Here is a 116,242-nt window from a genome sequence, read left to right on the forward strand (position 1 = left end):
TATCATTGCAGGAACACGAAGTCATTGCTCAACAGGTAGACGAAATGTTGAATGTCGGTGTCATACAGCCATCAAGGAGTCCCTGGGCATCACCTGTCGTCTTGGTTAAGAAGAAAGATGGCAGTCTGAGATTCTGTGTTGACTACCCCATTAAAGCCTTTCGGTTATGATTCCCAACGGCTACTTAACAATATCTTGCATTTAACGTTCAATTTATCCCATGCACCATAGTCAAAACGCTGCAAGACCATTAGCGACTATAACAAAGCTCATTTTGTAGCGCTTAATAATGGCTTTTTAGACATTTTCTTAGCAGGTTATCTCGAGAGGTCACTACAAAAAAAATTGGTGCGTGTACCGAAATAAAGTGTCTTAAATGATTCATCGTCTTAACTCTCTTTGGCGTGTGTACTCCAATAGCCATGCTCCAAGTTACAAGAGATATTTAAAATGATTTTCTAACAAAAAGAAAAAATTTTTCGAACTGCTAAGTGTTCATTAAACACTGCCCATTGGACCTCTTTTCTCTTTCTTCTTGCACTCCCACCTTCCTCTCTTTCCTAGCGGCACAGCTCAGGTGTCCACCCAGATATGACAGATACTGTGCCATTTACTTTCCTCAAAAACCAATCTACCAATTTAGAGCATACAAGACAGGTGATTCAGCATATTAACGAGCAGTGAAGTCTACTAAATCCATCTTCTTTAAAGCAACTGCAAAACACATTCTCAGTGCATTGTTTTGCCTCCTGATTGCATAGAATGAGTTATAGTGATGCAATTAGCATTGGTCGTACCATGTATATTCCGGTTTTAATTAGCTCAGAAAACAAATTCATGGCACTGATGGTGTCATCACACAGTGGCGGTTTTCAGCAGTGAATGTGACACCAGGCGGGAGCTTGATGAATGGACACACAGTATATATACTGCAATCTGTGTTAATAAATATATGTTTTGCCATGTTTTTGGGTTTTTTATTAGATCAACAAAACCATCACGTTTGCCTTAAGTAAAAGCGCTTCAAAGGAAGCAAAACAAAAGAAAGCACCTCCAGAGGCTCTGGCTATTGTTCTGCATTGAAGGACTTTGCACCTCTCTGTACACATCTATGAAATATGTATCTGAGAATTGCTTGGAAGAATCGACCTGATTCTTCCATTGCATTCTGCAAGCATTCGTTTCGGTCCCAAGAAAGGACACAAAGAAAAATGACATTCATTTCACATTTACCAGTGCGCATAGGCAGCTTGAGGAGTATCATTGGGCGCGGCCGCCAGATGGCGCCACATTACCGTCATCAGTGCGCAGTGGCACGACACGGTATGCGGGCGAAGTAGCGGCACGTGCTATGCTAAAAAGTATCTCGAGCTCGAGTTTGGTTAAGCCAGGGAAGGCCATTGATCAATGTTCCGTTCTGTGCCATCGATGTGACGATGAAGCATCGCTGGGCCAGCTGGGCGTCCACATGGTTGTTGTCACTATGGAAACGACGCTGCCAGCCTTGGAAAGAATGAGTTGCAGCGAACAGGCAACAATGATGTGCAAACTTCCGGACATGCTCAGATAGGCTGTTTTGATTGGTCCTCTCCCAGTGCCGTCAATGGGAGAGTAAAAGGGGAATAGGAAGCCCCGCCAAAATCGAGTTGAGGGCAGCATTTTGTTTGCTTGTATTTTGAAATTTCTTCATTGAATAACTCCTGTTCCTATGCATAGATTCCTGTAATTCTTTTCGAGTCAGCATCTGTGTGACATAAAGAATCCGCCCGAAGTATAGCCAGCATTCCTTCAAGTAATCTTCCTGAACATTTTGAAGACTAATACGAAGAAACCCTTCTAGAACATAAAAAAACCTGTAACCACCAATAAAGTGTCGTCATTGCACCCACCGGCGAACCTGCTCCTGACCACCTATGTGCTGCTGTACTAAATGATACTTTCGTTTGATACTTTCATTAAGTTGTTTCCTTCTTCATGCAGTGTTGTCCAACGTCGCTGTCTCCAACTGTGTGATCATTTCATGATAGATCCCATCATGTTCGACTTGTAAGGCATCATACCAATTATCGCTTTGAATCAAATGTCTTCTAGTGGAATTGATAGCATAAATGGCAGATTTATATGGAATGATAAAGAGCATAGTTCTGTCATCATGAAATGCATATTCTCACAATCGTATGATCATGGTGTACCACTGAAGACTGCTGTGGTCATACCAGTACATAAGTCGGAGATGAACACAATCCATCTAACCACTTATCTATATCTTTAAGATCAATAGCATGCAAAATAATGGTACACATATTTACCCACCTTGTTAATTTTCTAGAGGGTAACAATTTCTTCTCTACAGCACAGCATGGCTTCCGAAAGTCCTTCTCTTGTGACATTCGACTACTTTTCTTCACTTACGACTTGCACTTCTATTTGGACTACGCTTTTTCATGACTGCATATTTCTTTACTTTTCTAAAGCATTCGATAAAGTTAATAACTCACTGCTATTACATAAACTGAGTGTGCTGAACATTGACCCTGCAGTTCTTAACCGGATTCAAATGTCTATAGTCAGTCTATAGGCTTCTTATAGACTCTATCGTCGTCCTATAGATACTTTTGTCTATTCATAGTCTATAGACAAGTCTACTAAAATTGTATGGCCATAAATCTATAGATTGTCCATATAGTATACAGCATTTGTATTGCATATAGACTACTTTATACAATTTGTCTATAGAGAGTCTATAGACTTTATGGACAAGTCTATAGACAGTTTATAGACAGCTGTTATAGGTACAGCTGTTGTATTGGTAAACTGGCATTCACGATCTGAGAGAACCTGCCATACGCGCTCCACCCCATACTTATTCTTCTAGTTATTTCCCTCTCATGATCCGGATCAGCTGTAACTACCTGCCCTAAATAGACATATTCTCTTACTACTTCTAGCACCTGGTTACCAATTGCAAACTGCTGTTCCCTTGCTAGGACGTTGAATATTACTTTGGTTTTCTGCATGTTAATTTTTAGCCCCACCGTTCTGCTCTGTCTAACTGATTGATCATGCTTTGCAGTTCATTTCCTGAGTGGCTTAGCAAGGCAATGTCATCAGCAAATCGCAAATTACTCAGGTATTCTCCAATAACCCTTATCCCCAACTGTTCCCATTTCAGGCCTCGGAATACCTCCTGTAAACAGGCAGTGAATAGCATAGGCGACACCCTGACCCGACACCTTTCCTTATTAGAATTTTATTGTTGACTTTATGGAGAACTATGGTAGCTGTGCAATCGTTACAAGTATCTTCCAATATTTTCACATGACACTCTTTTACACCCCGATTCTGCAATGCCTGCATAACTGCTGAAGTTTCTACTTAATCGAATGCTTTCTCGTAATCAATGAACGTTATATATGGGCTGGTTATATTTTGCGCATTTCTCTATCACCTGATTGATAGCGTGAATATAGTTTATTGTCGAGTATCCTTTACGAAAGCCTGCCTGATCATTTGGTTGATTGAAGTCTGAGGTTGTCCTCACCCTATTAGCGGTTACCATAGTAAATACCTTGTAGGCAATAGACAATAAGCTGATCGGCCTGTAATTCTTCGTCCTTGACGACCTTTCTTATGAATTAAGATAATGTTAGCGTTTTTCCAAGCTCTAGGTACATTCGAGGACATAGGGCAATGCGTATACAGGGTGGCTAGTTTTTCGAGCACAATCTCTCCTCCATCCTTCAACAAATCTGCTGTTACCTGATCCTCACCAGCTGGTTTCCCCTTTTGCATTGCTCCTAAGGCTTTCTTTACTTCCTCCTTCATTACTGGCATGATATCCCATTGCTGTGCTCGACTGCCTCTCTCAGTAACATTCTGATTGCAATCGCTATTGTATAGATTTGTGTAAAACTCTTCGGCTACTTTAACTATCTTATCCATATTGCTAATGACATTGCCCTCTGTCTCTTATCGCATAGATCTGGTTTTTACCTATGCCCAGTTTTCTCTTCACTGCTTTTAGACTACCTCCGCTCTTTAGAGCATGCTCGATTTTCTCCATGTTAAACTTCCTGATGTCGGCGAAACAGTTTGAAATAGGGAGGAGGCCAAGTAATTAAATGTTTTAAAACAAACAGGCCAAAGCCAAATAGCTAAACATGCTTGAAAAGAGAGGCGCAGCCAAGTATAGCTAAATGTGCGTGAAAGAAAAGCAAAGCCAAGCAGCTATATGTGTCTTAGGTTGGCTCGTTGCATCTTTAAACATGCTTGTGCCAGCTTTACCATTCTTGTTGCGTGCATGCATCAAACCACCTTACCTGCTGGAGACACCTCTAATTCCAACCAGCTTTCGCTGATTAATGTGCTAAGCCAGTTAGCTCAACACTGCTAATTTTTTTATTGCCAGTAAGATCGTGCAAGATTGCGGCGTTCCTAGCTGGGGTCTCCTCCAATACAGGACAAACAAGCCTTGACATGACAGACCACCAAACTTAATTTGTGTACAGGGAAAACTTGATTACTACTATAAATGTGCCATTAGAATCAGTTCAGAAACATCAACTTGTAACAGAAACAGTGGTTGGATGGAAGCGAGTTGTACAGTCCAGGAAGAAAGGTGTATAAACGCCAAACAAAGGGAATAAAAATGCACACAGCCTGCTGTAAGAGCAAGCAAAAACTGATTGACCATTGTAGGACATACAAATGCCTAATACACTGAAACCAAAAAAGGAAAAATACTTCAGGCATGCAACGTAAAATTTGGTACAAATGGTGCTAAAGGTGACAATTGCCACTCAAAAGACCTACAGACAAGGAAACTAAATTCCTAAACAAGCACATTACTCACCTCAATTCACACTTACTGATGGGAGAAAAAAGAAAAGTACAGAAAGAAAAGTCAAATAAGTTGTCCGCATTAATTCTCCACCCTTTAGTGATTACAGTTCCTATTTGTGCACAAGTGTTTGCGCCTCCTTATTTGTTGCTCTGTCCCAACATGACCTCAGTGCCTCTAGTGCAATACCTCCACACTCATAACACTGCAGTGTGCTAAACAATTGCATTGTGCAAATGACTCATGAAAACAAGAGGTACACACAAAAAGTAAGTTTTTGGGTGTCCATTTTTCCTGCCTTGAAAGAGGCCTACAAACAAAGTGATTATGAAAATGAGCTCAAAATACCACTGCGCAACGTTAATATTAAAAACAATTTTGCATCAGAAGTCTCGGTGTTGGTCAAAACCAGCGCTAAAGTGCATGTTGACGTCATGGTCCACCGGCCAACTCCAACATTCCTGATGGCGTCAGCATCGCCGGCAAGCACTGGTTGTTTCTGTGAAAAACCACTGGATATGATGACATCACAATAACTGGGTCCAGTGCACCTTGACATCACTTGATGTGGGTGATAAATGCCGAGTGGCTCCTCAGACATTCAAAATCATATCAAATTATCTTCCACTTGATGCTTGTGACTGCAACTTTCTATAAAAGGCATCTCTCTGCACCCATTAAACAAATCATAATGCTTGTTTGCATTCAAAATTTTGTGTGTCTGTACCAGTTTAACACCTAGTGTTGAGTGAGTTGTTCCGACAATTTTTCATGAAAAGGCGCCAAAAATAAACAGCAGTCACAGAAGATCACACGAGATATAAATGTACTCAAGTCTGTGTGTGTGTTGTGTGGTCTGCTCTGTCTGCTGTAAACTTTTGGCACATTTTCATGAAAAAGCATGGAAACCGGTCACTTAAGGCAGGAAGTACAGTGCACTGAGTGGTTTCTGCTTGCCGGCAAAATGATTCTCTTTCGCATATCTTAGAAGCACGAAGACAACATTCATGCAGCGGAAGACAAAGCCAAAGTATTTAGTGAGGACGAGTCTGAAAAGTGAGGTCAGTCAGGAGTGCCATGCCTTTAATATGCTTTTGTCTCATTTTGCTCACAAGTCTTGCAAAACTTCAGTGTGTTTGCCACACAGCCTGGCAAGAAGTATTTGGACCTTTGTGATAACACAGCCTCTATGATAACACAAAATCACTGCGTGCATTGTGGAAAACAAACAACCAAGAGGCCACTGCTAAGTACTGCAACTGAAGTATTTTTTCTGAAACTTTTGCAAAAAATATACGCACCACCACTTGGGTGCTGTAACTGTATACGATTTTGCCTGAAGCAAACACTCACTTAAGCAAAAAAAGACAAAACTGGCAAAGAAAGATCGCTAAGGAAAAGATATTACAAGATCAAAAGGCAGGGTCAAAACTCTTCAAAGCAGCATAAAGAAAAATCTTTCAGCCACTGCTGTAGCTTCATTTACACCAGTAAAGTACAGCAGCGGACATGAACACAATCTGGAATATAGAAACATGCTCACATGAGATGCAATGCGTAGAGTGCCGTAGACAATTAAAAATGAGAAGGTTGTGACCACTCTGTATTTCCACCATAATGACTACAATAAATACAATGCATCATTTCAAGACAGGGATTACCCATTCCAATACACAAGACAACAACAAGAAAGAAAGTGCCAGAGCCACATTTGCTGGAAAAATTGCTGTATGCAATAGAAAACAGAGAGGAACTTTTCTCCCATTGCATTTTAAAAAGGAAAACATCTTGAACCAGACATAAGCATTCAAGGCAAAAACTGTGCACACTCTGCCCAATTTTTCAGAACTGATTTTTAAACCATTGCTGCTCTTACAAGCAAATAAGAGGCAAAAAACATGCTGCTAAATATACCTGAAACCAACACAAAACACATCTAATGCTGCTACTCCCATTTTACGTGTGGAAAAGCAAGTTTCTCTTTAGTTCAGTGCTGTGTGTCTCTCTTTTGTCCTTGTTGCTTTGCGCTACCTCTTTCCACGATGATTCCACTTCAGTCATTCACCTTAACTTTTGTCACAGCTCATACTTCCCTACAAATATTACACCACGTATCGAATATTGCCTACATGACATATGTTAAAATATCTCCCTGGACCTTTTTAATAAAACCACAATGAAATCGGCTGATGCGTGCAATGTGCAATGGCTGACACCAACTGCACCAATTAATGCTAGCAGAACACCATGCTCCTCGTTTTAACATCACCTGCCTTTAGATGAATACGAAGAGCATTCACAGGGCTTCAGATGTAGCTTTTGTGAAAATCTGCTTGTGTAAAAAGTTACTACACTTTTCCCCGTTTGTGGGATTGCATATGACTATGTAGGCCTGACCTCTGTGCAAAGGCCTCGGGACACAGATAGCACTGGTACAGCTTCTCGCCAGTGTGGAGGCGGAGGTGTTCGATCAGGGTGTCCTTCTTTGCGAAGCTCCTGCTGCAGAGATCACAGCGATGTGGCTTCTCGCCTATGTGGATGCGAACATGTTCCGTCAGGTTGGTCCTCTTAGTGAAGCTCCTGCCGCAATGATTGCACTGGTGTGGCTTCTCGCCCGTATGAATGCGCATGTGATCAGCAAGGCTCGCTGTGCTTGTGAACGCCTTGTTGCATTGGCTGCACTGGTAAGGGCGCTCTCCGGTGTGAATTCTCCGGTGTCTCTTGAAGTTGGAGGGATCCACTGTGGCATAGCTGCAGTCGGGGCACAGGAACCGCTCCCTGCCTTTTGGCAATTTTTGTCGCAAAGACGAGCTGCAGCTACTTTTAGCCGTGTCCGAACCTGCACAATGAAAGTGAGCATATGCTTTCTTAGATACAAAGTGAATGCCTCAGTGCACTGAAAACAGCTGGCCAATGTATCCAGGTGAGCTAATGAATGACGAGGATGTTTTAACTAAAGCTGCTCAGATTTTGTCAAAATCAAAGAACCAAGCCTTGCTTAAGACCATGCAGATCTAAAAAATAAAAACTGTTCTCTTTTAAGCTAGGCATGTATTTCTCATCACAGTGACAGCTATGCAAAAGCACATCACTCAAAAAACACTGTTGCTTTTGTAGCTGAGCTGAGCAAAAAACTACAATCATTCCATGTCACTGCATGACTTCATCAGTGTATAGCATGACTTGTTTCAAAAAAGAGAAGCATGCATTCATAACTCGCTAATTACTTACTCTCGTTACGCTAGTTCATTCATTACCCACTAGTACCACTTCCCCTAGAGCACACAAGATCAAACAATATGCAAAATACGCTTGAACTTGCAGCTGCTGCTGTCGTTCATGTACACAGTGATGCAGCCTTTCCAACCATGTCAACATAGAATTTAAAACAAAAAACAGAAGGTGTGATGCATAACTATAACAAAGCAGATATGTGAGACCCTTCAGCTATGAAATAGTTTGAGCAGAAATAGCAACTGAAAAGTGGCTCTCAAAACGTACACAAGGGTATTTCTATATCAGTATTGTTACATAAGGTCTCATAAACAATAATTTGGTATAAGTGCAGGGGGTTAAGGGCACAGTTTCATCTTCCCAATGAATGCCTAAAATAATACAGTCATGGAATGCACTAATACGGCAAACACTAAAGTGCAACAACCAAAACAAAAACTGACAAAGGCGTAGAGAGAGAGAGATCATATACCACAACACCAACTATTGAGCTTATTAGCCGCCGCAGTGGCACAGTGGTTACGGCGCTCGGCTGCTACCCGAAAGACATGGGTTCGACTCCGGCTGTGGCAGTTCAACTTCAATGGACGTGAAATTCTAGAGGCCCGTGTACTATGCGGTGTCAGGGCATGTTAAATAAACCCAGGTGGTCAAAATTTCCAGAGTCCTTCACTACGGTATCTCTTATAGCCTGAGTTGCTTTGGGATGTTTAAACCCCATAAACCAAACCGAACCTATTAACTTTATTACAAGAGAGGAACCAAGCATAGTGCCGCATTTACTCGAGTAATCTGTGAATTTTTTCCCCTTAAGGCTTCAAAAAGGGGGTGCACAAATTGAACACATTTCACGAACATGTAACAAAAAAATGTCTACAAAGATCATTAACCAGCAATGCATATGGTATATTGCCACGTATAAGTCAACCTCACAACTCTCGCCCCTCACTGAGCAAAAAGAAATCAGTATAGTAGCAGTATATGAATAGTGGAGTGCAGGTCCACAGTCAAACCTGCTCCCATGCATTCCAAAGTTCTTAGTCCCCCGATATAATCCGTTAACCTGAATTCACTTGTGATCTTTTTGCACAATCTATCTTCAGCATATACAAAAACCTTCATGACAGTCTGCGAAGGTGCACTACAGGGAAGCTCAGCCAGGGATGCTTTAAGGTGCAGTTTGAATGTTAAAAGGACAGAAAAACCAGGATATACCTGCAGACGAAATTCTGTGAATAAAAAACAGTAAAACTATGCGTGCTGCACTCGTTGAACAGAAAGCATGCACAAGTTTGTGGCAGCTGTCTGCGAACTGTCAGCTGCAACCGCACATGCTCACACATGACAGTCTTTAACACGGTACACTGCAGCATGGTCAGAAAGCAAGCAACAATGTCTTGGCAACTGTTGCAGAACTGACTTGCACTTCGTGAGGAATGTCAGAAGAGAGGCTTTCAACCTGAAAAACAAACAAAATAATAAGAGAAAATACATAATCTCTACGCAGAGCTCTCCCAACATCTTTTCTCGAAACGTTTTTTTTTAAGGTTTTTATAACACACATAAGAGAATGTGAGATGCCTGGGCTGCTTTGTACAATTCGAGAATACAGCTACAAAAAAAAAAGGGAGGAATACCAAGAATGTTCACTGAAGAATTTAGACTTGCTTTGTTTCTTATTCAAGCTTGTTATGCAAGACAGATACTCTGAACATAAGCACAAGTGACAAACAATAAGCATGGCACAAGAAGACAGAAAAAGTGTTGAAAAAGAATGCATAGCAATTAACCTCTCTACAGCAGCTTAGTATAAATATACGCTTTACACAGAGAGGTAGCTTTCATACCACCTACTTTTAAACATGATAACTTTATTTATTACAGATACCTGCAGCGCCCGAGGGCATTATTGCAGGGGGGGGGGGAACACAATAATTTCTGCTCATTTGGCCGAAAGTACACATAATATCAGTGGTAAGCGCATGGCCGATGCGATGTCGCATTTAACGACTGCACATAAATAAATAAATAAACTTAACTGGGGTCACATAAATAATAAATGACTGCAAATAAATAAATAAATAAATAAACTTCACTGGGGTCGGTAGAAAATATTTGAATTTCTCTAGTAGGCCGACGCTTTTTGCAATTCGGGAAACAATATTGTTAACGTAAGTGTCCGATAACAAGTGTTTATGAAAATGTACACCAAGTATTTTTATTGTATCCACGACTTCTATAGTTGTGTCACCGAGGGTTAAACTAATTCGTTTCGCTGATGAGTGCCTTGGAGTGAAGATAATGACTTGTTTTCTTGCTGTTAATCTGCAGCGAATTTGCGACACTCCAAGAATGTAAATAATTCAAAGAGTTCCTAATATTATTTTCCAGGGAGTCGTAACTATTGTCTCGAAACAACAAAGTGGCGTCAGCAGCATAGATTGTAAATTCTGCAGAGGTAGGGATGCTTGCTATATTATTGATATCGAAATTAAATAACAAAGGTCCCAGGATGCTGCCTTGAGGTACGCCTGCATTAACTGTTTTGTAGGTCAACATGTAACTTCCGTTTTTGCATGTATTACGTTATTAATTGTAGTGCAGTTCCTCATATGCCATATAATTGTAATTTTTTTAGCAGTGTTGAGTGGTGCAGGCAGTCGAATGCCGTCGAAAAATCAATATACAGTCCAGCAGCTATTTTTTTTTGTTCAAATGTTTTTAGTATTATTTCTTTTTGCGCTAAAAAAGCAGTCTCGGTAGAACGGCCTTTACGAAAGCCAAACCGATAGGTACTGATAAGATTAAACTTATTGGCAAACTGTAATTCGGAGATGTAGGTATTATCTTTTCTAAGCCTTTTGAAAAAACCGGCAAAATAGAAATCGGGCGGTAATTGGATAAAAAATTTTTGTGACCAGATTTAAACCCAGCAATAACTTTAGATAATGCATTCTGTCCGGGAAGAGACCTGTTGAGAGGGCTAGTTTATTTATGTGATTGAGCTGTGGTAAAATTAGGTCAAGAGCATATTTAACAGGTGTTATTTGAATGTTATCTTTGTCAGTGGCATGGCTGTTACTAAGTGAAATAAACACGATGTAGATTTCACCTTCAGAAGTTGGATAAAAAAAAAAGTGTTTTAGGGTTCCTGACTACAGCATTCGTCGCTAGAGGGCAAGAAGTTGAGAGCGAGCATGAACTTGAAACCACGTTTATGAAAAAGTGGTTATAGGCTTCAGCTAATTCTTTATCGCATAGTACACCATTGTTTACTGTCATTTCAGTGGGATCTTTGATTTGGGAGAAACGGTTCAACAGTTTATTTAGATTTTTCCACATTATTTGGGTATTTCTGTTGCTACCAGGTTCGAAAATATTGTACAGGTAATTACGTTTTGTATTTCTTAGCAGTGCATTTGTCTTGTTTCTGTTGCACAAATTCCTTCCAGTCATTTGGTTCACGGGTGTTCAGGAACTTTTTATAAATAATTTTTGTTTCTTTTTTATCATTGCTAATCACTCCTTTGTAATCCAAGGCTTGCGAAACTTTGTAGCTTTCTTAATGAGAACCACCGGGAAAGAATGATAGTAGGCGAACGTAAAGAGCTTCGGAAATTCGTTGTAGACTTCATTTGCCGAGTTTAGTCTGTAAACTGGATCCCAGTTTATCTCCATTAATTTCCCCCGAAAATTGTCTAACGTTCTTTTGTTGATGTTCTGCTTTTTAAACCGAACATCATCTGTTGTATCAGAGTTCATTACAGGTAGTCTAGTGAACATGAATATGGGTAGGTGATCACTTATGGTTTCAGCACATACGCCTGCTAAAGTCTCATAGGTTGGAAGATTTGTTACAAAGAGGTCGATCGATGTGCTCGTGCTTACGGTTATGCAGGTTGCCGTTTCTATTAAACTGCAGAACCTATTTGAAGAGAGTATAGTTTGGAAGTTACGTTGCACTGGTGGTTGGCTTAACAAATCAATATTAAAGTCCCCTCCCAAAACCAGTGTCAGACCATTTTCATTTGTATAACATCGGACCCTTCCCAAGCAAGAAAAGAGGCTATTTATGTTGCCATCAGGAGGGACGTAGATGACAGCAAAAAAGTGTTTAGAGCTAACAGCAGCTAAGCATTCAATGTGTTCATTGACAGAAGAGAACTCATCATGCAGGTTGCAATTCAGGCTCTTCTTCACGTTTAGCATTACGCCACCTCCTCTCTTATTGTATCTGTTTAAAAAATAGGTGTTGAAGTTTTTGTCCACCGTGACATCACTGTCGCAGCAATGCCAACTTTCTGTCAACATCATTATGTCAAAACTAAATGTGAAATTTTCAAAAAAGACGCGCAACTGATCCTCTTTGTTCAGTGCTGATCCAATATTCAAATGGAAGTATTTCAAGCTGTTTACTGCTTCTGAATGAAAAATGTTACTGATATCCAGCGGCAGTAATGCCATTTTGGACAAAAGAGTCGACACTATACAGTTTAAGTGTACATTAGACGATCAACCGAACGTCCCGTTCGCTTCGAACATTAACCCTTTGAAGGTTTTTGCCGTATATGTACGGCGGCGGTTTTCTGTCCCGCAAGGTCTTTGCCGTACGGGTACGGTTTCGATCTTCCGTTTGAAATTTTGCGCCAAAAGAACAATGCGTGCTTACTGGGGGATGCTGCCACCTTTTAGGACTTACAAGAAGTATTTGAATTTTGTGCTGCCTTCTTACGGAGATAAGCAGAACTTATGTCTAGCTTTAGCGCGGCGGCACAGACTGCGGCAACACCCCTTTTGTAGTTTTGGTTTCGCCGCGTGATCGCAACGGAGTCGCGCGAAACGTGTTTTCTCTTTGTGGGCACTGTTTTGCAGAGGCGGCGAAAGTTGATTTCTATCTTTATTGGTGCTGCTCTTAGCTTGCTTATCACCGTTGCTATTCTATTCTATTGAACATTTTCCAGTTGTGAGCGATGCTGTCACCAAAGTACTGTTCCTAATTTTTTTTTACTATTTATTCTCGCTTATATACATTTTGTAGATTCAAGTTCCGCAATAAAGTAATTTGACCACCTGGGAAAGTTTTCTTCAAAATAATTCGACCCTCAAAGGGTTAATGACATTCGAAGTTTCATCTCTGCGAGCAAAACTCCTTCCGTCCCTGGTCAACACAAACTTCCATTTACATTCCTTCTTCCTTGCAGCAGTGATTCCCAACAGTTTCTTCATTACGAGACATAAGTGCTCATTTATATAAATGGGACTCTCCTCGTTGTTCTCGTCCAGGTTTTTCATTGAAAGCATTGTTTTCCTTGCTTTGAGAAACGAGAAATCCCTCTTTGATCTGGTCTTAAATTGTAGCACAATGTTATGAGACGACTTGTTGAGTCTTCGTCCTGGGCGCGGAAGTTTTGACCTGTTTTTGCCATCATGTGCTCGGTGGTATCATGGAATGTCAGCGGTTGACTTAATAAGTTTAAACAATCGCTCTCATCGTTCTCAAGTAAAACAAGTTCTTTATATCCACTGCAAACAAAATTTTTGCTTCGTTAAGATGAGATTTTACGTGCATTATAATATTTCTGAAGAAATTTCAATGCAAACACAGATTACTTTGTTACATCCCACTTTTCTTCTTCGCCTTTACAATCCTTTCAGATAATGAAGCCACATAACAATCAGTGGAAAGCAGAACGCCATACTATTTTATTTGACGGCTCTAAGTGAAACTTGCTTGAAGGTATCCCAGTATGCTGAAGGTGTTAGTCCTTAAGGGGATCTAATAAAGTAGCGGTATGCCTGAGTTGTTAGAAGACACCGCCTAGGGAATACTGTCAAACAATAGTTTTTTACTGCACTTTGTAAAAGCTGAGTTATCTGTAATCACAATTTGGGTTTCAGCGTCTTCGGGGCTTTCCCTCTCCCCTCGTCGTTTTTTGCACGCTGGAAAGTGGTCTCTGCTCCTCTGCTGTCCCCTTCTCCGGAGGCGGAGCTTCCCAACCATCCGGAACTACACGGCTTACTGGCCGCAGCCGTGGTAGCTGCATGACATCTAAAAGATTATAACCAATAGCAGTCTCTGTAATGGTACACACAGATGCGAGTGACTAACAAGGGTGCAAGCATGACAAAGTTACCAGAAAGGGCTTGCCAACTTTCGCGCGATTGTCTGTTCTCTTTTGCGTGTACAAGTGTATTATTTGGCTCAGGTGTTCATGGCAGTACACTGCAGTGATTGAGAGAAATGTTGTGCTCTCCTCTGAAGCTGTTTCAGAGCCTAACTTTGTCTGTACTCTGCAAACACACATCTGCCGACAAAATTAACAAGAACAGCACAACATTACGACTGCTTCTGAATTGAACACTCAGTCAGGGGCATTTTGCTCCTGGCACATTTTATTGCACACATTGGCTGAAGTTGTGAGTGCGCTTTGTTTTGTTTTTGCACGGCCTGCTTTAGCTGGTCGCCCAGAAGCAGTATGTGCGAGGCCCGTGGCTGTCCAGGTTGGCGCCTTGCCACACTCCTGGGCTGCACTTTGATTTCCTGTCCTCGTCGCCGGTCGGTAGTGGTTGCGGCCTTTATCCGCATCAGACTGGCATATGTGGCACTGCTATTAGTTCCCCTATTAATTTCACTTGTCACGGCCTTTAGCAGTGACCAATAAGCAGGATTCTCTCCTGCTATGTTGTGCATCCATTCCACTGCTTGCGCAAAGCCTCTGCGTGTCTCTTCGATGGCCTACAAAAAAGGTTTTGAATTGAGTTTAGGTATGATAGCAGTTTTATTGCTTACAGCATAGCACAGATTTACATGAAATCCTCAGACGTATTAAAAGCCAAGCATTACCTGCTAACAACCGGAAAATCCCTTCGACTAATCACTGTTCCAGAGGGTTTGCAATAAGAAACTACCCCAATTAAAACAAAAAGACGGGGAAATTTTTTGACTTCTCTGATATGCTGAACTTTCAGGCTCACAGAACGCAAAATAAATGACACTTACAATGTACTTAATGAACATAACAATGGTTTATTGTCATTAGGCAAAAGGTCGTCCAATGATCGTGGAATATAGTGGCGCTAATATGTTTTCAGTGATTATATACCTCATATCATTACTGCAGATATAACTGTAGTCAAGCCCACTTATAACGGCTGTAACAAACACTCGTCTATTACGAACAAAGACGGAACTACCGTCAATATTTGTATTAGGGCTGTGGTGCTGCGTCTCATCTAAAACCAACAACCGTGGTCACACCACTTGGTTATAATAAACAAGAATGCCCCGTAAATTTACTCTCAGAGTTGAAAAATGCGCTTCTGGTCAGCACGGCGATCAAAGATATTCTCCTAGATCCAGTGATGGCTCCTTCTTCCTTGCAAAAACAAAAACAACAAACACCACACTTTAAATCGGCAGTTAACCACAGGCAAGGCGTGCCTAGCCAGGTTAGGTCTTAATAGCCTACCTGATCAAGCGGCAGTTGTATTGTCCACACAATCGGATATCTGCGTGCTGACCTGCACCATATGCAGACAGCAGACAGTCTGCGTCACGCTGGTGCCTGGCGGGCAGTGCGCAGCAATTAATGAACAATGAATAGTAGATTAGCTCCTGCTTTTCGGGTGAAGTGCTAGATCCCGTCTGGCTTTCAGATCTGTACAGGTCTACTTGTAAACATTATATCAAGATCCAGGTAGCTGCATCGAGGGGTAGCTTAATTAGGAGGCCAGCTGGAGCACTGCTCACACTGAGCGCTCAGCATGGACAAGCCTCGCGGTAGCTTTGTCACTGGATCCTTACTTCAAAGACGAAGCACTGTCTGCCAGTGGATGTGAACGCCGCAAGAACTTACTGCATCCCTAAAGTGACTCACTGCAGGAAGGGTCTCGACCAGGAGAATATGACCAAGCTTGAGAGCTTAGAAAGTGGCTGGATAGGGTCTACTTTCAAGGAACAAATGTGCACAATGCGCTTTTCATGGAAATAAATGCTACTCTTGTCTGTAATAGGGTAGGCCCACTTATACGAACTTCGGATACAACAAAATGTAATCTGCATGACGCTGAGGTCTGGTATAAGTGGGCTTGTCTGTATCACTGTTAACTGTATCTATAGCAACATAAAGTCAAAAAGAACCACTTCAAACAACTGCCTTCAAAATTTGGCTATCGGTAAATGCATTTCACGCATGCTTTTTACGCTTGCCTTGCCTTCTTGGTTTGTAATTAAATACTAACGCCTTTTAAGCAAAATGGCGGTGACAATAAGTGTACCTCAGCTGCAGGCCAGGAACTACTGCCAGACTTTGTGAGGCTTGCAGTGATGGAAGCAGCATTTTACTTTTTGGAGCAGATTTCGGAGCAGTAAAAATGCCAGTTTGGAGCAGCCATTGGTGTTTTCGGAGCAGAAAAAATACCAGTTTGGAGCAGCCATTGGTGTTTTCGGAGCAGAAAAAATACCAGTTTGGAGCAACCATTGTTGTTTTTGGAGCAGATGGCGAATAAATTACGCCAGTGTACCTCCCGTGTTGAAAGCATCACTGAAGCGACTGACAATTACAGCTATTTATTATGAAACACACTGTACATTTCACACAACAGTCAACACGAATGACAAGAAATCGACAATTAAGAATGTGAATAGTTACAGATGGTGTGATAAAACAAGTTAAATATTTAAAGCACCAGTTCTTGTGGCAGAAATAGATCAAAGCCAAAAAAGGGGAGCAACATGATGTGAACTAGAAGAAACCACAGTCACTAATGACACTTGCCACAAAAGAAGTAGAAGTTCAGAATCAATCCGAGCCTGAAGTAGTCAGTCACTCAACACATTTCACAATAGTCTGCACGTTACACTCTACGAGCCCGCACTTTTTCTTTTGAAGCTTCAAGCTTGCAGAGAGCACCCGCAAGCCTTTCCTGTCCTTTCTTAAGTAGTTCCTGGCCACTTTCAATGTCATCAAAAGTTTTTGCCTTCATTCCTTTTGCAATCAATGCTTCTGCATTGCAAAGCATCTTTTTTGCTGACTGAATCTCCATTTGCAGGTCCTGCTTTTGACATCCTTTTGTTGAATTTTGGCCATGGTCAAGTTTGCTTCTTTTGGCAGCTGGCTCACACTCAGCAGTCAGTCTTTCTTGGTAGCGTTTATATGACTGTTTCACAGCAGTGAGCATGTCACGTTTGACTGGAATGGTAGAGACGTTCTTGTCATACCTTTTCGCAAATGACTGTATGGCTCGCAATCCATTCATGCTTTCAATAGACAGTTTGCTGCACTCCTGTAGGATCCGGCGATTTTCACTAAAACCCCTCTCCACATCAGCGTTGCCATGTGAAAGAGAAAGCAGGGCTTTTACAAGCTTTCCTACCAGAGGATATTTAATGCCACCATTTTTGTTCTGTAGGCTGAAGACATGTTGCCATGTGCTGTCAAGTCGTTCACATGAATCAACGCACAGCGCTTCAGATGAAATCAGTGAAAATTCATCCATCAGGGCTGAGACTTCCTTGGGAGCAATCACCTCTGGAACTTGCTGGGCCAAGTTTCGAAATGCCACAGCTGAGCTTTCTTCTTGTGCACTGCTTAGGTCAAGACACCTAAGATCTTTTAACACACCATTGTCAAAGGGCAACCTTGAAAGTAGGTAACCCGCAGACTTCATAAAGAAAGTACGTGCCCCCAGCCTAAACAATTTTTTTTCTTCTGCTGACCAGTTCGTGATGGAGCCCTCTGTGTCCACACCTATCTCAACAACTTCCTTCCAGTTTCCTGGACATTCAACGTCAAGAGATTTCAGCTGTTCCCCTGTCAGTTCACGGTACACATCACTTCGCACGAAACGGCTGAGAACTTTCTTGGTCAGCTGTACCATTTCTTCGTACAGAATGTGGAGTAGAGGTTCAGAGCGCTGGAAAAGTTTCAAGAATCCAACAAAAAGATCTGCGACATTCCTCAGAAAAACTGCCTTTGGGAAGAGGTCTTTCCTGCTGAGACTTTGTCGGAGGTGCTTGTACATTGTGCCAGAAGAGTGAGCCGTTTGCTTCACGTCTAATAGCATGGACTTAAGTGCCGGATACTGCTCAATAAAGCGCTCAAGGGCAGGACCTAGGGTGAGCCAACGTGAATTTACATGCCGAAGGAAGACACTTTCTGGCAGGCCAAGACACTTTTGGTGTGTTTTGAGCACAGCACTTTGAACAGCAGAGTTTTTCAAGTAGTAGTACACATCTAACAAAGTTGATTCCACTTCACTGCCAAACGCTTCAATTCCTTTTGCAAAACTGTTGTGAACTTTGTGCAAACTACACTCTCCTGTGTCTAGCAGTGCAGGATTTACATCTTCCTTAAGCTTTCTTTTCAAACTCTTCATAACATTTGGGCCATCACTGTAGAAGCCCAACATATTCCTTTGAGGAAGGTCTTGGATGCCTTCCTTCACGTGTGCAAGTAAAACATCTGAGGTTGCACTCCCTAAGTGAAATGAACACAAGTGCTCCACCACAACCTGCTTGCAAACTTCAGAAAAGTACCTAACTACAATGTCCAGCTGTTGGCACCGTTGTTCCGGAAGAGGAGTTTCGTCGATTTGGATGGTGTAGTACACACCCGCCTTATTAAGTTCATCAACAACTGCTCTCTTAAAATATGGCCCAAGGCCATCCGACACTATATACGAGACTTTTTTTCTGCCACACTGAAATTCTTTTGCAACCTTTGAATCTGGAAACATCAGAGGGAAGAGCGAGGTTGCGGTGTCCCCCCATGAATATGGTATCCCAGAAACAGCCACACCAAGAACAAAGTAAGTCTCTGCCAATGTGACACGATCTGCTTCAGATACATCCGGTCTTGCGAGAAGGCATGATGTCAACAGAGCTTGAGCAGCAGCAGGCTTCTTCAAAACTCCCAGCTCATTTCTGTGTTGCTTGCAAGCTTCAACGTGTTGCTTATTAGAAGCATGCCGTTTCACAGCATTTACGCCATGTTGTGAGCAGTTTATAACTTTGTTGCAGATAATGCAAGTGGCCTCCTCCTCTTTTGGTCCTGCTCTGCACCACACAGCAATACAGTTACCATTGGCATCCTCTTCATTTAGCACCTGGGCCTTAAACTTGCTTTTCCGCCCTGAAATAATGAAAAAAAAAAAAATTTTTTTCAGACTACTGACAATTGACAACTGCTGGCTCGGATTGTAAAATACAAATAGATATACACATATAAGCTTACTTCATGTCAATCCAATACGCGCCAAAGACCTTTAAACTGATGTCTGAATCTGAAGTCACACTGTTTCGGCCGCCTGCTACTAGCGAACTACGCGCTCCGTCAGCGCCTATTTGGCCTCGTTTGAAAGCCCGCGCTTTTATTTTTACTTTCTTTTAAGCAACCGCGAGCAACACGTAACATGAAAAATTGTACAACAATTATACGCAACGTGCGATTCTATTGCGATTTAAACCAAGTGACCAATGCGGTTGTTTTCGATCAGCTAAAATAAAGGCCCGCGCCTGCCACCTGAAGCGTGCTAACCCTAATGTCGTCGAGTAGTTCTCCGTGCCCACTGGTGCGAAAAAGTCTAGGTCTCTGCGTTATTTCGGTCAGAAACGGAAAATGAGTCAGGGTGCAAAGCGTGCTCGTTATGCTGTTCATGCTGCCAACACCGCGTTGCCACAGTACGCGATGGACAACAACAGCGAAGTACCGAGCCTTCGACGTCGCGCAACAACGTCGTGACTGAGGACGTTTCCGCGTGCACAGTGCCGACTCCAGCTGCATAACGATAAACACCGCTACCGTGACTGAAAGAACTGGCGAGACGCGCGCCCGGGAAAAGGTGACGCAATTTCAGTCATATCGCCATCTGACTTGCGCCAGGAACTCAAGAACGTTTAAACGCGGTGTCGATCTTACAAAAGGGTACATAAATCACCCTGAAAAATATTCGAAACTTACCTCTGATCGTTGAAAGCGCCATGTACCCGGTAGCGAACCTGAAGGCAGCCCACAAAGAACACGACTACAGTGTTCTAACACTGGAAACACGACGAACAGCTTGCCAACGTGCGCCGTGTAAACATGGAGGCGGGCGCGGCTTGACCCGGCTACGGCCAAGGCTACAACAGGCTTCCCTGGATTTTCAATAATGATGATATTAGACATGTTTTCGGTTTCTGTGTGGCTTGACGCTTGACGTTTTTTTGCCTTCGTTTTCGCAGCGCCGTTTCGGCGCAGATGCGGCGCAATTACTAATAAAAATGCCTGTTTGGCGCAACATGTAGCAGCATTTTTCTTTTGGCGCAGTTTGGCGCAATTGGCGCAGCACTTCCATCACTGGGCTTGAAGTGGCTCGGTGCAGCTTGCATCATCATTCCATGCTTTGCCTGTCACAGCTTGTGGAGGGAACTGCAGTCTCGGGCTCCTCTACACTTTGATGAGTGACCAACGGCTTGAAGAACTCAAATGGACGACACTTTTCACCGAGTTGGCTACAGTCCTCGAGTGTAAACTCTGGAGAGTTTGGAAAGAGCCCCCCAAAGGCCTTCTGCACAGCAGCTTGGTGCTTGCAGAAGGTCCCTTGGCTCCCTTTCCAGCAGGCACAGAAACCGAGGTAAGCTAGCACCTAATATGCACTAGTGCTAGCTGCGTCGGGCACACTATACACATTCCCACCCAGATGTGTGACAGGCTGGTTGTCAGGGAGCTTCCGCAGCAACTTCGCAAACATGAGCGTGTGTGATGGCTCACGGTGGTGGGCATGCCGCAGTAGTCTGGCTTCTAAGTATTGCTCCAAAGATGTTGCAGTTGTTTCCACCACAGCTAGTGGATTGTATGCTTTGGTTTGCCCAAGCACCACTTCCTTAAGTATGCGAATCGAAGCTTCACTGTAGTTGTTAGTATTGGGCCCTCTGGTTATTCCGGAGCGGTGCAGCAGGACCCACTCCTCTTCACACTTCAAAAAAGCCTCAACCCTTTCGAAGTATGACGGGTAGGCAAGAAACCGTAGAAATTCCTTCGCCACCTGAAGTGCCTCTCTGTCGTGAGCATACAGTATCTGAAAAGAAAGTTTAAATAATAATTATGTTGAAAACCCCGATTATTTTCCCATTTTACCAATGGAGGTGTATGGGTGCTCAGCAGCACGACTATCGAAGGTCATGTTTTCGTGACACGAGACCTGAACATCGAAACCTTACGCAGAACATGCATGCGATGGAGCAGGGTTGGGCCAGAAAGTATCCACGTAGTAGCAAATTTTATCCTGATTGACTCTTCATGACTGAAAGTGCCCATGTGACAGCACTTTTGCTCTTCACGTCCAACATTCCAAATACGATTTTTCATCCTCATCTGCCCCACCCTCCTTAAATTCAGGTATGCCTGCATGTGCCAGAAGATAGATAGTTCAGAGTTTCTCGTCCACAGCACTGTTCGTTCATATCCCTCTCTTCTGGAAGGTAGTTATACGTTGTATGCCTACAGTGTCATCTACTAGTATGCATCCAAATCTCAAGAGCCATTCCTTTTCTTTTTGTGCACATAGTGCTTCGTAAGTCATGTTGCAGAGGGGAGGGTTTCATTAGTTGGTCCCACTTATTCATTATCGCTTCCAGATTTCTCCCGTGCAACTATTGTTATGTCAGAATTATTACAGTTCTTTCAGGTTTCCATTTCACTGCTGAGCATGTACGTCAGGTACATAAATTTTTCTGTTGTACTTAATTTCTCTTCCTGCTGCATCATGCCGCCTCCTCTTTCTGTAGCTCCTGAATGAGGGCAGTAGTATTTTCAAAAACAAACTGTATTGTTGATGTACCTTTTGGAAAGCAGCCACCAACTCTTGTCTGTCTTCCTTGGCCACTTTGGTGCGCACAGATGTGAGCCACCGCCATTCGGCTTGAAGGACATGAAAGTCGCACAAAAACTGTCGAGTTGTTGGCTATGTCTCACGCAAGGCATCCTTCTCTGGCCTTGAGTTGTCGGTCATGAAGGATGTAGGAGCCTGCAATCAGAACAGCCGTACACTATAAGTGCATGTGGATATAATCAGTCACGACTTCAAAAGATTGATTAACAGGTTTAAAAACTGAGGGAGTTAGCATACAAGTAAAACTACGCTCATTTCCTTTACTTGGACTGCAAATTGAATGTGGTAATGGACAGTGATAAAATGAGAAGTCCTGACTTTACATCTGAAAACCCACAAGGCAGCTCAGTGCCGAAAAGAAATGGGGTTGAGAAGAATAGAAACTGGGCGTATTGGTGTTAATCAAATATGGTTTTGCGATGTATTTGTCTAGCGAGTGCTTGTCTCTGTATCATTACAAGTATATATTGGAAAGGTTTGTTTTGGTAATTATCGACGTGCTTCCTGTTACTATTGATTTGAACCTGGGCTTTTTGTGAGTTAACAAAACCAAACGACGGTAGTGTCAAATGTGCAAGCCTAATTAGAGCACAGGTGTACCCTGTGCTTACCATTTTCAAAGGTACCTAGTATTTAGTATGTTGTTGCTATACATGTGTTGTTGCTCTGCAGCTAGAGGGCGTAAGCTCTGAACTTTATCGTTACTCTACCAAGTAAACATAGGTCACTGGAGTTCCATAGAAACGGTATGCTAATTTGAACCTCTTAGTGCACGGTCTGACTCAGTTGTTCGATAAGCTACATACAGTTTGAAGTTTCAGTTTAGAGGAAATCGCCTTTTTTCCATGGGGCGGTGTACTTTCATATTCCAAAAAGCACGGTGCATGACTTAAAAGCATGCATGACAGACTGGCAACCAGACCACCCCATAGACAGCAAAGACTTTCACGGTTTGCAATAGTTTTCAGGTGCTAGTGACAGCAGCAGGTTTCAGAATGAAACCATATCATAGGAGTTCTGTTCAACTGAAGGGCAAAAGCCTGCCCAGAACACTGAGAACAGAACAGTGATAAACGTTGTTTTCCGCATCTAGTTGTTTCCTTGTTTTTTCGCGCCGCTTAATATGTTTTGGAGATACTGGTACCGTCACAGATCATAACTTTAAGTATACTGTGGGTGGCAATTTGCGCAATAAAGCCTTTAGTGATTAAAGTGAACACAAATTGCTCACAAGAGCAACTGGGCGTTCTCAAGCTGCTTTTCGAATTGGACATAATTTAATCTAGAACAAATAAGTAAGTTCATCAAGATGTCCTTTTAACCAATCTATGCTGAAATGAATCAGTTGTAAGAAAAGTTACCTAGTGAATAAATGTATTGTTCATTACCTTGTTAGCTTAAGTAGACCTCATTCAGCTTTTATGATATTGTTACTGCAGAGATGGTACTGTTTTTTAGCCTCTTTTTTGCAGGAAGATATCTAGGGGAATTTTTTTACCTTATTTCACAGATCTGCGAACAGTTCACAATATTAAAGCACTTTTTCACCCAGTGCCACTTAAGCGTGAGAAATGAAGGTGTTTTTTTTTTGTTTTGACAAATAGATTTTAGCCTTTTTTATTTTTTATGTGCTGTTATTCACCAATGTGTGAGTGCGTGAAATGCTTGCTCCCTTTCACCATTAATAAATGATTTTTAGCGCAACGAGTACACAACACAAGACAACAGGGCGCTTTCTTGTGTTGTATCCCCGTTGCGCTAAAAATCATTTGTCAGAAAACCAACTAGCTCAGCAGTTAACCCTCTTAAAGTACCTTTCTGCATTCTTTGCAACTGCTTTCCGATATATCCATAAGGCTTAATGTTTTTGAACTTTTTTCTTTCCTTCAGTTGAGTCTAAAAATTAGGTGACAGTTTTTTTGATCTGAAACTGTAGAAATCAAGTTTTTAAAAAAGTTCCGAATCCTGGCTTCTTCGGGTAATTTCTTTCCAGGAGTAAACAATTTACCCCTTTGTTTCCAAAGCACAGAGGGTAGTGTCTTTGGAGCAAGTGGAACGCCAAGCTGTTTCCCTCCTTTGTCTGAGAGCTGAGAAGTAACACAGCTATTGGCACTGCTCCAGCCTTGGTCGCAGTGAGCAACACCATGGCTGAGCTTTTTGTCACATGATGCAGTCGAATCGACAAAGATGATCTCTGGGGCAGAAGTTAACAGCTGGGCACGGCGCGTAACTGTCGTGGTGACAAGCGCTGCCCAACAGTTGTCTCGGGTCGAAGCTGCATGCACCACTGTACCTGTGAAAACAGCAAGTAGGGCAGTTTTGTACAATATATGTTCACATCTATAAAGATGCGTGTCATAGTGGTATGTACTTTGCGATGAAATGCAAAAGGAAAGGTGTTTTTGACGCATGTTTGAAGTTGATTATCTACAAATATTAGACGCAATATTTTTCTGTTTTTCTTCCTCCAGCAGCAGATGCTCTTTTGGTGCCTTTTTAAGTGCTTTCATATAGTACCTTTAGTACCAGATTTTGTAGTAGTAGCTGCTTATCCTGTAGATATGTCCTACATTCATAAATAATATATGCACTGTGTGTCAGTCCATACCTTTACTTTTCCTATGGATCAAAACAGTGACATTTTTTTCACTTGTACACACTACTGTTACCAACTTGTAAAGCAAAACTTTCCATGGTCCTAGCATTTAACCAATAGTGCAGGCAGAGTACTAAACTTCAGGTTTCCTCCCAAATGAAAGCAGTTGAAAAATCAAGAACATTCATAAAGGTTTGATTTTGGTCTATTCATTGTTATTGACTGGTTTTTCGGTGGTGTTGCTACATATGCAGTATTGATATAATGGGTGTTCACTGGAAACGTTTTGTAATTTTCAACAGTAGACTTTTTCAGGTAGAATAACTTATTTGTTTTTGCGATGACGCCATGCCAGACTTCATGAAATGACTGAGGTGAATTGATTGACAAAGCAGCATACTAAAATATGTAAAGCAACTTTTTAAAATTGTAGCAGTTACAGGCTTGCATGCAGTTACAGAGATGTAAGGGGCTATCTCGGAACCAAGACCCCGTAGTACATATGGAGGGGTGTAATTGAATCTGGCACCGTACGACAAGGGAGTCTGGCAGACCAGACTTGTGGGAGAGGCAAGCAGCAGTCCAAAATGAGCATAGCCACACCCACTTCTCTTCAATCTGGTCAAGTGGTGTGTCGCATCCAGTTGCTCCAGTTAAATGGGTTGTCTGAAGGGGTGCATTGTGCCTGCTCTGATCACAAAAAACTGATAACGTCCATATGCCTGTTTTGTGGTCGCTGCGCACCTCTGATGCATCTGAACAGCCAATATTTATAATATTGTAGCAGCAAAGGCAGTTGTATTTCTCCCTATCTACTAATTGACAATGGGCGTCCCGATGGCCTGCCACAATTCTCTCCTTGCAACAAAGTGCCTAACTGCTAAACTTAGAAAACTGATTAGCAGTTTTTAGTTAATAACCTTTGCAAGTAAATCATCTCAGGCGGTTTGTCGCATCTGGCAAAAGCATTTAATCTCTAAAAAGCATTGTTTTACAAATTATAGGCTTCCCTTTTCTACACCACTTTCACTTCTTTAGTGTGCTGCAGGAACCAAGTACTTTCTTCAGTACGGTGTTGCTTATTTCAGTGTATTTTATGGTGATGGCTTTAAAGCTTTTTAAGAGTAGGCTGTATTTGCTGACATGTTTTTGATTGCATTTTTTTTAATTCCTTGTTGCTGGCACTCCTCCCGTGAAAGTTCTCACATATGTTGCAGGAATCTGCAATGAATATTGACAGAGGTGCCTGCAGTACAGGCACCTGCAATCACGTGTCAAGCTGGCAGCATACAGCGTCAACTTATGCCCATTTCATTTTTATATTCTCCTTTCATCACCAGCCCAAGCCCTGCGTTCACTGTTTGTTCTTGATTGAGGAAGGGCACTGCTTCAGCCACAATAAAGGAAGGGTAGTGCAAGACTGGAATGGAATCATTACCGACCTAGGTGTTTTAAATACAACAAAAACACATCAGCCCATTCAAAGCAAGTTCCTTATCAGGCACTTTTATGACGGAGAAAGCGGTTGAAATATTGCTATGCCCACAAAATTTTCATATAACGTATAAACGCGTGCAAGGTCCGCAGCCGTGTACGGACCGCACCCTGCTTCCCCGAAGGACATATATTTTTTTAAATCTGTGTAAGGACCGCACCCAAAATTTCCACGACCCATGCGGGAATAGTCTTCTAAATTCCCGCGCTGCGGCCTCCGCGATCCACTCAGGCTGCGAGCAACGGCCGCTTGATCGCGGAGGCCGCACATGCGTACAGGACCTTCCAGGTGCCGCCCATAGATGGCACCCGACGCCGCGCTCATCATCATCATGGTCAACTTTTTTCTCCGCTGCGATCTCCCACTATCCATATCGGCAACTATCACCAGCTGGCGAAGGCACGGGAGTTGCGATAGCATGTTAAAGGGCTAGTTCACTTCATCGTAGTTGTGGCTTTTGTGCGCCGCCGCTGAGCGTAGCAATTTTAGCACTGTGGGCAAGAACTTTAATAGCTACACGGCTGGGAGTCAGCTCTTGAACACGGCAAGCGTGCCGCGGGCAGGAAATTCGACGTGGCCGAGGATTGCGCCCGACGATGGTGCAACCAAAAGGATACATTGAGGAACACAAGCTGCAAAAAGCGCGCTTTCCACGGCAAGCTGTGCAAGGTTCCCCACTGCAAGAAGAGCTGCTCTGCTATATAATGGAAGTGCAGAACAACGACCACGCGTTGACAATGGACATGCTGCGCGACTTCCTGTAGGATGAGTGTGCACCTGAGCACAACACCAGCTCAGAGTCTGGAGACTCTGCGAGTGACGATTTAACGCAGAATAAATGCCGCTCATTCCCTGATTGGTGTGTTTTTGCTTTTAAAAAATTGTATGGGCCGCACCCCGAAAATTGGCCTTCGAATCTGGGAAAAAAGTGCTGCCCTTGCACGCGTTTATACGGTAGGTTGTTTTACCTTGAGCTGCATACTGTGCAGTCTTCTCTTCAAGCTTTGGCAGGGGATTTCCCAATAGACCGAACCTGGCAGCTCTCCACTGGTCATGTCATAAATACTGAGTCCTTCGAAGTCCATTTACACCATTTGCCAACAAAATGTGGCTGTTCTCATCTTGGGCAAGGACAACTTCGTGGTGCCGGATGGCACGTGCCGGTTTCATGCCGTCCTCAAAATACCCTTCGAATGTTTCCTTTGTGCTGGATCTAGCACGAAGCATCCTTAGTGCATCCGCGGATTGTGTGCTGTGGTTGTGCATGCCCACTACTTTGATGACTGCTGGGAGAGGAGACTGTCTGCGTAGATAAGGGTCACTCCTCTTTGTGCTGCAGTGACTGCAGAGGAATGCCATGCATCTTAGTTTATACCCTTCGTGCTGCACCCGTATGCAATACAGAAAATGAAGATGTGAGAGAACCTGTTAGAATAGTCAAATTCAGCGAATAATGACTGGCCATATAGTGAGAACCTAATAAGGGAGTAATTACTCACTGACATCCACCCGAGCGCAGCCGTATACGGCTACAAAGGAAATCTATGCAGCTTTCTCAAAAACTTTGCAGTTAAAAAGAAAAATTCGTCCTGGTCCGGGGTTCGAACCCGGGACCACCGCTTCCCCGGAGCAGTCGCTCTACCAACTGAGCTAACCGGGACGGCAAGCTTATGGCAGGGCGAGAGTGGATTGATCGGGACTCGAAGTGGGAACAGTGTTGGTCTGTTCTGAGAAAGCTGTATAGCTTTCCCTTGTAGCCCCAGTGTGGCCATGCGGGAGTGTTGAAGACTTATGAACGGTTGCGACAGCGCTTTTACTGGCGTGGCGTCGTTAGGTATGTGCGCTCGTGTACCGACTGCCAGCGTCGCAAGCCTCCTCCCCCCCATCCCCCTGCTCCGCTACAGTCTCTCCCTGGCCCGGACCGACCATTTGATCGTGTCGGCATTGATCTGTATGGGCCTCTGCCGTACACGCCAGCGGGGAATCGCTGGATAATCGTGGCCGTCGATCACCTCACTTGATGCGCGGCAACTGCAGCACTTCCGGCCGCCACCTCAACTGATGGCGCCCCTCGTGAGCTCCTCAGCGATAGAGGCAAATCCTTCTTCTCTGAGGTTGTTGCAGCGCTCCTCCATGAATGTCACACAGTCCACTGGACCACAAGCGCTTACCATCCGCAAACCAATGGGCTTACTGAATGCTTCAATCGCACACTGGGCGATATGCTGTCCATGTACATCGCCTCCGATCACTCCAATTGGGACCGGATTCTACCATTTGTTACATATGCGTATAACACCGCTGTCCAAGCAACCACTGGATTCTCTCCATTCTTTCTCCTGTATGCTCGTGAGCCTTCGTCTCCGCTAGACACCATCCTGCCCTACCGACCGGACATTTCGGAGTACACGTCGGTTTCCGAAGCTGCCAGGCACGCTGAAGAGTGCCGCCAGCTGGCCCGTTGCCTGACATCAGAAGATCAGTGCCACAAGAAAGCCCGCGTCGACAATAGTCCTTCCGCTCATACCTTCCTTCCTGGTGATCGCGTCTGGCTGTGGGTCCCCTCATCACCAGCGGGCCTGTCCAGCAAGCTGGTTGCGAAATATCACGCGCCCTATCGCGTCATCCAACAGACTTCTCCCGTCAACTACATCGTGGAACCTTTAGTTCACTCCAGCGACCTCCGCCGCCGTGGCCGTGAGATCGTTCACGTCGACCGCTTGAAGCCATACTACGACCCCGCTATCATTTCGTCGCCAGGATGGCTTCCCCTTTCCTGGAGGGGGGGGTGATTGTAGTGAAGAAGTTGCGCTGAACCCGTAGACATAAAAGAAGACGAGGAGTGTAGCCGCCCGGCAGACTACGAGGCAACTACGAGCTTCGAAACCAGAACATCGGTGCCGCATTTGTGACGGCTACCAGTGCTTTAAATCCCGCCGTACAAATGTTTTATCATATTCTGAAAATCAGACAATTCAACAAGAAAAGCTGTAAATTAGCTGCCTTTCATTCCAATTAAAACTTCATGTCAGCTAGATATCTAGTGTTAACTTGCCACAGCTGTAGTACTACAGTCGAACCTCGATGTAACGAACCTCGATGTAACAAAATTCGCGATGTAACGCATTTTTTTCATTTCCCAATCACTTCCCCATTGAAAACCATGTATTTTTTTTCGCGATTTAACGAAGTAATTTTGCTCCGCACTTTCGATATAACGAAGTCCTTGCGCATCGCATGCATGTGCCAGGAGCTACCTTGACAATCGAATGAGAGCTAAAAGTTTAGCCGAGACGAAACGCAGTTTGTATTTGCCCTTTTACGCGCCAATTTTGCCGGCAGTGTGCGAGAACGTACCGCCGCGCCATCTGTCGTGCGCATACAAAGCCCGCGGCATGGAAGTTTCAAGACGCGCCGCGCCATGAAGTCACTGGCGAGCTGTAGACTCTGAACGTGAAAGCGCAAACCGGAATTTTCTTGCAGCGTCCGTTGGTTTTTTTTTTTTTTTGCGTGCGATGTCCTCGTAGACAACAAAAAAAAAGTATTCAGTGTTGACAAACTCGTGGAGCTAGTGTGGTCGTACCTTTAAAACAGGTGAGCGGCGAAAAAAAAAAAAAAAAAACGTGCCCTGGCAGAGGAGGCGAGTGGCGAAGGGGGTAGAGGGGAGGCGTGGCGTGGGAGGCGCGCGCGGTGCATTCTGGGTGGGCGGCTTCGGCGCGCTCTCGGCGCGGCCCGCGCGAAATGCAGCCGGCTGCATTCCGCGCCGGGCGCCGTCAGAGCGCGCCGGTAGCCGCCGACATAGCCGCCGAACACGCTGGCGATCGGGCGCCGCTGTTTTGCGAACGTGACGTCGCCGTGCCGCGCGCGCACGCGCGCTCGCGCTACGCGAGCACAATCCCACCGCGCCGGCGTGAGCGATGCGAATATTTTTCTTAATTTTTCTCTGATGCGTCCCCGGCTGCAAATGTTCAATGCTGATGATGATGATACCAGTAGCGACATCTTGTGGCGGCTTTCAGTACTAGGCGCTGCGCTCGTTCTTTTGCTGTGCGCACACGGAGAAAAATGATGCCGTCGCGGTGTTTGCTATCACTCGTTATGCTCCTGATGTAGAAAAAAACATCCGGTGCCCTTGTTAGCGATACTATTACTCGATTTTCTTGCGTATTTCCTCAATAAGTGATTTACAAGTTCCCATCAACAAGCAGTGTTCCTGAACCAGTTATACTTTATTTTGACAGCTGAAACATGGGAACCTCGACGTAACGAAATTCGCGATGTAACGAAATTTTCGGCTGCAAGTAGGACTTCGTTATATCGAGGTTCAACTGTACTTTAAAAGAAGCACCTGTCTGCTATATTCGTGCTTTTGCCCAGCAGCAGAGCAAATCAAACAGCCCAGGTCACAGATGTAGCTGAGAACCACATGGCGTTAATACACGCTGTACTTTCCTTAGTAGTTTTAAAATTTAAGCACAACTAAAATGTGCCATGATTGGCAGAACAACAATGCAATGCATGAGCTGGCGCACAGAACAGCATAATTAAAAAAAAAAATAAACATGCTGAAATTACCGTTTCACTACTGTTGCGAGGCACAAATAGTTAAACAGCAGCCGCTTGTTGTACGGTGAATGTCGCAGCAGTACTCCAATGCGGATTCAACTGTATGGCTTCTGAAAAATAGGAACAGTACTGCAACATCGGAGAAACCCTTCCAAGCAACGTCTTGTACACTGCACTGTGAATTTCCATGACTAACGCGATGTGCACAAAAGCCCATGACTGCGCCCAGATTGGTGTGCTTTCGACAACAAGGTGGATGGCCCGAGTGAACAGCGAAATGATCGCAGGGAGGCACATGCACTCAGGCACAGGAAGAAAAAAAATTATGACATCAAATATGAACTCCATGCAGTGCGCTTACAAATTCTATACTGATCTCTACTTCAGCCTCTACTTCAAATGATCATTATAGCAACATTTCACCCTTGGTATGCCTTCTAGCGAACAGTTTAATTTTTTTTTTGCAACAAGATGAGGGCTGCACATATAAATGGCACTGTGCGGAGAAATGAACTCGGGGGAAATAATCCTGAGGACAGCGAGTGCCAATGTCTCTGCCATCAAGACAATTCATGAAATTCTTTTGTGCATTCCTTCAGTGTAAAGACACAAGCTTGATTTAGCTTTCCACTTTTCGGAGTGCTCACCTCTAACAGTGCACACTGGAGTGCACACTGGAGTGAAAAGCGCAGAATAAAGGACAAGTATCGATCAGAATTTGGAGGCTTTTCTTCTTCTTCTCCTTCTTGTCGTTTTGGGTCTGGAAGGACAGGAATCCCTGGCTTTCTGTCTTCTTGTTTTTCTCGTCATATCATGTCTGAAAAGGACAGGAATCACCGGCTTTATGTCTACTTCTACTTCTTGCTGTCCTGCTTCTTGTAGACGGAGCAAGTGCATGGTTGTCTCCACGACTGTCAGCATCCACGACAGTGTGTGGCTTTGTTGTCGAATATAGGTTCTATTCTCTTTGCAAGAGCAAGGGCAAACTCGTAAAGGGGCCCAGAAACACAATATTAGTTAACTGTTTTGTCTGTTGATTGCATACAGTGAGTTATAATGGTGCTATTAGCGTCGGTAATACCGCGTACATTCCGCTTTTTAATATTTTAATGTCCTCTCAAGAACAACTTCATGGCTCTGATGGTGTCGCCACACAGTGGCGGATTTTTAGCAGCGGATAGGACATCACCTGGCGCGAGCTTGATGATCGGACAAACAGTAAATATACTGCAAATTGTGTGAATAAATAGAGACACATTTTGTCACCTGTCTGCGTTTTATATTAGATCAACAAAAACAACTTGTTTGTCTTAGACAAAAGCCCTGCAAAGCAAGTAAAATAAATACACACCACTAGGGGCGCTCTGGCATGGAAACGACGCTGCCAGTCTCAGCAAGAACAAGTTACAGAGAGCAGGCAACGATGGAGTACAAACTTCCGCGACGTGCTCTGGCTGGCTGTTGTGATTGGTTGCGCCAGGTGCCGTCATTGGGAGAGCAAAATAGGAGTGGGAAGCCCCGCCAAAATCGAGTTGAGGGCAGCGTTTTGTTTGCTTGTATTTTGAAATTTCTTCACTGAATAACTCCCGTTCCTGTGCATCGATTCCTGTAATTTTTTTTATGTCAGCATCTGTGTGACATAAAGAACCCACCTGAAGTATAGCCGGTATCCCCCCCAAGCAGTGTTTCGCAGCCCCTTAAAAAAAATTTGCAACTTCTCGCTCCTGGTCACCCTGGTTTTGGGCCATTTTCTTGTACGCCTCCACGGATCTCAATACTTTTCTTCCACTGATCTTCCAATATCCCATGATTCCAGGGTCAGAACCTATAAGGCCAGGTGGGAAAGTTACTTAACCAGTGATCGAAGAGACACGAATGGTCATAAACAGCATTACAACAAGCCGGCCAACAAGCATCACCAACAGCAATGTCGAATTCACCACAACACTATAGCTCTTGAAAGCACGTGCATGTCTTGGCATCATTAATGTCAGCAAGAAAACAGCCAACTTGTATGCACACTTTGTCAATATGAAAACACAAACGTAATTTTAAAACCATGATAGGTAGATTTTTATGTGTTCATATATACATCCTAAGCAATACAGTGTTCACACACGACTAAATAAGAGTACTACTAGAATAGGGACAACAAACGGAATTCCATGTAGAACTAAAGGCGCATGCCTAAAGTTTCGCTGAGGTTTCAAAAGAACCGCAGAATGAGCTAAGAAACAAAAATACGTAAACACTACACACCTTCCTTGTCGATCCACACTTGCTACACTTGTCGAAGGCAAGGCGCAGACTAGTTAAGGAGTAGAAGAGAGAACGCCTAAATAGAAGCTTACACGGATGCAGTGTAGGGATAACTAAAGCAGCAGAATATGCAATGCCACAGGAGCAGACTAAATGGGCAGGTTTCTACAACAGATTAAGGGGTACTATGGGTACAAAAAGGACTCATAATTTACTGAGGTCGATGCTGGATCCAACCACATCGAAAACCCGCTCTAAGACTGATATGCAATGCCTATTGCATTTGGAGACGCTCAAGGGCATCGACATGATGAGCCACTTAACGATGCTACACACAGGAGAAACCACAGTGCAGGACAGTGGAAGGGAACCTCCTAAGGCACCGGAAAAGGAGACAGAGTTAGACTCCGACAAAGCAACAGTAGCGAGAAGATTAAACAGGCGCTGTACAGCACTGTTAGGGAAATGGTGCCTGGAAAGGACCAAATTACATACAGGGCTCTTCACAACCTGGGTAAGACATTTACTGAGGAACCAACAACCTTATTTAAAAAAACACTGCAGGGAAGAGACACTACCACAGCAACAAAACCATGAGCATATCAATCTCAGACCCAAACCAGGAAAGACTACAAATGCAACACCTCAGACCTATCTCAGTGACTAGCCGCATTGGTAGGCTCTTCAAGCTGCACAAATAAGGGCCCAATTTATAACTGCCCCCAAGCTCCAGATTTCTCACCTCTGTGGGAAAATGGGCAGAGCCTGTTTGGCCTGCTGCATCGCGGACGAGCAATGGGAGTCCCCCTCAAGCCTGGCCAGAAGCTCCCTGTCCCTTTGGGGCTGAAACTCGCTGGAGACCGTGAGCAGCCGCCCGGTCATGATGTCATACACAACACGCTGCGAGCTTGCACCAGTGGCTTCGGCCTCTACGCTGCAGTCTTCTTCTCTCACATCGTCGGGAAGGTGCGCCGCATTTGACAGGACCGTCTGGGGAAAAGAAGAAAGAAAAACTGATCTTCCACCAATAAATTAATGATAATTTGGAAAGACAAGAACAGTTACATATGAATGACGAGCGCAAAAGACCTAATGATGTGAAAAAATCGCTGAAGAATACACGACCGACTTTGTCGCAACCATCTTCTTACCATCGCAAAATCCAATTCTGATTGCACATTTGTAGAGTCGCTAGACGGTGGTAAATATCTAACGGGCAGCAGTCCAGAATTTCAGTATTTTCAAGCGAACCAATAGTGCAACGATTTGTCATCAATGTACACACGCAGTACAACACCAGAACTGGACAATGCACTGTTGTCAATAAATATAAATTCACTTTCTAATTGATAACACAGCACCCTTATTGACACACCACACAGTTATTCAGATAGCACAGCATTAAGTACTTTTGTGACACCAGCATGCAATGCTCCAGTGTCAGCAATTTTCTCCTCTTTGTCTTGGATAGCTGGGGTATGAGTTAGGATATATAACATGGAACATCCAAAGTAGAAGAAAATGCCGCCATGCAGCAGTCCCTATCCACCTTATCCAGGAGATAAGGATAGGGTGGCCAGGAATGGAACAGGACAACGCTAACTGTGGATCAGATGGGAAAGGGCTTTGTAGACATGATCGAGCTGTAGCCAAAGATGACAACAATGCCAATCGCAACAATTAAAAGCTTAGGGGCTCTCTCAGCATCTCGTCCTGCTGAAATGGGCATGCCGTGTGGGTTTGTTTCGTCACCCTGTCTGTTTAATCTGGCGGTATCAGTGGTGAAATGCCAAAGCCGCCACTCCAACAAGATGGGTATTTTTTGCAGGTTTGTTAGCTCTTTCATAAGTAATGTTAGTCGCTAAACGTATGAAGAAGACGAGCGAGATCTCAGGCTAGAGTTCTGTAAATTTTTGTTAATTACTAGCTTTCTGTTTTGGCTTTCAAAAAACGAGCCTCGTGTGACAAAGCCTACAGCTTGCATTGCACCAACAACATTACCTGTAGTGCAGTAGTTTGAAGTTCGAGACGTTGCCATCGAAAACTGTATATTTTAAGAGTTACATCTGATTATGACGATTTTTTTTAATATTATGTCTTACTGCTAGTGCGGCAATCAAATGAAAACAAACGCTACACCCGCTTCGCTAAGTGCTCTTAGATATTTTCTTTAGCACTGCAGTCCAATATTGCAGTGCCTTCAACACGAGCACATCGGTGGCGGATCCCTAAACGCAGCGTAGAAGGCGATCATTTTCCCCTCACTCCCTTTTCTCAGTCTGGTTTGGTTTTGTTTATGGGGTTTAATGTCCAAAAGCGACTCAGGCTATGAGAGACGCCGTAGTGGAGGGCTCCAGAAATTTCGACCACCTGGGGATCTTTAACGTGCATTGACATCGCAGAGTACACGGGCCTCTAAAATTTCTCCTCCAAAGTCTTCCCAGGAGTCGGGAACTGACCGGGTTACAGCGGGGCTGCAGAATATAACTGCTTCGAGCATCACACCGTTTTGTCAAAACTCTTCGGTAACTGCACCGAAAGGTTAGGTTTCTGCATTGGTGTGGTAGTTTACAGGCAAGACATCCCATCCGTGGCGCACGGTTGCACTTGGGACATAGCGTGACGATTCACGCTTGCAGACAGGCTCGCGCGGGCTCCGCAACCATCGTCGACATATCGGCCTGCTGGAGCATTGAGGGTCGTCGCGCCTTGCCAGCAGCTGATTTCATTCACTCAAGCCACGATTGAGAGCAGCACAATCGTGGTGCGCGAATGCACTAGTCACGTGATTTTTTTTTGTATTTCACGGGCTTTCTTTGGAGCTCGGAAAAAAAGGCTTTACTTGTCGCAAATAAATGGAATGGGGGTTTCTGAAGGTGCTCTCCAACTTTGCTGTTCACATCTGCTGCCTAAAGTCAATATTTATGCATTTAGAAAAATTACCTTAATTGCTAATTAATTAATTGCAAAACAAAAAAATTCCCTAAGATGCAAAAGCTGTTTGGTAGGTGTATGTAAGTGGTTTCCCTGTCCTACCTCAAATATCTTATTTTTTAACCCTTGGCCAAAGTTAGCGTGGACTCCCTGTATATACCAGCTTCCCAGAAACCCTTGCTGCCCCTTTTGAAGGGACCACCCATTCAGTACACAGACAAAGCAGGATTGCCACCACACTACCATCCAACACCTTACACAGCCTTCCCCATCTTCCCTTCTTAGAAGAACGGCCAGAGCACCGGATTGGGTGCTGGAAATGAAACTACCCCCTCTCTCCATTTGCAATTTTCGATGGCATTGGCTGAAAACCCTGGCATGCCACTCACCCACAGAACATCACATATACGAGCCCTCGCATACGCCAGAGACTCCTTCTTCGATGCTGACACGGTGTCAACGGTCAGATGCTGCGGCCAGGAGACTGAGATTTCAGTCTTCCATTTTGATAAACCACCTGCAAAGCAGTGAAGCAGTGTCTTAGCCCATATCACTACACTCATATACACACTATATATGTATATATGTATATACATGCAAAGCAGCTAACTAAAAATTTCAGTGAAGCATCATAGACAGTCCATTTAAATATGTGTAGTAACCTGCGTTGGGTGCAGTAACATAACCTGAGCTTCGCAGGGGCGAGGCTCGGGTTATGTGTGTGCATTTTTCTGGAGTTGGCGATTCCCATTTTGTGCAACAGATGCCCTGAAGGCGACACGCGCTATTCTTTTCAAAAGTTACCGGGCTAATGGTTTTGCTGCCAAGTCCTCCCAAGCTGTGGAGGGGTAAAAAAAAATTCTCTTTATGCAATGATAAGCCACTCCGGGCAAGCAGTACAGACTGCACAACATGAATTTATAAACCCTGTGATCTCTACTAGCAATGTCAGTTGGTATAAAATTCAAACTGATGACGAACAAGAAGATGTCAATCTTCAGACACTTGCAATAGCCTTTTTGGTTCTGCCATAAATGCTTTCAGGCAGCAAAGCTTGGCAATCCGCTTTCAGAAAAATTTTTTTTCTGTCTAATTAGTCTATGCCAGTCTTAAGAGAGCCAATTAGATTAGTAATACAAAGCACAAAATAGTTGCTTTGCGGCACTTAGAACCGTTTGCAGGCACTATCTGTCTGCCTTCACAGTACGAGGTCCCACTGGACCAAATATTGGTTGGTTTAGTGGGGTTTAACGTCCCGAAGCAACTCAGGCTATGAGGGACGCCACAGTGAAGGGCTCCGAAAATTTCGACCACCTGGGGTTCTTTAACGTGCACTGACATCACACAACACACGGGTCTGTAGAATTTCGCCTTCATCGAAATTCGGCCGCCGCGGCCTGGATCAAACCCGCGTCTTTCGGCTCAGCTGCCGAGCACCGTAACCACTGAGCCACCGCCGCGGCAGGTGGACCAAATATCCCGATGGAGATTTAGCAGCTACGTCAAAACCTCATAAATGGTCTGGCGACGCCCAGAAACAGTAACCAGGAGGGATGGGAAAGTTCATTTGTGTTCAATTCATTTTCTGCGCATTACAGTTCCCTGGTGCATTTGTTTGCGATTAGTTTTCCGTGCACTGCAGTTTTTTTTTTTTTTTGGCAAAGGTATAAGAATTATGTTCTGTTTTGAATTTATGAATTTATCTCCATGTTATTTACTATAAGTGTGTGTGTTCACTTTATGAATTTCCTGTATATATCTATTATTCGCTTATGTGTTGATGTTTCAGTTTCAAGAATGATTTTGTCTTCTACAAGGGAGGGAGTATATGTAGTCTTATTGGTTCTGGTTTCAGTTACAGTTCAGTGGATTGTCTTGTGTCATGCCTTAGTGTATGTGTACGTTTCAACAGAATAGTATAAGTGCCACGTGATTTAAGGTTATGTTTCGAGCGACCGGCAGCACATTCCCTGCCTGACATCGACTGAGCGCGCCGTATCAGCTCTTCGGCTGCCTGAACAGTTCAAGTCAGACTCGCTACGAATGAGCGAATGTTGCCCGACGCCACCGGAAGAAGCCATCGCCTTCAAGTGGTCTGCACCTTTGGCCGCGCAAGCCCCATCGTCACAGTCATCAAGCGTATCGCGCCCTTTTAAGCACTGGCAATCACTGAGCGCCTTCAGTGGGCATGGAACAGCAGCAGCAATGCAGCAACGACCAATGTTCTTCTATTTCTTGGTGCAGATGCTATCTTGGAGCGGCCTTTGTCATGTTTCGAGCGACCGGCAGCACATTCCCTGCCTGACATCGACTGAGCGCGCCGTATCAGCTCTTCGGCTGCCTGAACAGTTCAAGTCAGACTCGCTACGAATGAGCGAATGTTGCCCGACGCCACCGGAAGAAGCCATCGCCTTCAAGTGGTCTGCACCTTTGGCCGCGCAAGCCCCATCGTCACAGTCATCAAGCGTATCGCGCCCTTTTAAGCACTGGCAATCACCGAGCGCCTTCAGTGGGCATGGAACAGCAGCAGCAATGCAGCAACGACCAATGTTCTTCTATTTCTTGGTGCAGATGCTATCTTGGAGCGGCCTTTGTCATGTTTCGAGCGACCGGCAGCACATTCCCTGCCTGACATCGACTGAGCGCGCCGTATCAGCTCTTCGGCTGCCTGAACAGTTCAAGTCAGACTCGCTACGAATGAGCGAATGTTGCCCGACGCCACCGGAAGAAGCCATCGCCTTCAAGTGGTCTGCACCTTTGGCCGCGCAAGCCCCATCGTCACAGTCATCAAGCGTATCGCGCCCTTTTAAGCACTGGCAATCACCGAGCGCCTTCAGTGGGCATGGAACAGCAGCAGCAATGCAGCAACGACCAATGTTCTTCTATTTTTTGGTGCAGGTCAGTCCATGTCCTTCTTTGCACTGTAAACGCACAAGTAATGTCAACCTGCTGCTCGTACCATGCCCAAGTGTATTCATGTGCATAGTGTGCGAATGCGTATATGTGCTGAAATTATTGCTCTTAGGTGGTGATATTGAACAGAACCCAGGGCCCCCTAAGAAAGATGCTAGCCAGTCCAATGATGACGTAGTCACTCTGTTAAAATCTTTAAACGAAAAAATTGATAAGAACCATGGCGAAATACTCTCCCAGCTCAATGAAGTTCGGCAAACACAATCAAAGCTTGAGCGTCAAATGGCCAGTATGAACGATAGGCTTGTTGCCGTCGAAGAAAAAGTAGCTGCCTCGCAAGCCTCCAGCGCCTTTGACATTACCCGGGAAGTGTCTGAGGCTGTACAGAATGAAGCAGCGGCATTTCATAAACGACTGGATGACCTCGAAGACAGGTCAAGACGCGATAATCTACTTTTTCACGGCCTCCCTGACGCGCAAAACGAATCATGGGATGAATCTGAAAAGCTCGTGCGTGAAAAGCTTCTTTCTGAAATGGACCTTGAGCTACCCAGCGAGGCTATAGCACGTGCGCATCGGCTTGGTAAATTTTCGCATGACAAATGCCGTCCTGTCATAGTCAAGTTTACGAATTTTAAGATCCGAGAAGCTGTGTTTACTGACCGAACCAAAATGAAAAATGCTGGGGTAAAGGTTACGGAAGATTTCTGCTTGTCAACTCGCAACGCACGTAAAAAACTTTTCGACTTTGGACAGGCAAGTGGAGAGAAGTACGCTATTCGTCAGAACAAATTGTTCATAAAGAATAAGTGTTACATCTACATTTCGGCATCAGATAGCATCTGTGAATATCATATCAATAACGAAGCAACCCCACGCAGCCCTGATAGTAGTGCCTTGCCAGCCGATCTTTCTACCGCGTAGCTACCTGCTCGTGGTCATGACCTTCCAAATGACATATGCGTTTTGTTCTCTAATATTCATAGTGTTCTTAACAAACGTGATGAACTGTGTACTCTCATCGACACGTGCGATGCAGACATTTTGGTACTCACCGAAACCTGGCTGAATTCAAAGATTTCGAATGATGAAATACTAAACTGCGAAAAGGATTTCATTACTTATCGATGTGACCGTGGAGACAGAATAGGAGGCGGTGTTCTGATAGCGGTCGCTGATCATCTGCATTCTTCACACGTGTCACTTGTTTCTTCACTAGAATTTGTATGCGCCTCTATACGCATTAATCATCGAGACGTAATCTTCTGCGCATGCTATCGCCCTCCAAATGCTCCATCATCTTTTTGTAGTGAACTTCATGATGTGCTCAATCGAATTTTAGTTAGGTTTCCTTCTTCGCCAATCTTTTTACTTGGGGATTTCAACATGCCAAAAATAAATTGGTCTGGCGCGTTTCCTTCCACTCTAGATTCGTTGCCTGACACGATTGGCTTCACAAATCTGTGCAATGACTTCAATTTCTCCCAGCTCATTACCCAGCCAACCCGTACCACCACTACTAGCGCGAATATTCTTGATTTAGCAAAACGTTCAGTTGGGCGAGTTGGTAGATATTCATGATTTGAACAGCGCGAACTACAAGGGTTTTTTTGTGTTGTTTCTTCCCTTTGATTGTTTCTTCATATAAGAAGGTTTCAGTGAATAAACCTTTTAGTTGCGAGTCAGCGCTCGTCCTGTGTCCCTTCTTTTCTTGTCCCTTGTAGTTCGCGCTGTTCAAATCATGAATATTCTTGATCTTGTTCTAACTACGCTTCCTGAACTAGTTCATTCATTGGCAATTCTACCAGGCCTCAGTGACCACTCCTTCATCCAGTTTGAGCTTAAAGACACTAACACACGTGTGCGACCCAATCCCAAATATATCAGAGATTATTCAAAGGCAAATTTTCCGTCGATTAACGCAGAACTCGAAATCTTCTTAGGTGAGTGCATGCCAAACTTTTATAACCGTTCTGTGGAAACGAACTGGCATCTTTTTAAAGAAAAGGTTGATTTTCTCGTCCAAAAATACATACCTTTACGCGTCATATCAGGCAAGCAACGTTCCCCGTGGTTCACTACCGCATTAAAACGCCTTTTAAGTAAAAAAAAACGAGTTTATCGCAGGGCGAAAACCACCGCTTGCTCTGATCACTGGGATTTGTATCGTGCCATAACATCTGATTATCGAAAAGCCTTAAAAAACGCCAAGCAGGTTTTTTTCCAGAGTACGCTTCCGTCTTTGTTGGTTGATAATGTCAAAAAAATTTTGGAACATCATTTCTGGTCCTAAGCATAAAGCAATAGCTCTAAACGATAGCAGCGGCGCAGCCATTCCTTCATCAGAGTGCCCTCAAGTGCTCAATGACGCCTTCTCTAATGCTTTTTTACAGCAATCATCTGTTTCTCTGCCCTCTTTTCAGTCTGTGCAGAATCCACTAATGGACCCAATTGTGTTTGACAGTATTGGTATAGAAAGTCTAATTAATAATCTCAAAATTTCTTCATCTTCGGGAATCGACGACATAAATTCTAAATTTTTAAAGAATACAAGTGTTTATTCTTCCATTTACTTGTGTTCACTGTTTTCGCAATCTTTGAATTCAGGACAGCTGCCCGGGGACTGGAAGGTGGGTAAGGTGGTACCAATATTTAAGTCTGGTGATGCTCATTGTGCCCTTAATTACAGACCCATATCATTAACAAGTGTCCCGTGTAAACTGTTTGAACATGTCATTTTTTCTAATCTGGTTAAATTTCTAGAAAAACATTCGTTCTTTTTCCCTCATCAGCATGGCTTTCGTCAATCATTTTCTTGTGAAACGCAACTCATTTCCTTCACCCATGATTTATTTGACGCATTAGACAAGGGACTTTTCATTGACTGCGTATTTTTAGATTTTCAGAAAGCATTTGATCTTGTTAATCACCAACTACTTTGTTTTAAGCTCGGTAAACTGAACATCGACCCAAACATTCTTTCATGGATCGAAAGTTTTTTGCGTAACAGAACTCAATTCGTCACTGCAAATAACGCTGATTCCTCACCGTGCTCTGTTACCTCCGGCGTGCCTCAAGGTTCCGTACTCGGGCCGCTATTGTTTCTAATATACATTAACGACCTGCCAATTTCTATTAACTCCACAATTAGGCTTTTCGCAGATGATTGCGTTATTTATCGAGTAATCAAATCCGCTTCAGACTCATCCATACTTCAAAGTGACCTAAATAAGGTATCTAATTGGTGTAATAATTGGCTCATGAGACTGAATACTAACAAGTGTAAGGTCATGCGTATTTCACACCGATCTGCTAACGAAAGTCTTATTCCCTACAATATTTCAGGTACTCTCCTTGAGCAAGTTACCGTATATAAATATTTAGGGGTTCATATAACTTCTAACCTTTCATGGCAGGCACATGTTGATTATGTTGTTAACAATGCTAACCGCATGCTTGGCTACTTGCGTCGTAATTTTTCCATGGCTCCATCTTCTTTAAAACTGCTACTTTATAAAACCTTAGTTAGATCTAAATTAGAATATGCGTGCTCTGTGTGGGACCCGGGACATGAAACTCTTACTAATCAGAGTCAGTACAGAATCGTACCGCCAGATTTATTTTGTCTAACTTTTCCCGCACTGCTAGTGTAACTGCAATGAAAAATACTTTGAACCTTCCTAGCCTTTCCCTTCGTAGAAAACTCGCGCGAATGCTAACTTTTCACAAGATTTACTACCACAATCATCAGCTAAAACGGGATCTTTTATCTGAACCATCATTCATATCACCTCGCACGGATCATCGCCACAAGGTACGCATTCCATACTGCCGAAGCAATCCATACTTCAACTCATTTATATCCAAGACGGCGAGCGATTGGAACCACCTGCCCACCTTGGTTGCCGATATTTCTGACACCTGTTTATTTAAAAATGCCGCGGAAAACTATGTGTTTGACTAGGCTGTTTTGTTACCTAATCTGATATGTATTTTGTTCAAGCTTACGTTTTTTTCTTTCTTTGCTGTATTACATTACATTTTGCATTTACTTTTTGTTTTCATTTTGCTGCATTGTCTATACTTTTTTTAACCACTCCCTTCTGTAACGCCCCACTGGGGCCCTGAAGGTATTGTAATAAATAAATAAATAAATAAATACCAGTGTCTTGATCAAATAAAGGATGTCCAACATTACCACTCGACCAGTGAACATATTTGAAATAACCGAAGCAGACAAAGCAAATTTACACTACAAATACAACCATAAACATTTCAAAAGCTCGGCACAATGAAGTCATCAAAAATGCATGTTATTTACATGCAGCATGTTGTAAACGAATAACAAATCAATGCTATGCCACAGTTGAAATAAACACCAAAAAACCCGACCTCTGTGAAAATTGAAAATATGAAGTGAAAACAATGAAAGGAGTGTAGTTGCGTCAATTACGAAATGAGACAGGAGGATACAGAGAATGTGTTTACACAGCGACTGCACAGTGCATGTAACCGGACATGAGTTGTTCAAAGGAAATCAATGACGCAACACTGCCGCGGCTTGCTTGCGCTAGTCGCTATCCACTCTAAACTATAATACAGGAATGCCAGAAGGATGCCTAATTTACACGGCAAAACCAAACATTTTCAACAAATCACAATCGCTAAATAATTCAATACACAGGAAAATGCAAACGCATTAACGATATCTTCATTCTTTATCGTGTCATTCAAGAGAGCCCGGTGACATCAGTTTTTCGAGCGACTGAAACAGAAAAATCACTTCAGACACTAGAAAGAGTCACTATTCATGCTGCATGGCATGTTCTCTACATTTATGGTCGCGGTCGGTTTTTCAAGCAGCCCGTGTTCAGTAGCGTGGAAATGGCACAGGATAAATTGGACAAGACTCGTACGGTACTTGCAAAAATTTCGACAACAGACTCACCCTGGCAAATCTGGCGCGTCGTAACGCTGTGACCTTCGCCGCTTCTTTTGATTGAAACAGAATCAAATTCTTGGAGCAGGAGGGCAGGGTCAGTGGTCCCTGAAACAATGACAACACCTACACACAATATAAGCCTTATCGGCGCCGATGTGACGACGCTGCTGGCTTCAAAAGTTAGAACGCGGCTAAAGAACCGCACCGCTTTCGACGACAGCGACAGAAATCTCCGCACTCGGGCTCTTACCTGGGCGATACATGCGGTCCGAATACATGCGGTCCGAATACATGGCTCGAGCGGCCTTCTGCAGTTGCAAGCATCCGAAAGAACGTGAGGCAGTCAAATACAGCCGAACGCAAACGGGCGCGTTCATCCCGAACTGTGCACGCTACCTCACACACAAGCACCACGCGCGCCATGTGCTAGACGATTTTTTTTGCCGGGGTTATCACGTGACCATAATAAAGCGGCGGGAACCGACCGGCGGGACATTGCAAAGTTCTGTCAGTTCCGTTCCGCGTGCAAAGCAAGTTGTTAGGAAGTACCGCCGCGTCAGCACTCACAGAATGTTAAGCGTATCAGGGCGAGGCATCGAAAGCGTATCACTGAATTCCATGCTGAATTCACTTCTTCCAATTCAATCGGCACCTCGCAGTTACTCCGTGGTTGACAGAGCTGAAGCAACACGGATGACAAGATGATGATGCATGATGGGATGGGTATGCATTGGTAATGGATGGATGATATCAGTGTATCTCTTTGAAGACCATAGAGTTCATTTAGAAACTCTACCGACACTACGTTGAAGAGTCACTGCGTAGTGGCTGATGCGCTCCGCGCTGGATGAAATGGAAAGGTCGTACGTGAATGCGAAGAGTTCGTCGCCATCGTTTACACGTGACTCTCCAACTGGCATATGAAGAAAGCGCTTCAGTTGCTTGTGCTACCCGCTGCGGCTACCTATGGGCCAGTGAATGCGCGCCAAGTTTGAACACTGAGCTCGAGAAAATGGAGTACGTCATGCATCTCTTCATGTCGATCCCGTGCAGCTCGAGGGGCTAAAGCTGCATTTACCCATATACACTACTGCTTGGAGATTAAGTAGTTAAACATCATGATCTCCATCACAGACACTTTCCTCCAAGCCAACGCCAGAAGCACACATATACAGTCGAGCCCACTTACAAGTTATAACGAACGTGATGGTCGAGCGGATTGCGTTCGTCGTATCCGAGGTTCGTAGGAAGTGGGCTTCCCATGTAACAGACAAAAATGCAAAATCGAAAAGTTTAAGTCTGCTTATTCAAACTAGACCTTTTGACGGCGCTTTCAAAGCTCTCCAGCGCAGTTTCCATTACCCTCGGGACGCGATATAGCTAATCACGGCTGAATCCCTCATGGTAATTGCTGGTAGGCCAGTCTCCGCGTCAAAGGAAGTCCTCACAGCAAGCCACAAACCTCTCAGAGACGTCTAGCTCGACATCTCTGAGAGCTTTGTGGTTTGCTCATCAGATTCCTGGAAGCGCTAGAGTACTCGTACTTCGCGTATTATTTTCGTTAGTCTATGACTTTCAGATGTCATGCAGCGTCACCATCCGCACCACGAAGTCATTCCAGACGAAATCAGGTCGGGTCAGCTGCGCATCGACGACGCGTTGTCACAAATCCACATGCATCCGTGAGTAATACAGTGCGAATTGAAACAGGGACGAAGGAAGACAGACGAGGACGAGCTCTGGCTTACAACTCATTCATTCATTCATTCATTCATTCATTCATTCATTCATTCATTCATTCATTCATTCATTCATTCATTCATTCATTTATTGTTTAAAGGCCGTTTTCGGGCACTGCATGAGGGTTAATAGTAAAATACAACGCAATGCAAAAAAAGCAAATAATATAAAAAACAAAAAAAACTGGAATGTGAAATGTTATGATGCAGTTCTAATCAATACATGGTGGTGGATAGGCTAAAGGAGGGAATAGTAACAAGAAAAATAAATGGTAAAAATCAAAGCATGAGGTTGATTTTTCATCTGCTTTATGTTTGATTAGTGCATCTCTAAATTTAGTAGCGTCACGCTTCTTTACAATACGTGGTCTGGTAACTGGTTCCAATTTTCTATTGCTGCAGGTAGAAATGATTTATTGAAGGCTATTGTATAACCATGTAAATGCTGAACACTCAGGGAATCAAAGAAGCGACGCGATGTTCTGATGGGAGGTAGGAGTATTGAGTCGCGTAGGTCAGGAAAGTTGCAATACAATTTATGAAAAAGGCATAGTCTTTCGACGGGTTGAGTGTTGATTTAATCCTGGTGATGCTGTAGTATCTATCATAATTTGAGGTGATGTTTATTATGCTAAGTTTATTATGCTCGGCCCACGAAAATACATGATGGGCTCTACCAACAATTAGAAGGTTGAACCCGTCATTTATTTCGACGGGCCAAGCAATAAACTTCAGTTGTAAGTCAGCACTCGTCCTCGTCTCTGAATTCCTTCATCCTTGTTTCAATTCACGCTCTTACCAATTCGCCCAAGCTTCAGTTTTAGTCCGGTTCTGCAGCGTCTTCCATCTTTCCCAGGTCCCTAAACGCAGCTTTTTAAGGAAGTAATTCTTGATGCAATGCGCGATCATTTCCATCCACAGGACCTTAATCATTCCACGGCGGCGAGCAGAGGAATTCGAACCGCAGGACCAAAGCGGCACCTGTTCGGTGAAGAGCGCACTGAAGCGCCGCCGGCAGGACACCCTGAGCCCGTGAATTATGCCCATGTCAATTGCTCGCACTGCTCGTCACTTTCGGTCACAAAAAAGCGTGTCACCAGGAAGGCAGCATGTGAGCAGCAATGTTAATTGTCGAGCTCAAAAAGGACCTGAAATTTTTTTTTTGGCAAGTCATGGTCGAACTGAAGAAAACACTCGGCATGCACCAAATTTCATCCCCATGCCTACTCTAAATTCATGCCTAGTGAAACACTCGTCGAAAAATAAAAAAAAAAGGCGCGCAATATTATTCAGGCCTTTAAGTTGTGCATGTAGCGTATGAAAACGTAGCTTCTAAAGCACATATATAGCTGCGCGTTGCGAGTCTTCCGACGACAAATGGCGATCACCGGTCGCAGCCGTACATGCTCGTGCGCAGAGAGCCGTTATCGCGAAGCTACTGCACTTTCCACCAGTGTTAGGCATAGCTTTCATGACATGCGTTTTTGAGAGCCGCATATCTGGTAAAAAGTTTTGTCGGCATTCCACATTTCTTATTTATTTATAATAAGCATTACTAGCTACATTAGATGAAATCTTGTCAGCGACCGTCGTTGATGCTGAGGCCGAGAGATGGCCCCAAAAAGATGAAACCATCACCCCATCTCTGAGCGAGGCTCACGCGTTGCGTCAAGGCCAAGAGCGCTACAGGAGGAGCAGAAGGCATCGCGTCTGGGGAGAGCCACAGCATCAAAGTAGCACCGATACCCAGGAATGTGGACCCGAGCCTACACATGGTGCGAAGAGAAGTGAGCAGAGTATGTACAAAGAACACTCGCAAGTAGAGAAACGGCACAGTGTACGTAGACGCCGATACATACACTGAGGACAGAAACCACAAGAAAAGCTAAGTAGCAACGGTGATAAACTTGGACCTAAAAGAAATCACCAGCGCATCAATCCGGAACTGTTCGGTAGTCGAGGCCGAAGAGGCAGCCGTGGCTTTAGTGGCAGCGGAGGGCTACTGATCCAACACCTAGGTCCTTTACCATACTCACAGGCTCACAAGCTGCATGCCGCAACTACCTAAATGGCAGAATTAGCCACAGCGCGCTCCGCATCCTCCGCTCAAGTGGCAAAACCGAAAATAACCAGGCCAAACACACAATAGTTTCGATGCCGGGACATACCGACATTAGGGGAAATCAGGAGGCGGATAAGATAGCTCGAGGGTACGCAACAAACTGAGCATTCAAACAATACCGACCTCGCTGAGGAACCCGAGCCGGTAGCCCAATTAAAGCTATATACAGAGACACTACTACAGAGGGATCAGACGAAAATACAACTGCCCCCACAAAAACAACTAAATAGAGAAGACGGCGTAGCATGACGACAGCTTCAAACGGGAACATTCCCGTGCTTAAACATGCTAAGCAAAATCTACCTCGCAGTACGAGAGCGAGTGGCCGTGGTGTGGAGACAAACCAACCCTATACCCTACCACATATGCGCTTGCCAGAAAATAGATGAGTAAGCCATAATAGAAAACCCAAGTGCGGAACATTGGGAGAGGATGCTATCCAGCGACATCCTGAAAGTCCAACAAGGACTAGTAAGGCGTGCACGCAGGGCAGCTACCCTCAGTGGAGCCGACCCTGAAGAAAAGATGGCAGACTCCATCTGAACCCTCAAAACCACTGTAAAATAGAGCAAATAAACGTTTTGCACCAGCACCACCGCGGCAACGACCCTTCAAAGCCAAAAGCGGGGCAGAGCGCTGCATATATGAGAGGCCGCGGCGAGAGGGTGTCGCCGCCAAGGAATGTGCAGCTCGAAGCATAGGCGCCAACTGCGGGAGGGGGGGTGTGCTGCAGGCTTTCCCCCAGAGACTGACCGACGGGGTCAGGGGGCAGCATAACTTCTCCATGGGCACAAAGAGCTCGCGTGCAAAATAATCTCATAACACCGTGAAATGACTTTATTTAGGGACACCTCCTTCGCCGGGAGGCGAAGGAGGTGTCCCTAAATGGTGGACTTTATTTAGGGACACCTCCTTCGCCTGGTGTCCCTTTATTTAGGGACACCGGGACACCTCCTTCGCCAATCACCCGGTGAGCGCATTCATACTGCCTCATGTGGCGTGTTCCAAGGGCTTATTCCGAGGTGTCGACTCTCAATTAGCCCTTTGGAAATGCTTGAGAGCCTCTCGTCTGCAGGCGTCATTGCTGTCAGTCATTGCTGCAGAATGGTAGAGGATGTCAAAATTCCTACAGAGTCCGTCATAGCCACATTTGCAGGATTAGTGTGTCCTTCAGAGATCAAAGTGTGGCCACTGGTCTTTCGAGTGGATGCATTTAACTCTAGGCCCCTTCAATGTCAGAACTGTTGGAGATTTGGCCACAGCAGCAAAGCCTGCAAATCGGGCTTACGTTGCTGCGCATGTGGCGAAAGTCATACTAGAGAGGAATGTCCCGAACAGCAAGAAAAATGTTTTCTGTGTGGTGGTGCCCACTCTGCTAACTTACCTGACTGTCCTGCACGAGTTCAAGAAGTTCAGGTTTTATAAAACGCTGATGCACGCGATGAGAAGCCTTTGCCGCAGTCAAAGAGAGCCTATGGTTACTCTAGCGTGGATGCCAAATGTCCACCCGTAATGGATGCCTCTTGGTCGCAGGCAATCACAGCGGCAGTTGAAAAAGCAATGACAAATGCAATGGAACGCATTAAGGAAACCGTTTCCACGTGCATTTCCCAGGTCATAGCTACCCAGATGACCAATCTGCTGCAGGTACCCACTGCTCCGCTCTTGTCCTCTGTGGTTTCGGAAGCTCCTCCACCATCTGTGGTCATCAATAGCGCCCCACAGGGCCAAAGTCAATCTGAACAACAAACGACTGCTGAAGTGTTTCTCCCTGACAACGTTATACATGCGTCCTCTGTTGAAGGTATAGTGAACTAGAATAGTTGAAGGTGTTGACATGGAACTTGATATCCTTCCCCAAAAACGAAGTGAGTCTCATTTGAGTATTGCAGGTCCATCTTGTCCCCAGTCCAAGTCAAAGAAAAATCACGCTAGTCAAAATACCAAGACCAGGATTCTAGAAGCAGCAGTTGCCGCTGGAGCACTCCTGCCAAGATAGGGTCGTTAAGTGTACTCCACTGGAGAATTGCCGATCTATATTCTCAGCTTCAACAGATTTAATATGTCTATGCAATCAACTTCTACTGGATTTAATTGCGTTACAGGAAACGCGGCTTATTACACATTATAATTATCATCTCAAACATTACCGTTCATTCCGGCTTGACTGGTCTTCACGAGGGGGAGGGTTGTAAGTGCTAATTTCTTCAAAGTTTTGCCACAGGGCATCCATTTCTTTTACTAAGTATGCGGACAATCAATGTGAAATCCTTGTGGTTGATCTCAATAGCCCAGGTCAACAGCCCTTTACTGTAGCTAATGCATATTTCCCTTCAGGTGTGCATGACACTCGGCCCCTTGACTCACTCATGTCTAGCAGCCGTTTTCAGGTTTTATTAGTTGGGGATTTCAATTCGCACCATGTGACGTGGGGGTTTAAAACAGATTGCTTCGGCTCTAGACTAATTGATTGGGTTTGCGACAACAACATTGTCTGCAACAATTCAGGAATCCCTACAATTGTACATGGTCAATGCCGCTCTGCCTTAGGCTTGACTTTTTCCTCTCCAGGAGTCTCTGTTATGTCTTGGGTGCCTGTTGACTGCATAACAAACAGTGATCCTCTACCGATTAGTTTCAAGCTTGCATGTAAATTAACTCTTTCCTAACGACAAAAGCGCTCCTTCATAAACTACAGTCACTTTAAATTCACCCTCAAATCAGCTCTCACAATTAATCAGACCGAAGCACCGAGACAAGTTCCGAATGCAAAGCTACACATCCATGCTCAGTGTTGGAACATGCAAGGCAAAAGTCTGAATTCATTGTGACTGGAACCACGGGTGCAGTTGCCAATATTTGGTAGAATGCTGAGTGCACGCGTGAAAGCAGCCTGGAAAGACTTCTCATAAATCAATGCCCAAAAAATTGGTTGGATTATAAGTATGTCGCAGCAACATTTAAGCGCACTGTCACCCGTGCGAAGGAGGAGTATATTACAAGTCATTATGATTTTCTTTCTCAATCAGGAACTAAACGGGCTTTGTTAAATTTAATGAGGAGCAGGGAAGTGATTCCTCCGGCTTTTAACATTGAATCCCTCGTTCAATCCCCTGTTGACATTGCCAAGGCCTTAGAGGGAATTGCGTGGGGCCTAGAACGTTGATTTACACCTGCACTTCGTTCTCCAGCTACATTCACATGCATCTCAAGTGGTTTCATTGAGGTCACTATGCCTGAGCTTTCACAAATTGTTCTCCACCAATCCCCAGCAGCTCCTGGCCCCGATAAGGTCACTACATTTATGATTAAAATTTTGTTTAATGAATCTCCTGAAGACCTATTGACTGTAGTTAACCATTCTCTTAAAGGTCCTTGGATACCCCATGAGTGGCGCCTTGCAGAAATAGATACACTACTTAAAAAACAAGGGGAGGGTTTCACTTCAGACAACGTACGCCCGATTTCATTAACATCGCATTTAGTGAAATTGGTGGAATGGGTCCTGCTTCGTCGTGTGATGTATTTCATTTCTGCAAATGATCTCTTGAATCCTTGTCAAATTGGTTTCAGGCCGGGCTGTTTGATTTGGTGTGCTCATACTGACCTTGAGAGCTGTATTAAGTTAGCTGGCAGCACTAAACAGTTTGCTGCGCTTGTCAATCTGGATATCAGTAAAGCTTATGACAGCTTTGAGCACTTGATGCTATAACACAGATTACAGGACCTTAATTTCCCAAACTATTTCGTAGCCTGAACCTCTGCTTTCTTGAAAAACAGAGAATTTTATTGCTGCCGAAATGGCGTTTCTTCTAGGAAATTTCAACAGACAAGAGGTGTACCGCAAGGGTCAGTTCTTTCCTCTGTTCTTTTTAACATTTCTAAGCTCAATTCCATGCATCCAGAATGTGAAAACTTACGTGTACGCCGAAGACATCGCATTTTTTGCCTCTGCAAGTCATATTCACTCTCTTTATCAAACCTTGCAGGATTACCTCAATATTCTTGGCAACTGGTTGGGAAGCATTCATCTGTTCCTCACTGTGAACAAATGCGCCTTGTTGGTCTTCCCGGTTTCTCATCCTGTAAATATCTGCGTTGCTTATAGAAATCATATAATTCGTCAAGTTCAAACAGTGAAGTATCTTGGAGTGATATACGACTCTACGCTTTCCTGGAGGGCACATATTGAGCAAGTTTCTACAAAAGCAGTTGGGGCAGTTGGCATCCTGCGTAGGCTTTGCAGCGCTAGGTCAGGCATGAGAAGGCACACACTCCTGCTGGTGTAGAAAATGTATGTCCGCCCAATTTTGGAGTTCGGCTGTGTTTTGTTCTCAGGAGCTCCTGCCTATAAGCTTCGCCCTCTTGTGCTCTTGGAGCGTGCGGCGTGGTGCCTCTATTTGGTACTTCCAAAATATGTAGTCAATGTTGTCCTGCTCCTTGAGACACGAATTCCATCTTTATTAGCTAGGTTTCGCCTTTTAACAACCCAAACCTTTTTAAACTTGTGCGACTCACCTCTTCACACCTGCAGTATATTTCTTAGTCAACCTGCAGTCTTTTTAAATGCCACCTGGTCTCGTTTGCATACTCCACAGATATGTTTCGTGCAGTCTCTCCTTGATCCCTTAAACATTCATTTCACAGATCTCCATCCAATGTATAACATCTCTCCTTCAGTCAAGATTGCATTTGATGACAGTTTTTCCATCGAATGCAAAGCCGCGGCCCTTTACTCTCCTTCACGGTTTGTTGCAGGACCACCTAAGGTCCTTTTCTTCTCATATTCTCATTGCTACCGATGCCTCGCAGGATCATGAAAAGGCAGGTGTGGGCATTCTTTCATCTACATTGGGATGGTCCTTTTCTCTCCGTCTTCCTGACTTCACTCCTATTTATATGGCTGAATTATTAGCAGTAATATTAGCCTTACGTAAACTAGATCCTACCGTTTCTCAAGTCATGGTTATGTTGGACTCTTTTATCTATTTGCTCTACATCTGAGTCTCGGGTATTACGCCTCTGCAAACAGATGATCCCGCTCCATTTAAATTCAGTGCAGTTGCTTTGGGTACCGGGGCACATGGGCATTCATTTGAATGAGGTTGCCAATTCCTTAGCAAGGGCCTCTCTCTGCGGCCCAATAATTGCTGTCCTGCCAACCTGCGCATATACGGCTGCGGTAAGGTTTCACAGTTACACATTTTTTCAGGAATTTTCAGCCTCGGCGCTTACTTCATCTCCCGAATGTCAGCATCTTCTGCATCCTTGGAATAGCAAAGACAGGCGCTCGTGCAGACTGGAGGTCTCTTTCACGCGTTTACGATGCCGAGTTCCTCTGCAAAATTTCTACCTTCACAGATTTCGTCTGGCGGTTTCACCACTGTGCCCGTTTTGTGCCGAGCCTGAGACAGTGGATCACTACCTGCTGTTCTGCCACCGCTTCTCTTCTTTGAGGAGGCACGTATTAGAAATTCCGTTTCACCAGCTGTGCCTGCCTGCGTCCACTGGGGTTGTTCTTTCCTTTGGCGCTTCTTCGCTTGGACGAAGCAACAGGAGTGCGCGCTGTGCTGTTCAAAATTTTCTTCTAGAAACACCGACTCCCATGCTAATCTTTATTTAATTTTATTTTTTCTCTATTTTTATTTTTCTGATTTTCAAAAATTTATTTTATTATTTTATTTTTCTCGCTTTCATTGAGTGCAAAATTGAACCATTACATGTGTTGCATTCAAATTCGCACACAAAGACATCGCCCCGTCTTCGATCTCCCAGCTAACACGTCCCCTGGCGTTGCGTAGTCCAATCTGTCAGCTTCCTTTTCCTCTACAAAATGCTCCTCTTTCCAGCAGTGCAGCAGTGCAGCGCCTGTGTCTTGGCCACTCCCCCGTAGTGGTATACATGCATGCCATTTTATTTGAGGCCAACCAACTCTGGGTGCTGTGCTCTTGGCTTGCTCTCCGGTGCTGCCAGGTCAACCCCTATTGAAGTCTTTCGGTTACGAGCCCCCACGGCTATGTAACACTGGTGGAAGTGGATTTGAGATCTCATATGCCTCGTACATCTCCTCGCAGCGGTTCATCGAGTCTCGACCGACTCCCGCTGGTGTCTACGCCCATACATCGCAGCAGCCGCCGCCTTCACGGCCTCGCCCCAGAGTTCGCAGTCTCCTTCCCGAAGCGGAGCCAATCGACCGCCCCATTGAGCTTCCTCCCAAGGCGCAGGCGAGTTCCCCTCATCTAACCCTTCAGCAGTCCCGTGCGCCGACCAGTTTCCATGGCGCTCCTGCTGAAGACGTCGACGACTGGCTTCAGCAGTTAGAACATGTGGCCAACTTTAATCCATTGAGTTCTGGGGAAACGTGTACTTCGCGCTCGAGGACGGCTCCAAAACCTGGTACGAGAACCGGGAGAACAGTCTTCAAAGCTGGGATGCCTTCCGCCAGCGAAACGTTTGCCGGCCTCGACCGCCGCGATCGAGCGCGCCGCCTCCTGGAAGCCCGTATCCAAAAGCCCAACGAGAGCGTCGCCATGTTTTCTGAGGACGTGACCCGTCTTTGTCCGCAGGCTGATCCCGACATGACGGAGGCCGCGAAGTTGCGCCACGTGATGCAGGGGGTAAAAGAACATCTTTTCGCTGGTCTGGTCCGGAATCTCCCCCCAGACCGTTGCAGACTTAATCAGTGAAGCAACCCTCATTGAGCGAGCCCTGCAGCAACGTTGCTGACGTAAAGAGTCTGCGTGCGTTCAGCCCTTTAGCACGGTGGCCGCTTCGTGCAGCGGTGAACATTCATCTTTGTGAGAGCTGATCCGAGAGGTAGTTCGCGAGGAGCTCGAAAACTCCACATCGTCTCGCCTGATCCGACAGCCGCTGCCATCAATGAAGCCGTGCGCGAGGAGATCCGGCAAGCGTTTGCACCGCCTCAGTTGCTGCCAGAGCCACGCCCTCTCAGTTATGCAGCAGCTGTCCATCAGCTCGCGGTGCCTCCCGCGCAGCGTCTCCCGTTCGACTCGCAGTCGCCGTCCATTCTGCCGCCATCCTCCTACCAGCGGCCACCGCAGCCGGGACTCGCCATGCAACCACCGGTTCGGAAGGCAGACATCTGGTGCACTCCTCGTCAGCGGCCGCTCTGCTTCCACGGCGGGGAGGTCGGCCACCTGTATCTGCGCTGTCTCTACCGCGAACTCGAGCTTCAGCGATTTTCATGTCACGTCCCGCGTCCACGGTTCGGTGAGCGACCTCGGGAAATCGAGGAATACCTTGCCGCCAACAAACTTCACCGAACAGCCGCCCACGGCCACCCTCTCCCGTCCGCTACTCGTCACCTAGCCGTCTATTTTTAGTCATACGCTGAGGGGGCGGTTGCCAAGCCCATGCCGGGGAAACTGAAGGCAGCGATCTCAGGGAGGCAGGTTGCTGAAAAACGAAACCGACGTCCCGACCCACGAAACAGAAAAAGTGCTTGTAGAAATCTACACGTCATCTACACCAAGACGCTTTCACGTCTTAAAGAAGCATAGCCAAGATTTTATATAGCCGTCCGAATTCTTGAAGACCTCCTGTAGCCTATAGCCAATGCAACGCTACCTGTCGACTACAAGAGGTTTTCCTTGACATCTTGTAGACTTCTAGCTGATACCTTGTTTAGCTGTAAAGAAACGCTTTAGCTCTTCTGCAGCTGTGGTATCCGATGCTAGTAGTTGGCTAATAGAAGTCTTACCTAGCTGTATATACATGTACTTTAGCAATTTTGTATCGGTGGTAATGTAATGCTGTTAAATGAAAGGCACTCTACGAAGAGCCCATCCTTGACGTCTCACAAGCAATAAGAACTGTGAAGAAAGTACAAATATCTTGTATTCTTGGGAGATAAAATGTGTGCATTGAGGGTGTGAGAAAACTTGTTGCTTTACTGTCTCTTGCCCCTCTTGTCTGACATTTGACCTGTTGTCTGCAGATAAAAGGCATATTTGCTTCAGCAGAAGTCTAGGCACCAGGTAATTAGTTCAGAAGATAATGCAGCAGTTTCTTTTCCAACAAAATATTGCGTATCAAGAGTGCAAAAGAAACTGCTGCGTCAATTCATGTTCATGTATTCATTGCCAGGTAGCTAAACCTCTGCTAAGTACAAACAATCTTTTAATCGGTAGACAACTGGCTAAATGCGAGGCAAGAAGGACAAGAGAGCACAGCAACAAGTTTTCTCACACACCCTAAATACACACATTTTTTCTCCCAAGCATGCAAGAGATCTGTACATTCTCTTAAACTGAGCTCTTATTGCTCATGAGACATCAAGAAGAGCTCTTTGTAAAGCACCTTTAGCTTTGGGTGCTGCGTAAATATAAGCGAATTGTGCAAATGGGACATAGCCTTGCAATGCCTACTGCAAGATGAAAACTTCGGGCAGGCAAACTGTGTTAATTAAATGCCTTCATAGTAGAAATACAGGTAAAATTCAGATTAAAGAAATAAAAAGAACTAATATAGTTGGTTCTTAATGCAGGCACTGTTCTCAGAGCAAAAAGAAAGCAAGAAGTGGCTTCAATCAAAGAATCAAACATTTTATTGCCTTAATAAAACATACCTGCTGTTCAAGATTAAAAAAAGTGACACGAATCAAAACACATGACAAATACCTCACGAGAACAAAAAATGCCATATGGTAGGAACAGTTGATAGCTGTTTGCTGCGTACATGGTAGGCACAGGCCCATGTCTCCCATGATGACTTCAACACAGATGTTTGCAGTCGCACTCTACAGCGGGCATAAAAAAGGCCATGGTTACTGGGTGAACAGAAAAATGAATGTCAATTTTCAGCACTCAATATTTGCATGTGACTGCATGCATCTAAATAGACAAAAATACACAAGACAGACAGCAACTAATAACTGTATTTAACATTCCATTCATGATTCTTATGTGTGCTGCTGTAAGTAGAGTGAAAGAATAAACTAACGGAAATCTGCTTTACTTTTGAAACTTGGACAAGATTAGTCCAAATGCCCTCGCTTTATAAACCACTGCTATTTCTGAAAGGCTTACATAGTTGATTTCTCTTGGTTGAGTCATTATAAAGACACTGCTATTTTCCCTTTAGTATTCCAGTTATTACTCTCTTCAAAACTCGAGCAATGTAATGTTAAGTTTCAGTGTCCATAACCTGCTCTCGTGCATACCTGTGCTCACGCAGTAATTCATTCACAGAGGTCGACATAGGCACAGTTTCCAATCTGGCCTGGGTGGAGGCGATCACCACCCTCTCTCTTTTCCATTCCTTCCTTGAAATTAACCAAAGCCCTTGCTCTTTCGGCAAACTGTAGAAGGTCTAACAAAACCAAAAGGTCTGGTCAAGGAAACAACAGAATTCGTGAAATAAACTTTTGCTAACAGCCTGCACCTATACAAGAAAGCATGAAGTGAAAGAAAAATAGTCAGCTGTGAAGAGTGCTTACCAAAACTTTAGAAGTTGAACAGGCAAAGAGGTTCTCTGAAAAACACTGTTGAACAGCTTGTGACTAAAAAGAAATGTACAGAGTGAATTCACTGACAACACCACCTGTGCACACTGCAATGGCTTACGAAAAATTCAACGAGGCCTGCCTGCCAAGGGGCTACTTCCTTACATTGTGAAACAGCCAGCACACATAAAGAGCAGTACCACTGAGTAGGTTTCCTCAGTGTCGTAGCTATCAAATCGTAATAAAAGAAAAGCCTGACAGGTACAACACGTTAATGCAGTAATGCATCGGGATTTTCCCGGTTCTCTCAGCTCCTTTATTTTTTCTCTGGGTTCATAACCAAATGCAGACCTAAGGCAAAACACAACACTTCCATAATCTTCAGCAACTAGGCATATATAAGTGCAAACAGCAAATGAAATAGCTCAGGGTAGCCCTGCTCAAATCAACAGAAATCAGGTAACCATAGTTAACTGACAAGGTATTCTTCCATATTTTCATCAAGACCTGGAACAGAACCAGCCATCAACAATATATAGCTTGAGTTTGCTTTGCTTCATGAAATTCAGTGACTGCATGCATAATCATGCGTGCAGTCACTGAATTTCAATTTCATGAAACCAATACAATATCCGCTACATAATTACTTGTAAATTGTATATTGCAGGGTTTAACGTCCAGAAGCGATATATGAGCAACTAGGGATGCCGTAGTGGAGGGCTCCGGATTAATTTGGACGACTAGAGGTTCTCTAACGTGCGCTTACTAAAACAGCACAAGGAGTTTTTGTATTTCGACTTTAACGACATACGGCCGCTGCAGCCAGCGTCAGATAACTTGCGGTCTTGGGATCGGCAGCCGTACGCAAAGCCACACAACTACCATGACGGGTTTCATGATCGCTTCATGATAATGGATACTGCACATTCTATTCCGCCATTATAACCATAACCAACGCCTTCTAAACACTAGTACTGTTTCTGGTAGTAATCAAATAAAGTTGAATTCGAACATCTGCGAGGACAGAACAGAGCTGGCAACAATAAAATTCTACCAGGATGCAACCGAGCAGATTTCAATGTGTAGAAAGAATTTGTGCCTTTTCTACCAGTGTTTAAAAAAAAGTTGCTTTGGTCGCTTTGAAGCTATGTAACAAATGATTACCCTTGATTTTTCTAGGGTTCTAATTTATGGATGACTTTCGTGAGAAAGGATGTCAAATATGCGAGAACAACACAGCGGTACCCACTTTGAGATTAAATGCTTGGAAACGCCCTGTTTTCATACATCGAACATTACACTTTGGTATGAAAAGAGAAACTGAAGGTGACTTACTGTTGCGGAAAACGAGGTGCGCCTTTCAGCGCTGTCCTGGTAGTAAAAGACATCGCGGAAAAACTGAAAACAGCAGCGTGAAGTGCCTAGAAGCACGAGGCAAAGGCGGCAGAGAAACATAGCAGGCAACCGCTAGAGACTGCAGTGCCAAATGGCCAGACTAAGTACCATATTCCAAAAATTCAAAAGAAACAAAGCAACATAAAAACATATTACAAATTGCATCTTATACTTTTATGTGTCGCTAAGTATTTACAACTTGCAAAAAGATTTATTTCTGCTTGAAACAGTCAAATTTACGTAGACAGATTGTAGACTGTATCGCCACCGAGCGGAGCGACACCAAGCAGCAAGCTGAGGCATGCAGGACGCGAATGGAGGAATGCGTGCAAGCCACAAGCAGACTGCACCAACATGGCAAAGACAGCATGGGAGAAAGTGGCGATGGCACGACGGCAACATTCGCTGCTCGTGGCCAGCCAAGGCGGAACGAAGAGGCGTTCACAACAGGAAACAAATTTCATGATTCGCATAAATTTAGCACAGCCTTACGAGTGGTGGGCTAGTTGTACTCGATGTGGACCGTCATTAACATGATTTCGGATTGCATAGGACAAAATGCACTGCCAGAGTTCGAGCACAAAGTGTGGTCTTTGCACCGGCGTGCCTCCTCTTCAAAAAGTCAAGTGGAAATACCGGTTTAGTGCACAGTCATCTAAATGTTTATGTGCTGTACTTGCATGTTTCATTCATTGGTTGGAATAAAACGTGCATGTTGATAACTCTTGCCGTGATCAATATCATGTTTAATCCATGGTGGCAGCTTTCTGCCAATCGCCTGAATGTATAGGCCCGACTTCTTAACATGGTCTTGAGCTAGACGTTTCAGAAACCTTGCTGAAGAAATGCCTTACTGCGGACGTCTTAAAGAAGTTTCGAAAAAGACGTCTTGCCATCGATGCCTATGAGACATTTCAATCTAGCGTGACATGTGAAGCCATTTCGAGTTGTTTCAGGACGTTTCTAAGACGTTCTGTGTTTCATGGGGAAGAACCCCCCGTGACGACGCTGCGCGGTTCCGTGACATCGATGCCACCGCAGCATGATTCCGTGACTCCGAGCTTCCCTCGTACCAATGACACAGCTAGCGCCGACCTTCCCGTGCTTGTTGACAGGCACCCGGTGACCGCTTTAGTAGATACAGGAGCAGACTTCTCACTAATCAGCAACAATTTCGTGGATCGGCTCGCAAAAGTTAGGACTGAATGGCCTGGACCCCAAATTCGTGCTGCTGGTGGCCACCTTATGACACCGTTAGGACGTTGCACTGCACAAGTCACCATTGCTGACTCCGTGTTTGTTGCCGTTTTTATTATTCTGCCTAACTGTTGCAAGGACCTCATACTCGGCCTTGACTTTTTACAATAGCATGGTGCCATCATTAACATTCCCTGCCGTTTGGTCACGTTTTCACTGCCTGCACTGACTTCCTCAGATGCCAAATGACGCCGCGCACCTTTGCGCATCCTTGACGTGAATGTAACCATGCCGCAGCGCTCATGTACCCTTGTTACCATCAGGTGTGATGACCAGTCCAGTGCTGCAGGGGTTGCCGAACAGAACACTGAGCTGCTGCTCCATCACGGCATCTGTGTTGCCCACGGTATCGTCCATCTGACCAACGGCCCAGCGGATGTACTTCTTACAAACTTCGGGAATGAAGGGCAACGCATCGCTAAAGGGACCATGGTCGCCTACTTGGAAGATATCGCTGAAACTCCTGACTGCGTCGCACTCCAGAACGGGACATCCGCCAGCCAAGCAGGGCTCAATTCGCCCTCGATGTGAACCCCGCTCTATCACCAACAGAGAAGGATCTACTCTTCGGGCTGCTCTGTCAATTTCAAGACTGTTTCTTGTCTGCCTCCGCGGTCAAGCAGATGCGCTTCACCAAGCACTGCATAATAACCGACAAACGTATCCGACCAGTTCGACAGAACCCATACCGAGTATCATTGCGGGAACACGAAGTCATTGCTCAACAGGTAGACGAAATGTTGAATGTCGGTGTCATACAGCCATCGAGGAGTCCCTGTGCGTCACGTGTCGTCTTGGTTAAGAAGAAAGATGGCAGTCCGAGATTCTGTGTTAACTACGCCATTAAAGCCTTTCGATTACGAGTCCCAATGGCCACGTAGCAATATCTTGCATTTCACGTTTGATTTATCCCATGCACCATATATAGTCAAAAAGCTGCAAGACCATTAACGACTATAACAAAGCTCATTTTGTAGCACTTAACGGCTTTTTTTAGACATTTTCTTACCAGGTTATCTCGAGTGCTCACTAGAAACAAATTGGTGCATGTACCGAAATGCATGTACCGAAAGTGTGTACTCCAATAGCCATGCTCCATGTTATAAGAGATATTTAAAATGATTTTCTAACAAAAAGAAAAATTTTTGAACTGCTAAGTATTCATAAATACTGCCCATTGGACCTCTTTCTCTCTTTCTTCTTTCACTCCCACCTTCCTCCCTTTCCTAGCAGCACAGCTCTGGTGTCCACCCAGATATGCGAGACAGATACTGTGCCATTTCCTTTCCTCAAAAACCAATCTACCAATTTACAGCATACAAGACAGGTGATACAGCATATTAATGAGCAGTGAAGTCTACTAAATCCATCTTCTTTAAAGCGGCTGCAAAACACATTCTCAGTGCATTGTTTTGCCTCCTGATTGCATCGAATGAGTTATAGTGATGCAATTAGCATTGATCGCACCATGTATATTCCGGTTTTTAATATTTTAATTAGCTCAGAAAACAAATTCATGGCACTGATGGTGTCACCACACAGTGGCGGTTTTCAGCAGTGAATGTGACACCAGGTGGGAGCTTGATGATTAGACAAACAGTATATATACTGCAATCTGTGTTAATAAATATATGTTTTGTTATGTTTTTTGGTTTTGTATTAGAACAAAAAAACCATCACGTTTGCCTTAAGTAAAAGCACTTCAAAGGAAGCAAAACAAAAGAAAGCACCTCCAGAGGCTCTGGCTATTGTTCTGCATTGAAGGACTTTGTACCTCTCTGTACACATCTATGAAATATGTACCTGAGAATTGCTTGGAAGAATCGACCTGATTGAGCCATTGCAATCTTCAAGCATTCATTTTGGTCCCAAGAAAGGACACAAAGAAAAATGACATTCATTTCACATTTACCAGTGCACATAGGCAGCTTGAGGAGTATCATTGGGCGCGGCCGCCAGATGGCGCCACATTACCGTCATCAGTGCGCAGTGGCATGGCACGGTACGCGGGCGAAGTAGCGGCACATGCTATGCTAAAAAGTATCTCGCGCTCGAGTTTGGTTAAGCCAGGGAAGGCCATTGATCAATGTTCCGTTCTGTGCCATCGATGTGACGATGAAGCATCGCTGGGCCAGCTGGGCGTCCACATGGTTGTTGTCACTATGGAAACGACGCTGCCAGCCTTGGAAAGAATGAGTTGCAGCGAACAGGCAACAATGATGTGCAAACTTTCGGACATGCTCAGATAGGCTGTTTTGATTGGTCCTCTCCCAGTGCCGTCAGTGGGAGAGTAAAAGGGGAATAGGAAGCCCCGCCAAAATCGAGTTGAGGGCAGCATTTTGTTTGCTTGTATTTTAAAATTTCTTCATTGAATAACTCCTGTTCCTATGCATAGATTCCTGTAATTCTTTTCGAGTCAGCATCTGTGTGACATAAAGAATCCGCCTGAAGTATAGCCAGCATCCCTTCAAGTAATCTTCCTGAACATTTTGAAGACTAATACGAAACCCTTCTAGAACATAAAAAAACCTGTAACCACCAGTAAAGTGTCGTCATTGCACCCACCGGCGAACCTGCTCCCGACCACCTATGTGCTGCTGTACTAAATGATACTTTCATTTGATACTTTCATTAAGTCTTCCTTCTTCATCCAGTGTTATCCAATGTTGCTGTCTCCAACTGTGGGATCATTTTGTGATAGATCCCGTCATGTTCGACTTGCAAGGCATCATACCTATTATCGATTTGAATCTAACGTCTTCTAGTGGAATTGATTGCATAAATGGCAGATTTATATGGAATGCTAAAGAGCATAGTTCTGTCATCATGAAATGCATATTCTCACAATCGTATAATCATGGTGTACCGCTGAAGACTGGAAGACTGCTGTGGTCATAACAGTACATAAGTCAGAGATAAACACAATCCATTTGACCACTGATATATAAGAGCAATAACAAGCAAAATAAGGGTACATATAGTTACCTACCTTACTAATTTTCCAGATGATGACAATTTCTTCTCTATAGCAGAGCATGGCTTCCGAAAGTTCTTCTCATGTGACATTCAACTACTTTCTTTCACTTACGACTCGCACTTCCATTTGGACTCCGTTTTTTCATGACTGCATACTTCTTGACTTTTCGAAAGCATTCGATAAAGTTTCTAACTCACTGCTATTTCATAAACTAAGTGTGCTGAACATTGACCCTGCAGTTCTTAACCAGATTAAAATGTCTATAGACAGTCTATAGGCTTCTTATAGACTCTATTGCCGTCCTATAGATACCTTTGTCTATTTGTAGTCTATAGACAAGTGTGCTAAAATTGTATGGCCATAAATCTATAGATTGTCTATATAGTCTATAGCATTTGTATTGCATATAGACTACTTCATAGAATTTGTCTATAGAGAGTCTATAGACTTTATGGACAAAAGTCTATAGACAGTTTATAGACTGTCTAAAAAAATTTTTGATAGGGTGGATTTCCTTCTCGTGTTAAATTTTTCAGCATTAATGATGCTGATTCTTCTACTGCACCACTTGGTTCTGGGGTTCCTCAGGGATCAGTACTTGGCCCTCTTACCTTTTTTTTATCTTGTATATTGCTGTGAATTTCCGTTCCCCTATGTAATGTACTCTGTATCCTGATTTCAACTAGGATATCATTAACGCGTGTTTGTTCTCTCACTCACTCTGCCCGCTTCCGATCTCTTAACGTTACACCTATCATTTTTCTTTCCATAGCTCGCTGCGTTGTCCTTAACTTAAGCTGAACCCTCTTTGTTAGCCTCCACGTTTCTGCCTCATAGGTAACTACCGGTAAGATACAGCTGTTGTATACTTTTCTCTTGACGGATATTGGTAAACAGCCATTCATGGTCTGAGAGGACCTGCGATATGCACTCCACCCAATACTTATTCTTCTAGTTATTTCCCTCTCATGATCCGGATCAGTGGTCACCATCTGCTTTAAGTAAAAGTATTCCGTTAATACTTCCAGCACCTGCATGGTTACCAATTGCAAACTGCTGTTCCCTTGCTAGGCTGTTAAATATTACTTTGGTTTTCTGCATGTTTATTTTTAGCCCCACTGTTCTGCTCTGCCTGTCTAATTCATTGATCATGCATTGCAGTTCATGTCCTGTGTGACTTAGCAAAGCAAAGTCATCAGCGAATCGCAAATTACTTCGGTATTCTCCATTAACTCTTATCCCTAACTGTTCCCATTTCAGGCCCCGGTATACGTCCTGTAAACAGGCAGTGAATAGCATAAGCGAGATCTTGTCTCCCTGCCTGACACCTTTCCTTATTGGAATTTTATTGCCGAGTTTAATAAAAAATATGGTAGCTGTGCAATCGTTATAAATATCTTCCAATATTTTTATATAACACTCTTCTACACCCTGATTCCGCAATGCTTGCATGACTGCTGAAGTTTCTACTGAGTCGAATGCTTTCTCGTAATCAATGAATGCTATATATAGGGGCTGGCTATATTCTGCGCATTTCTCTATCACCTGATTGTGTGAATATGGTCTATTGTCGAGTATCCTTTACAAAAGCCTGCCTGATCATTTGGTTGAATGAAGTCTGGTTTGGTTTGGTTTGGTTTATGGGGTTTAACGTCCCAAAGCGACTAAGGCTATGAGAGACGCCGTAGTGAAGGGCTCCGGAATTTTCGACCACCTGGGGTTCTTTAACGTGCACTGACATCGCACAGTACACGGGCCTCTAGAATTTCTCCTCCAAAGAAATTCTAGCCGCCGCGGCCGGGATCGAACCCGCGTCTTTTGGGTCAGCAGCCGAGCACCATAGCCGCTGAGCCACCGCGGCGGCTGAATGAAGTCTAAGGTTGTCCTCACCCTATTAGCTATTACCTAAAAAAAAAATACCTTGCAGGTGGCAGACAATTAGCTGATCGGTCTGTAATTCTTCAAGTCCTTGAATCTTCTTTCTTATGAATTAAGATAATGTTAGTGTTTTCCTAAGCTCTAGGTATGCTCGAGGTCACAAGGCATTGCGTATACAGGGTGGCTAGCTTTTCGACCACAATCTCTACTCCATTTTTCAACAAATCAGCTGTTATCTGATCGTCACCAGCTGCTCTCCCCTTCTGCATTGCTCCTAAGGCTTTCTTTACTTCCTCCTTCGTTACTGGCGGGATGTCGCATTGCAGTGCAGTACTGGCTCTCTCAGTAACATTCTGATTGCAATCGCTACTGTATAGATTTGTGTAAAACTCTTTGGCTACTTTAACTATCTTATCCATATTGCTAATGACATTGCCCTCTTTGTCTCTTATCGCATACATCTGGTTTTTACCTATGCCTAGTTTTCTCTTCACTACTTTTAGGCTACCTCTGCTCTTTAGAGCATGCTCGATTTTCTCCATGTTAAACTTCCAGGTGTCGGTGAAACAGTTTTAAATAGGGAGGAGGCCAAGTAATTAAATGTGTTTAAAACAAACAAGCCAAAGCCAAGTAGTTAAACATGCTTGAAAAGACGGGCGCAGCCAAGTATATATAGCTAAATGTGCATGAAAGAAAAGCAAAGTCAAGCAGCTATATGTCTCTCAGGTTGGCTCGTTGCATCTGTAAACATGCTTGTGCCAGCTCTACCATTCTTGTTGCATGCATGCGTCAAACCACCTTACCTGCTGGAAACACCTCTAATTCCAACCAGCTTTCGCTGATTAATGTGCTAAGCCAGTAAGCTCAACACTGCTAATTTTTTTATTGCCATTAAGATCGTGCAAGATCATGGCATACTTAGCTGGGATTTCCTTCAATAGAGGACAAACAAGCCTTGATATGACAGACCACCAAACTTAATTTGTGTACCGGGCAAAGTTGATTACTACTACTCAAATGTGCCATTATAATCAGTTCAGAAACATCAACTTGTAACAGAAACAGTGGTTGGATGGAAGCGAGTTGTACACAGCCCAGGAAGAAAGGTGTATAAACGTCAAACTGAAAGAATAAAAATGCACACAGCCTGCTGCAAGAGCAAGCAAAAACTGATTGACCATTGTAAGACATGCAAATGCCTAATACACTGAAACCAAGAAAGGAGAAATACTTCAGGCATGCAACGTAAAATTTGGTACAAATGGTGCTAAAGGTGACAATTGCCACTCAAAAGACCTACAGACAAGGAAACTAAATTCCTAAAGAAGCACATTACTCACCTCAATTCACACTTACTGATGGGAGAAAAAAGAAAAGTACAGAGACAGAAAAGTCAAGGAAGTTGTCCGCATTAATTCTCCACCCTTTAGTGATTACAGTTCCTATTTGTGCACAAATGTTTGTGGCTCCTTGTTTGTTGCTGTGTCCCAACATGACCTCAGTGCCTCTAGTGCAATATCGCCACACTCATAACACTGCAGTGCACTAAACAATTGCATTGTGCAACTGAGTCATGAAAACAACTTCAAGAGGTACACATACAAAGTAAGTTTCTGGGTGTCCATTTTTCATGCCTTGAAAGAGGCCTACAAACAAAGTGATTATGAAAATGAGCTCAAAATACCACTGCGCAATGTTAATATTCCAAACAATTTTGCATCAGAAGTCTCGGTGTTGGTCAAAACCAGCGCTAAAGTGCATGTTGACGTGATGGTCCACCGGCCAACTGCAACACTCCTGATGGCGTCAGCATTGCCGGCAAGCACTGGTTGTTTTTGTGAACGAAAACTGGATATGATGACATCACAATAACTGGGTCCAGAGCACCTTGACATCACTTGATGTGGCTGATAAATGCCGAGCTGCTCCTCAGACAACATTCAAAATCATATCAAATTATCTTCCACTTGATGCTTGTGACTGCAACTTTCTATAAAAGGCATCTCTCTACAGCCATTAAACAAATCATAATGCTTGCTTGCATTCAAAATTTTGTGTGTCTGTACCAATTTAACACCTAGTGTTGAGTGAGTTGTTCCGATAATTTTTCATGAAAAGGCGCCAAAAATAAACAGCAGCCACAGAAGATCACACGAGATATAAATCCACTCAAGTCTGTGTGTGTGTTGTGTGGTCTGCTCTGTCTGTTGTAAACTTTTGGCAGATTTTCGTGAAAAAGCATGGAAACCGGTCACTTAAGGCAGGAAGTACAGTGCACTGAGTGGCTTCTGCTTGCCAGCAAAATGATTCTCTTTCGCATATCTTAGAAGCACGAAGACGTCATTCATGCAGCGGAAGACAAAGCCAAAGTATTTAGTGAGGACGAGTCTGAAAAGTGAGGTCAGTCAGGAGTGCCATGCCTTTAATATGGTTCCGTCTCATTTTGCTCACAAGTCTTGCAAAACTTCAGTGTGTTTGTCACATAGCCTGGCAAGAAGTATTTGGACCTTTGTGATAACACAGCCTCTATGATAACACAAAATCACTGCGTGCATTGTGGAAAACAAAACAACCAAGAGGCCACTGCTAAGTACTGCAACTAAAGGATTTTTTCTGAAACTTTTGCAAAAAATATACGCACAACCACTTGCGTGCTGTAAGTGTATACGATTTTGCCTGAAGCAAACTCTCACTTAAGCAAAAAAAGACAAAACTGGCAAAGAAATATCGCTAAGGAAAAGATATTACAAGATGAAAAGGCAGGGTCAAAACTCTTCAAAGCAGCATAAAGAAAAATCTTTCAGCCACTGCTGTAACTTCATTTACACCAGTAAAGTACAGCAACGGACATGAACACAATATGGAATATAGAAGCATGCTGACATGAGATGCAATGCGTAGAGTGCCGTAGACAATTAAAAATGAGAAGGTTGTGACCACTCTGTATTTCCACCATAATGACTACAATAAATACAATGCATCATTTCAAGACAGGGATTACCCATTCTAATACACAAGACAACAACAAGAAAGAAAGTGCCAGAGCCACATTTGCTGGAAAAATTGCTGTATGCAATAGAAAACAGAGAGGAACTTTTCTCCCATTGCATTTTAAAAAGGAAAACATCTTGAACCAGACATAAGCATTCAAGGCAAAAACTGTGCACATTCTGCCCAATTTTTCAGAACTGATTTTTAAACCACTGCTGCTCTTATAAGAAATAAGAGGCAAAAAACATGCTGCTAAAGATACCTGAAACCAACACAAAACACATCTAATGCTGCTACTCCCATTTTGTGTGTGCAAAAGCAAGTTTCTCTTCAGTTCAGTGCTTGTCCTGTGTTCTCGTGTCGCTCTTTTGTCCTTGTTACTTTGCGCTGCCTCTTTCCACGATGATTCCACTCCAGTCATTCACCTTAACTTTTGTCACAGCTCATACTTCCCTACAAATATTACACCATGTATCAGATATTGCCAACATGATATATGTTAAAATATCCTCCTGGACCTTTTTAATAAAACCGCAATGAAATAGGCTGATGCTTGCAATGTGCAATGGCTGACACCAACTGCACCAATAAATGCTAGCAGAACACCGTGCTCCACATTTTAACATCAACTGCCTTTAGATGAATATGAAGAGCATTCAGAGGACTTGAGACGTAGCTTTTGTGAAAATCTGCTTGTGTAAAAAAGTTACTACACTTTTCCCCGTTTATGGGATTGCATATGACTATGTAGGCCTGACCTCTGTGCAAAGGCCTCGGGACACAGATAGCACTGGTACAGCTTCTCGCCAGTGTGGAGGCGGAGGTGTTCCATCAGGGTGTCCTTCTTTGCGAAGCTCCTGCTGCAGAGATCACAGCGATGTGGCTTCTCACCTATGTGGATGCGAACGTGTTGCGTCAGGTTGGCCCTCTTTGTGAAGTTCTTGCCGCAATGATTGCACTGGTGTGGCTTCTCGCCCGTGTGGATGCGCATGTGATCAGCAAGGCTCGCTGTGCTTGTGAACGCCTTATTGCATTGGCTGCACTGGTAAGGGCACTCGCCGGTGTGAATTCTCTGGTGTCTCTTGAAGTTGGAAGGATCCACTGTGGCATAGCTGCACTCGGTGCACAGGAACCTCTTTTTGCCTTTGGGCGATGTTTGCTGCGAAGACGAGCTGCAGCTACTTTTAGCCGTGTCCGAACCTGCACAATGAAAATGAGCATATGCTTTCTTAGATAAAAAGTGATTGCCTCAGTGCACTGAAAACAGCTGGCCAATGTATCCAGGTGAGCTAATGAATGACGAGGATGTTTTAACTAAAGCTGCTCAGATTTTGTCAAAATCAAAGAACCAAGCCTTGCTTAAGACCATGCAGATCTAAAAAATAAAAACTGTTCTTTTAAGCTAGGCATGTATTTCTCATCACAGTGACAGCTATGCAAAAGCACATCACTCAAAAAACACTGTTGCTTTTGTAGCTGAGCTGAGCAAAAAACTACAATCATTCCATGTCACTGCATGACTTCATCAGTGTATAGCATGACTTGTTTCAAAAAGAGAAGCATGCATTCATAACTCGCTAATTACTTACTCTCGTTATGCTAGTTCATTAATTACTCACTAGCACCACTTCCCCTAGAGCACACAAGATCAGACAAGAATATGCAAAATACGCTTGAACTTGCACCTGCTGCTGTCGTTCATGTACACAGTGATGCAGGCTTCCCAACCATGTCAACATAGAACTTAAAACAAAAAAACAGAAGGTGTGATGCATAACTATAACAAAGCAGATATGTGAGACCCTGCAGCTATGAAATAGTTTGAGTAGAAATAGCAACTGAAAAGTGGCTCTCAAAACGTACATGACAAGGGTACTTCTATATCAGTATTGTTACATAAGGTCTCATAAACAATAATTTGGTATAAGTGCAGGGGGTTAAGGGCACAGTTTCATCTTCCCAATGAATGGCTAAAATAATACAGTCATGGAATGCACTAATACGGAAAACACTAAAGTGCAACAACCAAAACAAAAACTGACAAGGGCGTAGAGAGAGAGAGATCATACACCACAATACCAACTATTGACTTTATTAGCCGCCGCAGTGGCTCAGTGGTTACGGCGCTTGGCTGCTACCCGAAAGACATGGGTTCGACTTCGGTTGTGGCAGTTCAACTTCAATGGACGCGAAATTCTAGAGGCGCGTGCACTATGCGGTGTCAGGGCATGTTAAATAAACCCACGTGGTCAAAATTTCCAGAGTCCTTCACTACGGTATCTCTTATAGCCTGAGTTGCTTTGGGATGTTTAAACCCCATAAACCAAACCGAACCTATTAACTTTATTACAAGAGAGGAACCAAGCATAGTGCCGAATTTACTCGAGTAATCTGTGAATTTTTTCCCCCTAAGGCTTCAAAAAGGCGGTGCGCAAATTAAACACACATTTCACGAACATGTAAGAAAAAAAAATGTAAACAAAGGTCAATAACCAGCAATGCATATGGTATATTGCCACGTATAAGTCAACCTCACAACTCGCGCCCTTCGCTGACCAAAAAGAAATCAGTATAGTAGCAGTATATGAATAGTGGAGTGCAGGTCCACAGTCAAACCTGCTCCCATGCATTCCACAATTCTTAGTCCCCCGATATAATCTGTTAACCTGAATTCACTTGTGATCTTTTTGCACAATCTATCTTCAGCATATACAAAAATCTTCATGACAGTGTGCGAAGGTGCACTGCAGGGAAGCTCAGCCAGGGATTCCTTAAGGCGCAGTTTGAATGTTAAAAGGACAGAAAAACCAGGATATACCTGCAGACGAAATTCTGTGAATAAAAACAGTAAAAATATGGGTGCTATACTCGTTGAACAGAAAGCATGCACAAGTTTGTGGCAACTGTCTGCAAACTCGCAGCTGCGACAGCACATGCTCACACATTACACAGTCTTTAACACGGTACATTGCAGCATGGTCAGAAAGCAAGCAACAATGTCTTGGAAACTGTTGCAGAACTGACTTGCACATCGCCAGGAATGTCAGAAGAGAGGCTTTCCACCTGAAAAATAAACAAAATAATAAGAGAAAATACGTAATCTCTAGGCAGAGCCCCCGACATCTTTTCTCGAAACAGTTTTTTTTAAGGCTTTTATAACACACATAAAAGAATGTGACACGTGTGGGCTGCTTTGTACAATTCGAGAATACAGCTACAAAAAAAAGGGAGGAATAGCAAGAATGCTCGCTGAAAAATTTAGATTTGCTTTGTTTCTTATTCAAGCTTGTTATTCAAGACAGATACTCTGAACAGAAGCACAATAAGTGACAAACAATAAGCATGGCACAAGAAGACAGAAAATGCGTTGAAAAAGAATGCATAGCAATTAACCTTTCTACAGCAGCTTAGTATAAATATATGCTTTACACAGAGAGGTAGCTTTCATAGTGCCTACTTTTAAACATGATTAAGACTGCAAATGCTTGCATCTGTAAAATAGCCTTCCATTTTACTCAGCTGTGTATACCATGAGGAGTCACAAAAGAATTCAAAAACTTGGAACGAGAAATGGTTGGCTTCCCAAATCTAATGTCATCTGTGACACAGGTTATCAAGCATGTTTACATCATCCTGCTGTTATTTTCACCCAGGTGAAATAAGAAGTCACAACTTCTTTTCTCATTGCTTTGAGCACTAACCACTGGTTACATCCAAAGAAAATGTCTTCATAATCAACTGCTCACGTAAACTTGTTTTGAACACCACGACAATTACTGTGAAAGTGCTATCTGGAAAGTGCTCCAGCTGTTTGCAAACACCTTTGTTTTAAGCTGGTTTATTAAAAAGAGCCATTCGAAGGTGATCACACACAGCGTGAGTGCAATTAAGTGGCTCCTCTCCAGCAATGCAATACATTGCACATAAGAAAGTACAAGAATTGTGCTCTGAAGAGCAACCTGTGACATCATCTACAAATACAGCAGTAAAACAGCTACTTCAAACTGTCATCAAAATTAAAAATAATTATAGATGCACAACATTACAGCATGCAACTGAGAGACCACAAGACCAAATGAGCTGGTCATCAGAAAGAGCTGAAGCAGCGGGCGTTTGGTGGAAGCTTGCACAATGAAGCTGCAAATTGAATGTCACTGAGAAGCTAATAAGCGATGAAATGGTGCAACTAAATGGGAATAACTCCCATTATGGCCATAAAGTGAAGATTTAAAAAAACTATAGCTTTATTTTAATCAGTCAAAGCTGTGAACGCAATAACAGACATTGAAGCATTCTTCCGCTATACTGCAAAGCATCAAGGAAAGCAGGCAACCAGAAGAAGCCCAGCAAAATTTAAAATGGCATTTTATGTTAAACTATTCAACAACGAAGATGATATAGGTGAGTAACAATGGCTTGGCAGCAAATTATTCACAAATTGCCGGAGTCGATACTTCCACTCTGCAACAAATATGAGAAGATCAGCCTTCAACCTGAAAAACAGAAAAAAAGGAAGTACTTCACCTCTTTCCATGACTTCATTTCATCCCTTTGCATATTTTTTACACTTCCCAGCACAAATATAGAACAGAATGCAGCTGCGACTGCATAATGCCACAGGAAGAAGTGATGAAAAGAAAGTGATGAAAGTATTTGCTAAAGCTTTCAGACACTAGCGACAAACATCAAGCATAATAAAATAACAGATCATATCAGAACTTGCTGAAAGGCTCAGATACCTGTGTGTCCAAAGGCTACATTCATTTGAAAATTGCCTAAGCTTGAAAAACACATATTTCATTCATAATTACACACAAGGCGCACAAAAGAGATGGCAAACTTTGCTAGCATCTTGAGATTCACAGTGACGATGATGATCATCATCAGCCTGACTACGCCCACAGCAGTGCAAAGGCCTCTCTCATGTCTCTCCAATTACGCCCTGTCCTTTGCAAGCTGCGGCCACCATATAAGCACAAACTTCTTAATCTCATCCGCCCGCTGCTACGCTTGCCTTCGTTTGGAATCCGCTCTGATACTCTTAAGGACCAATAGTTATCTTGCCTTCACATTACATGCCCTGCCCAAGCCCATTTCTCTCTCTTGATTTCGACCAGGATGTCATTAACTCGTGTTTGTTCCCTCACCCATTCCGCCCACTTCCGATTTCTTAACATGACACCAGTAAATTTTTTTTTTTTTCAGGTTCGTTTGCTTTTCTTCGGGGGAGTTCAGCCTCCTCCAAACGTGAGTTGTTCGGTGGTGTTTTGAAGCACAGGAGTCCAGAAGCAGAAGGTACGAAAGGGAAATTATATTTAGAGAGTATATACAAGGCAAACTCAGTTGCAGAAACGTGAAGTCACACAGACGTTCAAGTACTGTAACTTAGAAGGCACTTATCTCACACAGAGATACTATCTCACACAGAGATACAACTTAGGGAAAATCTTACTCATCGACCGGCGGTCTCGGTTAGAGCCTAGAAGTTTTTCTTACGTGCTAAGCACGGAGCCTGGTTGGGACTTATCTCACACAGAGATGCGACTTCGCAAAATCTTACTCATCGACCGGTGGTCTCGGTTAGAGCCTAGAAGTTTTCCGTACGTGCGAAGCACGGAGCCTGTTTAGGACTGCGATACCTGGCTTTTCCTTCCGTTTTTATTACGTACATAAACAAAGGCGCTGGGGCGGTCATTTCTCTTGACCCGCCCCAGTCTTTGATCAACCAATCGCTACTTAATTTCGCAGTAGCCACGGCCCTGTGGGTTGGGCATAGCCTCGAAACCAGGGCTCGAATAAATAAATAAACAAATCAAGAAAACATTCGTAAAACGCTCTCCACGCAACACCCTCGCCTTCCCGCAAGAACGCACTTTTCATCTCAAGTGCATGCACGTGCGTAACTGCCTCAAGGCGGCCACCCTCTCGTGCTGCGTCCAACCGGAAGACCTTTGTCTACCTCCCCGCATGGCTACAACGCTATCAGTCAGCGGATCAGCCCTTTGATCAGTCGCGGTGGGAGGGAGACCACCCCTTTCGGGACGGCAAGGCCACGCCGCACGCGCGCCCTCTGCCCGAGGCGTCACGGCTGCGTTCCAAAGTGGCGTCCTCCCCATGCCGGTAATTGCTTCCGCATTTGTTGCTGCACTCACTGCGCGAGCCACGCGGGAAGTACAAAGGGGAGAGCCAGCGAGGTCGTGTACGAGGCGCGATCTTACACGTCCCCCCTGAGAGGATAAACGAGCTTGGGAGTCCGCTCGTTTAGACAAGATCAACAAAACATCGCGGCTGTCTACAAACACAATATGCATAGAAAGAAATTGGCATGCTGAAAAACGGCTCTCGGGTCACAAAGATACAACTCGCCGATACCGCACAAAAACACTCATGGATTATACACAGAGCATACACGATATCCGTCACAGTACGAGAGTCAGGGGCATGCAAGCATCCTTGCACAGAGTTCTGGCCACAGATCACCGATCACATCACAAATTGCAGCGGGTGAACGGGAACATTCACGTAGCCCGAGGGGCCATGGCTCATTGCTCCTTACCCCAGCTCATGCTAGGGACGCGAGACAACGCGTCGGCGTTGCCGTTACAGGTGCCTTTCCTGTGTGTCACAACGACATTGTAGCGCTGCAAGGCCAGCGCCCACCTTGCCAGTTTTGCCCCATGAGGCGTGCTCGTCGTTAGATAGGATAAGGGATTGTGGTCGGAGACCACGCTAACCTGTGCTCCGAACAACCAATGGTCCAATTTCTTGAGCGCCCAAATGATGGCAAATGCCTCGCGCTCGATTGTTGACCAGCGGGTTTGGGTTGTAGTGAACCGGTGGCTGGCGAAGGCGACCGGCTCCTCTCTCCCCGAGTCTCCCATCTGGGCCAGGCAAGCTCCGGCCGCGATCGCGGACGCATCCGTGAACAGCCAGTATGGCTTGAGCATATTAGGGGTATTTAGCGCTGCAGCTTCGCAAAGCGACGTTTTTAGCTGAGTAAAAGCTTCCTGCGCTTCCCGAGTCCAAGGAATCGCGTTTGGCACGCCTCGCTTCGTCAAGGATGTGAGCGGTGCAGCGACCTCAGCGTAGCTCTCTACGTATTCGCGGTAGTACCCGCATAGCCCAAGCAGGCTTCGCAGCTGCTTCTTCCTAGTAGGCGGCGCAAGGTCGCGAACAGCGGCTAGCTTATCGGGGTCCGGTCCGTGTGTACCGCCACCCACGACGTGACCCAAGTACTTGATCTGAGCTTGTGCGATCTGGCACTTCTCGGGGCTTACCTTCAGTTTGGCTTCGCGTAGTAAGCCGAGCACGATGCTTAAATGCTTCACGTGCTGCTGCCACGAAGCGGAGAAAATGGCGATATCATCGAGATATGCCGCCGCGTAGCTCTGGTGTCTCGACAGCAGCGTATTCATCATTCGCTGGAATGTGGCAGCGGCATTTTTTAACCCAAATGGCATGACGCGCCAAGCGTACTGCCCTTCGTGGGTTACGAAGGCAGTCAAATGCTGACTCTCGAGGGCCACTGGTACCTGCCAATAACCGCGTCTCAAATCTACGAGAGTAATGAACTTCGCGCTGCCGACCCTCATAATTAACTCCTGCGGTGGTGTAATCGGGAAGGCGTAAGTACTTGTAGCCGCGTTCAGCGCACGGTAGTCTATACACATACGCACTGAGCCGTCCTTTTTACCAACGCGCACGACGGGATGAGCATGCTCACTTTCTACTATTTTTGCATCAGCCCGAGCTTTCTTAAAGCTTTCATCTGACAGCTGGGCCGAACAGAAACTCTCGCGCTGCTCTGGGGCCTCGTCTTCATCGTCACGCGTAGAGCGCCGGACTTCGGCGGGGCAACCGTCACTACCTTCTTCATGTTGCTCGCCTGATGTCACGGGCAACTCTTTATTCTCCGGCTCGCCTGCCTGCGAATCGTTCGCGTGAGCCGCGCCTGTCGTTGAGACCGGCTCTAAAGTCTCCCTGCCAACGGTGAAAGATGCTGTTGTAGGGCCAGCTGTGACGTGTGCGTCGCTTCGGGGGACCGCTCCGTTGCTGTGTTCGCACTGTGCTAGCAGCTCCCAGTCTTGTCGCGAGAGCAAGCAGTCCACTCCCTCCGCGAGCTTGCCCGTAATTGCACACACTATACGTACTGCCTCTGGTCGAGCTACAAGCGTGGGGCGCCGCCTCATACTGACCGCAAGCGTAACTAGCTTCGCCTCTATTGTTTCACCGAAAGCTGAGACAAGCTTTATCTTGCCGGAAGGCTCATGAGACGCGTCTGACATTAAGCTTTCTCGGACTACCGTTATTTCGCTACCGGTGTCTATAATCGCCGTTGTCGGTACTCCGCCGCATTCGATATCTACCTGCTGCAGCTTCGATTTGCGCACTTCTTCTGGCGATCTCGGGGATTTAATTTCTGCAACCAGCGTCCTGTGTGGGTAGGCCGACTCAGCGGATTCGGCAGCGTCCTCGCTGGCGACGGCTACTTTCTGAACCCGGGCGCATTTATCGTTTTTCTGCGCGTTCTGCGCTGCGCGGGGGCAGTGTTTAGCGACGTGACCCTCTACGCGGCAAACATAACACTGTGTCTGCCGTTTGATGTCACTGCCTGAAGGTGGGCATGGGGACCTTTCTTTCCCCGCGTGTACGGTCGTTGGTCGCACCGCGCGCCCCTTTCCTTTCGCTTGCTCGAAAGTCTGAAGCATCTGCGATAACTCATCCGGTTTCGCCCACTTTTCCCCCTCGCGGAGGCGCACATACTCCAGACCCTCGGTGCTTAGGCTAGCTTTCATGCGATCGGCTACGACGAGAGCCACCACATCTTCCTTAGTGTCTGCCTCCCTCGAACGAAGGTAATAGTGAAAGTATGTCTTCACGCGAGAGGCGAATTGGGCCCAAGTTTCCTCCTTACGCTTTGCGGCGCGTTCGAACCGATCCAAGTACTCAACGGGGGTCAGCTTTAGCTCGCTTAATACGGCCGCCTTCACTGACTCGTAGTCGCTGCACTCGTCGTCCTTAAGACCGCGAAGCAAATACCGCACACGCTCGGTCAGCGTCGGCATGATCAAGTGTACGCGGCTGTTTTCCGGCACATCGTACGTCGTGAAAACTCTTTCCACCTCGTCAAACCAAAGCGGTACGTCCGCGTCGCCCGGCAACTTGAGTCCCTTTAGGACTTTGGCGCATTGGGAGACTGGGTCGAAGCCCGTTCGCCGTTGTTCCCCTGATTCCGATATCAAGGGGGTCTGCCGGCCACCTGTCATCGCTATCCCAAGCTTCTGCAATTCGATGCGCTCTCGAGATTCGACTTCGAGCTTATGCTTCGCAAGCTCGAAATCCAGTTCCATGCGGCGGATTGCCATAGCATCGGAACTCGCCGTTGCAGCTACCTTTTGTAGCGCTTCTGCTATAGACTCTGATGTCGCTGCGTCCTGCTGCGACGTTTCGCCTAACTGATCATCGCCCTCTGACGTTTCGCCTGGCTGATCATAGCCCTCTGTAGCCATCCCCTTTAATGCACTCGCATTTTCCTGTCTGCGATCTGAGCTCGCCATCATGCTCCGTGTCAACACCATACGCCCGTTTACACATGAGCCATAACCACCTCAGAGGTACGCAAGGAATCCCGCTCACCCGTGCTGGTGTCGCTAGTAGGATCCGTTGCCTCTCTGTTGCCGCTGCCTCGTCCCGAGATGCAGGATGAAGGACGCCTCAGGGTCGGCGCTCTGGACTACCTTGTTCCCTTGGCTGGACCTGAAGATCGGCTCCTTCCCGGGTTCCCGGACGGTCGTTGCCTGACGCTGCTGGCTTGACGGTGGTGTCGGCTCACGGTCGACGATTGCCGAATCCTGTCGACTGCGCCAGTAAATTCTTTTTCTTTCTTCAGGTTCGTTTGCTTTTCTTCGGGTGAGTTCAGCCTCCTCCAAACGTGAGTTGTTCGGTGGTGTTTTGAAGCACAGGAGTCCAGAAGCAGAAGGTACGAAAGGGAAATTATATTTACAGAGTATATACAAGGCAAACTCAGTTGCAGAAACGTGAAGTCACACAGACGTTCAAGTACTGTAACTTAGAAGGCACTTATCTCACACAGAGATACTATCTCACACAGAGATACAACTTAGGGAAAATCTTACTCATCGACCGGCGGTCTCGGTTAGAGCCTAGAAGTTTTCCTTACGTGCTAAGCACGGAACCTGGTTGGGACTTATCTCACACAGAGATGCGACTTCGGAAAATCTTACTCATCGACCGGCGGTCTCGGTTAGAGCCTAGAAGTTTTCCGTACGTGCGAAGCACGGAGCCTGTTTAGGACTTATCTCACACAGAGATGCGACTTCGGAAAATCTTACTCATCGACCGGCGGTCTCGGTTAGAGCCTAGAAGTTTTCCGTACGTGCGAAGCACGGAGCCTGTTTAGGACTGCCATACCTGGCTTTTCCTTCCGTTTTTATTACGTACATAAACAAAGGCGCTGGGGCGGTCATTTCTCTTGACCCGCCCCAGTCTTTGATCAACCAATCGCTACTTAATTTCGCAGTAGCCACGGCCCTGTGGGTTGGGCATAGCCTCGAAACCAGGGCTCGAATAAATAAATAAACAAATCAAGAAAACATTCGTAAAACACTCTCCACGCAACACCCTCGCCTTCCCGCAAGAACGCACTTTTCATCTTAAGTGCATGCACGTGCGTAACTGCCTCAAGGCGGCCACCCTCTCGTGCTGCGTCCAACCAGAAGACCTTTGTCTACCTCCCCGCATGGCTACAACGCTATCAGTCAGCGGATCAGTCCTTTGATCAGTCGCGGTGGGAGGGAGACCACCCCTTTCGGGACGGCAAGGCCACGCCGCACGCGCGCCCTCTGCCCGAGGCGTCACGGCTGCGTTCCAAAGTGGCGTCCTCCCCATGCCGGTAATTGCTTCCGCATTTGTTGCTGCACTCACTGCGCGAGCCACGCGGGAAGTACAAAGGGGAGAGCCAGCGAGGTCGTGTACGAGGCGCGATCTTACAACACCTATCATTTTTCTTTCCATAGCTCACTGCGTTGTTCTTAACTTGAGATGAACCCACTTCGTTAGCCTCCACGTTTCTGACCCATAGGTGAGTACCGCTAAGATACAGCTGTTTTGTACTTTTCTCTTGAAGGATACTGGTAAACTGATAATTCATGATCTGAGAGAACCTGCCATATGTGCTTCACCTCATTCTAATTTTTCTACTTAATTTTTTCTCATGATCCTGATCAGTGGTCACCATCTGCCCTAACTAAAAGTATTCCGTTAATACTTCCAGCACCTCGCTACCAAATGTGAACTGCTGTTCCCTTGCTAGACTATTGAACATTACTTTGGTTTTCTGCATGTTAATTTTACACCCACCATTCTGCTCTGCCTGTCTAACTCATTGATCATGTTTTGCAGTTCATCTCCTAAGTGACTTAGCAAGGCAATGTCGTCAGTGAATCTCTGATTACTTAGGTATTCTACGTTAGTTCTTATCCCCAACTGTTCCCAATTCAGGCCTCAGAATACCTCCTGTAAAGAGGCGGTGAAGAGCATTGGCGAGATCGTGTCTTCCTGCCTGACACAATCCTTTATTGGAATTTCATAGCTGACTTTACGAAGGAATATGATAGCTATGCCGTCATTATAGATATTTCTGACATTTGCCCATAACACTATTCTACACCCTGATTGCGTAATGCCTGCTTGACAGCTGAGGTTTCCACCGAGTCAAATGCTTCCTCGTAATCTATGAAGGCTATATACGAGGGGGTACCCAAAAGAAACAGGACTTATTTTTGTTTGAACTTATTTGTTCACATTTTAAGCACGGACCTTCAATCTCCTTCAAAGTATTCCCCACTTGCAATGATACGCTTGTCGAATCTTTCATTCCATTTTTTAAAACATTGTTTAAATTCATCTTTTGTGATGCTTGACAATGCCTCCGTCGTTTTTTTCTTCACCTCAGCAACATCAGCGAAACGCTTTCCATTCACCTATTTTTTCATTCTAGGAAACAATGAAAGTAGCACGGGGCAAGGTCGGGAGAGTATGAGGGTTGAGGAATAGGGGTCATGCCATTTTTGGTCCAAAATTGTCGTAGAGACAGCGCTGTGTGAGCAGGGGCATTGCCATGATGGAAAAACCAGCCACCCGACCGCCACAAATCTGGCCGCTTCCACCGCACACTGTTGCCCAATCTTTTCGAAACATCCAAGTAGGAAGCCTGGCTAACTGTCTGACCCTGCGGAACAAATTCTCAATGGACGACTCCTCCCACGTCGAAAAAACAAATCAGCATTGGTTTGAGGTTTGGTTTCACCTGACGAGCTTTCTTGAGGCGAGGTGAATTTGAAGTTTTCCATTCGCATGATTGTTGCTTTGATTCAGGATTCGATTCAGGAACACTTGAGTTGTCCCCATAGCATCGTCCTTGTACGTCTTCCTTAATATTTGAAGTTTCCATTCAACTTTTTCCGAGCAAAAATCAGAATTTCACCGCCGCACGCTGTTCACGAAAATCAGCCATTGCAAAAATGACATTCACACAAAACAGTCGTCACTCTAAAACTCTACCTAAACTAGTCTGGCCTCCTTCAACGACGGCACTCGGCTTACTGACTCCGGAATGTTCGTTCTATGCGCTCCTAGGGGCAAAACGCGGTACCACAGAAGCTTTGCCGACCAAAATATTTAGTCCGGTTTCTTTTGGGTACCCCCTCGTTTAGGGGTCGGTTATACTCTGCGCATTCTTCTATCATCCAACTGATAGCGTGGATATGGTCTATTGTCGAGTATCCTTTACGAAAGCCTGCCTGATCATTTGGTTGATTGAAATTTAAGGTTGTCCTGTCTCTATTAGCGATTACCTTAGCAAATACCTTGTAGGCAACGGACAGTAAGCTGATCGGTCCACAATTCTTCAAGTCCCTGATGTCTCTTTTCTTAAGAATCAAGATAATTTTAGCGTTCTTCCAAGCTTCTGGTACGCTCGAGGTCACAAGGCATTGTGTATACTACAGGGTGATAGTTTTTCTAGCACAGTCTTCCCTCCATCCTTCAACAGATCTGCTGTCACCTGATCCTCACCAGCTGCTTTCCCTCTTAACATTGCTCCTAAGGCTTTCTTTTCTTCATCTTCATCTTTCATTACTGGTGGGTTGTCTCATTGGTGTGTGCAGCTGTCTTTCTTTCTTATTAACAGTTCTGATTACATTGGCTACTGTATACATTTGTGCAGCACTCTTCGGCTGCTTAAACTGTCTTCTCCATATTGCTAATGACATTGCCTTCTTTGTCGCTTAACACATACATCTGGTTTTTACCTATGTCTAGTTTTCTCTTCACTGCTTTTAGGCTACCTTCATTCTTTAGAGCATGCTCGACTCTCTCCATATTAAACTTCCTTACGTCGGCTACCTTGCGCTTATTTATTCTTTGATAGCTCTGTTAGTTCTGTCTGTGGGGTTAGATGCCCTCATGCTTTGGCGTCTCTTAATCAGATCTTTCGCCTCCTGAAATAGCTTGCCGGTAATCTGTCAAACCATTCTAGCTACCACCTACTTCTACACCTCACTACGTAATGACAGCTGCGAGATTATTGTTCATTGTTTGAACGTTAAGATCGTCTACCTCAATTAAAGACGAATATCTATCCTGCAGTGAAATCCTGAATTCCTCTACTTTCACTCTTTCCGCTAACTCGTTAATGGGCTTCTGCTTCACTAGTTTCTTCCGTTCCCTCACCAAACCTAAGGTAATTCGAGACCTTACCATTCTGTGGTCGCTACTTGAGACAAGGAAAGTGTTACGTCCTTTATTGCTGGTGGCAGGGTACAGACTGGCGGGAAAGCCGCCAACACGTGACACATGGTAGCTCAGGGTTGCTTGGCCCTAAAGATTGTCCCGCTATAACACTCCTCCCCCCTACGTCACGAAGTCCTTCAGATACGCAGGGCGGCTGCGTTGGCGCTGTGGTCGCTGGACTTGAAGGGAAGCACTCGCTTCACGGTCCTCACCACAGGAAGCAGATTCGGTACTGGGCGCTGCAGCCTCCTCCAGTCTTTCTCCTTGGTCCCGTCTTCCAGGGTCCTCTAGGCTTGAAGGAATGCCAAGCCCGGAACACCCTGCCGGGGAAGCAACCAGCGGTTCCTCCTCTTCACACATCCCAGAAGCGAAACTGTCCAATGCGTAGCTGGCAGAACGACTTCTGAGTTGGTCAACATGACGTCTCCATCGACGACCGTCCTTGGTGACGACCAAGTACGACACTGGTCCTGTGACAGCATCCACAATGCCCGGCAACCACTTGGGCCCATAGAGATAGTTGCGCACAAACACTCGATCCCCCACATCAAACAGTCGCACTGCCTGGCTACGGCGCTGCATCACCTGCTCTTGTTTCTGCTGCACACTGGACTGCAGGTCAGGATGCAGACGCTCTAACACAGTTGAAAGTTTCCTGCCCATTAGCAATTCGGCCGGGCTCTTGCCTGTTGTAGCATGAGGCAGGATATGCTGGGTCATTAAAAACCTAGCCAGACGTGTGTCGATATCGCCTCCAACCATTCGCTTGAGTACTCCCTTGGTTTCGCGCACCATGCGTTCTGCTTGACCATTCGAAGAAGGGTGATATGGGGCAACGGTCACATGTCGGATTTGATTCCGGCACATGAAGTCTCTGAACTCCTCCGAACAAAAGGCAGTGCCATTATCAGAAACAACAGTTTCTGGAATGCCATGGGTAGCAAAAAGGAAACGAAGCTTCGCACAAACTGTAGCTGTCGACATGGAATTCATCCGGCACACTTCCAACCACTTTGAGTGAGAGTCCACCACAATGAGGAAAACTTTGCCTTGGAAGGGCCCAGCAAAATCGATGTGTAGTCTTGTCCAAGGACGCTTGGTGAATTCCCAAGGGTGAATCTTTGCAGCTGCTGGCGCAGACCTGGATTCCTGACAACGTGCACAGTCTCTCACCTTCTGCTCAACATCTCTGTCGATTCCTGGCCACCACACGGCTCCTCTGGCAAGCCCCTTCATCTTGACAATTCCTGGATGAGCTGTGTGAAGAATGTCCATGACATACGGTCGAGCTGGCTCTGGAATGACCACACGACTGCCCCACAGCAAACAACCTTGGTACACCGACAGTTCATGCTTGCGGCTCACAAACGCTGCAAACTCTTCTGGCAGCTTACCCTCTGGCCACCCATGCTGCACCCAATTGCAGACTCTAGCCAACAGCTTATCCCTTGACGTGAATCTTGCCACCTTCCTAGAGTTCCATGCTACTTCCGGCGCCATTTCCAGCATCCCTACTTCCCCAAGACGCTGCTCCTCTTCCTCTGCCCTACTGGCTCTCAGTGGTAAACGACTGAATGCATCAGCATTGGAAAGCTTCTCCGCTGGTCGATACTCAATTTCATAGTCATAAGCCGATAACATGAGGGTCCAACGCAGCATCCGTGGTGATAGCACCTGGGGAATGGGCTTGGCATGGTGCAACAGTCCTAAGAGGGGTTTGTGGTCTGTCACAATTTTGAAATGTCTCCCATATAGAAACTGATGATACTTCTTTATGCCAAAGCCGATGGCGAGCGCTTCTCGGTCTGTCTGGGCATAATTCCGTTCTGCCGCACTCATAGTTCTCGACGCATATGCAACCGGTCTCTCGCTGCCATCTTCGCACACATGACTCAACACAGCACCCAGTCCGTACGGGGATGCGTCACAGGCCAGCACTAGGGGTTTGTTGACATCATAGTGCACCAGAACATGTGATGACTGCAGCAGATCTTTCGCCTGGCGAAATGCTTCTGCCTCAGCTTCCATCCAACGCCACTCGCGACCCTTGTCCAACAGCCGGTACAGTGGCTCCAAGGCATGAGCTGCTCCTTTAAGAAACTTGTTGTAAAAGTTCAGAGCTCCTAAAAAGGCTTGAAGTTCCTTTTTGCATGTCGGCTCTGGGGCCTTGTGAATAGCACGCACCTTGTCTTCTGTCGGCTGCACACCTGCAGAGTTCACACGGAATCCCAAGTAACACACTTCCTCAACACCAAATTGACATTTGTCAAACTTTAGTCGCAGACCGTCTTCATGAATTCTTTTGAGCACTTCTTGTAAACGAGCATTGTGCTGCACCTCATCCTTTCCACCGATCAAGATGTCATCCAAGAACACAAGAACACCATCAATTCCATGCAACAGTTCTTCCATGTACCTCTGAAAGATAGCCACTGCCACTGCCACGCCAAATTGAAGACGGGTTACGCGGAACAGTCCCCGATGTGTTGTAACCGTCAACAAGTCAGCTGTTTCTTCATCAACAGTCTTCTGTTGATACGCCTGTCCGAGGTCTAGCCTTGAAAACTTCGAGCAACCTGCCAGCCTGGCAAACAGCTGCTCCGGTGTCGGCAGGGGATACGTCTCCCACTGCACTACACGATTGACTGTGCTCTTGTAGTCCCCACAGATCCTTATCGATCCATCTTTTTTGACAACTGGAACGACAGGTGTTGCCCACTTCGAGTGCCGCACAGGCTGGAAAATGCCTTGGCTCACCAACTTGTCCAGTGCTTCGTCCACCTTCGGTCTCAATGCAAACGGTACTTGTCGTGGCTTCAGAAATCGCGGCGGAGCTGCCGGGTTCACCTCTATGCGTACAGGAGGCCCTTTACTTGTCCCAAGTCCAGGCTCAAAGACTGAAGAATACTTCTTGAGCAAGGCTGTTGTTCCCCTACTGCCAGTTCGACTCGGCTCGTACACACTGTGAACACCACTCAGACTTATTCCCAAAGACTTGAACCAGTCCCGACCGAGAAGTCCGATACTAGCACCCTTAACCACCACCAATCGCAGGCGATGTTCCTGCCCCTTGAATTCCACCTTCACGGTCAGTTCACCCAACACTCGTAGTTCCTTGTTATTGTAAGCTCGGAGATGAAGAGTACTTGGGCGCAACGCCCTTTTCGATATTCGCAGCTTCTGCATAGTCCGGTCGTTGATGACTGAACACACTGCACCAGAGTCCACCTCCATCTCTAGGGGACTTCCGTTGACGCGCACTTCCACTCTCACGGCTGGCTCTTCACCAGACAGCACGAACACGTCGTAAACGTCCGACGCAGCATTCTTGTGACGGCCTCCACTGGCCCGTTTTTTGTTCTGAGAGTTGGGTTCAGCCGAAGCGCGAGCTGCCGCCTTCCTCCTGCATGCTCTCACTATGTGCCCTCGTTGCTTGCAGAAGTGGCACTGCATATTCATGAATGGGCAACTGCTTGGCGAATGCGCACCCTTGCAGCGGAAACATACGCTTGTGCTTCCAGGCGAACCAGCCTGCTTATGGGTACCCTCCTTGGCTGTCACTGGCGCAGAGACCTTCGCAACACACGGGTCGAAACGCTGCCCGCTCACGCTGCCAACTTCACACGATGCGGCACTGCCGCGAATTTGCTCGGTCTGTCGCTGCGCAGATTCCATTGCAATGGCTTTCTCCCGAGCTGTAGCAAACGTAAGCTCCGGCTCCGCCAGCAACCGACGCTGAAGGGTCTCGCTTCGCACCCCGCACACTAGCCGGTCGCGCAACATGTCATCGAGCGACGCACCGAAATCGCAGTGTTCCGAGAGACGTCGCAATTCTGCGATGTAGTCGGCAATTGACTCACCGGGCTGCTGTTGACGTGTGCCAAACTTGAAACGCTGTACTGTCACCGACGGTCGCGGCGAGAAGTGGTTTGAGAGACGCCTGACGATCTCATCGTAGGCCACGGCCGACGGCGCATCCGGAGAACAAAGGGAGCGAACGATGGCATACGTTGCTGGGCCGCAAACGCTGCAGAGCGTTGCTCGCTTCTTCTCGTTACCGTCGATGTCGTTTGCTTGAAAGAAAAATTCGAGGCGCTCCAAATACAAGGGCCAAGACGTCGCCTCTGTTGGAACGAATTCCCCAATCGTGCCCAGCGCAGTTGCCATTTTTACCTCGTCGCCAATTATATGTTACGTCCTTTATTGCTGGTGGCAGGGTACAGACTGGCGGGAAAGCCGCCAACACGTGACACATGGTAGCTCAGGGTTGCTTGGCCCTAAAGATTGTCCCGCTATAACAGAAAGAACACAAACATGACAGTAGAAGTGAGCAAAGATTTGAGAAAGTACCACGGAGAAACCTATGAGAAAAATATATATGGTTACTGGGTGGGAAAATTGCAATGAATGAATCATAAAGGCAACTATTAATGAAAATGAATGTGGCAACAAAACAAACAAGACAAAAAGCACCACAAATACAAGCCCATTACAAGGAATCTCGGAGAAGCAACGAATATCACTGTAATCGTCAACAAGAGGAAAGCCCAACGTTATCAAAAAAAATCTTCACTGTTATTAGTGTATGACTGGAAAGGCAATCTACTCATCTAGGAGTATTCATATATATGGCCCAACAAAAATATCAGTGCAATTCCCAGTTACTGGTAGCAGCTGAATACTCAGCTGTTTTTAGCCATGGCTCAAAAGGATGTCAGCGGATCTGTTCCGCTCCACCCACACACGACACCAAAATCAACAGACATACTGTTTTAGTGACTATGACTCCCAACCTATAACTGGCCAATGAAGATAGACAGCGGTTGTTCTGAAGCACTGCGAGCTTTTATCTTAGGCATCTTCATCCAAGCTCCAATGCCTGAAAAAAATGAGCAGAGTGATGCATATGTTTATAAAAAAGGCAAAAGGTAGCAAGAGCAGCTGTAACTGCTCAAATTGGGGGATTTTTCATGGACATGTTATATGCGTTCTCAATTAGAGTTACTGTATTAGTAAGAGTTGTGCATTAGTCTGCCATATTGCTCTCCCAAGCATCCAAATTCTGAGAGAAAACCCCAACTTTTGCATGCCAGAGGCAGACATGATGCAGTGGTCGCAGCAAGTGCAGCACCAATCTGCTTGATTCTGGCTGCCGAACTTGCTTTATTCTAGGCAGATTACTGTTGCACTGACACAGCTTGCTAGCACCAAGGCCTTTCTCAACGAGTTACGGACAAAATACTCGACATGTGGATGGATGCACCATCTTTTGTAAATGCCACAGATCACAAACATTTACTTTTTAACAATAAACAAACATTTGTGATAAAATTGCATGTTATCCATATGAAAACATCATTTTCAGTGAATATGTGCACTCGGACAAAATGCAATGCCGTGAGAACAGTAGGTGCACAAATGAACTGCTGGCAATGGTCTAGTGCTAAACGATGCAAAGGAGTTGGCTTCTCCATAATGCATGGATGCTTTTCACCCATGTGATTGTGTTTAACCAATAGACGCACGAGCAGTGCAGGGAAAACAAATGCACAACTCTATGAACTATATAGTAACTCTATCTCTGTGGAAAGCAGCTTTATTAAACAAGTAAGACATGATGTTGGGCTAGTCGGTTCATGGTTAAACAAGACTGAATGAAGGAGCCTCCAGCTGCGACTCTTAAAAAGCCTGGCTAATGTCTTGCATAAATATATGGAACTACTTACAGATGCCTGTTTTGACATGCTATTTGTGGAACGGCAAACTTTGCACCCCTTTCTGAACTGAGTGAGCAGTAAGAGGTAGCTCATGCTTAGTGGCGTGAAGTATTTCAAGTACTGGCCCTTGTGCCACCTAGTATCACCAGGAAACTGTGCACACTAACTCCATACAATAGTGGCTTAAAACGAAAGTTTATATAATGGTATTCTATGTGCACCTCCAAAGAAAAAATATATTACCCTCCCTTGACCCGAACAATGGGAGAGACTTCTTAATGAATTCTTTTTTTCTTTTCGGAATAAAAGTTTTAGGTTCAGACTGTTTGCAAGGGATTTTAGTAAAGTTGAGAAAATTTCAGTTGAATCGGCCTGATAGGTCTCGAGAAACGGTGCATCAAAGGTCGAAAGATTTTAAAAAGTGATTTTGAGAAAACCGCACATTTATGTTTGCTCACAGGATACAGCTGATCAAGGGAAGAATATGCGCACTTTCTGGCTCTTTTAGTATCTTCCCCGAAGCCTTTCTTCACATTTTTTGTTCTATGGCATTCCTTGCTTTCTGGTAAACTTCGGAACTCTGGCCTTCACACCGGTTCAGACCGACTGTACAGAATACACCTGGCGTGATGCCAAGTGTTTCCAAGACGTCAATTCGTGCACGATTCCCGTCATTATAGTATGCTACAGCAATACAAGTGGCGAGTTTCAATGTGTCATTTGAAGCGAACGTCGTTTTCGGTCAGCGGCACCAGATCAGCTGATTCAAGGACTCATCGCTGTTCTATGTCTTGCCTGCCCTGCAGGCACTTGCTTAGAAGGCCTGGCGACAAGAAAGCTTAGAACACTGGCTTGACTGCTTCCACAACAGCAGCTGGCAAGCTGCTTGTGTAGAAATATCCTCAGGATTTCCTTCACTGAGGGCACGGTTGTATCCACACCATGATGACGCTCCTTTGGGGCACAGACCATGACTTGGTTTTTCATCAGTAGACAACTTAATCAAAATAAATTGCCCACACAGCCTTTCGTATATTCTATAAGCTTTGGGTGTTCTCACGAATGGCCTTGCCATATTAAAATTGCAGGGAGTCAATGTCCTTCTCTGTGAGACGACCTCTTTCAGACAGTGGTAGTCCATCTGACAGCTTCTTACCCCTCAGGGTAGTCTTGTGGTTTCTAAGCCTGGTACCCATACACTTTTGTATGTGGCCAACGCACTCGTGCTTTTCAGTATCTTTGCTGTACGGTTCCGATTCCATGACAGAAAAGTATGCCTTGCTGTCCTTGTCACCAATATATTCGGTGTACATAACGCCAAGTTCTTGAACAGGCCGCGCAAAAATCTTCACAGCACCCGCAGCCTCCATACCTACAGTTGATCCAATATGCGTTGCTTTGCACTCTTCTTGGCTGATGTCAGGGTGGAGATTCCTTGAGCACAAATGGCAGAACTTAGTCTCCACTTCGAAATCGAGCACCTTGCTGGTGTCCGCTGATACAAGGGTGACGACGCCATGCAGGGATGAATGCCCTCCCTTCATCCAGGTGCCATCCACAGTAGCGGCAGTTTCCTGCGATTCATTACTCCCATGCATGTCAGCCTTCACCTCGTCAGCAGCCCGGGTGATGCTTTGCGAAGCAACTGTCTCTGTTGCATGAAGTAAGCGCGAAGTGTATGACGCAAATTTTGTAGGCGGCGGAGGCATGTTCATAACATCAGATATCACATGGTCAGCCAGCAGTCCTTTTCCTCATGCTCATAGCGCATAAACAAACCGTTCGTTTACTTCAAACATGCCTTTTTGGGGTCACTTATATGTTTGGAACGAGCTTGTCTCGCCACATACATTGCAACAGACATTCATGGTGCACGTCAGTACACTCCTCCCGTCAATGTGTTCCGTTAAGGTGTATACAGACAGCGGGCCACGGACTGGTCTGCGGACCGGTCACGTGTGGTCTCCCGCGTGTGGCCCGGCCGTGCCCGTCCGGCGACAGAATTCACATGACGGTCCAAAGGAGCAGGCGACCAGGCGGGCCAAGTGAATAGCTCTGGGACCCGCTTGCAGCAGTGCTCGTTTCATGGTGCATTTACGCTTCGGCATTCGGCGGCGAGGGCAAGTGGAATTCGCCGCCACGGCAGCGATTCCACCTAAATGCCTAGCGGAAAGCCCGATCGGTCGGGGACTGATTTCTGCCGCGGCGAGGAGGAAGTTGCATTCCCACGTCAACAAACATGGCGGCGCGCTTCGAAGCAGGACCACTCGCTTCAGACTCAACTCGTCGCTGTTTCTGCCTTTTTCATTGCGTTCACTGGCCATAAATGGTGGACCGATTTTTCGTTTGGTCCCATCTTTCCTATAAGAAAACTTATGAGTGAAAGATTTGGTTTATTTTTTATTTAGAGTGATAATTCTGCTGCTTCTAGGCTTAAGAGGAGCGTAGGTTTGTTGACAGAAATGGTTCCCATCTTAACAACTAGATGGCGCCACTAGGCTGAGCTTATCGCTGTGTCTGTGGATGCATTTGCTGAAATAAACGTGGAAAATGTGAGAATTGGTTTAATGGTGTGTAGTTTTAGCGGTGCATAGAATACTGAGTATAGCGGTGCGTAGACAACATCAATTTGTTATTTTCTAACCACATCTGTGTATGCCGCAAGCAGCATCGTGGCGGTTATGAAGTGCGCACGAGGCAGCATTCCGGAGGGGGCGGATTTCGCTCGATTTCATGCCCAAGTGTAAACGAGCCACAAAGCTCTAGTGAACCTATAAAGTAAAACATAACATCGTCTGACTACACTGACATGTTGACAGTTGGCGCAAGACTACTACTTTCGCTGGTCTCGCCTTGGCGCACAAAATGATAGCAGTGGTGAATCGCCTGGCTGGATGGATGGATGGAAAAAACTTTATTGTCAATAAATTGGTGTTCGTGACCTGGCTGAAGCGACAAGTGTGATGTAATTGCCAGACTTGAAGCTAGCCAGTAGGCTAAAAAGTCGGTGGTCCGCCACCAGAAAAAATTCTCGCATTTCTCGCACGATTCGGTCCGCGGACCATGCGAGGACCTCGTAGACCGGAAGCTAGACCCCACGTGACGGCTAGTCCGCGGGCCAAAACATGTCCGTGGTCCGTCGTGTGGACACACCTTTAGGTTCGGCTCACCTTTCCTGCATTTCTTGCACAACGCAGACTCCCGAAGAAAGTCGCGAAGGATCTCAATATCAATAAAGTGAAATCCTGAAGAGGTAGCTCCTTCCACGTTGAAACTGTCACATGGCACACACTCACCTATTTTCGAGAAACTAGCACTTCGACGCGCCGGCTCCTCGTTCGCTTTTCTTGTGAACTGACTGCAGCGGAACTTTCTCTTACTCGTCCACTTTGAAGCCGTTCTTGCCATATTCAAGCACAATACGCGGCCAAACCAAGGTAGATGTAGCGGCCAAAATGCCAAACAACGTTCAAAAAGCACGTGCGCAGACATCACAACACATGGAGGCATGTCACAACAAAAACCGACGACTTCGTTTCAACGCGCTACAAGAGCACACCTAGTAAGAAAGTTTAGAACTACAAATCACGAAAATGCCAGAAATTAGACAGATGTAACCGAGTTAGCCATATACTATTAAAAAAAATGTGCATACATACAAAAGAAACGATGAAAAACAACATGTACACAAACCTTCGAGTCCACCGTTTTAAAATAGGCAGTGGATGGAGACACGCGCGTGTCACCAGCCAGGTAGGGGGGCTATATCGCTCGTGACACGCAGATACCCGCGTGACAACATAATTAAACAAAAGGGCGCATAAAATCGACATAAACTTTTTATAATATTCAGTTACAGCTTAAATACTCACCTATAATAGTACAAGTGTTGGGTTTTGTTTTAAAATTTGGTTGAAATGTTTTTAAAGCGCATGAGTTGAGAAGCGTTTGCGGGTAGGCAGGCTGGAAACGCTGATTGGTCGATGGGATGCGCTTCTCCGTGACGTTTTTTGACTTCGCCCTCGTTCTCAACCGGACGTGGCGTCAGCGCGCCTTTCTCGACCTCTCCCTAGAGTACAGTGTACTAGAATAGAGCGCCTGGGGAATCGCTAGGTGCACCCGCCTCGCCGCGCGTGCGTGGTGAGCGGGCATTCGTTTCGTGATCCTCGGCGCCCTCGTTTCGAGGCGTGTGCAGCTATGGCGTTCGTGCGTGGTGCGCTCGTCGGCGACAGCCAGCTGAAAATTTCTGTGCAGTTTTTGCTTGCGGCTTTCGCCGTTTCGCCAGGAGCACGTGGCTAGTGTCGTGCTCGTATTTAAAGTTTTTGCCGCGGCACTACAAGGATCCGCATCAGGCGCGCTTTGAGGACCGCCGTTTGACAGCTACGCTGACGCGCTTGTCGGGCGTGCGCATTCTCAACCCCGAGGTAAGGCTAAACTAAATTGTCGCAAGTTTTCTCGTGCATTGACGGCTCACCAAATTTCGGTGCTTGTAACGAAACTTTTTTTTTGCAGCATCGTTCCCTGGATATGTTTCTCGGAAGCCGATGTCATTGTTCGCCGCGGACGCTGGGCCTACTGCTCGCCGCTACGCCGCTGTAGGTTGACGTTGAAGAGCTGCTCCAAACGGCCCTTTTCAGGGCCGCTTCATTGCTTCCTGGAAGATTGCGGGCATCTGCTTGTAACGAAACTTTTTTTGTTTGCAGCATCGTTCCCTGGATATGCTTCTCGGAAGCCGATGTCATTGTTCGCCGCGGACGCTGGGCCTACTGCTCGCCGCCACGCCGCTGTAGGTTGACGTTGAAGAGCTGCTCCAAACGGCCCTTTTCAGGGCCGCTTCATTGCTTCCTGGAAGATTGCGGGCATCCAATCTCGCGGCCGTGTTCCCTCTCTTTGTCGAAATCGGCGCCAGACATCAGAACCCGCGCTAGGCCTCGTTGCAGGGTTAAACGAGCGCAGTGTGGCATTAGAGAAGTTATGACTTGCGCTTAGTCTAGCTATATCATTCACCCAGTGCAGTGTGCCTTTGCCTCTTTAGCGACTTCTCACGCCTTGTCGAAATCGGATTTAAAGCTCACGCCACGCCTCGTTGAATGGGTTAACCGAGTGCAGCGCCTAGCTTTGTTTTCTTTTTTTGTGTGTGTTCTAACCTGTAAGCAGTGCACCTTTCTTCGCTCCTTACTTTTGTTCTTTTCAGTCGTTTCCTGAATCCGTCGAAAAAGCCGGGCTTGCCGGATGATTGTTCGCCGTGAATGGAACCACGAGGCGATCGCATCTGCATACACCACGACTTTGTTCCCTCGTGTTTTTTTTAACAAGGATTGCTTCGACAGCTCGGGCAAAACGAGGACTGCGCACGCAGTGTCGTCCTTACTAAAGGCCCTTCTCGGTGCCACCTCAGTGTTTCCTGGGAGACCACGCGCTTTCCGCCCTGTGCACATGTTCCCCTCATTTCCAATCATTTGTAAGTTGCATATCAATCAATTAATAAATCAGTCAATGCACTTTATTTACCAGAAAAATCTGGCTGGTCACCCTGGGCTAAAAGCTGTGCACACAGCTTGACAAGGCCCAGGGGACCATTAGATGAGTTTCGAACGTAGGAAAAACAAGTTGGTACTTTAAAAGAACATGGAAAGTACACCAAACAATATAAGAGATAAACATTACAATCGCGCATTACAGTAAAGAAAAAGAAAACACTTTGACAGCAGACATACAGTATCAATTTACACTATAATACATACAAAAATTACGACATTCAGCACTATGGCACGAAATATAAAAACAGCACATAAAGCAAAAAAGAGAATGAAAGTTACAATAGTACAGATAGATTAGCTGTTTACATTTACAAATGCATAAAATTAGTCCGGCTCCTTGGGCCTCCTTCAAATCCTGCAGAAGGCTTGAATTCGCAACTGCTAATATCAAAGAAGATTTAGAAGAACTTCAGTTTGGGGTACATGGTGCATAATACTTGAGAAAATAAACAATAGCGCCTACAATGACACACGCAGAAGAAGAACGATGCAGCACAAGCGCTATCCTGCGCTCTACAGTAAAGAACTGTGACTGCGAAAAATGAACCTTCACGTCAGTGAAATATCAGTCCTTAGGCTGTCTACAAATCGTTATTACAGAAAGAAAGAAATATTAGTGAATGTTGTGTAAGAGGCTTGCATATTACTCTGTTTATTTATTTATGTTACCCCTCAAGGCCAGTGGCATTACACAGGGGGAATGGTAAATATAAGAAAACTGAGAGAAAAATACAGTTGATTACATGAATATTAAACAGCGCCTGAATATACAATGTTAGCTAGTGCTACGCGGAACTGCTCGTAATTTTCAGTGCCGGCAACTTCTGCGGGAAGGTGGTTCCAGTCGCATGAGGTTCGCGGCAGCCATGACTGCGAGCAGCATTTTCTGATGCATGACATACTTCCGACTTTGTGATCATGATCAATGCAGCGGGATACAGAAATTGTACGGGGGATGAGGTGATCACGAAGAGCGGGATGATGGTACAGCTTGTGGAACAGGGTGATACGAAACAATTTTCTACGTGATGTCAGTTATGGGAGGCAGATATTAGACTTCATAGTAGTTATACTCGCTGTGCGGTTGTAGTTAACAAGGATTAAACGCACAGAGTTATTTTGCACCAGCTCAAGATCATTAATGAAGTTGTCATGAGCAGGGTGCCATACACGTGTTGCATGCTCGAGTCTTTATCGTATTAGTGTTTGATAAAGCAATAGTTTCAAATTGGAAGGAACGTTAAAGAAGTTGCGACGTAAGTAGCAAAGCATGCGATTAGCATTTTCAATTATGTTCTCGGTATGAAGAGACCAGTTAAGATATAAGTAATGTGGATGCCGATGCACTTATATGATGAGGCTGATTCCAACGAAATGTTATCGATGTAGTAGTGAGGTGGGACGGAAGTTTTTCTAGATACACGCATGACTTTGCATTTGTTCATATATAGCTGCATTCACCATTCTTCGCACTGAAGTCAGTGGCGGTCTCGTCAAGTAGTCCCCTGCTTTGTACGTTCACCTTGTTAGCGGCTGTCTTATTTCACACAATTCCACGTTCTACACGTTGATAGTTATACGAGCACAATTCGTTGTGATTGTCGAGGAATCGTGTTCCTGCCTTGCCGCCACCGTTGTCTGGCCATGCCGCCGGCGCGGCGGCGACGGCGGTGCCATTCACCTGCGGTTGCGGTGGCCAACAACCTCGTCGGCGGGGGAGGGGGGGGGGAGGGAGCCACCCATTCATGTCTTTATCCCACCATGGGACACAGCGACGCCAGCGAGGGGACCATCCCTTTCTGGCTTGACAAGGAGCGCCGACCAGCCGCCTTGAAGGAGGGGACTGAGGGCGGAACAAAGCCACTTCCCAGAACTGAGAAATGAAGGCCGCTAACCCCACTGGTGAAATGTCCGGGCAGGTGCTTTGACCTTAGTGGACATGTGGCGGGATATCTCAGACGTCGACTTGTTTCCCCTGGTATCGAAATGAATATTGCTCGCGTAAACGTTAACATTCAAAGATTGAGTAATGGTGTAATGTCTATACCTTTCGCCATTTATTTTTCAATAACAAAGCGCAACAAAATTTTTGTGCAAATAAACTAAAAAATCATTGTTTCTATTTTTTCTTTTTTATATATACAGCAGTCTGTCCGCTCCCCCTAAAACCACTCTCTGTGACCGCCACTGACTGAAGTAATGTAAAGTTGTTAGTGTTGGTTATTTCTCTAAAAATGACGCAAACATCAGCGAATAGGTGAATATGAGAATCCATAAGAGAGAGGGGATCATTAATGTTAAATCAGGAACAGTAGCTAGGGTCCAAGAACTGAACCTTGTGGAACTCCGGAAGACACCTCTGTAAAGCATGTGTTATAACCGTTAGCAAAAACTAATTGTGAGCGATTAAGTAGACCTTCAATCCATTTCAATAAGTTACAGTCAATATTCAGATGTTTTAGTTTGTGAGCCAAAAGGTTGTGACATACATCGTCGAAATCCTTCGAAAAATCCAGAAATATACAGTCAGTTAGTGATAGTAGGTCTAGAATACAGTGCACTGCATGTGTAAACTATGTTAACTGTGTTTCGCAAGAGTAAGGTTTTCGAAAACCATGTTGCGCTGACATAAACAAGTTGTTCAATGAAAGGAAGTTAACAAGGTTGGTGAATATTGTATGTTTGAACATTTTGGGTCAAGTATTGGTAAGGGATACGGGACAATAATTAATAGGGGATGCTTTGCTGCCGGATTTGTAGACTGTAACCACCTTTCCAATCTTCCACTCAGTAGCAGCGTTGACTGGTCAATGCTGGAAAAGTTTGGTTAGTATAATGGGCGAATAAGCTGCAGTGCTTTTTAAGTAACGCAGTCATAACCCGGAGCGGAATGAACACTGAGTCCATCAATAAGCTTATTCACACCAGTAGGAGCAACAGTTATAGGTGGCATGAAAACATAAGTGGTGAGTTGTACGCATATGTATACATCAGATATGGGTGTAAAGTTGTCAGTGATTGCGTGGTTAAGAATCGTGACCCAAACGTCGGAAGGGATGGGGTCGCCTAACGGGTCAGATAACGCAAAACTATCGTCGGTGGAAGGATTAATGACCCGCCAGAATTTTTTACATTGGTGGTTACATGTGAGTGGAAGTGCTTTTAGCGCTTTTGAGCGCCTGAACATACATGTTGGAAGCCGCTGAATACGAAGTCCGATCACTCACTAGTTGGCGAGAACTTTACGATGCGGTAGAGGCTTTCTTTTTGTTAGATAAACGTTTAATGTGATTATTACATTAGGGAGCTATTGAGTGGGTGGTGGCAGTGCGTTCAGGAGTGTATTGTTCTGTGAGTTGGGTGACTATAGCTGTGAACATGCTCCAGTTGGTTTGAATGCTGCGGACACCAAAGCTATGGGAAAGCATCGATAAAAAAAAATAGTTCATTATTTATCGCCTGATAATTTGCTCCGTTGTAGTCTCGTATTATTATTTTTTTCTTTTTGTTAGTGTTCGGAGTGGCTAGATTAATGTCAGAGTGCATTAGCAAGTGGTCGCTGATGCCTGGCAGGTATGTAATAGGTGAGACTATGTCAGATCGATTTGTCAGGATTAAATCTAGCGTATTCGCCGCGTTGGCTGTTATAGTCCCTTGTGAGCACAATTGTTCTATGAGTTGGGTGACTATAGCTGTGAACATGCTCCAGTTGGTTTGAATGCTGCGGACACCAAAGCTATGGGAAAGCATCGATAAAAAAAAAGTTCATTATTTATCGCCTGAAAATTTGCTCCGTTGTAGTCTCGTATTATTATTATTTTTTTCTTTTTGTTAGTGTTCGGAGTGGCTAGATTAATGTCAGAGTGCATTAGCAAGTGGTCGCTGATGCCTGGCAGGTATGTAATAGGTGAGACTATGTCAGATCGATTTGTCAGGATTAAATCTAGCGTATTAGCCGCGTTGGCTGTTCTAGTCCCTTGTGAGCACAAATGCACTAACGAGAATACTGAGCGCACATCTAAAAATTCGCGACTTCGAGACGAGAACGGGGACATTAAAGGGGAGTTGGTATTCCATGTTATCTTCGAAAAAATTAGATCGGCAAATAAAACAATATTGAAATAGATCATGATGCTTTGTTTTTAAGTGTTTCCATAAAAAAGTATGGCAACAGATAAGGAAAGGCTTAGGTGATCGTGATCGAGGAGGTTAGAGTGAATTATAGTGCAACAGCTTGAAACAGGTCTTCACATCATTCATATGTACTAGAACATTGCAGGAGCCCGGACAAAGCAAAATTACACAAATTACGTTTGGATAGAGATCATGGCAGGAAAGTGGATGAAATATAGCTAAAAGAAGAATTGTGAACCGAAGCAAAGTATGTAATGAGCCAGAAATATGCCTATCAAAGAAGACACTGCACTGAGAAAATGGACAGCATGAAATAAATGAGCAGCACAAGTGCAGCGTACAGGCCTTTATCAAATAATTTATTTTTTGTTTATTTCCCACGTCCTGGTAGTGTTAGCTCCATAAAGCATTATCAAAATTATCACAATTTTCAGTTTTATTTGCTTAGGAGAACGTTAGAGCAATAAGAACTTGGTTCATAAATGCACTTCAAATATTGCCATGTATGAACTCAAAATATGTGTGTTTATTTATGACGAAATAAAAACAAATTGCATTAATTTTTTTAACACGTACCTAAATAGATCCACTGGTTACAGCTTGCGTCAGACTTCTGTTGTGGTAAATAGGTCTCGCACCAACTACGGAACACAGTCAATTGAGCACCAAATCATGTTGATGTGTAATTCTCATCCGTTTGTAATAGATGCAGCTAAAAATAGTTCCACGCGCAGGGGTTTTAAACGCATCTGTTCGTCTTTCTTTTTGTCTAACGTTGTGTCCTAGACGACAAAATGCTTACTTCTGGTTCCGTTTGATGTAACCCTGCTGGGGGGGAGTTCTATGATGCAATGGACTCATATATCGTTCATCGTGGGATGTCGTGCGGTCTGTGTGGCATATCGTGCAGTTTGTGTGATATGTCATACAATTCGTATGATATGTCATACGGATTATGCGGTGTGTCGTGCAGATTGTGTGGTGTTCTGTGGTGGATGGTCTGTGGGGTTGTTGCGTCGTGGAGCTTTTTTTCAGCAGGGAATGCTATGTCGGTTCGAACAACCCTAATGTATTGTATTTCTGTACCATTTTTGTATATGATTTAGTGTGTATTATTATTTTATTATCTGTATATATTTACAAGAACTGTTTATGATGCGTCTGTTGTGTAAGTGATGGCAAAGACAGCCTTTTTTGTTGTATAATCCAATACCGCTCCTGCTGCTGTACCCAGGCGAGGACAAGACCCAGTCAGGAGGTTCAGCACCTCCTTTTGTCTTGCCTCGTGGGCAATATCTGTATGTTGCCCGAAGGATGAAATAAACAAAAAAAATAATCGTACTCTTCGTCCTGGGCCACAAGAGCTGGGGCTTCATGAGATAATTATTACGGTGCATCAACGAAAATTTCAACATGCCGTCAGCATGCAAAGATATTATACTGGCGCTGAAAAAACTGCAATTTTAAAATTTTCACTGGCAGGAGGGAGTAACTTTCTTGACTGCGCTGCTTTCTTCCTAAGCAAATGAAAGACGTGTATGACGACCTCTTATACCTGTTCTGCAGCAAAAACAATTCGAAAATATGTAGCGTAAGATATAACACTAATGCACTGTGAAGCTTGATGCCTTATTGGTCCAGTAGAGTGGAGAGCTGGGCGAGTTAATTGGTTCACGATTGTAGAAAGAAAAGCAGCGCAAAAGACGGGGACACAGAACTGGGAACACAGAATACAGGAACACAGAACACAGCGTCGTCCTGTGTTCCTGTTGTGCGTCTCCGTCCTTTGCCCTTGTTTTTTTTTTCCTTAATTGGCCATGCACTTGTGGCAATTTAAGTGCACTTCCTGTGAATTTTGCACAAAAGTAGTGTATTTTTGCATTCACCTTTTTACACGCTGAGTTGTTTTATCTTTTGGTCACTTCAGAAGGGAGGAGTTAGTATAGAAGTAATTTACTTGGAGAATACAAGGAAATATATCTTGCGATGAATTTTCTCATATTTCAATTCTGCCTGATGGTAATGCATTACGCGTCATACGGTGTTACTCACAACCAAACGCCCAGGGCTCTAAGTTGGGCAAAGCATGTATCATATATGTGGAAATGCGAATATGGCTGTGGTGCGCTGGGCGTCTTGCATGCACAGCAGGAAGTGATTTGTGTCTAGATCATCCAGGAGGGAATGTACAAGGACGGGAGGATAGTACAAACGCCAAAAAAAAAAAGCTAGCTGGGGCTGGAAACGCATTTTTGGTTCTAGCAAGTAGAGACCGGTTCTGACCTTTGACCGAGTCGGACGTGTTTTTTGACGCTCCTTCGACTTCGGCCGGGCCTAGCTACGCCGTGCAGCAACCGGGTTGGGCCCGCATCGTCTGCACGTACGACCCGCAGGCAACGGACCTGGACCTAGGATAGCCACCTCCCGTGGCCCCCCGGCCATGGAGCCCCACCAGGAGGCCCGCGGCCGCGGAATGCGCAAGCCTAGGACTGTGCCGGACGGACCTCGTTCGCAGAGCGCATGCCGCGACCGGTCTATCGATTCATCTCCGCTGCTAGAGAGATGGATAGAGTGCGTGCAACGCGCAACACAGCGCGCTGCCCTGACTCCGGAGACGGCGAAGGCAACGCTACGCACCTTGGCCCTTCCGCCACGTGCTGCTGCGATGGCGACGCGCGGACCAACACGTGGGAGCCGCCATTGCCAGCCCGGTCCTGCAGCCACCACTCGGCGGCGGCTACATTCCAGCAGCGGTGGAAGCAGCTGTAGAAGAGCCAGAGGGGGACGACGCCATGGATCAAAGCATCCATCGCAAGCGGCGCCGTTCCACCCACTCTGAAGAGGGGGAGGGGAACAAAGGCAGCGGGGGCGAGGAATCTGCTGCTAAGCGCGAAGCGCTGCAGCTAACTGCACCTGTCTCACCTCCCCCTCCGCGTCCTGAGAAAGCGACCACAGGACAAAGAGCCAGGGAGGTGACAGCCGACAATGGCGTGTCTGCCAGTGCTGGCTGCTTTCCCCCTGCTCTCGCCGGAACGCAAGCCCCCACCCTGAGGGACCAGCTGCCGGTGACGACATCGGCTGACGCGGCGCAGAAGCCAGCAAACCCAGCACGTGACCCAGAGGCCGCAGCTGCGGCTCTCAGACGGAGCGCGGCGCACGCTGCCAGCGTGCCTGACAGCAACGAACGCCACGCCCCCCTGGCATCCTCATGCTCACTGGAGACCGCCAGCCTGATCCCCTGGCGCCAGGCTTCAACCCGAGCACAGCGAAGGCGTAAGGCTGCCCTGCAGAGAGCTGCTGCTGCTGTGGCGGTCCATGAGGAGCTCCACTGGACAGTCCTGTTCCGGACAGCCGAACGCGGCGTGGCCATAAGCAGGGAACAGGGCTGGGAGATTGCTGAGGAGCTGGGCCCGCGCCCAGGCGTGCTGGCGGTTCGCGTTAACACGCGGCGGAACGTCGTGGCGGAGGACACCAGCTGCGCAGCTACCTTCGGCTCGCTTCTGGCCACGACTGTCATCCGTGGCCTGGCTGTGTGCGCCAGGGAGCCAGCTCCTCGCAACCAGTCCAGTGGGCTCGTGTTCGGCGTGGACGCGCGCCGCTCAGCGGACCAGCTGCTTGCCGCAGTGGAGTCGGCGGTGGCAGTGACGTCGGCGTCGCTGTCGGGAAGCACGCTGCATCTCCGATTTGCGGCACCGATCCCGCCGCCGCATGTGTTCATTTACAGGCGGCGCCTCGCTGTCCGGCCCTGCCGCCCGCGCCCACTGCAGTGTTCCCGCTGTTCCAGCCTGGGCCATGCCACCGAGGCCTGCAGAGCTGCTGCCCGCTGTGCCCGCTGCGGTGCGCCACACGACACTGGAGCGTGCACCAGCGGAAAATTGCGCTGCTCAAATTGCGGTGGTCGACACCCTGCCACGGACCCTTCATGTCCCCACTGGCAACGAGAGAGGCATGTCGCCACGATTTTGGCTTCGTCAGAGGTGCCTCTCTCACGACGGGCCGTGCGCGCGGTTGTACGCGAAGAAACGGCCTCGCAGGCTGCACAGCAGCAACCAAGCAAGCGCAGCTATGCGCAGGTTGCGGGCCACAGCAAGCAGCAGCAGCAGCCTTCTCAGCAGCTCCAGCCTCAGAAGCAGCGGGGGCAGCATCCCACGCAGCAGGCCGGTTCCCGCACCGCACCAGTGAGGCCCGCACCGACTACCTCCGGTGGCTCCCCTCTGGACGCACGCGACGCCTTAATCGAGCGCCTGCAGGCCGCGCTGCGAGCACTAAGCGTGCTCCTGCCAGAGGGCTCCGAGGGTCGCCGCATCTGTGAGGGAGCGACAGGCCCTCCTGCACTAAACAGCCAACAACATGGCTAGTCGCCGGGCAGTACCCCGCATTCCCACAGTCCTGCAATGGAACGTCCGCTCCCTTGCAGCGCGATACGCTGAGCTCCGCTCACGCATAACATCCGAACAACCAGAGGTGATCGCGCTGCAGGAAACTTACGTCCGGCTGCGGGATGGGGAGCCCCAAAGGCGGCTGCCCGGCTACATCGGTTACCATTCACCAACGAAGTGTGAGGAGGAGTCATGTGCATCGATCCCCTGCGGCGACCCAGCCCATCGACCCGGGAAATCGCGGGCCTCCATTTATGTGCGACGCGACGTCCAGCACGCGCTCGTCCGCACGGCGGCGGCGACGAGTGACGTTCAGGAGTGCGTGGCAGTGACAGTGCGCGTCGGGGGTGTTGACACATCAGTGGCCAGTGTTTATGTGCGCCCAGCTGTGGCGTGGAACGCGCTGTGTTTTCGTGCAGTGTCGTCGTGTTGTGCCCCGCGCCAGCTCATAGTTGGTGACTTCAACGCCCATCATTGTGCGTGGGGCAGTGCGCGCAACGACCGGCGCGGCGACGATCTGCATGACACAGCAACGCAGCTGGGACTCACTCCTCTCAACACTGGCCAGCCCACCTTCCGACGGCGTGGATCGTCAGGCTCCTGCATCGACGTTGCGTTCGCGTCCAGCGGCATCGAGGCGACCTGGCGTCGTGCACCATCACTCTGGGGCTCGGATCACTTCTCCATCACCATAGAGCCCACTGCTAAAGAGGCGCGCCCCATGCGTACGTACGCAATCGTGAATTGGGGCCGCTTCCGCCAAGAGGTGGACGCCGCCGCTGCGTCCGGCGCCGATTACTTCACCAGTCTTGTCCGGAGCGCCCTCGCAGCCACGCGTCGCGCAGAGGTGCGGGCAGGTCAGCCAACACCCGACAATAAGCTGCTCGATCTGCGCGACAAAAGGGACAAGGCGGAGCGCAGGGCGCGACGGACGGACAAGCCAGAAGACTGGACTGCTGCGACGGTGAATGTCGCAGCAGTACTCCAATGCGGATTCAACTGTATGGCTTCTGAAAAATAGGAACAGTACTGCAACATCGGAGAAACCCTTCCAAGCAACGTCTTGTACACTGCACTGTGAATTTCCATGACTAACGCGATGTGCACAAAAGCCCATGACTGCGCCCAGATTGGTGTGCTTTCGACAACAAGGTGGATGGCCCGAGTGAACAGCGAAATGATCGCAGGGAGGCACATGCACTCAGGCACAGGAAGAAAAAAAATTATGACATCAAATATGAACTCCATGCAGTGCGCTTACAAATTCTATACTGATCTCTACTTCAGCCTCTACTTCAAATGATCATTATAGCAACATTTCACCCTTGGTATGCCTTCTAGCGAACAGTTTAATTTTTTTTTTGCAACAAGATGAGGGCTGCACATATAAATGGCACTGTGCGGAGAAATGAACTCGGGGGAAATAATCCTGAGGACAGCGAGTGCCAATGTCTCTGCCATCAAGACAATTCATGAAATTCTTTTGTGCATTCCTTCAGTGTAAAGACACAAGCTTGATTTAGCTTTCCACTTTTCGGAGTGCTCACCTCTAACAGTGCACACTGGAGTGCACACTGGAGTGAAAAGCGCAGAATAAAGGACAAGTATCGATCAGAATTTGGAGGCTTTTCTTCTTCTTCTCCTTCTTGTCGTTTTGGGTCTGGAAGGACAGGAATCCCTGGCTTTCTGTCTTCTTGTTTTTCTCGTCATATCATGTCTGAAAAGGACAGGAATCACCGGCTTTATGTCTACTTCTACTTCTTGCTGTCCTGCTTCTTGTAGACGGAGCAAGTGCATGGTTGTCTCCACGACTGTCAGCATCCACGACAGTGTGTGGCTTTGTTGTCGAATATAGGTTCTATTCTCTTTGCAAGAGCAAGGGCAAACTCGTAAAGGGGCCCAGAAACACAATATTAGTTAACTGTTTTGTCTGTTGATTGCATACAGTGAGTTATAATGGTGCTATTAGCGTCGGTAATACCGCGTACATTCCGCTTTTTAATATTTTAATGTCCTCTCAAGAACAACTTCATGGCTCTGATGGTGTCGCCACACAGTGGCGGATTTTTAGCAGCGGATAGGACATCACCTGGCGCGAGCTTGATGATCGGACAAACAGTAAATATACTGCAAATTGTGTGAATAAATAGAGACACATTTTGTCACCTGTCTGCGTTTTATATTAGATCAACAAAAACAACTTGTTTGTCTTAGACAAAAGCCCTGCAAAGCAAGTAAAATAAATACACACCACTAGGGGCGCTCTGGCATGGAAACGACGCTGCCAGTCTCAGCAAGAACAAGTTACAGAGAGCAGGCAACGATGGAGTACAAACTTCCGCGACGTGCTCTGGCTGGCTGTTGTGATTGGTTGCGCCAGGTGCCGTCATTGGGAGAGCAAAATAGGAGTGGGAAGCCCCGCCAAAATCGAGTTGAGGGCAGCGTTTTGTTTGCTTGTATTTTGAAATTTCTTCACTGAATAACTCCCGTTCCTGTGCATCGATTCCTGTAATTTTTTTTATGTCAGCATCTGTGTGACATAAAGAACCCACCTGAAGTATAGCCGGTATCCCCCCCAAGCAGTGTTTCGCAGCCCCTTAAAAAAAATTTGCAACTTCTCGCTCCTGGTCACCCTGGTTTTGGGCCATTTTCTTGTACGCCTCCACGGATCTCAATACTTTTCTTCCACTGATCTTCCAATATCCCATGATTCCAGGGTCAGAACCTATAAGGCCAGGTGGGAAAGTTACTTAACCAGTGATCGAAGAGACACGAATGGTCATAAACAGCATTACAACAAGCCGGCCAACAAGCATCACCAACAGCAATGTCGAATTCACCACAACACTATAGCTCTTGAAAGCACGTGCATGTCTTGGCATCATTAATGTCAGCAAGAAAACAGCCAACTTGTATGCACACTTTGTCAATATGAAAACACAAACGTAATTTTAAAACCATGATAGGTAGATTTTTATGTGTTCATATATACATCCTAAGCAATACAGTGTTCACACACGACTAAATAAGAGTACTACTAGAATAGGGACAACAAACGGAATTCCATGTAGAACTAAAGGCGCATGCCTAAAGTTTCGCTGAGGTTTCAAAAGAACCGCAGAATGAGCTAAGAAACAAAAATACGTAAACACTACACACCTTCCTTGTCGATCCACACTTGCTACACTTGTCGAAGGCAAGGCGCAGACTAGTTAAGGAGTAGAAGAGAGAACGCCTAAATAGAAGCTTACACGGATGCAGTGTAGGGATAACTAAAGCAGCAGAATATGCAATGCCACAGGAGCAGACTAAATGGGCAGGTTTCTACAACAGATTAAGGGGTACTATGGGTACAAAAAGGACTCATAATTTACTGAGGTCGATGCTGGATCCAACCACATCGAAAACCCGCTCTAAGACTGATATGCAATGCCTATTGCATTTGGAGACGCTCAAGGGCATCGACATGATGAGCCACTTAACGATGCTACACACAGGAGAAACCACAGTGCAGGACAGTGGAAGGGAACCTCCTAAGGCACCGGAAAAGGAGACAGAGTTAGACTCCGACAAAGCAACAGTAGCGAGAAGATTAAACAGGCGCTGTACAGCACTGTTAGGGAAATGGTGCCTGGAAAGGACCAAATTACATACAGGGCTCTTCACAACCTGGGTAAGACATTTACTGAGGAACCAACAACCTTATTTAAAAAAACACTGCAGGGAAGAGACACTACCACAGCAACAAAACCATGAGCATATCAATCTCAGACCCAAACCAGGAAAGACTACAAATGCAACACCTCAGACCTATCTCAGTGACTAGCCGCATTGGTAGGCTCTTCAAGCTGCACAAATAAGGGCCCAATTTATAACTGCCCCCAAGCTCCAGATTTCTCACCTCTGTGGGAAAATGGGCAGAGCCTGTTTGGCCTGCTGCATCGCGGACGAGCAATGGGAGTCCCCCTCAAGCCTGGCCAGAAGCTCCCTGTCCCTTTGGGGCTGAAACTCGCTGGAGACCGTGAGCAGCCGCCCGGTCATGATGTCATACACAACACGCTGCGAGCTTGCACCAGTGGCTTCGGCCTCTACGCTGCAGTCTTCTTCTCTCACATCGTCGGGAAGGTGCGCCGCATTTGACAGGACCGTCTGGGGAAAAGAAGAAAGAAAAACTGATCTTCCACCAATAAATTAATGATAATTTGGAAAGACAAGAACAGTTACATATGAATGACGAGCGCAAAAGACCTAATGATGTGAAAAAATCGCTGAAGAATACACGACCGACTTTGTCGCAACCATCTTCTTACCATCGCAAAATCCAATTCTGATTGCACATTTGTAGAGTCGCTAGACGGTGGTAAATATCTAACGGGCAGCAGTCCAGAATTTCAGTATTTTCAAGCGAACCAATAGTGCAACGATTTGTCATCAATGTACACACGCAGTACAACACCAGAACTGGACAATGCACTGTTGTCAATAAATATAAATTCACTTTCTAATTGATAACACAGCACCCTTATTGACACACCACACAGTTATTCAGATAGCACAGCATTAAGTACTTTTGTGACACCAGCATGCAATGCTCCAGTGTCAGCAATTTTCTCCTCTTTGTCTTGGATAGCTGGGGTATGAGTTAGGATATATAACATGGAACATCCAAAGTAGAAGAAAATGCCGCCATGCAGCAGTCCCTATCCACCTTATCCAGGAGATAAGGATAGGGTGGCCAGGAATGGAACAGGACAACGCTAACTGTGGATCAGATGGGAAAGGGCTTTGTAGACATGATCGAGCTGTAGCCAAAGATGACAACAATGCCAATCGCAACAATTAAAAGCTTAGGGGCTCTCTCAGCATCTCGTCCTGCTGAAATGGGCATGCCGTGTGGGTTTGTTTCGTCACCCTGTCTGTTTAATCTGGCGGTATCAGTGGTGAAATGCCAAAGCCGCCACTCCAACAAGATGGGTATTTTTTGCAGGTTTGTTAGCTCTTTCATAAGTAATGTTAGTCGCTAAACGTATGAAGAAGACGAGCGAGATCTCAGGCTAGAGTTCTGTAAATTTTTGTTAATTACTAGCTTTCTGTTTTGGCTTTCAAAAAACGAGCCTCGTGTGACAAAGCCTACAGCTTGCATTGCACCAACAACATTACCTGTAGTGCAGTAGTTTGAAGTTCGAGACGTTGCCATCGAAAACTGTATATTTTAAGAGTTACATCTGATTATGACGATTTTTTTTAATATTATGTCTTACTGCTAGTGCGGCAATCAAATGAAAACAAACGCTACACCCGCTTCGCTAAGTGCTCTTAGATATTTTCTTTAGCACTGCAGTCCAATATTGCAGTGCCTTCAACACGAGCACATCGGTGGCGGATCCCTAAACGCAGCGTAGAAGGCGATCATTTTCCCCTCACTCCCTTTTCTCAGTCTGGTTTGGTTTTGTTTATGGGGTTTAATGTCCAAAAGCGACTCAGGCTATGAGAGACGCCGTAGTGGAGGGCTCCAGAAATTTCGACCACCTGGGGATCTTTAACGTGCATTGACATCGCAGAGTACACGGGCCTCTAAAATTTCTCCTCCAAAGTCTTCCCAGGAGTCGGGAACTGACCGGGTTACAGCGGGGCTGCAGAATATAACTGCTTCGAGCATCACACCGTTTTGTCAAAACTCTTCGGTAACTGCACCGAAAGGTTAGGTTTCTGCATTGGTGTGGTAGTTTACAGGCAAGACATCCCATCCGTGGCGCACGGTTGCACTTGGGACATAGCGTGACGATTCACGCTTGCAGACAGGCTCGCGCGGGCTCCGCAACCATCGTCGACATATCGGCCTGCTGGAGCATTGAGGGTCGTCGCGCCTTGCCAGCAGCTGATTTCATTCACTCAAGCCACGATTGAGAGCAGCACAATCGTGGTGCGCGAATGCACTAGTCACGTGATTTTTTTTTGTATTTCACGGGCTTTCTTTGGAGCTCGGAAAAAAAGGCTTTACTTGTCGCAAATAAATGGAATGGGGGTTTCTGAAGGTGCTCTCCAACTTTGCTGTTCACATCTGCTGCCTAAAGTCAATATTTATGCATTTAGAAAAATTACCTTAATTGCTAATTAATTAATTGCAAAACAAAAAAATTCCCTAAGATGCAAAAGCTGTTTGGTAGGTGTATGTAAGTGGTTTCCCTGTCCTACCTCAAATATCTTATTTTTTAACCCTTGGCCAAAGTTAGCGTGGACTCCCTGTATATACCAGCTTCCCAGAAACCCTTGCTGCCCCTTTTGAAGGGACCACCCATTCAGTACACAGACAAAGCAGGATTGCCACCACACTACCATCCAACACCTTACACAGCCTTCCCCATCTTCCCTTCTTAGAAGAACGGCCAGAGCACCGGATTGGGTGCTGGAAATGAAACTACCCCCTCTCTCCATTTGCAATTTTCGATGGCATTGGCTGAAAACCCTGGCATGCCACTCACCCACAGAACATCACATATACGAGCCCTCGCATACGCCAGAGACTCCTTCTTCGATGCTGACACGGTGTCAACGGTCAGATGCTGCGGCCAGGAGACTGAGATTTCAGTCTTCCATTTTGATAAACCACCTGCAAAGCAGTGAAGCAGTGTCTTAGCCCATATCACTACACTCATATACACACTATATATGTATATATGTATATACATGCAAAGCAGCTAACTAAAAATTTCAGTGAAGCATCATAGACAGTCCATTTAAATATGTGTAGTAACCTGCGTTGGGTGCAGTAACATAACCTGAGCTTCGCAGGGGCGAGGCTCGGGTTATGTGTGTGCATTTTTCTGGAGTTGGCGATTCCCATTTTGTGCAACAGATGCCCTGAAGGCGACACGCGCTATTCTTTTCAAAAGTTACCGGGCTAATGGTTTTGCTGCCAAGTCCTCCCAAGCTGTGGAGGGGTAAAAAAAAATTCTCTTTATGCAATGATAAGCCACTCCGGGCAAGCAGTACAGACTGCACAACATGAATTTATAAACCCTGTGATCTCTACTAGCAATGTCAGTTGGTATAAAATTCAAACTGATGACGAACAAGAAGATGTCAATCTTCAGACACTTGCAATAGCCTTTTTGGTTCTGCCATAAATGCTTTCAGGCAGCAAAGCTTGGCAATCCGCTTTCAGAAAAATTTTTTTTCTGTCTAATTAGTCTATGCCAGTCTTAAGAGAGCCAATTAGATTAGTAATACAAAGCACAAAATAGTTGCTTTGCGGCACTTAGAACCGTTTGCAGGCACTATCTGTCTGCCTTCACAGTACGAGGTCCCACTGGACCAAATATTGGTTGGTTTAGTGGGGTTTAACGTCCCGAAGCAACTCAGGCTATGAGGGACGCCACAGTGAAGGGCTCCGAAAATTTCGACCACCTGGGGTTCTTTAACGTGCACTGACATCACACAACACACGGGTCTGTAGAATTTCGCCTTCATCGAAATTCGGCCGCCGCGGCCTGGATCAAACCCGCGTCTTTCGGCTCAGCTGCCGAGCACCGTAACCACTGAGCCACCGCCGCGGCAGGTGGACCAAATATCCCGATGGAGATTTAGCAGCTACGTCAAAACCTCATAAATGGTCTGGCGACGCCCAGAAACAGTAACCAGGAGGGATGGGAAAGTTCATTTGTGTTCAATTCATTTTCTGCGCATTACAGTTCCCTGGTGCATTTGTTTGCGATTAGTTTTCCGTGCACTGCAGTTTTTTTTTTTTTTTGGCAAAGGTATAAGAATTATGTTCTGTTTTGAATTTATGAATTTATCTCCATGTTATTTACTATAAGTGTGTGTGTTCACTTTATGAATTTCCTGTATATATCTATTATTCGCTTATGTGTTGATGTTTCAGTTTCAAGAATGATTTTGTCTTCTACAAGGGAGGGAGTATATGTAGTCTTATTGGTTCTGGTTTCAGTTACAGTTCAGTGGATTGTCTTGTGTCATGCCTTAGTGTATGTGTACGTTTCAACAGAATAGTATAAGTGCCACGTGATTTAAGGTTATGTTTCGAGCGACCGGCAGCACATTCCCTGCCTGACATCGACTGAGCGCGCCGTATCAGCTCTTCGGCTGCCTGAACAGTTCAAGTCAGACTCGCTACGAATGAGCGAATGTTGCCCGACGCCACCGGAAGAAGCCATCGCCTTCAAGTGGTCTGCACCTTTGGCCGCGCAAGCCCCATCGTCACAGTCATCAAGCGTATCGCGCCCTTTTAAGCACTGGCAATCACTGAGCGCCTTCAGTGGGCATGGAACAGCAGCAGCAATGCAGCAACGACCAATGTTCTTCTATTTCTTGGTGCAGATGCTATCTTGGAGCGGCCTTTGTCATGTTTCGAGCGACCGGCAGCACATTCCCTGCCTGACATCGACTGAGCGCGCCGTATCAGCTCTTCGGCTGCCTGAACAGTTCAAGTCAGACTCGCTACGAATGAGCGAATGTTGCCCGACGCCACCGGAAGAAGCCATCGCCTTCAAGTGGTCTGCACCTTTGGCCGCGCAAGCCCCATCGTCACAGTCATCAAGCGTATCGCGCCCTTTTAAGCACTGGCAATCACCGAGCGCCTTCAGTGGGCATGGAACAGCAGCAGCAATGCAGCAACGACCAATGTTCTTCTATTTCTTGGTGCAGATGCTATCTTGGAGCGGCCTTTGTCATGTTTCGAGCGACCGGCAGCACATTCCCTGCCTGACATCGACTGAGCGCGCCGTATCAGCTCTTCGGCTGCCTGAACAGTTCAAGTCAGACTCGCTACGAATGAGCGAATGTTGCCCGACGCCACCGGAAGAAGCCATCGCCTTCAAGTGGTCTGCACCTTTGGCCGCGCAAGCCCCATCGTCACAGTCATCAAGCGTATCGCGCCCTTTTAAGCACTGGCAATCACCGAGCGCCTTCAGTGGGCATGGAACAGCAGCAGCAATGCAGCAACGACCAATGTTCTTCTATTTTTTGGTGCAGGTCAGTCCATGTCCTTCTTTGCACTGTAAACGCACAAGTAATGTCAACCTGCTGCTCGTACCATGCCCAAGTGTATTCATGTGCATAGTGTGCGAATGCGTATATGTGCTGAAATTATTGCTCTTAGGTGGTGATATTGAACAGAACCCAGGGCCCCCTAAGAAAGATGCTAGCCAGTCCAATGATGACGTAGTCACTCTGTTAAAATCTTTAAACGAAAAAATTGATAAGAACCATGGCGAAATACTCTCCCAGCTCAATGAAGTTCGGCAAACACAATCAAAGCTTGAGCGTCAAATGGCCAGTATGAACGATAGGCTTGTTGCCGTCGAAGAAAAAGTAGCTGCCTCGCAAGCCTCCAGCGCCTTTGACATTACCCGGGAAGTGTCTGAGGCTGTACAGAATGAAGCAGCGGCATTTCATAAACGACTGGATGACCTCGAAGACAGGTCAAGACGCGATAATCTACTTTTTCACGGCCTCCCTGACGCGCAAAACGAATCATGGGATGAATCTGAAAAGCTCGTGCGTGAAAAGCTTCTTTCTGAAATGGACCTTGAGCTACCCAGCGAGGCTATAGCACGTGCGCATCGGCTTGGTAAATTTTCGCATGACAAATGCCGTCCTGTCATAGTCAAGTTTACGAATTTTAAGATCCGAGAAGCTGTGTTTACTGACCGAACCAAAATGAAAAATGCTGGGGTAAAGGTTACGGAAGATTTCTGCTTGTCAACTCGCAACGCACGTAAAAAACTTTTCGACTTTGGACAGGCAAGTGGAGAGAAGTACGCTATTCGTCAGAACAAATTGTTCATAAAGAATAAGTGTTACATCTACATTTCGGCATCAGATAGCATCTGTGAATATCATATCAATAACGAAGCAACCCCACGCAGCCCTGATAGTAGTGCCTTGCCAGCCGATCTTTCTACCGCGTAGCTACCTGCTCGTGGTCATGACCTTCCAAATGACATATGCGTTTTGTTCTCTAATATTCATAGTGTTCTTAACAAACGTGATGAACTGTGTACTCTCATCGACACGTGCGATGCAGACATTTTGGTACTCACCGAAACCTGGCTGAATTCAAAGATTTCGAATGATGAAATACTAAACTGCGAAAAGGATTTCATTACTTATCGATGTGACCGTGGAGACAGAATAGGAGGCGGTGTTCTGATAGCGGTCGCTGATCATCTGCATTCTTCACACGTGTCACTTGTTTCTTCACTAGAATTTGTATGCGCCTCTATACGCATTAATCATCGAGACGTAATCTTCTGCGCATGCTATCGCCCTCCAAATGCTCCATCATCTTTTTGTAGTGAACTTCATGATGTGCTCAATCGAATTTTAGTTAGGTTTCCTTCTTCGCCAATCTTTTTACTTGGGGATTTCAACATGCCAAAAATAAATTGGTCTGGCGCGTTTCCTTCCACTCTAGATTCGTTGCCTGACACGATTGGCTTCACAAATCTGTGCAATGACTTCAATTTCTCCCAGCTCATTACCCAGCCAACCCGTACCACCACTACTAGCGCGAATATTCTTGATTTAGCAAAACGTTCAGTTGGGCGAGTTGGTAGATATTCATGATTTGAACAGCGCGAACTACAAGGGTTTTTTTGTGTTGTTTCTTCCCTTTGATTGTTTCTTCATATAAGAAGGTTTCAGTGAATAAACCTTTTAGTTGCGAGTCAGCGCTCGTCCTGTGTCCCTTCTTTTCTTGTCCCTTGTAGTTCGCGCTGTTCAAATCATGAATATTCTTGATCTTGTTCTAACTACGCTTCCTGAACTAGTTCATTCATTGGCAATTCTACCAGGCCTCAGTGACCACTCCTTCATCCAGTTTGAGCTTAAAGACACTAACACACGTGTGCGACCCAATCCCAAATATATCAGAGATTATTCAAAGGCAAATTTTCCGTCGATTAACGCAGAACTCGAAATCTTCTTAGGTGAGTGCATGCCAAACTTTTATAACCGTTCTGTGGAAACGAACTGGCATCTTTTTAAAGAAAAGGTTGATTTTCTCGTCCAAAAATACATACCTTTACGCGTCATATCAGGCAAGCAACGTTCCCCGTGGTTCACTACCGCATTAAAACGCCTTTTAAGTAAAAAAAAACGAGTTTATCGCAGGGCGAAAACCACCGCTTGCTCTGATCACTGGGATTTGTATCGTGCCATAACATCTGATTATCGAAAAGCCTTAAAAAACGCCAAGCAGGTTTTTTTCCAGAGTACGCTTCCGTCTTTGTTGGTTGATAATGTCAAAAAAATTTTGGAACATCATTTCTGGTCCTAAGCATAAAGCAATAGCTCTAAACGATAGCAGCGGCGCAGCCATTCCTTCATCAGAGTGCCCTCAAGTGCTCAATGACGCCTTCTCTAATGCTTTTTTACAGCAATCATCTGTTTCTCTGCCCTCTTTTCAGTCTGTGCAGAATCCACTAATGGACCCAATTGTGTTTGACAGTATTGGTATAGAAAGTCTAATTAATAATCTCAAAATTTCTTCATCTTCGGGAATCGACGACATAAATTCTAAATTTTTAAAGAATACAAGTGTTTATTCTTCCATTTACTTGTGTTCACTGTTTTCGCAATCTTTGAATTCAGGACAGCTGCCCGGGGACTGGAAGGTGGGTAAGGTGGTACCAATATTTAAGTCTGGTGATGCTCATTGTGCCCTTAATTACAGACCCATATCATTAACAAGTGTCCCGTGTAAACTGTTTGAACATGTCATTTTTTCTAATCTGGTTAAATTTCTAGAAAAACATTCGTTCTTTTTCCCTCATCAGCATGGCTTTCGTCAATCATTTTCTTGTGAAACGCAACTCATTTCCTTCACCCATGATTTATTTGACGCATTAGACAAGGGACTTTTCATTGACTGCGTATTTTTAGATTTTCAGAAAGCATTTGATCTTGTTAATCACCAACTACTTTGTTTTAAGCTCGGTAAACTGAACATCGACCCAAACATTCTTTCATGGATCGAAAGTTTTTTGCGTAACAGAACTCAATTCGTCACTGCAAATAACGCTGATTCCTCACCGTGCTCTGTTACCTCCGGCGTGCCTCAAGGTTCCGTACTCGGGCCGCTATTGTTTCTAATATACATTAACGACCTGCCAATTTCTATTAACTCCACAATTAGGCTTTTCGCAGATGATTGCGTTATTTATCGAGTAATCAAATCCGCTTCAGACTCATCCATACTTCAAAGTGACCTAAATAAGGTATCTAATTGGTGTAATAATTGGCTCATGAGACTGAATACTAACAAGTGTAAGGTCATGCGTATTTCACACCGATCTGCTAACGAAAGTCTTATTCCCTACAATATTTCAGGTACTCTCCTTGAGCAAGTTACCGTATATAAATATTTAGGGGTTCATATAACTTCTAACCTTTCATGGCAGGCACATGTTGATTATGTTGTTAACAATGCTAACCGCATGCTTGGCTACTTGCGTCGTAATTTTTCCATGGCTCCATCTTCTTTAAAACTGCTACTTTATAAAACCTTAGTTAGATCTAAATTAGAATATGCGTGCTCTGTGTGGGACCCGGGACATGAAACTCTTACTAATCAGAGTCAGTACAGAATCGTACCGCCAGATTTATTTTGTCTAACTTTTCCCGCACTGCTAGTGTAACTGCAATGAAAAATACTTTGAACCTTCCTAGCCTTTCCCTTCGTAGAAAACTCGCGCGAATGCTAACTTTTCACAAGATTTACTACCACAATCATCAGCTAAAACGGGATCTTTTATCTGAACCATCATTCATATCACCTCGCACGGATCATCGCCACAAGGTACGCATTCCATACTGCCGAAGCAATCCATACTTCAACTCATTTATATCCAAGACGGCGAGCGATTGGAACCACCTGCCCACCTTGGTTGCCGATATTTCTGACACCTGTTTATTTAAAAATGCCGCGGAAAACTATGTGTTTGACTAGGCTGTTTTGTTACCTAATCTGATATGTATTTTGTTCAAGCTTACGTTTTTTTCTTTCTTTGCTGTATTACATTACATTTTGCATTTACTTTTTGTTTTCATTTTGCTGCATTGTCTATACTTTTTTTAACCACTCCCTTCTGTAACGCCCCACTGGGGCCCTGAAGGTATTGTAATAAATAAATAAATAAATAAATACCAGTGTCTTGATCAAATAAAGGATGTCCAACATTACCACTCGACCAGTGAACATATTTGAAATAACCGAAGCAGACAAAGCAAATTTACACTACAAATACAACCATAAACATTTCAAAAGCTCGGCACAATGAAGTCATCAAAAATGCATGTTATTTACATGCAGCATGTTGTAAACGAATAACAAATCAATGCTATGCCACAGTTGAAATAAACACCAAAAAACCCGACCTCTGTGAAAATTGAAAATATGAAGTGAAAACAATGAAAGGAGTGTAGTTGCGTCAATTACGAAATGAGACAGGAGGATACAGAGAATGTGTTTACACAGCGACTGCACAGTGCATGTAACCGGACATGAGTTGTTCAAAGGAAATCAATGACGCAACACTGCCGCGGCTTGCTTGCGCTAGTCGCTATCCACTCTAAACTATAATACAGGAATGCCAGAAGGATGCCTAATTTACACGGCAAAACCAAACATTTTCAACAAATCACAATCGCTAAATAATTCAATACACAGGAAAATGCAAACGCATTAACGATATCTTCATTCTTTATCGTGTCATTCAAGAGAGCCCGGTGACATCAGTTTTTCGAGCGACTGAAACAGAAAAATCACTTCAGACACTAGAAAGAGTCACTATTCATGCTGCATGGCATGTTCTCTACATTTATGGTCGCGGTCGGTTTTTCAAGCAGCCCGTGTTCAGTAGCGTGGAAATGGCACAGGATAAATTGGACAAGACTCGTACGGTACTTGCAAAAATTTCGACAACAGACTCACCCTGGCAAATCTGGCGCGTCGTAACGCTGTGACCTTCGCCGCTTCTTTTGATTGAAACAGAATCAAATTCTTGGAGCAGGAGGGCAGGGTCAGTGGTCCCTGAAACAATGACAACACCTACACACAATATAAGCCTTATCGGCGCCGATGTGACGACGCTGCTGGCTTCAAAAGTTAGAACGCGGCTAAAGAACCGCACCGCTTTCGACGACAGCGACAGAAATCTCCGCACTCGGGCTCTTACCTGGGCGATACATGCGGTCCGAATACATGCGGTCCGAATACATGGCTCGAGCGGCCTTCTGCAGTTGCAAGCATCCGAAAGAACGTGAGGCAGTCAAATACAGCCGAACGCAAACGGGCGCGTTCATCCCGAACTGTGCACGCTACCTCACACACAAGCACCACGCGCGCCATGTGCTAGACGATTTTTTTTGCCGGGGTTATCACGTGACCATAATAAAGCGGCGGGAACCGACCGGCGGGACATTGCAAAGTTCTGTCAGTTCCGTTCCGCGTGCAAAGCAAGTTGTTAGGAAGTACCGCCGCGTCAGCACTCACAGAATGTTAAGCGTATCAGGGCGAGGCATCGAAAGCGTATCACTGAATTCCATGCTGAATTCACTTCTTCCAATTCAATCGGCACCTCGCAGTTACTCCGTGGTTGACAGAGCTGAAGCAACACGGATGACAAGATGATGATGCATGATGGGATGGGTATGCATTGGTAATGGATGGATGATATCAGTGTATCTCTTTGAAGACCATAGAGTTCATTTAGAAACTCTACCGACACTACGTTGAAGAGTCACTGCGTAGTGGCTGATGCGCTCCGCGCTGGATGAAATGGAAAGGTCGTACGTGAATGCGAAGAGTTCGTCGCCATCGTTTACACGTGACTCTCCAACTGGCATATGAAGAAAGCGCTTCAGTTGCTTGTGCTACCCGCTGCGGCTACCTATGGGCCAGTGAATGCGCGCCAAGTTTGAACACTGAGCTCGAGAAAATGGAGTACGTCATGCATCTCTTCATGTCGATCCCGTGCAGCTCGAGGGGCTAAAGCTGCATTTACCCATATACACTACTGCTTGGAGATTAAGTAGTTAAACATCATGATCTCCATCACAGACACTTTCCTCCAAGCCAACGCCAGAAGCACACATATACAGTCGAGCCCACTTACAAGTTATAACGAACGTGATGGTCGAGCGGATTGCGTTCGTCGTATCCGAG

The 116,242-nt window shown here is 45.5% G+C and overlaps 4 protein-coding genes, 1 long non-coding RNA gene, 1 other non-coding gene and 1 pseudogene across 10 annotated transcripts; all 7 read right to left on the reverse strand.

Moving 5' to 3' along the window:
• Positions 1 to 14,449: 14,449 nt before the first annotated feature.
• Positions 14,450 to 31,679, reverse strand: LOC149336647 (uncharacterized). 3 transcript variants are annotated; one of them, XR_016284309.1, is made up of 5 exons: positions 31,251 to 31,679; positions 30,613 to 30,713; positions 23,955 to 24,239; positions 21,896 to 22,081; positions 20,422 to 21,133 (listed from the first exon to the last, which is right to left on the reverse strand). It is a non-coding gene; the product is annotated as an uncharacterized LOC149336647 (long non-coding RNA). The 3 variants fall into 3 exon arrangements; XR_016284310.1 differs by lacking the exons at positions 20,422 to 21,133; positions 31,251 to 31,679 and adding an exon at positions 14,450 to 14,810 and having other exon boundaries at positions 30,613 to 31,235; XR_016284308.1 differs by lacking the exon at positions 31,251 to 31,679 and having other exon boundaries at positions 30,613 to 31,235.
• On the reverse strand, positions 16,628 to 20,421 carry LOC149336648 (uncharacterized). The gene is made up of 2 exons (XM_089553033.1): positions 20,035 to 20,421; positions 16,628 to 19,206 (listed from the first exon to the last, which is right to left on the reverse strand). Exons 1-2 carry the CDS (start codon positions 20,054 to 20,056, stop codon positions 16,931 to 16,933), a joined length of 2,298 nt encoding a protein of 765 aa, XP_089409159.1. The 5' UTR covers positions 20,057 to 20,421; the 3' UTR covers positions 16,628 to 16,930.
• On the reverse strand, positions 27,624 to 27,697 carry TRNAP-GGG (transfer RNA proline (anticodon GGG)). The gene has a single exon. It is a non-coding gene; the product is annotated as a tRNA-Pro (tRNA).
• A 1,086-nt stretch (positions 31,680 to 32,765) lies between the features above and the next one.
• On the reverse strand, positions 32,766 to 44,335 carry LOC149336650 (uncharacterized). Of its 2 annotated transcripts, none has more exons than XM_089553035.1 (4): positions 43,902 to 44,335; positions 43,658 to 43,756; positions 36,186 to 36,313; positions 32,766 to 33,852 (listed from the first exon to the last, which is right to left on the reverse strand). In XM_089553035.1, the coding sequence occupies exons 1-4, from the start codon at positions 44,026 to 44,028 to the stop codon at positions 33,601 to 33,603; spliced, it is 606 nt and encodes a 201-aa protein (XP_089409161.1). In that variant the 5' UTR covers positions 44,029 to 44,335; the 3' UTR covers positions 32,766 to 33,600. The 2 variants fall into 2 exon arrangements, with proteins under 2 accessions (XP_089409161.1, XP_089409160.1); XM_089553034.1 differs by having other exon boundaries at positions 43,658 to 43,774.
• Positions 44,336 to 46,969: 2,634 nt separating this feature from the next.
• On the reverse strand, positions 46,970 to 78,084 carry LOC149336651 (uncharacterized). The gene is made up of 4 exons (XM_089554193.1): positions 75,197 to 78,084; positions 68,232 to 68,673; positions 48,897 to 48,905; positions 46,970 to 47,156 (listed from the first exon to the last, which is right to left on the reverse strand). The coding sequence occupies exons 1-4, from the start codon at positions 77,049 to 77,051 to the stop codon at positions 46,970 to 46,972; spliced, it is 2,493 nt and encodes an 830-aa protein (XP_089410319.1). The 5' UTR covers positions 77,052 to 78,084.
• An 8,052-nt stretch (positions 78,085 to 86,136) lies between these two features.
• LOC149336652 (uncharacterized) lies at positions 86,137 to 88,723 on the reverse strand (annotated as a pseudogene).
• Positions 88,724 to 104,117: 15,394 nt separating this feature from the next.
• LOC149336653 (uncharacterized) lies at positions 104,118 to 115,861 on the reverse strand. Of its 2 annotated transcripts, none has more exons than XM_089554744.1 (4): positions 115,254 to 115,861; positions 115,010 to 115,108; positions 107,538 to 107,665; positions 104,118 to 105,204 (listed from the first exon to the last, which is right to left on the reverse strand). In XM_089554744.1, exons 1-4 carry the CDS (start codon positions 115,378 to 115,380, stop codon positions 104,953 to 104,955), a joined length of 606 nt encoding a protein of 201 aa, XP_089410870.1. In that variant the 5' UTR covers positions 115,381 to 115,861; the 3' UTR covers positions 104,118 to 104,952. The 2 variants fall into 2 exon arrangements, with proteins under 2 accessions (XP_089410870.1, XP_089410869.1); XM_089554743.1 differs by having other exon boundaries at positions 115,010 to 115,126; positions 115,254 to 115,859.
• Positions 115,862 to 116,242: the final 381 nt, after the last annotated feature.

Source organism: Amblyomma mixtum, chromosome 7, assembly GCF_055824585.1.
Source record: "Amblyomma mixtum isolate Tamu chromosome 7, ASM5582458v1, whole genome shotgun sequence".
NCBI lineage: Eukaryota > Metazoa > Arthropoda > Arachnida > Ixodida > Ixodidae > Amblyomma > Amblyomma mixtum.

Coding starts and splice junctions, on each gene's coding strand:
- LOC149336650 (XM_089553034.1), bottom strand. CDS start 44,028: ATGAACGCGCCCGTTTGCGTTCGGCTGTATTTGACTGCCTCACGTTCT. Junction 36,314..43,657: donor GACGCGCCAGATTTGCCAGG/GTGAGTCTGTTG, acceptor ACTGCTTTGCAG/GTGGTTTATCAAAATGGAAG. Junction 33,853..36,185: donor GTATATGTGATGTTCTGTGG/GTGAGTGGCATG, acceptor TCTTTTCCCCAG/ACGGTCCTGTCAAATGCGGC.
- LOC149336653 (XM_089554743.1), bottom strand. CDS start 115,380: ATGAACGCGCCCGTTTGCGTTCGGCTGTATTTGACTGCCTCACGTTCT. Junction 115,127..115,253: donor GGACCGCATGTATCGCCCAG/GTAAGAGCCCGA, acceptor TATTGTGTGTAG/GTGTTGTCATTGTTTCAGGG. Junction 105,205..107,537: donor GTATATGTGATGTTCTGTGG/GTGAGTGGCATG, acceptor TCTTTTCCCCAG/ACGGTCCTGTCAAATGCGGC.
- LOC149336648 (XM_089553033.1), bottom strand. CDS start 20,056: ATGGCGCTTTCAACGATCAGAG. Junction 19,207..20,034: donor GGCGCTTTCAACGATCAGAG/GTAAGTTTCGAA, acceptor TCATTATTTCAG/GGCGGAAAAGCAAGTTTAAG.
- LOC149336651 (XM_089554193.1), bottom strand. CDS start 77,051: ATGGTGTTGACACGGAGCATGATGGCGAGCTCAGATCGCAGACAGGAA. Junction 68,674..75,196: donor TGATGCAAAAATAGTAGAAA/GTGAGCATGCTC, acceptor TTCATTGTGCAG/GTTCGGACACGGCTAAAAGT.